General features: G+C 39.5%; 3 protein-coding genes and 1 long non-coding RNA gene across 5 annotated transcripts; 3 read left to right on the top strand and 1 right to left on the bottom strand.

The window, feature by feature from the left end:
* The first annotated feature begins 37,552 nt into the window (after positions 1-37,552).
* LOC135465988 (aplysianin-A-like) lies at positions 37,553-47,876 on the top strand. The gene is made up of 5 exons (XM_064743370.1): positions 37,553-37,574; positions 41,688-42,063; positions 43,149-43,247; positions 44,077-44,221; positions 47,151-47,876. Exons 1-5 carry the CDS (start codon positions 37,553-37,555, stop codon positions 47,874-47,876), a joined length of 1,368 nt encoding a protein of 455 aa, XP_064599440.1.
* An 8,288-nt stretch (positions 47,877-56,164) lies between these two features.
* Positions 56,165-62,684, top strand: LOC135465749 (calcium-binding protein P-like). Its single transcript, XM_064743076.1, has 4 exons — positions 56,165-56,244; positions 57,801-57,883; positions 58,964-59,009; positions 60,479-62,684. Exon 4 carries the CDS (start codon positions 60,485-60,487, stop codon positions 61,025-61,027), a length of 543 nt encoding a protein of 180 aa, XP_064599146.1. The 5' UTR covers positions 56,165-56,244; positions 57,801-57,883; positions 58,964-59,009; positions 60,479-60,484; the 3' UTR covers positions 61,028-62,684.
* Positions 62,685-78,659: 15,975 nt separating this feature from the next.
* On the top strand, positions 78,660-87,942 carry LOC135465827 (uncharacterized). Its single transcript, XR_010444069.1, has 3 exons — positions 78,660-78,793; positions 85,736-85,887; positions 87,459-87,942. It is a non-coding gene; the product is annotated as an uncharacterized LOC135465827 (long non-coding RNA).
* On the bottom strand, positions 78,752-106,418 carry LOC135465826 (uncharacterized). 2 transcript variants are annotated; one of them, XM_064743180.1, is made up of 14 exons: positions 106,219-106,418; positions 99,740-99,892; positions 98,150-98,446; positions 95,816-95,912; positions 92,601-92,773; positions 91,879-92,021; positions 89,632-89,776; positions 88,565-88,656; positions 86,517-86,736; positions 85,729-85,895; positions 85,163-85,325; positions 84,575-84,763; positions 82,021-82,167; positions 78,752-78,859 (listed from the first exon to the last, which is right to left on the bottom strand). In XM_064743180.1, exons 2-14 carry the CDS (start codon positions 99,831-99,833, stop codon positions 78,765-78,767), a joined length of 2,022 nt encoding a protein of 673 aa, XP_064599250.1. In that variant the 5' UTR covers positions 99,834-99,892; positions 106,219-106,418; the 3' UTR covers positions 78,752-78,764. The 2 variants fall into 2 exon arrangements, with proteins under 2 accessions (XP_064599250.1, XP_064599252.1); XM_064743182.1 differs by lacking the exon at positions 106,219-106,418 and adding an exon at positions 105,810-105,907.
* Positions 106,419-111,306: the final 4,888 nt, after the last annotated feature.

The raw sequence follows: 111,306 nt of genomic DNA, 5'->3' as shown, positions 1-111,306 counted from the left end.
TGGACAGTGACTGGTATCCATACGTCGCTTGCTGGTCTATATGAAACTCAGCCGCACAGAATTTTTGAGTATTTTGAAAAGTTCTAGGCCATGGACTTGTAATAAATTCCAGTTAACATCTCTGCATTTGTTTTAAACCTACATGTAATTCTGCTTGAACCATGTTATATGTGTGTACTGAGGCATCATGCCGAAGACACCAGACATGACACCCTATTCAAACACATTGTACTGACACCTTGCTAAATAGTTCTGTTTCCTTGCTCTATCAAAGAAGAAATTAAAAAGACTGAGAAAAGTCAGTGGTAAATGTGATCCAATATTTTTTTCGTTTTTGTCGGGTATTTGGGACCAAATATATATTTGGGACATCCTTATTTAGAAATTTATTATGCAAAGACGATATACCCACCAAACAGGAAAAATACCCTTTTCTCTTGAAAGAAAAAAATAATGCAGACCATATTTGCAAATAAGTCTTTGCGTTCTTTCATCTGATTTTGGCATCATTTTTACATTCTGTTTTCTCCTTTAAGCATTTATATGAGCAGTTAGAATAAAACCCTGACTGAGGTAAGTTGACAAGAGACCGTATTCCACCTGTTACGTGTGATCATTTGTCAGCTATCACACTGTCGTCGCTCCTCTGAATTTACTCTCTACGCTTTACGTCTTTAATTATTCAATCAGACAGAAATTTACCCCTTTATTTTGAATACCGGTTCACTTCTCTTGCATAGATCGTTCTTCAGAGCGACTCCACACCAAACAACCACGGGTTCATATTTTGAGAACCAATGAGAATTCTGCGTTTCCCGCGTGGCACATGTATGGTCTTTGGTTGCTGAATAAGGTTCAGACATTGCATAATGTTAATCCTTACGCCAAACTGTCAGTAAGGTTTGAGATGGGAAAGAAATAAATGCATGTACGTATTTGGACTTGGTTGTCTGCAATGAGCCGTCACTGAAATATGTAGCTCATGACAAAGGCCCCCAGGCCTGGATATTTCCGACACATGATGAAAGCGCGCTAATTCTTCTCACTCTCAGTGTATCATACAAACATCGGTATCGGGGGTAGGGTTTTGAAACAGAGTTGGGAAAAAAAGGTTTTATTACAAATAAGCTGTGCTAGAAGCCTGGACGCTTTTGACGGGACATGCACAGTTCTCACTTCTACTGAAAGTGACCAAAAAAAAAAAAGACATAAAACGCTGTTTAAAAGATTAACTGTGGTTGTGTGTGTCATACGGCAGCGAAAATCGTGCAGCGTGCAGTGCAGATAATTTTTAGATTGTGGTGCGGAAGACACTTTCTTGCTATTTTTGCCATAGTTCTTTCAACACGTTTTTAACTTACACGTTTCCTGTATGTCTCTCACCCCTTGTCTCGGGTTTCTGTCTTGAATCATTAAGTATGGTACAAAAGATCGAAGGCTTTAAATGGGCTCCGTTGAGGGGACTTACTCTGAATAGATTGATGCCGTTTGAATCTAAAAACCAACAAACACCTCTCCAACACCGGGAAAGATGTCATTTGGTTTATAAGACACTTCGGAGACCTTACCAGGCCGACAGTACGAATGGTTGTATGGGTTGCATCAATAAACCTGACCTCGGTCAAATACCTAAATAGTCTAGAGAACGGCGAGAAAAACAAAAACAATCAAATCACAAAAATACGGAGTTAAATGAATTAGTATTACGGGGTTTTATTGGGTTATACACTGACTTTACATACATGTACAAATAGAAAATATGTCGAGTTCAGCGGATTATTTACCCACCTGGGTCTGAAGGCGAAAAAAGCATACCCTCAATTCTGGAAAATCGCATTCTTAGCGCATGGCACAAAAAACAGCAGTAAACAACGAAGGGTGACATGATATTTCATGAACAATATACAAGAGCTGGATTCTGGAGGACGAAAATGGCCTGTGTAGGTTTATTGCTGGTCAATGTGGCTATGAATGGGAGTACAGTATACATATAGCGTAGCACACTAAAGTATGTTTTAAACAACTCAGTAGCACAAGTATGTGTTTTGTAAACAATATTTTTCACAAGGAATGTAATTTTTTCGAATTGTAGATCTTTACGTTTTTTATATGGTTATATGACATTGAAGAATTGAAGAAGGACTTTGTCAACTGCCCTGAGAGAACCTTCTACCCAGGAAGAGAGACCTCTGGTAAAAGCATTAGTCACAACGAAGACTTTATCAGACGCGGATGGCCGTTGAATAAAATTTGCTACTGCTTTTGGTTGGTAGCCAGGTTTGAACATCTGCCAAGCTCTACCATTTTGTGAATCATCCCAAATATGCATAACGCCATCTATCGGCTGTGGAATAGAGCTTGCATTGACGTCATACATCGTTGCCAAGTGATGATGCACGTGTTCTACAACTTTTGTACTGACCGAAAACGCTGCCGGGACGATGGAAGACGAAACAGTATTTTGCGAATTGCGAGAAGGTGCCTCCAAAAGTCATTGTTTTCCTTTGTGTCTGCGTACGATACCATCATTAATGCTGTCTCGTGACCCGACGAGTTCCGCAAACGACCAAACTCTCCACCCTGTCGAAGTGGAAGATCAGTGGCGAAGGCTTTGTAGCTTACAGAAAAATTATCCCACCAGGCAGATGGATAGGCAAAAAAGATTTTCATGGCGCTAAAATCATTGACGGATTCCAGTGCTGTCTTCACGGGCAGAGCGTTTTGTAACGGGCCCCACTGGATATTCTTCAGAGCCCCTGGAGGGAGGGCAAGAATCACCTGGGACGCACAAATCCGCCTCGGTCTTATCTGGAACAAGAGTCTAGTTCTAATAAGGTTGAAAACCGCACAGGCGCAAATGACTGTACATATGTAATTACGCAAACTACATTAATGAAAATACATGTTATAAAGAATGTAGTATATTATTCAATAATATTTAGAGTCTCTACAAATTTTTATAACCAGTGTCAACACTATTGTGTTATTTTGCGCGTACACGTTCAGTTCCGATGAAAGGAACTTTCGCTTTCATTTACATGTAGTCAGGATTTATGCAATTCGTTCGTTGAGATACAACGATTGACTGCGTCTGAATTGGCTATAAATACCAGACTGTGGGGGTTTCGAACTACATATATATTATTGCTAAGGGTAAAAATGTCCTACTGAACAACGTGACTTCTCAGAAATTGAATTGTAGGCATTTTCCTTTGAAATTTTGAAATTATAACCATGTAAACATGGTATCCATGGTATCCATGTAAACAGATTCTATTTTTGACTAATTGTACTTGTAATGAGGTTTATGAGACTTATACGACATCTACCCATTGGCAATGCCAAAAAAAAATCCTTTTCATTTTCGGTGACCCTGGCCTATATTTCAAGGTCATTCAAGTCATTGAAATTATATTTGTTGAGAGGCTTGTAGGACACTATTTGTTAAACTCTATTGATGTTAAACGCGAGGTAGTAGGATCAAGGTTTGAAAATCGAAACTCCAAAGAATGACAGAGTTCGTTAAATATAGAGGTCATGAGAGAATTCCAGCTCTCAGTTTTGTCTCATGTTGGTGGAGTAAGGCTCCAAACTTTCAATTTTCGGACCGAATTTTCCAGGCGACAGCGTGTTTGTTTACAAACGACCTGTCCCCGACCGCTACCGATGATAGATTTGGGTCCATTCGAAGATGTAGTCTGTTGTCATGTGACGCAATAGCTGTCAATCAATGTGCCAATAGACGAGAAATGCTACAGGAAAGAAAATACGCGTGAGTTTGCAAGAAAGGAAAAGAGAAAATGCGTGCAGAATAGAGAGTGGGATAAGTTGAAATTAAGAGAAGGAAGTATTGAAAAGAGAGAAGAAAAGATAAGATGCATTTAAAACTAAAATTGAGTAAGCCACAAAGTTTCTCTGGAGCGCGTAAGTAAATAATTACTGTAGAAAGTTAAGCAACAACGACCTGTCGGCGCCACTAGCTCGATCGCGATTTGTGGTGAAAACGATCGTTTTCCTCTGAGTTAAATTGAATGCAATGAATTCAGTTGATTTTAATTTTGTCTTATAATCACTTGTAACTGAAAATGATTCATAAACAGGCAATAAGGTAAGACTATTTCATAATCTACCAGTGTGATCTAGAACTTGTAAAAGTTGGACTTTCAGCTCAGCAGATAGCTCTCGTGAGCGACAGGCTTCAGGCTTCGTCCAGTCCTGGAAGTTCATGCGATCGGGAAATTCCGTTCTCAAGACACGTCGATAGTCGGCCATGAAGGATGCAAACAAGCTAGTTCTGATTTCGTCACAAATTAATAACCAGATCTTCAAACTGCGACAGCATATGGTTGAAAAGACCATTCGAACAAATCCAAATAAAGGTTTCAAAACAATTCAGGGAAAATGAACGCTATCTCTTGACACCTTGTAGACATGTTTACCAGGCTTACATCACATATGCACATAGGCAATGGAAAGGCTTTTCCTTGGTGATAACATTGACCTATTTCTTCAAGGTCATTTGGTTCATTATTGGTGACTGCCTTGTGAATTGTATATGTCTTAAAGCAGTTTTCACTGAAATTTTACATCTTGGTCATGTATGCCAACCCGTCTGTTTTTCATTCACTTTAACCGTTATTCATCTGTGCTTATAACTTATATTTGACCAAAAAGCTCCCCTGTTTGTTTCATCGTTTTTCATGGAAATTTTCGTGCGGACCATAAAGCATATTAATCGATACTTACCCATTTATCCCTCGTATATCCCCCAACGGTACTCGTGTCAATTATCAACAGTTCGTACATTTGTCGTCCTTCTGACTGGATTTTTTTTATTGAATGGACTCTTTTGTTCAGTTGAATGACATGCCTGTAAATCAGAGAATACAGTCAATCAAATAGAGTAAACATTAATATTATTTGCTGCAAAAAGGAATATCTTCAAATTTAAACAGGCCAGAATCCATGGCCAAGAAAGTCTCTTTCATCGAAAATAATCAAGAAATTTAAAACAAATATCTAATTATGATATTTAATATTCAGAAAAGTGCCCTTATCCTGTAAATTACGTCATCTGGAAGTCGTTTAGCTAATCGAATGTTTTACAAATCGGTCGATAGATAAAACATGAATGAATCAACGATTACTGCTTTCCGCCAGTGCGACAGTATTACAGCTACATTTTGGAAAGGGCTAACATGTAAATAATTTAAACCTGTTACTAGCAGCCTTGAACTGTTGCGACAATCGTTGTGAGACGGCGTTCATCCCTCCAACAACTGTCCAGGTCTGGGGTCTAGGTGCGTCCGGGTTAAACCCAACAATCGTATGGACTGCGTTAACATTGGAGTCGTATGCTGTGTAGAACCTTCCCAGATCATTTAAGTACTTTCTGGCTTCAGTGCTCCAAATTTTGTCCATCACATTAAGAAAGCTGAAGGGTAAAACAAACTAGAGCAAATGAAACAATGTTGATGAAAACTGCCGAACTAGTTTTGTGGAAATCAAATGTTGCGGTCATTGGTCTTGGACAATGGATATATATATATATCTATATATATATATATATATATATATATATATATATATATATATATATATATATATATATATATATATACGCAAGGTATGTTCTAGGCGACTGGGTGAAATCCGTGTTCAAATCGTGTACCATGCTAGAATATATATATATGTTCTAGGCGACTGGGTGATATCCGTGTTAAAATCGTGTACCATGCTAGAATCGCCTAGAACATACCTTGTGTCTTTCCTACATCAATGAAAATTATTTACTGCTTTTCTTTGTATGATTCCCTCGTTGAGGGTTCGTTCTTTGTACTTTGTTAGTTTGTGCTAAACGTCGTTTTGCAAATTGGCCTTGCGAATATTGACCTGGAACGCTCATCGTGGTTGAAGGCTAGTATGTGAATGTCTGTTTCGTCGCATAGATTCAGATGGTATCAGGGTAGTGAACATAAAGTTACATCTAAAGCAGACTGTCTTTTTCATTGCTTTGATATAATTTTTTTTTATCAAACGGGATGACTACACAACATGATATTTTATTATACCGCATAGGGTTATTCTCAGTTTCCACTGGTCGAGAGACGGTCACATGATATTCCACAAAACATAATGTACAACGATCACGCGCGCCAAGGAATGCAACGCAACGCTCACAAAGTACTAGCCCAATTTCACGAGGCAATATCCAACGATTTCGTGCTAATATCCAACAATCACAGCGTTTATTCCACAGCAGTTATCTCCCTTTGAGTGCTCTCTGGCGTCCGCCTGTTCGTAAAGTAAACAACCGGGTAGTGGTTATAACTCCCTTATCGACGTACAAATTCGGCGATTTAAAGCTCGAAAAGGTACTGCTTTTTGGTAAAATAAAACGTATGGTGCTTCGATCTCGTTGAATATCACTTCTCTCGAGCTGACAATTCCTGATGTCTCACCCCACAGCCTGCACTATCTGTATAATATTTTATCAGTACCTTTGTTTATACACCAAGATACCGTCTGGTGTCGAAGCCTCTTCAATGTCAGGGATTTGGTCTGGTCGACTGACATTCAGCGCTTGTTGAGAGAATCTCCTGGAACCAACAAGCAGTCATCCATGAATGCCAATGTATGCTCGTTCTGCATCACTGAACTTTGAGCGAGACCGCGCAAGGTCGCCATATTTAATAACGTGGCTATTTAAAAAATAGAGAGGAAAACAGAGAAGAAAATAGAGTAAAGTACCTCAAATAAAGTACTTTACTTGATCGATGGTCAGGTATTAGGGAATACTGAAGGCAGTTTAAGTAGGCTAACATTTTCGTATTGAACTTCACCAGTTATCTTGAATTCAACAGAAAACAGGAATGTGTAGCCTTACACTCTATGCTGTAGTATGTTATCTTGTATACTGGCATAAATCAATATTCCGTAAAAGTGGTCTAACCATCCCCGAGGCCTGGGGCCTGTTTCACAAAGCTTACTTAGCATTACGTGAAATTAACTTTTATAGCAAACAGTACTGCCGTTATTACGTCGGTATGGTAGTTACGTGAAGGTGGCGCTACTTGCACTTTGTGAAACGGGTTTCTGGTCCTTTGCATTGTTTTCACGCTATATTGTTTATTAAATGTGAGGACAATACAGTATCCTGCGTAATTTTATACCAGTGACGTCTAATACATCGCTACTGACATCATCGTATTTTCATTTACCTAAGTTTGCTTAAGACATGGCGCCTAAGACAGATTAAGCTTCTACATTAACAGTTACAATGGAAACCTAACTGAGGTACATGTAAAATAAAACGCCAGGTTTTGCCGGCTAGGTGTGGCTATTTGTTAACTATCACACTATCACCACTTCTCTTATTCACTCTCTGGACTTTTTATATTATATACCTGGGCACGGGTAATCGCCTCTGGATGCTCGGAGATTCCCTGTCCGTGGTTCAAATAAAGCCACCTTCTTGTGTGCGCAAGCGATCAAAATCCATGCATCTTAAAGGACACATGAAAAGGAGTTGCAAAACGAACACTATGGTTTTCAGGAAAATGATAAAAGTTCTGCCCAAAATCATATTCTATATATGTCGTAATAACCAATCTATCTTTACGTATTTTCCCCTAATACAAGTCAAAATGGCCTCATTGATGAAGTTACAAGACAACGCCGGATCAGCGTTCTGAATCTTCACCGTTGAATTCACAACTGCAGGCTACTTAATTTCCGGACTGACCAATGTGGCCTAAAGAAAAATATATTTCAAAGCGAATTTTCCGAATTTGGAGGCTTTTTTGCACACGTTTGGGTGCACCCTAGAATGGATTTTAAGAAAATGAATCCAAGCGTTTCATGTATATTTCAACTACTTGGTGACTCTCCATCCTTTCCATAATTAGGATTTACCGAGAATATATACCTAAAAGCAAGACTGTACATATAATGGATATTTAACAAAGATACTTACCACCTCAACTCTCTTGTACTTTTACTCTCACTCGGTGATAGGTTGTATGGTAATTTTGAACTATTCAGCTCGCTTTGAGTTAGCCGCTTACCACGAAAATAGTACATCTTTTGGAACTGATCTGGTTGAAAAACTTCTGAGCGCAGACCCAGTTGTGGTAATAAATCTTCGAGCGTGGTGTGTCTACCACGGAGAAATCTCATTGCCCCCAAATCGGCAGGAACATTTGACACGGCAGGAAGAAACACGCTGAACGTCCGACCTCCGATTCGATCCGTGTTTTCGAAGATGGCGATTTTCAAGCCTCGTTCTCGAAGTCGCCATGCGGTGTACGTGCCACCAATCCCCCCTCCAACAATGGCCACGTCCAGGCATTCTGTAACAAGTCATGCCATTGTTAGCCAATCATGTGGCGTGACTTTGCCCAGCAAGTACATGTAGGTATAGTCAAAACTGATCGAAAATTTCATTTCAACAATGTATAAAATGTTTGCTACTTGGGCTACTTTACAAGAAACTTGGAACATATATCGTAACGCATATCGTAAACTTTTATTGTGATCTTTTGAACAACAGATTAAGTCGTTAGACTTTACCTTGGCTTGGGAGTCGGGTTCGACCGTAAGTCCACCGCAAACCTGAAAACAATGTCAGAAGGATTATTTAAACAGGTAAGTCCACAGGTTGAGTTTACATACTGTAATTCAGAGCAAAGTATTGTCCGAAATATAAACTTGAATCTTGAATGGAATCACGTGCCACGCCAAACACCGCATGTTATCTGAAGATTCAGTTTGCCTTTTAGTTTTTCAGGTATTGACTTTTTTTTTTTTTTAGTTTTTTCCAATCATTTGAAAAAAAACCTTCTTCACTAATGATGAAACGGTGAAAGAGTTGCTGGCTCATGATAATCATACAGCTGGTCACCTGGCATAGGTCCATGCGCCTATGCTAGTATCACGGTAATAGTCATAGTGGCTGTAAAGGTGGAGAAAACATGAAGCTCAGATGAAAGAGTGCGAGAAGTCATTTGCGAAAGTGGTCTGCGATACATTTTCGATTATTCTTTAAACAGAAAAACACACCTGAAAATTATTTTTGTTTGATGGCTGTTTGGAACCACCTTTTGGTATATACTGACTTTACATAATAATATTATAAAGGAGGATGTATGGCTAATACTTGTTTATAAATATATTTTCACCAGAATTTGGTCTTTTCAGCTGAAAAATGTGTTCAACCTGGATTTTGATCACATTTACATATGCATTTTTCAGATATTCATAAATAATATCATGATTCAAATTAAATGCATGTGTGTAGATATAAACAACAAATTTACATTCAAATCAATTTATTAGAAATGTATCATACCCTTATTTAGAACATTATTATGCAGTGACGACATAAGAGCGTATTTAATTTTAGAATCGGTCGAAAAAAACAGCCTGAAGAAGCAAAACTGAAAATGGTTTTACCTGGTCTGTTTAGGCCGTATCCAGATATTTCTCCAAGGCCTACAAGATAAATGGTTAGATATAAATATTTGGGTGTCAGCGAGGCAAACGTCAGAGAGAAGCAATACACGTATACTGTACCTCAGATGCATGTTGTTGTCATTCATGAGGCTAATAAAGCCCGTGGACCTCCGTGGCTGAGTGGAAATCATATATGTAAACCGGACACACCAAGTGATAAGAAACCGTCACTTCACTGTTAGCATCTCAAATACCTTGTCATACAACTGAAGGTATAAATCCTGACTCTTTTCGTATGTTTGTGGGCGACATTTTCTCATATAAGAAAACTGCTCATCATACCTTTAGTTTTACGGATCATTGCATCATGAAATACAAGTATACCACGCATTTAAATACGTATAAAGTTTCTGATTTTCCCTCTAACGATGTCATCTTGATGGCAGTGCCTAAATACGTATCTATGTTAACATCGTTGAATTTTTATAAAATATGGCGCTAGTGTTACGACCCAAACTGTCTGTATTATAAAGAGATGGCTTGTTCGAAATACACGACAGTTTAGCCGAACAAAAAAGTAACCAAAACCAGCAGATTTTATTTTACAACAATTTATTAGCTTTAACAAGAACAGATAATAAGACTTATACAAATACTAAAGTTTAACAAGAAAGGATAGCAGTATCTATACAAATACTAAAGTACCGGTACTTACATGTACAACGGTGTCAGGTCCAAACGGATGCATATATTCCACAATGCGGAAAACCATACAGGCATAAATGCAGAAATAAGAGGGAAAATCCACAGTATAACTGAGTGTATGACGAAATATACACAAAATTCCACAGACAGGGTCCGTGTACTAATAAGCACTGTGTACACAAGAGCACAAAATAAATATGCAAGTTCAGACTGAACAAGTGCTCGGTGGAGATATGATATAACAAAGCCAGAGGCTATAAAGACACCAAAATTCAGCACAAAAGGCCTACTAAAGTAATACACAGCGAAAGCATCCAAAACTCTCAATAATTCTCCTTTCTCTTCTTTTGACCTGCTTTCATAGGTCTTATATAGCCTGGTGGAATTGTCTAGAATAAGAAAATTCCTGAACACTTGATGTAAACAAACAGGCATTGAACTGAGCGTATTCTGGAACATTCTACGTCAGAGGCAGACAGCAGGCTCTGAACTCAGCGTGTGTAAAAAGTGGCAAGCTAAATTTAGAAGCTGACGGCAGTCGTGCAAATAACACTAGTGAAATTCTATAAACGACTATAACTTAAGCATCTACGTCAACAGCCAGAGCAAACCTGACAAGAGGCTGCATCTCACCAGTTACTACGTGTGACCATTTGCCAACCATTACCAAATCGTCGCTGATCTGGTTTTACTCTACATGCCGTTTTCTTTTATATTCGTACAGGGGCAAAAGGCAGGTAGAGAATTTCGGCAGTGTACATGTACGATGTACTTAAATCCAAAAACAACATTTTATCTGTCGCTTGAAGAAGTTAGGGTTTATGTACCACTGATACCGCCATCACTGTGTTTATAGATGTGCGAAATTCATGAAGACGGCCGTATATTTTATACCAATCAGTTTACCGCAGCTGCTAATCTTCACAACGAAAAATTTGGTTTGGTCCTTTCCTTGTTTTGGGATGTTTGACAATCCCACTTGTGCTTTTGATTTGTGTTTTATTTCTGTAGGTATTAGAGAACCGTGATCTATCGGCGACAACGCCCTCTTACAAAGTCACGGCTGAAAACAATATTTTCGAGTTTATCTGATATTTGCTATCCTTTTTGGGGCAGCATAGTTTACAACAATATGTTCGATGCAGGCATTGTTGTATCTGTCGTTGTCTTTTTCTTTTAGCTAACCTCATCTAGTCATAGTGATTTGTATGTATTCTAAAGAGTTACGTAACGCATCTATCAATTCGGATGCAGTACGTACTATTGTAAACCACTTAAACTACACAGTGTTATTTATTATCTCCATATTAACACTTTTATACGTTAACCTATAAGAATAATTCATCATTTGTTTATGGATTTGATTGTCATTTAATGTATAATAGTGAAATGTTTAAATAGTTACATAGAAGTTGTAGTCAGAAATTATGCATGACCGGGATAAAACCTGTAAAGTTAGGCAAATTACTGACACACTTCCGAACTAGGAGGATGTAGATATGCAAACTATATTGCTGAAGGACTAGTGGGCTTCAATGAACCTAAGGGTGCGTAAATGGTCAGATTGACGTCAATCGCTCAGACTTAGGTCACACGCGATATTCTGTCCGATTTCACCGTGCGTTGTCGTTGTCCACTGTGTTGTCGCTGTTCACTGTGTTGTCGCTGTCCATAGTGTTGTCGCTGTCCGCCGTGTTGGCGCTGGGTAATGCAATTGCTAGAATGTATTCTGTTGTTGCAGAAGATTGATCTGCTAAATGTAAAACACATATTCTATTACTTCAACATAAAGGTTCTATATGGTCTAGGAGCATCTTACCATTGCGGTTGATGTGTGACTTTCTGTTAAAATTTACAGTTAATTTTTTTTATATGTATATGTACGTATGCTTGAGGTTTATCGTCGAGCTTAACCATTTTAGGTCATATGACGGCGAGGAGTTATTAGGTGCGTGTACATATATTGAGCGTTCTTGTGGAGGTAGGGCTAGTCCATGCTGCCAATGTGCTGCCTCCACTGAAGCATCATGCCTAAGACACTAAGCATGACACCCCACTCAGTCAAATTATACTTACATTAGGTCAACCAGTCATGTTTCCTTGCTCTTCTAACCTCTGAGTGCTGAGCGCCAAGCAAGGCAACAGCAAGTGTCATTTTTAAAGTATTTGGTAGATTAATTTTTGAGTGCCGAGAGTAAATCCAGAGCAGCGTCGACAGTGTGATAAGTTGGCAAATCGGTGATGCGTAACCGAGTAAAACCCGGCCTCTTGTAAGTTAGGTCCTATTGTGACAGTTCTTGTAAATGCTTAAATAGTATCAAATTGCACACCCCTAGCACCGTGATTTAAGCACAATTAGGTAAAAAAAAATGCAATGTTTTTAGATGGACTTTATTAGACGCCACTCATCCAGGAGCAGGTGGATCCGTATTTAAACCACACCTGTTTTGCAGAGTGGGCGGAGTTGCCCATCTTAACACTAAGCCGTTCCCTGTGATTCCCTAAGTTGTGCAACCTAGCTAAATAGATATTAATATTTCATCAGCAATCTTACCTATTGTGACTCCAATTACAATCAAGATTACGTTTTCCGTCCACATAACGTCCTAACGGCGTTGACTAGCTCTTAATCCAAAACTTGATGCCGTGTTATCACTTAATCCAACCTTGATGCTGTTGATACCAACTTAATCCAACTCAGACCTGTCTGTCGCTCCGCAGGTTATGTCTGTAAAATCAGAAAACCACTGATGACATTTAAAACCAGGTGGGCACTGCACTACTTAGATACATGCAAGCCATTTGTTAGGACAATATAATGTTGTTGGTAGATACATTAATATATTAATTGTTGTTTATCGCCTCACTAAAGAATAATAATAGTAGATAATATTGCAATATTATTCACTCCATCGGCCAATCTCAAACATCTTATCGCTGCCTAAAACATGAAAGAAATCATAAATAAACTGATGAATTATTAGTTTATAATGTTTATTGGGAAGTCAGAGTTAGTAGTTATTTCAAGAAAGAATGCATGGCTATGAATGACCGGACGTAGGCCCTACCTTGAATTAAGCAATTTGTCGACACTTAATTCACCGACTTAAGGACAAACATCTTCTTTTTTGCCTAAAAAACCTCTTTATACACATGTAAATGAAAGGTGAATAAATAGATTCGGTTCATTACTGTTCTTAATCAAACACTTTTCCCTTTGGCAATTAATACATTACTGGTTAGCCAACCATCCGATGCTTAAATTCAGCTTTTGGCCTACAGCGTTACAGTAGTACTACATGTAATAGATCCCGTATGCTTTCAACATCCAAACAAGCTCAGTACGGGTCGTTTTTGAAAGGTAAAGAAATCCCTAACGTGAAGAAGACATGTATGTCAGATCAAAGGCCATTAAAAACCGTGCACAAAAATAGGTCGATTCATTGATTTTAGAACGTTTTCAACCAAGCAAAATGGCATACGAAACGTTCGATTCCAGGGTAGCCTTTTCTGACCTTTTTTCCACGTAACACCCAGATTTCTAGATTTTAGCATTCAAAATTCGTCATATGCACCCATAAATGCATTTGCCGAATGGACCTTGAAACGAACTGTTTCAAACCCACAATATAAATTGACGTCACCCTCTGGGTCACTACGGACCATCGTTTTAGAATGTTTTAGTAATATTTGACTTGGTTGGAAAAGTTTTTAAAAGATAGATCTAACTATTTTCTTGGACATTATTTAATTGTCTTTCAAAGGAAATATACTTGATTTTAATGTTTTCCTTGCATTTAATTTAAATGAACTGTGTACATATTTGTCATAAGAATTCAAAGTGTTCGAGAAGAATTCAACTCTTTACTTTAAATTTACTTCAAAGAAGTATTGTGTAATTTGTTGAAGATTAGAAATAAAACGTGTGATGTTGTGAATCATTAAATATTTACTCTGGATATGTGTGTACAGATTGAGATGTTGCTTTAACCGCAAATATCCTGATGGCTATTTTTATACGCTTTTGCTTCAGGTAGGTTGAAATTTTCCATTGACTCCCATCTTAATCAACTACCTACCTTTTTGACCATCCTTTGTTGACCGTTCCCACATCATCTCTCACGTTCTGTTTTTTTTTTTTTTGTTTTTTTTTTGGGGGTTGGTTGTTTGTTTTTTATCTACATTAGCAGTAAAGAGCATACATCTAACTGCAATCTTACAAAAACTTTCCTTAATAAATTTTGTCTATACCGGAATTATTGTTTTTTGTTCTTCTGATGTGAGTCGACATAGACAAACGGAAAGGCTGTAAATTTTGTGATAAGTGTTTGACAAGGCTTGCCGTTGTCGAAGTTAATGAAACAGGCACATATTCCTTGCTATAGTGACGTGTTCATCTATGTACGGATTAGACCCCAATATTGGCTTGCAGTGAAACTGTATATCACACGTGGGAAAGTTCGTCAGTAAAATACCAAAAGACACTGGTTTAATTGAAAATGAAATGTGAAGGAAGATTGTGACGTATTCACTATCGAACAAGGGATTGCAAAGTGATATGAATGGGGGAGTTTCGAGTTGGAACGTTTGAAAAAAGTTTCAGAAAAAGTTATTTAGAGTTGATTCACGATAGAGAATTTTGAGGAGCCGAAAGTTTGTGAACTTGAGAAGTTCTTCAAGGAAATGGGTGTCATTTGTGCCTGTGAAACAGGCTGGAACAGGTGATCGGTAAATTAATGTCAACAAAGGTTGCCTAACATTTTTCACAAGCCACATGCTACTGTTGGACTGTTTTTACCTTTAAGGACAAAGGAGTTCAAACTCGAAACACTCGTATTTCAGCACGGGAAAGGGACAGCTTGACCCGGTGTCAGTATAATATAGCTAAGTGAGGTGTCATATCTGGTGTCTTTGGCATGATACTTCAGTGGCATGGACTCGATTGAAAGGGAACTCACGAGGTGTGGTTTCAAAAACAGGTAATTTTATTGACATCCACCCCTCCCCGCTCTCGGTTTTCACCAGTCATGAAACAGACGATCCTTGTATAAATGAAAGTTTCTTAATATCTCACCTTGCAGGCCTTGAGTAGAATCTGTAGTTAACTTCATTCAATATTGACCAGCCCCGCTAGCACAGTTGGTAGAGTATCGGCTTCGGGAGCGGTAGATCCAGGGCCAATCCTGGGTCGAGTCACACCTAAGACTTTAAAAGAGGAAGTTGTAACTTCCTGAGGATAGTGCAACTACTGGTTGACCTCTATCAATATAAGGGCACAGGCGGGTGGCTTACTTACCTTAGGTTTGTCGACTCAATGAAGCAGCACTAGATAAAAGAGTGGTGGAAATCCGTCCTGCGACAAGGAGGCACATCTCATGCAGTCTAAGGATTCCTTCGTTGTCATACGACTGAAACATTGTTAAGTACGACGGTAAACCCAAGCACTCACTCACTCACTCACTCATTCAATAATCCCTCGCTTCTTTCTTTCACAAAAAGATACGAAATACTTACTAGTTTAGTTGTCTGAGGCGAAACAAGACTGAAGGATTTAAATCAGCAACTGTATGCGGTGTATAACATGGATTGTCACAGTAGCTAATTTTTCTGAGTGTGTGTCATTATTTATGTATTTATTTATTTTTTTCTTGTTCGTTTTTGTTGAACCCGTAAGTTACATTTTTAAATAATAATAGTTGCGGCAGTAATACATATCAAAAGACCTCATGCCTTTGGGGACAATGCAATCATTCATGTAACAGTTTTCATTGTTCTCACTAATTGCATTCGCCTTTTAATTTATTTTTCCAATTTGTTATCTGCTTATCATAAACTGTTTCTAGACAAACATACTTAATACTTAATCACTCATGCTTGTTTTCTCCTTGTGTTGACATAATTGAATCATTAAATTATTATTATTGTGAAAGCGGGCCGTACCCGGATGCGTGTCCTAGGTATAGACTTATAGGCAGTAGGGCACACGCGATGCCCTACTGCCTGTCTAAACCTTGATGCACTAAGCTCTTGACGACACTTGAATCGCTGTTTGCGCATTTCAACATTCGTTTGATGCCACTTGTCTTCAAGCAGAATGCTGTGCATATCTTTGCACATCACGTGGAAAAAATTCTCCAGTAACTTGCTAAATATCTTTGGTTTTACACGGGCACTCCTGTTTCCTTCACTCACAAAACACCCGAGCAACAATACAATGCAAAAATGTGCACACGTATACAATTTACGCACCAATCTGATTCTTGCATTTCCACGTCTTAAAAGAAGAATTTAAAAGTAGACCACATGTTTATCGAAACAGTATCTCACCAAAAGTGTCCTTTTTTATTTTTTTGTGAAGTTGTACATAATCTAGATATAGCGTTGCACTGGTGCTGTATTTCTGATACATAAACAACGCTCAGTCTTTCTTGTATTTTATTTTTAATGGCACATGACGCCCCTCTACCAGCACTCTCCATGTACTTAACGTTGATGTCGCAGTAAATTTTTCCGGCGAGCTTACTGGTACATATCTGTATGCATTAAGCACTACATTTTTCTCGACCGGCACTAACGTACTGTGCTTTCCGATATAAACAACGCTCAGAGTCTTTCGTGAAATTTTCTCTGCATTTTATTCTTTACTGGCACATGTTTGTATGTATTAAGGATTAGATTTTTTTTCCTCTGTATTTACCGTTGCGGTTCTTACACTATGGAGAATGGAGCGTGGACTTTTGTGCAATGTGCGCGAGACGAGCCTTACGCAATTATGCTCCGGCGGAAAGGGTGGCAGGAAGTGCATACCACCCTAAGTGTTAGTAAGTATACCACAACGTAAGTCCAGGCATTTTGTGCCCGGCAGAAGATGGTGGGGTTTCACCTACAGCGCGAGACGAGCCCGACGTAAAATGTAATATACGGCGAGTGGGGACTCACATGCAGTACGCGCGCGCGTGGGTCTCGGGTATACCAACCTCGTCGGCGACAAAAAAAAAACAACTTTAAAAATACAAAGCCCGAACGATCGGTCCTTTGGCTGTGTGTCGGCACCAGACGGGAGCATCGCCGCGTAGCGGAGTGGTAAAGTGCTGTGGTGTCTGACCCAGTGCTGAACCGTTCGGCTTTTGCCAGAAAGACCAGTCCAAAGGACTTACCGCTCCGTGTTGAGCACGTCGATGCACTCGCCAATCCCACAATTCTGACAGGCTTGACTTGTGTAAAGACACTCTTTTTTCCCGTGCTGGACCAAGTTCGTCAGTCAGACAACCGTCCAGGCACATGTATGGCACGTGAACATCTCACCTCGCAAGGTGCTGCTGGTGGTGGTGATGTGCGTTCCCTGATGCCTGACCATGAATAAGGAATGTGTCTGGAAAATGTCCTGGCGCACGTTCGGCAAGCGAACTCACCGCTTTCTGAAAACTCTCCTCCGTCAGATGCTCCCTGTGTTTGGTGTTAGATATTAAATTAGCAATCCCTTGTCCCACCATGTTTCACAGGCACAAATGACACCTCTTTCCTTTAGAAACTTTTCGAGTTTACAAACATTCAGATGCTCAATTTTCTCCAACGCTTGTATGCTCTAAATAACATACAAACGTTTTCAGAAGCTCATAGTGAATGTGAATGTGATCCCGCTATAGCTGCTCAATGTTTGTGACAGATCACATGATACAGTAGGACTATTTTTACCTTTAGTGATAGAAGAGTTCGAACTCGAAACTCCCCTGTTAAGTTTGTTAATATTAGGCAGACTTAGAGTCCAAAGCGGATTTCCAACACAGCATGAACGAGTCCAATATCATTCCATACTGTACAAAACACTTCACAATGACCTATTTATTATATAGCTCAACATTTCCAAGGGATTTTACCTCCCGTGTACAACTTTGTACACCCCTCCCCCCCCCCTCCACCCCCATTACAACTTCCGTTTTTCGGTAGGGAATTTCGAATGTAATTCTGTGTATTTTAGGGTATAAAGTCTTTTTTTGCTCCCAGGCGAGAGGACACAAGGTGTGAAGTAGTGATGACGCTGCGAGTGACGTCCCCTTTGCGTTGCTAGGCACGCCTCCCAGCTACCGGCAGAGAAAGGTCCAGATTTTGACGGTCAGCCTATGTCAAGATTTTTATGGCTTCTTTCTCACAGGCTGGGCCAGGTATGCACCAAAGCTTATTGGCCACGGAATGTTTGGGACTGAGCTACAGCGCTAGATTTTAACATTGTCGGTTATGGAAATTTAATGGGGGTCTGAGGCCAGGTTTCAAAAACGATCGACGATACACATGGACATTCAACTGGCCGGGTATATTTTTTCGAACTCCGTGCTCTCGCCAGGTGACGAGCGATTGGGCACTTGGAAAGCAAGAAATAATGAAATATGTCCTACAGAACAATATGAAAAAAGTACGATGCTACGATCTCTTTTGTCAATTGATATTCAAAACTAATTAGCTATGATACCAATCACATTTAATGCGTAAGTATATTCTCTTGATGTCATTGGTTGTGGTGTCTTGCTGACAATAAGCCATCGACGACGCTCGTGTGGCTGTCTGAGAGAGTCCGCGGTAATTAAACAGTGTGATAGCTGGCAAACGACTACACGCAATCGGTGAAATCCGGCGTTTTTGCCAGTCTACTTTATTCTGTGAGGCTAATGACTAGAAACCAGGGCTTTAAAAGGTCTTGTTATTGTGCAGTGCACTTTCAGGGTTATAAGATATTATCTGGACGAATGAGGGTAAACTGATTTAACGATGCACACACGTACCGAGTAGCGCTAAGCCACACTGGCTAGTGGTATTAAACGGTAGGTCCAACAGATCTGTGACTATCGGCTGCAAAACATAAGGTCACGTCTAATACGGAAAAATACATGACCATCACGTGCAGATATATAAAATTCAAGGCTACAGGCGGTTTTGAGTGTTGAAAAAGAACTTGGGTCGAGGTATGTTTAATACACCCAATATTAAAAACATTACTGGTAGCAACACACTAAAACGTTTAACAAAGACACTTAATTGTGTACATGTATCACGCAACAAGAGACTGTTTGGATGCATGCTAGACAAACCAATACATTCGGCGCTGTTATTTATATCTCAGCAGTTAGTCGTGTATGGTTGCCTCTCCTTCCCTTTTCCCTTTTTTCACACAAACAATTAATACCACTTTTACATTTAGGATCTACATACATGGTGTGAAGATGAATTTGCTATAACATAGTGTATGAAATGAATTTTCTGCTGACTCCGGCGAGAGCAAACCTGTAATAATGAATCTAATTTCGGTAAATTGGACCAGTGCAGTGGTTTTTTTTTCGGAAATGTTTGTCTTCCGAAGAAAGAAATTCTCAAAATACACACCCCATCCCCTTCCCACTCTTAAAAATTGAATCCTTCCGAAATTAGTGACTGGGCCACGTTACCCGCAACAATCATTTTTATTAATCATGGCCTGAGCGAATCACTGGAAATGCGACCATTTTGTATCATGCAGATAAAGTGTGCACTAAAATTTGATTGTAAAAAGGAATAATTTGACCGGTATGTTATGAACTAAGTATTGTGCTTCACAGTAACAATAACGATGCTCTGTATGGGTTTATATACATGTACCCAAATAGAAAAAAACTTACGGAGAGGTTAAAAACGGCAGTACACTCTAAAAGCGGCAAAGTGACAAAGTGACTCTAAAAGTGACAAAATGACTCTGAAAGTGACAATTTTCACCACCTCAGAAATGTCATCATACGACTCTGTCCACTTCGCTTCTACACCGGAAAAAACCTTATCAGTTTGTGTTTCTAGATAGGGGAACTAATCGCTATATTAATGAGCACGCGAGTGTTCCATTAACTTCGACCACAGCCTGGCTTTGTTGAGCAGTCACCACAAATCTTACTACGTGTTTCCTTCTGGCAATGTCGAGTCCTGTTAGAAAAAACAATAGTTCCGGTACATACAAACAAGTATTAAGGAAAGGTTTGGTAAGATTGCACTCAGATGCACGTGCTTAATTATAATGTAGATAAAAAAGGAAGAACAAAAAAAAGAACGTGGCAGAAGAACAGATGTAGGAACGTTTAACAAAGGATAACAAAACGTGTATCTACAGGTGATTAAGAAGAGAGTCATTGAAAAATTTCAAAATACCCGAGGTTTGAGCGTGTAAAAAAACTCGCTATCGGTTGTTGATGAAAGAACATTGTGTTTGGGGACCCATCCCAATCTATACACATATCTCCGAAGTGAGTATTTAATGTTTCACAATCCTCTTGCATCCGGCACACGATTTACTTCTCATCTTCAACAGATTAGGTTACATTTCCTGATCAACGCTTCTGTGAAGTAAAATTAAAAGTAAAGACTTGAATTCTTTCCGAACACTTTAAATTCTTCTGACAAATGTACATTTAAATTAAAGGCAAAGAAAACACTAAAATGAAGTATATTACGGATGAAAGGCCGATTAATACTGTCCAGAAAAATAGTTAAAACTTTTTAGAACGTTTCCAACAAAGTAAAATTTGCTTGTATTGTGACCCACAATGCATCAGTGACGTCAGATCCCTTTTTCGCCTTGAAATCGTTCGTTCCATATTCCATGTCCATGTGAATACATTCATAAATTTGTATGTAGCATTTTGAATGATGCAATCCAGTAGTCTGTGGGTGTTACGTGGCCACGGCAGAATGAAAAGTCTCAATGCATTTTACTAGCTTGGAAGAATTCTAATAAAATAATGGAACTGATTTTGTTTTAGAATCCGAAGTCTCAAAAACATTGTGCTGGGTAGAAAAAATCTAAAAAAGATTAATCGAACTATTTTTGTGCACGGTTTTTAATGGCCTTTGATCTGACATACATGTCTTCTTGACATTAGTGATTTCTCTAACTGAGCCTGGGTGAAATTTAAAGGCATATAGGATCTATACATGTTGCATTAACATAATACTGTAGGACAAACCTTGTTTACGTGCACAATGATTTTAAATGTTGAATGTTAGCTGCATGAGGTGAGCATCGGAAGGTTAACCAGTAATGAGTCAATTGCCAAAGGGAAAACTAAATGGGGTTGTCCAACATCCTCAAAACAGGGAAATGACCAAACCAAATTTTCCGTTGTGAAGATTAGCAGCTGCGGCAGACTGAATGATATAAAATACACGGCCGTCTTCATGAATGTCGTACATCTATAAACACAGTCATGCCGGTATTTGTAATGTCAAAATCTTAACTGTAATCTTCAAACCACAGATAAAATGTTGTTTTTGGAATTAAATATATTGTACATGTACACTACCGAAATTCTCTATCTTTTTTTTTGCCTCTGTATGAATATAAAAGAAAACAGCATCCCAGAACAGCGACGATTTTGCATTGGCTGGCAAATGGTCGGTGAAATGAGGCATCTTGTCAGGTTAGCTCAGTTACAGAGTTTTGTTCTGGCTCTTGACGTAAATGTGAATGTGGCCTCTTGTCAGGTTAGCTCAGTTACAGAGTTTTGTTCTGGCTCTTGACGTAAATGTGGCCTCTTGTCAGGTTAGCTCAGTTACAGAGTTTTTTCTGTCTGTTGACGTATATGCTTAAGTTGGCCTCTTGTCAGGTTGATGTAAATGCTTAAGTTGGCCTCTTGTCAGGTTGACGTAAATGCCTAAGTTGGTCTCTTGTCAGGTTGACGTAAATGCTTAAGTTGGCCTCTTGTCAGGTTGACGTAAATGCTTAAGTTGGTCTCTTGTCAGGTTGACGTAAATGCTTAAGTTGGCCTCTTGTCAGGTTGACGTAAATGCTTAAGTTGGTCTCTTGTCAGGTTGACGTAAATGCTTAAGTTGGTCTCTTGCCAGGTTGACGTAAATGCTTAAGTTGGCCTCTTGTCAGGTTGACGTAAATGCTTAAGTTGGCCTCTTGTCAGGTTGACGTAAATGCTTAAGTTGGCCTCTTGTCAGGTTGACGTAAATGCTTAAGTTGGTCTCTTGTCAGGTTGACGTAAATGCTTAAGTTGGTCTCTTGTCAGGTTGACGTAAATGCTTAAGTTGGTCTCTTGCCAGGTTGACGTAAATGCCTAAGTTGGCCTCTTGTCAGGTTGACGTAAATGCTTAAGTTGGTCTCTTATCAGGTTGACGTAAATGCTTAAGTTGGCCTCTTGTCAGGTTGACGTAAATGCTTAAGTTGGCCTCTTGTCAGGTTGACGTAAAGAATTAGGTAAAACAAATTCAGTGATGTTAACACAGATACCTATTTAGACAATGACATCAAGATGATATCGTTAGAGGGAAAATCCGAAACTTTAGACGTATTTAAATGGGTAGTATAACTGTATTTCATGACGCAATGATCCCAGAATCATCCATGTACTTAGCGTCGCACGTAAAACTAAAGGTATGATGAGCAGTTTTGTTATATGACAAAATGTCGTGCATAAACATACGAAAATAGTTCCCAGCGCTTTATTAATATCATGAATGGCAACAAGATGCATCTAAGGTACAGTATACTTGTATTGCTTCTCCCTGACGCTTGCCTTGTTGACACCTAGTCAGATATTTATATCTGACCATTTATCTTGTAGGCCTCTGAGAAATATCTGGATACGGACTAAACAGACCCGGTAAAACCATTTTTAGTTTTGCTTCTGGCTGTTTTCAGACCCCTTATAAATTAATTACGCTCTTATGTTCATTTGTATTGTTCTAATAATGTGTAAAAGGATGAGGTAAAAATAAATTGCAGTGATGTTTATTGTATTTTATGAGATGTCACTGGTCTAGAATTACTCAAAGTACTCAAAATGCTGTGAGCCTGAGTGTGTCAGATGGAGCAGTTAGGGAAACATAGGTTCAAGTCACTGTTCATGCCGTCACCAGGAAAACAATGTTCAAAGTCAAATTCCAGTTTCATTGATAAAATTAGCACCAGAATGTCATCCAAACATAATATGTAATTTTAACGGACGATAGTTACATGTACCTTCAAGTTGAAATTGTCAGTAGTATAAGTGAAAGTTGCACAGTGTGACAGTTGGCAAATGGTCATACGTATTAACGATGGAATTTGGTAATAAGGCTCTGATTTTCAATACTAGGCCAGTGTAAGCATTTCTACTATTTACGGATTTACGGCATGAAGGGGATAGTGCCCTTCATTACGGATTTACGGCATGAAGGGGGATAGTGCAACGACTGGTTGACCCGTATCAGTATAATGGCTCGGGCGGGCGGCTTTCTTTACCCTCGGTAAGTCATCTCAGTGAAGCAGCACTAGATAAAAGACCGGTGGAAATCCGTCCTGCAACAAGGAGGTACATTACAAACACCCTAAGGATTCCCTGTGCGGTATATTATGTATTTATCATAAGCTTGTATTTTATTCACGACCCTGTGCATTGACCCGGAAACATGTTGGCTAGTTTTGGCCTACAGCCTTATGTTCCGCTCTATAATCTGACCTTCTGTTAGATGCGCTAATGTGGCTACAAAAAAGTTAAGACAAAGTACATGTTGGTCGGAAAAGCCACACTGATTGGCTGAACCAGAAGCACGGTGTGGCCAATAAAATGTTTTCTTGGAGAAGTGAATAAGTAGAGAAGTCTCATTTCCACAGATAAATTGTTTGTCTTGATATTCTGTTGTTGGATATACGGTATTGGAAGGGTATTCTATCCGTTGTGTTTATTACAGAGAAGAACAGGTTAGTCAGAGTCTGATTATTTAAGTTTCTATTCGATTTAATGGTTTCCTCCGCTCATAAATTTACCATCGTGTAAATGACCTAATTTGGAATTTTTTATTTTTGTAATGTATTACCATAATTATTATTGTAATATAATGTAAGTCGAGAACGTAGCATACCTGTTCCGTTTTGCAGTTTTGCCATAAAGACTGAATGAGCGCAGAGTAAGAGTGACGCGGTATCGTGTTTTCGGTTTTCTAATATGGCGTATCCCTTTTAAAAGTGATTTGTAGATTTATCAAAAATGTTAGAAATATTGGCTATGGCCGTTTATGTCCCTTGCCACAGAAATAATTAAGGTTCAATCATTTCACAGATAACTTTTGATTTATTTTTTGTTTGTTTTTTCTATTATTCTTTAACACCATACTAAAGATAATCTCATTTGTGTTTTCACTGACATATGATGTCTTGCTGCTGTCACTGAATATAGCACCCCAAAAGTATTCTTTGCGCATCCAAGTGCATTGTGGGATAGCCTCCCATTGAGCACCAGTGCTTTCATCGCTTGCCTTTGCAGAGATGGTCGCTTTCGGGAGTCATCGGGTCAGAAAACTGCCAAGACACTGCTGTCGTACAATGACGGACTGTTGAGCCGAAAACTGCATACGTAAAATGCTTTTATTCATTTTGAGATCTAAATGCATTCTACCGTTTTAAATTATGTGTTGGACTTGATGAACCGTATAGCTGGTGTTTAGGCCTACATTGGTAGTGCATTGCGTTACAAAAACATGTTTTTCCCTACCCTAAACGCAGCTTATAATGTTGGAACAGCTCTTACAGCTCTACTGAAAAGAAAGAGTTTGTCTTTCTTTTCTGCATATACAGTACTTATTATTTTACGGCTCTGTTTATAATTTTTCTGACAATTTATGAGCAATTTTGTTATCAACGAATATTTCAGAGAAAATTTCCATTTTCAACCAAAACTTAAAGCAAAGGAATATTCGTCACACAAACAGGATTAAGAATTTTTAACGGATTAGAAATTATTTTTACACCAATAGTTTTCTTTTAAAAATACTTCCTTTGGAAAAAGAAAAAAAGATTTCTGTGTAAAATAACATTTTCTCAGAGAAAACAAACTGACTGAATAACTTTGCTGACACTCATTTCTATAGCCGGATGTCCTATCAACTATATCTAGAAAAACGTGCCAAAAATTAAAATGAAATTGTACGGCACAGATATGCCACCTAGGATTCACCATTACGGTTAGGGCTACAGCCTTGTCAGCGCTTTCGTGGATTCGGCCACACAGCAATTTTTACAATGAACAACGACAATAAATAAAAACCGAGATCCATTATAGATTATGTCTTTGTCAGACAGGTTTATAAATAATTTATTATTCATTTCAAGTTTAAAATTTAGATCCCAGCGATAGCGTCATGAACGATGCTTTCATTCCCAAATTAGGGCCAAATACATGAATTTACATATAGATATTGGATTTGCTCTGGCGTGGAAGGAGGGAGAGTGGGCTGCGCATTTTGACACTAGCTTTCGGCGTATATTAGTCTCCCGTCAGCGTTGCAATTGAGCTATTGGTTTCATATAGACAAGTGAATAAAACTAAATAAAATTCACCCCCCCCCCCCCCCCCGCTCCCCTCCCGTTAGAAGATCTGCCAACAGCCTGCAGATGCCCATAGATTTCCCTCGGGCTCTGTCCGACTTCCTCCCACCATAATGGCTGCCGTCGTATACGGAGTAAACTACAATCAAATAAAATGACGAACCCCTCTGGTGTAACAGAATGCGCGTTCACGGGCCATTGACAAGAATATACACTTCTGTCTCTGGTATATGTTCTATATGTACCATGTTCTATAAACAAGAATGAACAAATGAAAGAATGAATACTTGAGGTTTCAACATTGAATACTCATCACTAAACAGAACACTTAAAAACTATGCGTAAATATATTTTCATCTATGTTTTTTAGATTTTTGTTGAAAGAGTTAAAGCCTTTCACACATATGAATTCTAAGGTGGGCTTTATGGACCATATTATCAGAGTTTAGGAATTTCAAAAAAAATCTGAAAAATAAATGATAGTATTTATAAGCAAAGTTTTAAGTTGTCTGTATGATGAAACTTACTTCATATTTTAGCTTTCTTTACTTAAGCGTCGTACTAAGCCATTTTTAGTCATATGACAACGAGAAGTCATTAGGTGTACATACACACTTGTCTTCTTGTGGCCGAAAACACCACACATGACAACCCAGCCAGTCACATTATACTGACACCATGCCAACCAGTCGTGTTTAGTTGCTCTTACCTCTCAGTGCGCCAGAGCGAGGCATTACCATGTACCAAGTCTTTGTATGACCAGACCCGGGTTTGATCTCGGGTCTTCAACTTCGAGACGGACTCTCTAACCATTGTACCACCGCAGCGGTCGACTCAAATTAAAACTTTCAATAAAACCAGCTCAAGGTCGAAATGTACAATAGCAAACAGACGGCTGCAAACTGCAGGGAATGTTTGAGAGAGTACGGCATAAAAACCTAATCAAATGAATAGATAAATAACATATTTGAGACACTTTCAAATAGAATTAAATGCCATTCAATGTTTTATTTTTAGGATGGACTTTTAAGAGCCCCTATTGTCAGAGGCAAGGAACTCTGAAGTCACATCACTCTTTTCTAGTTTATATTCACCTGTAAGGCGTTTTTAGTGCATATTATGTATGTAATATATTACTCTCCACTGGCAATCGTAGAGGCCTGATACGTGTCTATCCGATAACCTGCAACTCACCTGGACACATTTATGTTAAGCGTACGTTTAAATTGAAAACAAATTAGACACGAGACAATGACAGCACTAATGCAATTAGTGGTGACAATGTGAATTGAAACAAAAACCATCTTTTTACCCCAGGGGCATACGCTTGTTTAATACCCACGTGTGTTTAGCAGTGTCACGGTGAAGCAGTGCTGTTGTATCCGCTTTACGAATTGGTAATATAAATAGACCTTACTGTCAACAACAACAAAAACTACAGGAAAACCAGCTATAAATTCAACACCATGCAACTTCTGATTTCATTCCGTCTTCTTCATACAGGCGTCTAACAGTAGTCCGCCTCCAGTGATGATCCACGACTTGAATTTATGACCACCCAAGAGGACAAGCGAAGCAATTTTGATCCAGTTTAAAAACCGATTCAACCGTTACCTGCAGGTGATACTTTATATCATATTCAGAAATTATATTTCTTTATTTCATAGTTCTTTAAAGCCTTCAGCTTTATTGGCTGACGAAATCGAAATGTATGGAAAAGTAAAAACGCCGACATGGCGTTCTGTTACGCACATCGTATTGGTGGAACACAAGTGGTCTTCAAGAGACCATTTATTCTTACAAAGGTCCCCCACGATGCACTGGGAGCCGGAGAATGTACATAATTACATGTGCAAGACACGGATTTGAATCTGCTCATCGTGAGTGTTTCAGCGACCGAAAAAGCCAACATATATGTCAACTGAATGTAACTACATCATGGGTCACTGCTTCAAAACTGGTAGGGAATATTCCATATATTTTAATAAGATGAACAGTTTGTCTTAACACTGACACATAGCATGTGTGAGACGATATGAGGACCAGTATTAGAATTGTATTTTATTCAGACAAAGGTATGGATACTGTGTTCCAGGTTTGCCCGGGGCCGACATATGTTCTGTCATCTAAAGTATAATCATTATTGTTCGTTTTTTTGTTATGTTAGCATATTTTACATTACATTTTTAACATACACATGTGCATACATCTACCTGTAGTCGTGATAACCTTTGAGCTGAAGAACGTAAGGGACCAACGCATGGTAATCAAGTTCAAATCAAAAGTCTCTTCTTTATTCAGACATTGAACGAGCAATGGTAACGTAAGTGTTGGGTGCCTGTTTCATAACATAGAGCATAGGCAAAGGTATGCCTAAAACAAACCAAAAGAAACCAAAGGTATGAGCTCAACTCAAATGCAACAACTTATTCACATTTATATACGACATAAATATTTATCTGTGCACATTTTAGCAATTAAAACAACCAATGAAATTGATACTATTGATTTCAGCGCCAAAATATTATTCCAGCAATGTATTCACAAAGAACATCTGTTTAAAACTAACGTGAATTTGATAAAGCATTCTGTTCGCACATACAAACATGTTAATTTGTGTAACAAACACAAATACATGTACATTCCATACTGCAGTAAAATTATTATTTAGTATCATATTTAATGATAAAAATTATGAATAAACTACGGCTCACCGATACAAGATCGGCTACAGGACTGTATAAACAGAACTCATTTAGTGGTGGCCAGGCGTGGAGATACCAGCCTCTCATCACAATTCTCATGCAGTGGTGGCCAGGCGTGGAGATACCAGCCTCTCATCACAATTCCCATGCAGTGGTGGCCAGGCGTGGAGCTACCAGCCTCTCATCACAATTCTCATGCAGTGGTGGCCAGGCGTAGAGCTACCAGCCTCTCATCACAATTCTCACGCTGTGGTGGCCAGGCGTGGAGATACCAGCTTCTCATCACAATTCTCATGCAGTGGTGGCCAGGCGTGGAGCTACCAGCCTCTCATCACAATTCTCACGCTGTGGCGGCCAGGCGTGGAGATACCAGCTTCTCATCACAATTCTCATGCAGTGGTGGCCAGGCGTGGAGCTACCAGCCTCTCATCACAATTCTCACGCTGTGGCGGCCAGGCGTGGAGATACCAGCTTCTCATCACAATTCTCACGCTGTGGCGGCCAGGCGTGGAGATACCAGCTTCTCATCACAATTCTCACGCTGTGGTGGCCAGGCGTAGAGCTACCAGTTTCTCATCACAATTCTCATGCAGTGGTGGCCAGTCGTGGAGATACCAGCCTCTCATCACAATTCTCATGCAGTAGTGGCCAAGCGTGGAGCTACCAGCCTCTCATCACAATTCTCACGCTGTGGTGGCCAGGCATGGAGATACCAGCGTCTCATCACAATTCTCACTCTGTGGTGGCCAGGCATGGAGATACCAGCCTCTCATCACAATTCTCACGCAGTGGTGGCCAGGCGTGGAGATACCAGCTTCTCATCACAATTTTCACGCTGTGGTGGCCAGGCGTGGAACTACCAGCCCCTCATCACAATTCTCATGCAGTGGTGGCCAGGCGTGGAACTACCAGTCTCTCATCACAATTCTCATGCAGTGGTGGCCAGGCGTGGAGCTACCAGTTTCTCATCACAATTCTCATGCAGTGGTGGCCAGGCGAGGAGCTACCAGCCTCTCGTCACAATTCCCATGCAGTGGTGGCCAGGCATGGAGATACCAGCTTCTCATCACAATTCACATGGAGTGGTAGCCAGGCGTGGAGCTACAAGCCCCTCATCACAATTCTCACGCAGTGGTGGCCAGGCGTGGATCTACCAGCCTCTCATCACAATTTTCATGCAGTGGTGGTCAGACGTGAAGCTACCAGCCCCTCATCACAATTCTCACGCAGTGGTGGCCAGGCGTAGAGCTACCAGCTTCTCATCACAATTCTCATGCAGTAGTGGCCAGGCGTGGAGCTACCAGCCTCTCATCACAATTCTCACGCTGTGGTGGCCAGGCCTGGAGATACCAGCCTCTCATCACAATTCTCACGCACCGGCCCGGATAGCACAGTTGGTAGAGCGTCCGCTTCGGGACCGGTAGATCCAGGATCAATCCTTGATCGAGTCACACCTAAGACTTTAAAAGAGGAAGTTGTAACTTCCTCGCTTGGCGTTCAGCATGAAGGGGATAGTGCAACGACTGGTTGACCCGTATCAGTATAATGGCTCGGGCGAGGCGGCTTACTTGCCTTCGGTAAGTCGTCTCAGTGAAGCAGCACTAAATAAAAGAGCGGTGGAAATCCGTCCTGCTACAAGGAGGCACGTTACACGTACATGCACCCTAAAGATTCCTTCGTCGTCATATGACTGAAAAATTGTTGAGTACGACGTTAAACCCCAAGCACTCACTCACTCACTCAATTCTCACGCTGTGGTGGCCAGGCATGGAGATACCAGCCTCTCATCACAATTCTCACTCTGTGGTGGCCAGGCGTGGAGATACCAGCCTCTCATCACAATTCTCACGCTGTGGTGGCCAGGCGTGGAGATACCAGCTTCTCATCACAATTTTCACGCTGTGGTGGCCTGGCGTGGAACTACCAGCCCCTCATCACAATTCTCATGCAGTGGTGGCCAGGCGTGGAGCTACCAGCTTCCCATCACAATTCTCATGCAGTGGTGGCCAGGCGAGGAGCTACCAGCCTCTCATCACAATTCCCATGCAGTGGTGGCCAGGCATGGAGATACCAGCTTCTCATCACAATTCACATGCAGTGGTAGCCAGGCGTGGAGCTACAAGCCCCTCATCACAATTCTCACGCAGTGGTGGCCAGGCGTGGATCTACCAGCCCCTCATCACAATTTTCATGCAGTGGTGGTCAGACGTGAAGCTACCAGCCCCTCATCACAATTCTCACGCAGTGGTGGCCAGGCGTGGAGCTACCAGCTTCTCATCACAATTCTCATGCAGTTGTGGTCAGACGTGAAGCTACTATCCTCTCATCACAATTTTCATGCAGTGGTGGCCAGGCGTGGAGCTACCAGCCTCTCATCACAATTCTCATGCAGTGGTGGCCAGGCTTGGAGCTACCAGCCTCTCATTACAATTCTCATGCAGTGGTGGCCAGGCGTGGAGCTACCAGCCTCTCATCACAATTCTCACGCTGTAGTGGCCAGGCGTGGAGATACCAGCTTCTCATCACAATTCTCACGCTGTGGTGGCCAGGCATGGAGCTACCAGCCTCTCATCCCAATTTCCATGCGGTGGTGGCCAGGCGTGAAGATACCAGCCTCTCATCACAATTCTCACGCTGTGGTGGCCAGGCGAGGAGCTACAAGCCTCTCATTACAATTCTCACGCTGTGGTGGCCAGGCGTGGAGCTACCAGCTTCTCATCACAATTCTCACGCTGTGGTGGCCAGGCGTTGAGCTACCAGCCTCTCATTACAATTCTCACGCTGTGGTGGCCAGGCGTAGAGCTACCAGCTTCTCATCACAATTCTCATACAGTGGTGGCCAGGCGTGGAGCTACCAGCCTCTCATCACAATTCTCATACAGTGGTGGCCAGGCGTGGAGCTACCAGCCCCTCATCACAATTTTCATGCAGTGGTTGCCAGGCGTGGAGCTACCAGCTTCTCATCACAGTTCTCATGCAGTGGTGGCCAAACGTGGAGCTACCAGTCTCTCATCATAATTCTCACGCTGTGGTGGCCAGGCGTGGAGCTACCAGACTCTCATCACAATTCTCACCCAGTGGTGGTCAGGCGTGGAACTACCAGCCTCACATCACAATTCTCACACAGGCGGAGAGCTACCAGCCTCTCATCACAATTCTCATGCATTCTGCAGGGCAAAACGTAACTGGCCGTGTCAGTTTATTTGGCCCACAAATACAAAAACAACAGAACCAAATCAGATGAAACTTTACATGACACTTGCTTATAGTTTGATTTATTTATTTATTAAACTAGTGTTTTACGTCGTTTTCATAGTTTGAAGCAGTGCATATCAAACATATGCTCTATATAACATGACATCAAACTTGGCACATGTTACTGCAATCAAAACTTCTTAATATAATTCTATTCCGGATGCAAATTAGTCTTGGGATGGCCAATGAAGATAACGCAAAAGTAGGGCAACTCTAAAACTGCAACTCTTTAACTTGCGGGCTTTGTGCATTTACACAAATTGTGTCACCGCTAAACGTAGTTGTAATTTCATCTGAATTTAATAAAAGTGTGGTATGTGAAAATAAAAAGTGTTATTAAAATACGGAGCAAAGTCGGTCACGTGGTTTGGGGGACATTTTGGATTTTGTGAAATTTCAAATACTGTTTAAACGTCTATTTCTCAACAACTAAAGAACCCGTTGTTCTAAAATGTTATATTCAAGTAGACTGACCCTAGATACTTAAAGTTTGAGAAAGGCGTCGAAATTCAAATACATCATATATTAAAGCTCACCTCTGGTCGAAGATATGACGTCACAAAAAGATTTGAATTTAAATATAACCATGACACATTCGAAATTATTTCAGGCCGCAGATTTCCAACTCTGCTCTTAGTTTTATGATCGCCAAGTATCCAAATTTCCGCTTATTTCAATTATTTTACCAAATGCTGTTTTCGCTTGTTTTTCTAAATCGCATTTGATGAGATAAATGTAAATGTATAATTCCTTCAATTAAAACAATGACCTAAAAAATACTTGTCCGTGTAGCGAAAAATGACGCTCTAAGTGATACCTAATTTATATAGGTATATAGCACGGCAACGAACTGATGTGTGTAGACTACGGTACTTTAGGGATTGAATACCTTAAAGGTGTTAAAGAACATATCCAACACTTAAATTTTATCATGGAGTATTGGATATGGCCTAACACACAGAAGTACAAAAAGATTCTCAGCTTTCTTACTGGGGCGTGAAAATGCATTTAAACAACAGTTTTCCTAAGGCCCAAGCCGTCAGGCCTGAAATTAGCTTAGTGTGGTGAGGTAATAGGTGATGACTGTCAGATCAACTTTGTTGGGAGGTGGGCCCTAATTGGAGGCGCTGAGCTGGTCCCGTTTTCCGAGTATGTTCATCAATGACGTCATTTCCGAACATTCCCGACCACCGACGAAAAATATGCACAAAACAGAGTGGTTATCGGGAAATAATATTCCTCAGAAATGATATTTTTTTCTATTTTATTTTGTCATTTTCCTTGAAACTACACTCTTCGTTTTGTACTAGCCATTCCTGTATCTTTTAAGGGATGTCCTACTGGATATCATCCGTTATTACAGCTGTTAGTGTAGCAATGCAACTTCCCCTGCATTAAGGTATTAAATGCACGCAGATAAAATCGATTAAAGATGCTGGAGGTCGAGTTATTTAAAGAGTCCATGTGCCGACAGCATTCCATCCAAGTGCTATTCATGGGAAACAATGGATTTCTTTTACCCAGAAATTAAAGAGGCACTTTGAGTCTATATATATATATATCGCAAACAGGACTATTTCAAGACAGTATATCCATTACACATCAGGCCAGTTTTCTAATTTTCTACCTTCGTTGCGTCGGTTCTCCACTAACCATCGACATCGCACGTTGAAATCCATTATCTGTTCCTTATCACCTAACCATTCAGCGATCGTCGACCCTGTATGTGGACTGGCTAAAGGACTACGGTGGGTGACAAACTTTTCCACATACGATTACTGTTGTTATATTCTCCTATAATGTTTTATTGTTAATGCTACAGTCTCTCTCTCCTTCTATGTTTGATCGTTAATACAGCGTTAAAGTCTCTCTCTATGTTTGATTATCAATACCACGTTACAGTCCAATTCTATGTTTGTTTATAAATACGACGTTACAGTCTCCGTCCATATTTTTTCGTTAATACAACGTTACAGACTCCTTCTATGTTTGATTATTAATACGTAATACGACGTTACAGTCTCCCTCTATGTTTGATTAATAATACAACTTTACAGACTCCTTCTATGTTTGCTTATTAATACGTAATACGACGTTACAATCCCTTTTTTTGTTTGATTATTAATACGACTCTACAGTCTCCCTCTATGTTTGGTTATTAATACAACAATACAGTCTCTCTCTATGCTTGATTAATAATACAACTTTACAGACTCCTTTTCTATGTTTTAATATTAATAAGTAATACGACGTTACAGTCTCCCTCTATATTTGATTATTAATACGACGTTACAGTCTCCTTCTATGTTTGATTATTAGTACAACCTTACAGTCTCATTTTGTGTTTGATCATTAACACGACGTTACAGCCTCCCACTATGATTGATCATGAACACGACGTTACAGTCTCCCTCTATGATTGATCATTAACACGACGTTACAGTCTCCCTCTATGATTGATTAGTAATATGATTAATTAATAAGATGTTACAGCTTCCATCCACGTTTGATAACTGGGGCGAGCTTACAATCCCTTACCATGTTTAATATTTGATACGCTATTACACTTACACCGTTACATAACACAAGAACTCTGGTCTCCCCCACCCTGGCGGCAATTGTATAACTTTAATTTCTTGAAAAAGGCCTTAAATAAATCCATGTATACATTACGTGATTCGTGTTCCCTGAGGCCGGTTAATGAAATGTACTTAGTTAAGTAAGACCTTAACTACCATGACAACGTATGTTGTAGACAGATAAAGTGCGCTTGGATACGGGTTACTTATTTCTTTGTATGATGCACGAAAACCGCCCTCATTATACCATATATAATTTTAAAAATAAACCTTGTCCCGATTTGGAAAAAGTTGTTGAGATATTTAACAAAATAAAATTTAGGTCCTAATAAATAAATTAATTTCATATCTTTTATTTATTTATTTATTATTTATTTTTTTGATTGGTGTTTTACGCCGTACTCAAGAATAGTTCACTTATGCGACGGCGGCCAGCATTATGGTGGGTGGAAACCGGGCAGAGAGCCCAGGGGAAACCCACGGCCATCAGCAGGTTGCTGCAGACCTTCCCACGTACGGCCGGAGAGGAAGCCGGCATTAGCTGGACTTGAACTCACAGCGACCGCATTGGTGAGAGACTCCTGGGTCATTACGCTGCACTAGCGCGCTAACCAACTGAGCCACGGAGGTCCCTCATATCTTTTAAGAAATGTGTGCAAATACTCGTACAAATAGCCCAAACGTTAAACAAGGATGACCTATGTTGCAGCTCACTGACGATCTTTTTCACGTGTGACACGTGCCATATACATGTACACATTTACTGCATGTCACATTGATCTCTAATTTTTAATGGCATGTATGGCAGGTAACCATAACAAAAATGGGCACGCACAGTTCGATACAAATCAAAGGGAAGCATAAATGGCCCGTAGGCGTAAAACGGATTTTTCGTTTTAAGAGCGTGCAAATATATTAAGCCTCTGTTAAGGTCAGTACATTGTCTAAAAATAGACATTAGATACAGAAAAAGAGCCCAGTATTACTTAGCCGCATCAATAGTTAACTTAGCTGACAATCAGACAATAAAAAAGACTCGTACAGAACTGATTCTCGCTTATGTCATGCAAAACACACTGTATTAGTCATGATCACGCGACTGTTCCATTAACTTCGACAAAAGATTAGCGTTGTTCAACACTTACCACAAACTTTCCTGTTTCTGTTTGGTTATAGCGACTCTCATTAAGAAAAAAAATCACACAAGGTGGTGCTAGGATGAAGAAAGACGTCCATCTATTGTTACCTCAAAATATGATTGTTGCGTAACTTCTGCATTGTGGCAATGTATTAGTTTCTAATGTAACGTCGTTCTGTCTTTATTATGACCCATAATGATGAGCTAGGAAACGAACGTTTGGCGTCAAAGAACACAATTGGGTCGGGCCGTACGTGGGGAGGTCTTACAGCTACCTGCGGTTTCCTCCCACCATAATGCTGGCCGCCGTAGTATAAGTGAAATATTCTTGAGTACGGCGTAAAACACCAATCAAATAAAAACCAAATCAAACTACTGGGTCCATAGAAAATGTAAGCCTACATTAGGCCAGAGCGCATAAATAAAGCTCCTATAAGAGATGGAAACAACCAAAAATACATGTATGTTAACTGTTTACAGACAAATTGTTTCATTAAATGATCTCAAAAAATAATCTGTCAGCAGATTGTCAGCTGTCTAAGTGATAATAGAACGTTCTGTGTTGTTACAACAGATAATTCTTTTAAATATAATATATTTATAAATTCTATGAATTCAACGTAAGAATTGTATTACCGTAACGGGATACAGTGTTGAGTATGACACAGTATTATGTTATAGTAACAGAATACATTATTTTTCTTTTACTTATATGTATAAGTGAATATGTACTTTAAAACGAAAAATTTTGGGATTAACGAAAATGAAAAAAGATGTGCCAGAAAATGACAAGAGAGTTTTTATTTTTAAGGCTGAATATATATTACTTAATAGGCTCTCTGTTTTGTGCACAGATGTATTTTACTTCGGTGATCCGGAATATTAAGAAATGACGACATCGATGAACATGATTGGAACGCGGAACAAACCTTTCACCCTAAATGCTGGGTCTGTCACCGACAAATTTGTTTTGACAGCTATCAGCATTGACGTCACCAAAGCAGGCTACCTAACTTCTGGACTAAGCGTTAAGGCCTTTGAATAACTGTGGTTTAATGCCATTTTTGCGCTAAAATAATTTTAAAAAACCTGAGAAGGGTTTGTTTGCATTACTCTCTTTGACCACATCCTACGTTCTACATTAAGAAGCAAAAACCAAACGTTTCATGTCGCCTGTAAGATGTTTTTAAGCAGAAGGAGTGTGCACGTACGTGTATGTCTTTTAGTTAATTAAGAGAGTAAAAACGGCTTAAGGCCATTTTTACACCAAATAAGAAAGTTGAGAGGAGCTTTTAAACAGAAGAAGTGTGTATGCATGTGTATGTCTTCACGTGAGTCAATGCAGTCGACAAATTGCTCAATTCATTCATATCGAGGCATTTGCTGTCAAGAAAACTACTTATGTTGGCTTCAACTAAATAAAATAAACTATTAATGTAGATAAGGAGTTTCCCAGGGTGTTTTTCGCCGTACTCAAGAATAGTTCACTTATACGACAGCGGCTAGCATTATGGTGGGAAAAAACCGGACAGAGCCCGGTGGTAACCCACGGCCGGAGAGAAAGCCAGCATGAGCTGGACTTGAACTCACAGCTCTGGTCTGTCAGCAACCTAGGGATGGTTTTAACCGGCTCTGTCCGGTTTCCTCCATCATACTATTGGCCTCCATCATACTATAAATTAAATATCCTTGGGAGTGGTGTAAAACACCAGTCAATCGATCAAGTCCTTAATGTTTCCATTTATGTTATTTCAGGATAAATCTGCGGAGAGACAGACGTGTCCGGGTTGAATTAAGTTGGTATAACGACATTTTGGTAGAATTAAGAGGAAATCGCGGGATCAAGGTTCGATTAAGTGGAATTCACGGCATTAGGATTGTATGAAGTGGAGATCACCGCACTGAGGTCGGACTCAGAACACGGTAGTCATGTGGACCGGAAACTTCGCCTTGATTGTGTTTGTAGTCACAACAGGTAAGGTAGCTGGTGAAATTTTTACTCCCTGTACACTCAGAAAATTCATCTATTAAATTTAACGAAAGGTCTGTTGGCCGAGTGATAAGAGAATGTAATCTTTTATGTAACATAATACTGTGTCATATTCAAGATAATTTACCCTTAGTTTAATATAATTGTTATGTTGAATTAATAGAATATGTGTGCTATATTTAATAGAATAATCCGCAGGAATAACAAAATGCATGCAATGATTACTCAGATAACAAAATTTGCGCTAAATTTAATAGATTAATTTTTTGAGAGTAGGTTACACGTACTGATTAAACTTGATGACTTATCGGAGAGTGGTCATGAGGTGGACGAAACCAAGCACGAGGCACATTGTTTTGCGGGGCCTGGATGAAATTAAATCTGCAATATTAATCTTTCATTAATATGGCGAGTGGGGGTGAGGGGGGTGAGGTGGGTTATTCAGAGGTATATCCCATTCATGAGTATTCACTCCGTGGCGGAGTGGTTAGCCTGGCAACAATGACTGAGGAGGCTTTCGTAAATGTGGTCGATCAAAAAATCAAAATAAGCGACAATGTCAAAGTTTCGTGCTGTTACTCAGCATCAAAACTCCATGGCCAAGATGTTCGGGTTTCCGTACCTGAACTGTGTTTCCAAAAAGGCCGACTGGCAACAAAAAAAAGACTCCACACCTCGAAGTACACAGAATTACATGCCTAATTCCGGAAACCGGGTGTGATAATAAGGCACTGATTCCAACTTCCTCAAGCAGAAATTAGTCCACCTGCCAGTTAACAACCAGTTGGTTCAAACTGGTTTTCATATGGCGATGGCGGAATTAGTTGCATGAAAATGTTAACTGAAAATGTTTAACAAGCAGCCAACAAAAAATGGAATAGATTGGAAATTTTTGACAAATGATTTATCTTCTGATTAGACTATATGGATACGAAAGATTACATTTCAGCGAGTAAAACCAGTTCAGCAACGACAGTGTGTGTTTGTAAATGGTAACACGCAGCCAGTGAAATCCGGCCGATTGTCAGTTAGTCCAGTTACTTAAGTTGCACCAACATAAAAATCCATTTGAACTTGACGGGATACAGACTCGACGCTGATTGGATGATAGCTGAGACAGGATATACCTGGATAAATTTTGCAGCCTTAATCATGCTGGAATAAGTGTACCATACCTAAAATTCAGCTTAGGTTAGACATAGCCTGGACTTGCCTATCTCTCACACTAGCCAATCATAATCGATTCTGTGTGCCTTGAAGCAGTATTAGTTTTAAAAAAGATGCAGTCATGTTAACATGGATAGCCATACAGACAGCGCCATCAAGTTCAGATGATAAAGATAAGGAAACTATATTTTTTTTTTAAATATTTCGTACAGCTATATATGTTATAAAGAAATGATTGCAGAAATAGATTTCAAGTCGAACGTGACACTAAAGGTATATCATGAGAAATTTCGCTATGTGACAAAATAGGCCATCATAAACCTGAGGAAATGTTCGGGATTGACGAGAGTTGTCCCAAACTGTAACAACAGAGCTACTTCATTTTTACCTCATGCAAAAAGCAATTAGGGTAGACTCTACGGTAGGCCAAACTAGACAGACCGAAGCACAGATATGTCTTCCCGGTTTTCTCCCACCATAATGCTGGCCGTCGTCGTGTCAGTGAAATATTTTTGGGTACGGCGTAAAACACCAACCATATAAATAAATAAATAAATTTTATTTTCAGGTAGACTCAAAGTATTATATTTCGACATTAAATCAAGCCTTGTACGTAGAAATACAGAAATTAGATATGTTAGAAGGTGGGAAGCAGCGCCATGAGTATCGATGGAGTAATTAAGATTCAGCTTTGTAAATATTGTCCACCGCAGAACCTCAGCTTTTATTTGCATTTTATTCTCTGTAAAAACAAAATAAAAAGTCATGAAGATCATGTTTGGAATCAGCAAGAAAAGCTGTTTTGGATAATGCGTTCTTTATTTAAAGTTGGTATATTCTTGTGATTCTACACATGTAGGCTGGATAACGAGTTATCTTCTACTCAGTGAATGCCTTCATGAGTGATAACAACTCGATAGCAACACGGTTCAACATCAGATCAAAGTCAAACAACAAAAATTCCCGCCAAAATACTTTTTATTGATGCTTGCCTCTTTTACACTTCAATAACTATAGATACCTGACCTCTTATGTTGTAGGCCTTGGAAACATAAAAGGATACGGTCTAAACATACCAGGTAAAACCATTTTTAGTTTTGTATTTTCAGGTCTGTTTTGCAGACCGATTCTAAAATGATAAATACGCTCTTTTATCGATTATATTATCCTCGTAATATTTGAGACATATTATTTAATTACCTACACAACTTTGGACGTTAGGTAAAAGTTTATCTGATATTATTTTCAGGTTCGCAGTGGACTTACACGCAGACCCGATCCCAACACCAAGGTACAGTTTAAAATGAACAAACATGTTATCCAACTGTTTTCTGAAATCCACCAGTCAAAAGACGAATGGCATGTTACTGGCATGTACATATGGCCTTAACGGATGATCAACTTTGTATGATTATTATGAGTGAGTGAGTGAGTGAGTGAGTGAGTGAGTGATTGATTGGGATTTAAAGTCGTACATAACAATTTTTCAGTCATATGACGACGAAGACGTCGTTAGAGTTCATGTAATGTGCCTCCTTGCTGCAGGGCGGATTTCCACTGCTCTTTTATCTAGCGCTGCTTCACTGAGACCACTTATCGAAGGCAAGTAAGCGTCCCCGCCCGAGCCATTATACTGATGCAGGTCAACCAGTCGTTACACTATCCCTTTAATGCTGAACGCCAAACGAGGAAGCTACAGCCTCCCATTTTAAGGTGTTGGGTGTGACCCGACCCAGGACTGATCCTGGATCTACCGCCGCCGAAGAGGCATGATTATTATGAGCAAACCGCTATTTCACCGTTTCGTTTTAAATATTAATGATTGATTTCAAGTGATTTGAAAAGCTAAAAACACAAGTCTATACATGAAATACCAAATTTATCAAAGACATTGAGTCTTAAGGGTTAAGAAAACATAAAAATGATATAAAGTTCAAATGAAAGAGTGCAAAAGTTATTCCTAAATGGGGTCTTCAAATATTATTACCGATTTTCCTTTAAGGAGAAAAAGACACTTGAAAATAATTTTCGTATGGTGGGTATTTGGGACCACCTTTTGGTATTTATAGTCTTTGTTTAATAATGTCATAAATGAGGATGTAACACAGGTTTAATAAATATTTTTGTACTAGAATTTGTTCTTTTCAGCTAACAGATGTATTAAATCTCATATTTATATTTGTAATATGTTCATAAATATTATCATTTAGGTTAAATGCACATGTTTTGATATAAACAACAAATCTACATTCAAATAAATTTATTAGACAAGCATCACATCCTTATTTAGAACATTATTATGCAACAATGATGAATACAAAAAGTTGGTCTCAAATACCCACCTTACAAAAATATTTTCAAATACCCTTTTCTCTTGAAAAAAGAAATCAAAAAAAAATATTAAGGATCATATTTGCAAATAAGTTTTGATGCTCTTTCATCTGATTTTGACATCATTTTTATGTTTTCTTCTCTTTTAAAATAATTTCCATTGATTGAGGTGGTGCACGGTTCGATTATGTATTCAGTTTTACTTTTTAATTTGTCAGAAATTAATTAAATTTACTACCAAATAGACAACAACAGCTATTAATGGTCCTATATACTGGTTTCAATAGTATTCTCTTTTCTACATGTACTTTTCGTGCCTCATCTTACCGATGCCAAGAGTCCATGTCGACAAAGTGCTGCTGCTACTGAAGTACTATGCCTAAGACAACATATATGAGATATTGTCAAATGACACCTGGCTTCTTACACCGGGCTAACCAGTCCTGTTTCCTTGCTCTAACCTCTCAGTGCTGGGTGCTAAGCTAGGCAGCATCGAGTACCACATTTAGTCTTTAATATGACCCGACCAAGGTTTGATGCCAGGTCTCCCGACTTTCAGCCGGACCCTCCATCCATTAGGCTTCCAAAGCGGTCTTCGTTCAAATAAGTGAACAAATTTAAGTAACCAGACACGAATATAAACGTAGAAGAGAATCACTGAAAAATTAATGTCAGCTTAAAACAGAACAGTAACCTGCATAGCAAAATTCCGCCAGGGGTTTGTTTTACAATACTCATCGTATCATTTTCTGTGAGAAACTTTCTACAGCAGTACACAAATTTTACTCCTTAAATGGCGTCAAACTATACAATAAGATCTCAGACAAATATTCACGATTAAAACCTAGGCCTACTCCAAGTTTTTTTTTTCTGAAGTGGCCCGAGACACAGTGGACAACACAATTATTCATTGACAATGAAAATTTGCAAACACGTGATGCATTAATTGTTGCGAATGAAATCTTGGTGTTGCTTTGACTCTACCATTTTCTGGGAAAAATCACTCCACATGACTGATTAACAATCGCATACCTTATTACAGAATGCCTGGACGTGGCCATTGTTGGAGGGGGGATAGGTGGTACGTACACCGCATGGCGACTTCGAGAACGAGGCTTGAAAATCGCCATCTTCGAAAACACGGATCGAATCGGAGGTCGGACGTTCAGCGTGTTTCTTCCCTCCGTGCCGAATGTTCCTGCTGATTTGGGGGCAATGAGATTTCACCGTGGTATACATACAACACTCGAAGGTTTATTACCACAACTGGGTCTGCGCTCAGAAGTTTTTCAACCAGATCAGTTCCAAAAGATGTTCCATTTTCGAGGAAGACGACTAACTGGAGAGGAACTGAATAGTACAAAGTTACCATACAACCTATCACCGAGTGAGAGTAAAATTACAAGCAATTTGATATGGTAAGGAACTTTGTACAATAACTTTTTTTTATGTATATCGCTGTTTTATGTAGACACTTCTAAAGTTTTCATTTTTGAAAGAGTGGACCGTGACGACGTAGCTAAGATGGTTAAATTTGAGCCACGGACAGGGAATCTCCGAGGAACGAGTCGTCAGTGCTCGTAGTACTGGAATGCGTATTACCCTAAATGCACATTTAAAATATGAAAGATTACAGCATGCGTAGAGGATAAAACCAGAGAAGCAGCGAAAGTGTGATAGTTGGCAAATAGTCACACCTAACCGATGAAATCCAGCCTCTCGATATATTACCCCAGTTGACCGTAAGTGGGAAGGCCTGCCAGCAAACTGCAGATGATCGTGGGTTTCCCACGGGCTCTGCCAGGTTTCCTTCCACCAAAATAATGGCCGCCGTCGTATAAGTGAAGTATTTTTGAAGTATATATATATATATATATATATATATGTTGTTCCTTATCTATCAGATTATCTCCCTTTACTCACTGAAGTTCCTTCGACTGTCTCCGTATCATATTCTTAATTGACCACTCAGTGAGCCGAAGTTCCTGGGTGCGAGCAGCGTAAAACACCACTCAAATAAATGATTTTTACCCCAGTTGAAATTTCATTCCTACTGTTCACGTAAATGCTTAAGTACAACAGCAACTTAAACAGCAACCTAATGCAATGCCTAGAGCAGAATTGGGTAAATCAAAATAGAATGATATGCACGTTAATAGCTATATATTTACTATATTTACAAAAGGACGATTTACTATTTTTTAAAAACAAAATAGTGCAAAAAAACTGCAGCACGGTGGGGGTAAAACAGTACATGCTTGGGTTCTGTACAGGATGCAGAATAACGAATGAAATTTCAGCTGCTTAGCTACTTAAACAGTCTGTAATGTGCCCTCTAAGCCGGTTACATTGCTTACACAACATAAATTTGGCGAAATTGTGATGTCTCTTTCACATGAAATAGTCAAGCAGAACGAACAGTCAAACCTATCGCATATAATAGCATCGATATGTAAATGTTTTTTTTCCTTATGTTTTTGTCTTTTTTTTTTTTGGCTTCCAGGAGATTATCTCAACAAGCTCTGAATGTCAGTAGACCTGATCAGATCCCTGATATAGAAGAGGCTACGACACCAGACGGAGTCCCGGTCTATAAACAAAGGTATGGCTAGGAACGCAATATGGTTTGCGTATGGCCATATGTACAACAACTCTTTGATACTATCTGACACATTAGTACATTATTTTAATGATTTTATGGAAATCTCCTCTGCCAACACACCTCCATAACTTCTAATTCACATACAACGACCGGTATCAAATTCCACAAACAATGCTTAGATCATCGTTCAAGATATGTTTGTTGGGGTAACCTGACAGGCACCTTCCCCCACTACCATCCTCCACCCCGCTTGCACAAAGGCATTGTAAGTCTAAGTTGACTGTATTTCAAGTAAAGTTATTGGCCGGTACATTGTCCATTTACACGCCACCTTTATGTACGAGTAAAATTTGGCCTACGACCGCAATTGCACCTTTAAAAAATTACAATAGCCTTGCAATGTGTTTGTGCAAGTGGCGCACCTTATTTTTACAATCAATTGTAAACTCATTTGTCTCTCAGTCTTAATTTCTTTAAAAGCCCTGTCTTTTTCATTAACCAGAAAATAATCAAATCACCGCTGACCAATTTTAATTTTTATGACAGGGTTGCACTTAAAACATTAATCTGTTAATTTCAACAGAAAATTATGCAGTATCAGCGATGCTATAGAACGTATTATCCTATGATAACAGATTATTGTATTTAATGTAACACACATATTCTATTAATTCAAGATTCCGTTGGACTGGCAGGATATTGTGTTGAATATGACATAGCATTTTGGTGTAATAACAATTACTAGTATTTCCACAAAGCTATAATAGCTGGTGCAACAGTTTTTTTTATCAGAATTGTTTAACTTGCCCTTGTTTGTTTTATCCTTTAGCTATCTTAATTTGATGGACAAACTGTGGAGTAGTGAAGCTAAAAATTACTTAAAGGATCTTAGCGTTTTCTACACGTTATTCGACACGAACGTGAACGCCGTTCACGATGCTGTGGCGACCAACCCACTCGTACCTTCTCCCCAGGTATGGACAGTTGTTGGGGGGATGAACAGCGTCTCACAAAAACTGGCACAGCAGTTCAAGGCAGCTAATCTCAGGTTTAAATCATTTTTCTAGTTGTTTTCATCACGATGTGGCCGTTATATACTACCACAGTGCCGTAAAGCCGTAATCTTTGATTCAGCCATGCTTTGTCTATCGAACTAATTATGAAAGATACGCTTAAGTAAACGATATTCGAATCAAATAATCTATCTGCTTTAAAGTATCCGGGAAGCTTTTCCCAATACCAGCTACTTTAATTGTGCATTTTTCTAAGTCTCGGGTATTCTAAAATGAAAGTATTCTAAAGAAAGAAAATTATAAGTTAAGCCAAAAATTGAGATTCTAAATCGCAACGTTAACCGCAGTTATTACATGGCAACACACTTTAAAAATCAATCATGTGACACAAACATCTGTGTTTACAAAAAAAGAAAGATCTAACACAGATATGCAAGGCCATGTTTTGATGAGAAAGTATATAAAAAAAAATTATTCCCCATTATTTGAGAAAAAGAGCTCATAACTGAATAACAAATCTATCCCAAACTAAAACAAGAAAAAGAGTCTTAAATTTTGGCATTACGCCTGGATTTACATTTATCCTTAAGCACTAAATGACATCATTGTCGTAGCAGTTTACATCAACTATTTGTGTTAAAATAATTATTCCCATGGTAGGTCATGGATGAAGAAAATCAAATTCAATATTGAAGTTAAGTCTGTTCCAAGTCACCTTCATAATCCAGGTGTCTGGCCTGTTAACAGTTTACATCTTAAGGTACTGCGTTTTGAATCCAGCATCAATAATAGGTTTTCTATTCTCTCTTTACTTTGATTTACAGACATTTCATTCAGCTGAACAAAAGAGTCCATTCAATAAGGAAAATTTGGTCTGCAGGACGACGTGTCTACGAACTGTTGATATTTGACACTAGTACCATGGAGGGATACACGAGGGATAAATGGGTAAGTATGAGATGTTGTGCCTTCTGGTCTGCGCGAAAATTTAAGTGAAAAAATGAAAAATTAACAGGGGAGTTTTAAGTTTGCACTGTTTTTTCTCCAACGTTATGCAAACATCGTGCAATTCCCTCGACTGAAAGCACATTACCAACAGACAGTGTGTCTGTAGTGTAATGGAGGCACTGGCCTAATGACCTTCAAAAATCAGGTAACGGTCAATGAAAACAGGAGGGCTTTCATACATGACGATGTGCACACGTGGATAAATTTAATGAAAATTGGATACACAAGTCCACGAGCCAGAAGTTAACTGACCCCAAGAAATAGTTCAAGGGCAGTCAACAACAACACTGTACAGTGTCATGGAACCCGAGCCTAGGGGTCATACATTCGTCCTGTTGAATTAGATCGCCACGTTGTATATATGAGCAGCTGCGATCAAAGCGTAACTGATAACCATAGTTTGATCTTAGGCAACTCGTTAACTAGCATAGTACACGATTTGAACACTCATTTCAGTCATTCGCCTACAAAATTCCTTGCGACTTTAAGACAACACTGACCGGCCCGGCTAGCACAGTTGGTAGAGCGTCCGCTTCGGTGCGCTTCCAGGATCAATCCTTGATCGAGTCACACCTAAGACTTTACAACTTCCTCGCTTGGCGTTCAGCATGAAGGGGATAGTGCAACGACTGGTTGACCCGTATCAGTATAATGGCTCGGGCAAGGCGGCTTACTTGCCTTCGGTAAGTCGTCTCAGTGAAGCAGCACTAAATAAAAGAGCGGTGGAAATCCGTTCTGCAACAAGTAGGCACATTAAACGTACATGCACTCTATGATTCCTTCGTCGTCATATGACTGAAAAATTGTTGAGTACGACGTTAAACCTCAAGCACTCACTCACTCACTCCAACAACACTGAAATCCATTGACTGCTTCTCTTTGTATGAATCCGTCTTAATTGCACACTTTACAGACTTTCTTAGTTCTTTGGTGGTTTGTATTGAACCTTGTTGTGGGAATTCCTCTTCCGATTTTTCACATGGGACGTTCATTTTGGTTGACGGCTGGTAGAGTATACGGATGTCCGTTTTGACACCCATATGTTATTGGATCCAGCATTCATTATTGTTCATGTGTATTCTATGTCATGAATATGACCGTGGAAAAGAAAGGACAGAGGCGCTGTCAACAGTTGGTTATCAGTATAATACTTACAGCATAAAAAGTAAAACCAGAGCAGCGACAACAATGAGTCATACATAACCAGTGAAATACGGCATATTGTCATATTACCTCATTACTGTTTCATGCAATATATTTGATGTCACTGGCCTAAAATTACCATATCTCATGCCTGCCATGTCATGTCAAGTATATCTGATCAAACCCTGACGCTCTGAAGGTGTAATCGTGAAATGAACGCAACCTGTCAAGATATCAGCTTTCTTCAGAACACTTTTATGCGCAATGAAACAATGCAAACGAAAGAACTACATAAATGTAAAACAATAATCCCAAAAGTGGAATGCCCATCAAGAAAACTTGTTGGCCGAGAGGTTTAGCACACGGGTCCGGCGCAATAACCATGGAGCTTTTCACCAGTGCGGTCGCTGTGAGTTCAAGTCTAGCTCATGCTGGCTTCCTCTCCGGGAAGGCCTGCGGAAGGTCACGGGTTTCGCCGGGCGCTGCCCGGGTTCCTCTTGCCACCGTCGTACAAGTGAAATATTCTTGAGTACCGCGTAAAATACAAACAAAAAATAAAATAAATAAATAAATGCAAATATTATTAATCAATAAACGACCAGAATGATAATATGCCTGAGACCGATTTAGAAATAAAGTAAATATAGACTCACAAGTTAAACCTCATATATAATTACCTTTGTTTGCGATGCCCCATAATCTGCATAATCACTTGCACTTGCGTGCTTCTCTTTCTCAGTTCACCCTGTTTAACACCAGTCTCTTGTTCCAGATAAGACCGAGGCGGATTTGTGCGTCCCAGGTGATTCTTGCCCTCCCTCCAGGGGCTCTGAAGAATATCCAATGGGGCCCGTTACAAAACGCTCTGCCCGTGAAGACGGCACTGGAATCCGTCAATGATTTTAGCGCCATGAAAATCTTTCTTGCCTATCCATCTGCCTGGTGGGATAATTTCTCTGTAAACTACAAAGCCTTCTTCACTGATCTTCCACTTCGACAGGGTGGAGAGTTTGGTCGTTTTCGTAATTCTTCGGGTCACGAGACAGCGTTAATGATGGTATCGTACGCAGACACAAAGGAAAACAATGACTTTTGGAGGCACCTGCGCAGTTCGCCAAATACTATTTCGTCCTTCATCGTCCCAGCAGCGTTTTCAGTTAGTACAAAAGTTGTAGAACACGTGCATCATCACTTGGCAACGATGTATGACGTCAATGCAAGCTCTATTCCAATGCCAATAGATGGCGTTATGCATATTTGGGATGATCCGCAAAATGGTGGAGCTTGGCAGTTGTTCAAACCTGGCTACCAACCAAAAGCAGTAGCAAATTTTATTCAACAACCTTCCGCGTCTGATGACGTCTTCATCGTGACTAATGCTTTCTCCAGAGACCTCTATGGTTGGAGTGAAGGATGTCTCAGGGCAGCTGATAAAGTCCTTCGACAATTCTTCAACATGATATAACCATATTGCAATGAGATTTGAAATAACAAATTCAACCTGAAGAAGTTTGGTTACATCTTTTAAGTCACTTGTTAGTATGTTATCATTTTATGGATTTCTCTGGATTTTCAAGAAGATTAGTCGGTATTGTCACCTGAGGCCATCCTATTTATTTATTCAGTAAATATCTGCCGGTTGATTATTTAATCTCGTAACAAGTTTTGATGTCTTTTTTATCTATGACATGAACGAACTAATATTGATATGGTTGTTTCGACGTTCCAGTATATTTAGGATAATTTTTAAGTGTTTTTCAGCTCTTTAGTGTCATTGATAACAAAATTTTCCCTCCCACCAGTTCAAGACGGCTTCCTGTACGGTCGCACGCGTGAAGGTCTGCCAGTTACCTGCGGATGGTAGCCCAGTTTTCTCAAATCATAAGTACAATATTTATATTATGTTTAATGACAAAATATAATAAATTAATCTGAAAATCTACTTAACTGTTTTATCTAGGACATTTTACCTTCAATTATTTAAAAACGTCACCTCAACCTCGAAATCTGAGGCCCGTCCTGCCGCCATGTTTGTACATTTGTGGCAAATAGGGTTTGTATAGAACTCAGACGTTTAGACTTTTAGAAATCGAACAAGGATTTACCCAACATCCACCATTTGGAAAGCACTTTATCATTTTCCACTGTTGATATTTCAAAGGAAAGCGGGGCCTCCGTGGCTCAGTTGGTTAGCGCGCTAGCGCAGCGTAATGACTCAGGAGCCTCTCACCAATGCGGTTGCTCTGAGTTCATGTCTCTCCGGTCGTACGTGTGAAAGCCTGCCTGCAACCTGCGGATGTTCATGGGTTTCCCCCGGGCTCTGCCCAGGTTTCCTCCCACCATAATGCTGGCCGCCGTCGTAGAAGTCAAATATTCTTGATTACGGCGTAAAACACCAATAAAATAAATAAATCAAAGGAAAGCGTTTCATCATCTGTCTTCTGTGTTGTCCTTCCGGTTAAACATGATCTCCTGGTGATTGACTACGCCAACAGCATGTGAAAACCTATACATGGGCTATATTTTTCAGCGCCTGAGAAATCCGCATCACGGTTTTTGGTAAGCATCCTCATAAGTTGAGTTTTTGATAAGAGAAGGGCCATTCTTGCACGGTGGAGAGGGAAGTAGTCAAGAACAGTGGTTTACGTTCCAGCTCATGAACTTTAAACAGCTTCAAATTTGGTGGAAACCAGTCCCAGAAAACCAGCATTCAGTGTCACATATCTGGGAATCTTTCCCAGTCCCAGAATTAAATCGCCTAAAAATGAAAATGGGTGGGTGAGTGAGTGCTTGGGGTTTAACGTCGTACTCAACCATATTTCAGTCATATGATGATGAAGGAATCCTTAGGGTTTATGTAATGTGCCTTCTTGTAGCAAGACGGATTTCCACCGGTCTTTTATCTAGTGCTGCTTCACTGAGACGACTAACCGAAGGCAAGTAAGCCGCCTCGCCCGAGCCATTATACTGATACGTGTCAACCAGTCGTTTGCACTCTCCCCTGAACGCCAAGCGAGGAAGATACAACTTCCTCTTTTAAAGTCTTAGGTGGGACTCGACCCAGGACTGATCCTGGATCTACCGCTCCCGAAAAAAGTGAAAATGGCCTTGGACAATATAGACTATTTACAAAAATATAAATTAAATATGTAAAAATGTAAACAGGTGCCATAACTTGAAACATTTTCCCCAGTAGATTTTCTGTCCAGTTTTTAAATGGTACACCTGACCGTTTGGTACTTCAATTCCACTTTGAGTCCATTTATGAGAATCAAGACTTACACAAAAGTGGTATCCGGAAAATAGTCCTAGAGATGTTAATAACTCGAATCCAAATAGAAAAGGAGGCTGCAATTTCAGGGGAGATAAACCTGATTGGTTCAGTCATTTAAAAGAAAGGAATACATTTATACAGTCTATACTTTAAATGAAAGAGTTATACAAACTACATGGAACTTTTTTTAAGTTTTCGTAAGAAAGAAAAGGACTTAAAATATCATCATTTTCCACAAAACCCACCAATTCGAGGAATACTGAAAGTCCCGCCATGGTTTAGGCTTGTCCAACGAAAAACCTCCTTTCTTCTTGAATATTCATTGTGTCGTCACTGTGTTTAAGGTTTAACTCCTACCGTATGAACTAGCATTTCGATTCTCAGCTATATACGTACGTATATCGTAATAATCACGGATTTTAAGGTCTGTGAAAGCCAACTTTGAAAAGGACGAATCTGGGATGTATAAAACTAAAGGTTTATATCATGTCTACATGCGAGGCTGTTTGCAATGTATACCCGCATGAACAAAGATTCTGCTGGTAAGCTAAGAATCCTCGAGGCTTGGTCCCTTTGTATTATGCTCTTGTAAATGGTTAATTAAGGGTGGTGAAAACAAAGCATTTTGAATAATTCCAGCCCATTGGCGTCTAATATACTAGTATTGTAATTAACATCACTGCATTTGCATAATTCTCCTTCGTCCATGGCACTAGGGGATGAGTCAGACGATATCTTTCAATGATTTACAGAGAGCCTCCGAGACCTCGTCGTTTGCGCCCTAGTGGACTGCAATAAACGAGGAGCCTCTCGCCAATGTGGTTGCTGTAAGTTCAAGTCCAGCGAGTGTTGGATTCCTCTTTGGTCCTACGTGTGAAGGTCTGTCAACAGCCTACGGATGGTCGTTGGTTTCCCTTGGGCTCCGCCTGGTTTCCTCCCACCTTAATGCAGACCGCAGTCGTATAAGTGAAATATTTTTGAGTACGTTTTAAACCAACAATGAAATAAATTAATCAATCACCAGTGCCCAAAATGCGCATTCAAACCGAACCTCGGAAAGGGCTGGAACTCACAGCGATCGCATTCGGTAAGTTGGCTCTGTTCTGTTCTTGAACGAAATAGACCACAAGGGAACCTCCGACTATTGAACGCTTTCCTTTCTTTGTAGCTTCTTGGTGGTGATATAGTGCATGGAATTGGTGATACCATGCATGCAGTTGGTGATCCCGTTTATGAAGGTGGTGATGTCTTGCATGAAGTTGGCGATGTCTTACATCGAGGTATCGATGAAGCGTGGGCATAAAACGACAACGTGAACAGAACACATTTAAGGTTTCAAAAGCATATTAGGTACGGCTTAGCTGTTAGACTGGAATTTGTGAACTTGTTGTTGTGCAGGGCGGGATCCAGAGTAACGAATACATTTACTTAATTTTATAACCAGCTTATAGCATATCTGTCAACAGACTCCAATGTATAAAAGCCTTCAAGGCCGCAGGAATAATGTACGGAAGGGCAAAATAAACTCAGATATAAAATGCTGTTATTCTGATTGCTGTTTCGCGCCATGTATATTCAACAGTTTTTTTTATATATCGCTAAGGCGATTGTGGTCTTTTTAATGGTTGAAAGAAGCCGGAGTGCCCAAGCTGAACGACAAACCTTTGGACAAGCTGCTGACTAACTTTTCGTAACACATATGGTGGAAGACCATATATATATCAAACGAACGGTTAACAACGGAAACGGCCTCACGAGCGTCGTGGTCAGCTTATTGCCACAGTAAAAACGGGGGAATCTACAAATTCCTTGTCTAAAGCCGGTTTCACACGAAGTGAGTTTCGAATATAGCCTTTTGCGAGCATAGTACGACGTATATACTCGTGTAGAGGGGAGAACAACGCTCGCATTAGGTCGTTCCCAGCGCTGGCAAATGATTTGGATAGGGCCAAACACCTGTGATCACCAGATTGCTGGTCGAAACTCGCTTCTTGCGAGACCTGCTTAAGGTTACACATGCGCAGTTCAGGGAAATGTGTCCAAGACTTGCCTCCGAACTGAATAGTGCAGGAACACTGATAATACTGTCACACAAACATTTTAGGTTGTTAAGGCACTATAAATTTCTGCACTGTTCGTTTGCCCCTGCTTAAAATATATCAGAATTTTGTCTGTTTTGGATGGATCTGGAAACTTTTTTGCCATAGTTACTTTCAACACTATAAAGGTAACAAAATGCTATGATTTCACTTCCAGCAACCACAGCTAAAATGCTGTTCGTGCTAGGTGGATTTTTAGCTCGCCTTAAGAAGTAAGAAGAGATAGTGTGAGAGGGGTATCAGGTGTTGTTGGTGGCGGTGGCTGTGGCGGTGTCGGTGTCCAGTTTAGTTAAAGGTTTGGGCCAATCATAGGATTGCAGTGGCCACCCATAGTACACAAATAGCCAATTGTAGCGATTTGTACATGTATATCAAAGGCCAAAGAAGTCTTTTACATCATAGCTCAACATTTTGCTCAGCTATTCACAGGGTTGCAATTGCCTCCCATAGTACATGTGTTGCTAAGTGCAGTTCGGGATTTGCACATGAAAGACCTCTGCGGTAACGTTGTGCACCACAATAATGTACAACTGCATAACACATGAAGTCACGTACTGCTCCGCAATCCTTACGCATGCCATCAACAGTTATAGTTGTGACAGTATAATAAGTTTGGTGTATCTTGTTGATTTAATGGTAAGATCTTAGCACTATATAATTGGAGGATAATATCTGTGTATGACACTGTCAATCATTCTAATTTTTGGGGTTTAGAGGTCATTATTTGAATGTTTCACATGACTTGAACATTATGATCAATCAGGCGAGCTACCTTTATTTTATGAAGGCCACGCCCTTGAAACAGAATAGAGTATATATTTATCTCACGTCAGTCTTTTCTATAAAGAAGAGCACTTGCTGACAAGGAACCGGTTGTTCAAAAGCGTATTAAGAGTTAAATCCGACTTAAATCTGAATACCGGTCTCAGCCTAACATAAACAAATGGCACTTTAGTCCAGACTAAAGTTAATACCGATCTTAAATGCTAATAAAGTTTTTAACAACTGGGTCAAGAAGGGTAACTATTGGTAGTCGCCATTAAGATGACCCGTTCCCTTGCTCGCTGGGTTTACAATACTAACAAGCCAAAATGTGGAAAACTGCGCTTAAGGTCAGCAACATATATAATATTTTCATGTAGCTATAATAAAGCCATCCCGAAAGCTGACCGGCTTTACTACACAAGCATGCGCATGCAAGACAGAGGCGTCATGCGCATGGCATGCACTTCCTGACTGAATTTCATTATTTATAAATGACTACAACTTTAGCTGAATGATATATGCATAAGTTTAAGGAAACGTACATTTAATTTGAATTATTTACCCCTTCAAAGAAATATAAATCGTATATCTAAAGGCAAGCTGTTTCGCGAGCATCAACCTAATTCAGTGGGTATTAGCATTTTTTCTGATGTGCGTATGGTAGGCTAGAAAAAAGACAGCGGGCATTTCTCAGTTTTGTTCATCTTTTCATTAAGACTGTGGTTTCGAAAGTGTTTAAAATAAATAGCCCTTGAGATATTTACTGAATATTGAAATTGATTAACTCCGTATACATGTAAATCTCCAAGAGATGTGCATTTCATTTACGTGTATAGGTCTTAGCCTGGCGGTCCTTCAGATCCTGCAGATTTCATTGATCGATTACTAGACCAGAGACCGCTAATAAATTAGAATTAACACCTCCATTTTTTTCTACCTAATTCTGTTTAAGCCATAGTGCTAGGGGGTGAATGATCATGAACAGTTTGAATAAATCCTTACTGAGGTAAACTGACAAGAGGCCCTATGACCATTTGCCAGCTTTCACACACTCGTCGTTGCATGATTTGCATTTGTTTCCTCTGCTGTACGTCTATAATTACATTTATATATAATTCGGTTTAGTGGCAGCAGTTAGCAAAGAGGTTTGTAAAACACCATGCACTGGTACCTCTTCAGTATAGGTTAAGGATGAATAAATATATTGTAAATCCCGCGTTGATGTTATTATTCACGATAAAGGCAACTGCAGATATATGTAATAATGTTTTGCATATACATTCCTAAATATGTCAGTAACATCACAGTATAAGCAGTGATCAACGAGCAGTGCGCACGAAAGCATGAAAATGCATGAAAAACCCTGTTACAGTGGGAGTAAATGCATGGGAAAGCCCGTGCATGAGAAAGCCTTGTAACAACGCAATTTGTAATAGATTTTTTTTTTGATTGGTGTTTTACGCCGTACTCAAGAATATTTCACTTATACGACGGCGGCCAGCATTATGGTGGGTGGAAACCGGGCACAGCCCGGGGGAAACCCACGACCATCCGCAGGTTGCAGGCAGACCTTCCCACTTACGGCCGGAGAGAAAGCCAGCATGAGCTGGACTTGAACTCACAGCGACCGCATTGGTGAGAGGCTCCTGGGTCATTACGCTGCGCTAGCGCGCTAACCGACTGTGCCACGGAGGCCCCATTTGTAATAGAAGCGCATGCAATTAGTGATAATTATTACAAGTTGCAACTCCCAGAGTACCTCTTTGCAATAACTTATTCCTTGCAAGAAGACTATGGAAAATTTCACCTGAACAAGATCAAGCCTATAAACTGAGAGATAGTATGAATGATAATAATGACGATGACTTCCTATAAGAATATATTTACCACATATCTCGTCGCTCTCATTCCTACACGACATCTGCCAATTTAGGTTTCGTCGTTTTTAACTGAAATTTTTCAGTGTCTTCTTGGCAGGATAATAATACTAAAAAAAATGGCACTGTGGGAGTTTAGTACACAATTTGTAATAATTTATTACAAAAAGCCATTCTCAGATTGACTTTTCGTAATAATTATTACAAATTGTGTTTTTGTTACAAATTGCATCGTTCTCAAGCCTTAATTTACTAAACCACAAAATATCCAATAACGGATGTTGATTTGATTGAAAACTGAATGTGTTTATAAATTGTAGCATCTGCCCGTTAGTCATGCAAAAGGAAATTACTTAAAAGATTTCTTTACATGATTATTGAGGATCGTAAAAACGATTTATTGGACTCAAAAACTTGTGTAATATAAGCTCACTTGTTCCCACCTTTAGTTGTAAACATGTATTAAGCAGGTAAATTTTAATAATTTTAACAAAAAATCGATTGTAAGACAAAGATTTACTACAAAAAGTTTTTGTGGACCATTAAACGTCAAAGAGGTTTGGTTTGATTTGATTGATTGGTGTTCTACGCCATTCAAAGAGAAAATTGTGTAATAATCAAACAATCGACATTTTCCGTTAGAACACAATTATCACTGGTGAGTAGTGTACGGACTGATTAGGTAACTTTTCTTTTCACTATTGTCTTTAACTTTTGTCAGGAGAAACATACACTGGCAATGGTTTTGTAATGGTTTCCATACATATGCATGTAGAAATTTTCAGTATATTTGACCGCTTCGACTTCGTATCAAACTCGGGTCGGATCATACCAAAGACTTTAAAAATGGTACTTGTTATTGTCTCGCTTGGCGTTCACCAGTGAGAGGTTAGAGCAAGGAAACAATACTGGTTGGCCTCAAGTATAATGTGGCTGGGTGGGGTTTTATGCCTGGTGTCTTCGAGATGACACTTCACTTGACACTCGCACTGTCGGCAGGTTGCTATTTTCACTCAGGCTGCTTTCAATAAAGACTGGCTAGATATGAAAGGTTTGAATTATGCGAGCACAGCAGAAGTCATTTCGTTTCTCACATTACCGGCTAAATTTGCTGTACGGTCCATGCATGTAACTGGGGCAGCCTCGATCATTTTACTGGTAGGTCTGTACCTGGGGATAAAATACCGGTACATTGTACGTTCAATTTTTATGTGCATACAGGGCCTACATAGGCCTACCTCACTAAAAAAAACCTACCAAAAAAAAAATTTAAATAAAACTCGATAGATAAATTGTAGGTCTTCCTACAGTTGTAATAACTTTTGGATAAGTTAAGAATTTCGTGTCATAGAAGATTCGTTGGTTTACATCACTACGTGGGGAGGTCTGTCGTCAACCTGAGGAAGGTCGTGGGTTTCACCCAAGTTCTGCACGGTTTCCAGCCACCATAATGCTAGCCGCCGTCGTATAAGTGAAATATTCTTGAGTACGCCGTAAAACAGTAATCAAGTACATAAATAAATAAATACAGTGATATACCACGTCCTTCAGCTACATGTGTTTAGGACTGTAGCTTCCTGTACAAAAAAAAATATATATATATATATATATATATATATATATATGTTGTTCCTTATCTATCAGATTATCTCCCTTTACTCACTGAAGTTCCTTCGGCTGTCTCCGTATCATATTCTTAATTGACCAATCAGTGAGCCGAAGCTCCTGGGTGCGAGCAGCCATTGTTGTGACCCGACGACAGTGTTGGTATTTTGAGGAGCCAAAATTTCTGAGAAGATTTCTGCTATTTTCTGTGTGGTGAGTGAATGAATAACTCTGTTACCAAACATAACAGCAAAGTTAAGGTGTAATATCTGCTTTCTCCTCCGATCGGAAGGCGGCTTAAGTCCTGTACAGACAGGTACCGGCTCCTTGTTGCTAAACTGACATTCTCTTCGTAGCTTCACTGTTTTATAATGGTTGTCGTTGTTGTTGCCGTTATATGTCTCCGTATTTCAAATCGAAACTTGGCCATATTTCACTCTTTATTCTGTTATCTGTATCATAGTAAATTATAGACAGAGAATGCGTTTTCTTTTTATTCGCTTAGTTTGACGAGATATGTCGTATGTTGAAATAATATGCATTCAATGGAATTTTTTTTTCTCGTGTCCTGACACGATTCATATGTGGATTTAGATCATCTTATAAAAAAACTTCATTAATATAAGGCCTTTGCTCTCAGCTGTTAACATTCGGCAATTAGCCAGATAAGAACATTTGCATTTTCCTTCCAAGGTGGCTCATTGCCAGGGCAGAAGAAAAAGTAGATACTAATAGAGACGGCGAATAACTTTAGAAGCAATTTGCATTCCACTTCCTGCTCCACTTTTGATTTCTAACGTTTAGAGTCACATGACAGTGATACAGGGAATGAAAATAAATTGGAAAGAATACTGTCTTGTAGAGCCACTTATCAGTACTGTGCTGCTTCACAAATGATGTACAAACAAGTAACACCTTTTGGTCATCAACTGACTGCATTCCTCACAGGTGTGACGACAATTGGCTTGTCTTGTTTCTCAGGTCATGTTAGTCCGAATATTCTGACTGAAACTTGCAGCAGATATTGTGGTATACCTGATGGCATGTTGTAGAGTTAGAGTCAGAAGTTGCTCTATTTGAAAAAAGTAAGAGTTTGCAAACAGCATTGCTGAAGTTTATTTACTCACCTTGTCCTCTTGTCTTAGCTCCATTCGAGCATGTATAGGTATTCTCTCCTTGTCTACAGTCTAACTTCTCCCTTGTTTGCCCACTATCAATGAAATTTTGACAAACACAGTCTCCCACACATGTTTTTTGTCCAGGCTTTAACTCTCTCGCTTCAGACAAAATACTCGGCTTTCCTTAGTCACATGGGGTACAGATATATTCTGGAATCCTGCAGACAACATCAAATGTGTCTGCTGGGTAGGTTGTCCCCCTTTGTTGGGTTGTGTATACAACGGTCACTTCCCTGAAACGATTCACCTATACACCGTCATCGGTCTTGTGCACTGAATTGATAGGTCTTTGCAGGATAAGTTTGATATCAGGAATTGGTGCTCGTTCTTACAGCCATAATTCAAATTTGGTGGCTACTTACATGGGTGTGCATTAAATGTACATCATACATGTTTCTATTCTACTCAGGAATTTTTACACAAATTTATGCATGCATTTCTGTTTTTGCCAAAATCCTTAGTTTATTTGAAGTAAAAGGAAAGCAAAAATCTTATCAGGCCTATAGATAGGTAATGGGGTACATGTGAAAAAGGATGTATACACGTACTTATTTATTTATAAGCTGAACTGATGATTTTCTTTTCCTTCAGTTTCAGATGTAACAGTGGTGGATTGAGGCGGGCCTAAGCTTTAACACATGGGACAGAAAATTACCTAGTGAACACTCTCTAAGGTGACTTCATTTCTTTGTTTGAATGTCAGAGATTCTCTTGAGTGTCAGGTTGATTTGTCAAGTTTAGTGAAATGCAATTGCCATGATTACTTTAAACTTTCATGAGCCTCTGCAACCAGTGTATTGAACTATTCTGGGGGAACTGTGGGGTGTACAAAAATAATTTTAACAGTTTTATGAAGATTGCAACTTTAGTGACACAAACAGATCATTTTAGTGTCATTTCATGATAATTGTCTGCATAAATACCAATTCATTTTTTTGAAGCCTGTAAGTCTGATGACACGGAAACTATTTATTTTTATCATAAGTGCGCTTATCTTGGTGGTTGAAATTTGAACATTCCTGTAGCCTGAACTGGAGGCTAGTGTGCTGGTAGAGCACAATGACCCAGAAGTCTCTCAAAAGTGTGATTGCCTTGAGTTCAAGTCTAGCTCATTGTGGCTTTCTCTTCGGTTGTTAGTGGGAAGGTCTGCCAACAACCGGCTGTCGCTCATGAGTTTCCCACAGGCTCTGCTTAGTGTCCTCCCAGCGTTATGAAATATTCTTGAAAACAGTGTAAAACACCAATCAAATAAATGAATATATAAATTGAAAACAATCTGTTGAACTACAACCATGCCAACAAGTCTTATTCTGACAACCTTTCACATATGACTTCAAGTGTGGTAGAATGTAGGCTTACCTATAAACTGAACTAAATCCATAATTTTTGTTTCCTTGGGACAACCTGTAATACAGGTGAAGTAGAAAATGTACGTAGAGATGAGGATAGAAATTGATCATTTAACTAAAATTTGTGATTTGCATGATAACATAGTAATACTAAATACTGTATTTAAGTCTACAGCGGGTGTACAGGTCACATCAGTTTAATAGAAGCTATTAGGGCTTTCAAGCTTGATACAAAGTAGGATTACCTCGAGCTGAACGACATGTAGGTCCAATTTATGGGATAGGACAGAAGACTCAAACTTTTTGTGTTTTTCTCTGACAACATGTAATAATAGAAGCCATGCAGTCTCTGATAGGGCTTTCAAGTTTGATATTTCTCTTGAGTGTGATTGTTCTTGGTTGTAGAATCTCATCCTCAGTGGACATCTCATTGAGGCCTTAACAGAACCTGGTGAGTTTCTTTTCTTGCAATTTCAACATACCAGAAGTTGGTGAATGAAGACAGACGGGAGTTAAATACAACATAAAGTCTGTACTTCGTCTCATACCAGTTGTGCCACATGATTTGTTTTAGCTCATTCTTTCCCCAATTTCGTTATTCATCTGTTTGTAAAAAGTGTGTATGATGCATACCCAAATTCTTCTGATTTTTGGGACAGATATTAGTAGTGCTGAAAGTACAATATTACATTTCATTGATTCCCAGATTATTGGAAAAGTAAAGATATGAGTATGTTGTTCCTTAGATGGTCTAAACATGTGAGAAGAAAAGAGAAACTAAATACTCCTGCTACAATTACATGCATGTTGGCTAAAAGAGCATACCAGGCATCCCAAAAGTTAAAAGAAATATGGTATTGGCAAGGCCAAAAAAATTGTGCTGCTATTTTAATTGTCTTAAAGCAAAGATTTCCAGATTTCTACTGACATGTAACTGACTTTGCGTGGACAGTTGAATGTTCAGGATTATCTGGGGCTACCGTGCAACCATCAACTCACTAAAGTTGCTACTTTTAGAAACATGGCTGAAGATGGACGTTTTTGACTGGGCTATCTCCCCTTGTAGAGTAGACACTGGGGAATGTTTAGTGAGCTTCATATGTCAAACACGATATTGTGTCGTGATTATGCAGCCTAATATGTACATGTAACTTCAGTTCTGCCATTCCTGTCACTGGGAATTACGAATATCATAATACATGATCGACAGAAAACAAGACCTTATTTGGTTTACCAGACTTAAGATTAGCTTGCAAGCTGTCGTATTGTTTACATGTGCGATCCACAAGCAAATATTGCATTGTGGGAATTTTTATACTGCCTCATTTGCATATTGTCTTGTTGAGCGGACTGTTTAGAACAGTGATGGATTATTACCTTGTGATTCTTTTTAATTGAGATTTTTTGGAAAATACACCTGAGGGCATTTAGTTAGGAGTCAAAAACAACTAATTTTTGTATTTAGCTGAAGCAGATCAATACTTGAGCTGAGCCAACTTTCGGCAATATGCTCTGTATGCATATAAATGCTCTGTATGCAAATCACAGAGTTTATGGCTTACATGTAATTTAGTATATATTAGAGTCAGTGTTAAGGTAAATGTTAGGGGTGGTTTCTAAAACATACTGCTAAGGTTTTGTGTGCATGTATGTAAAGCCCATGAATTAGATGGTCCATGTTTATGTGTCGATACTTTGCATATATGTTAACTGTGGTAAATTACAAAATTCCTCATTTTTGGTTTATTATTATTATTTTTTTTGTTTCAGTTAGAATTGATGTTAAGGTAAATGTGTAAGTACTTTATGTTTTGGGCAGGAGTTCTATATTCATGTGGTTCCCTGCTGTTTGATAGCCTTCAAATCTATGCTAGCTCTATCATGTCTATACTGACGATATTTTTTTTTTTGTATTTCTAGACAAACATGAGCTACTACGCAGGAAACATACCTCCTCCAGAGAAGAGTGGTATGTTCCCGCCAGGGTCCTATCCCCCCTCAGCAGGTACCTACCTGCCAGCACAGAGTGGTTTACCCCCAGGGCCTCCCCAGCCCAGCTACCCAGCCATGACACAGCAGTACCCAGGGGTTCAGCCCTACCCTCCCAGCAACGCATACGGCTCCTCACAGACAGGCTACCCTGCCTCGACGCTTGGCGCCACCCCAGCTGGTTTTCAGACTATGGGCTACTCTTCTATGCCCTCCATGAGTAACCCCTCATACCCCAGCACCCAGGGCTACCCGCCCAACCCCCAAGCTGCTTATCCAGCCTCCCAGGTGCCCACACAGTCCCCATATGGCTCAGCCGCGCTGCCGCCATCCAATCCAATGTACCAGAGCCCTGCCTATGCTGGTCTGTCTATGCCCGGGGGTGCAGGTAGAGGTTACCCAGGTATTCCCATGTATCCTTCATCTAACTACAACAACCCTTACGGAGGCCCCTCCCCTTATCCTGGACCTCCATACTGAGTTTCTCTCTCTCCGTCCGGACAGACTTATCGACTTCGCCGGGACAATGTTGGCGGTATGAAAAGACAAAAAAAAAAATGGAAGAAAATGACATAAAAAAATTGTTGATTTATTTAATAATTTTTTGTTCAGAGCTTCTAAATGTAAGCTTCTCCTGTACTTCTCTCTCTTTGCCCTCCAAGAGGGCCTTGATCTCTGTTTTACCTGTGTATAAGTGTATATGAACACTGTATACCTGTATATATCTATATCTGTCTTTTGTTAGCTTCTCTAAAGATGTCAGAATCAGTTAGGATTACAAGCAAAATTAAAGCTGTTGCAAAAATTCTTTTAATGAAAATCCTCTAGTGTCCTGCAGTAATGGAAAATATGGTCTTATGAGGTTAACTGCACATTTATATACATGTACGTTTCATTGTGGGGTAAGAAAACCTGTGACATGTATAGAATTAGGTAACAACAGTACAGAATAATATCAGGTGAGATGAGCTTAAAGGTGACGACGACAGTGTTGAAATTGACGTTTGATCACACATAACCAATGAGGTGTGCTGCTCCCCGAACCCAACCTATTTGATCCTATCCCACGCAAGAGTTGTGTTTATACCAAGGTTTAGAAACGGGCATATCATTTTGAAGAAAATTTACGTTCAGAAACGAGATTTCACTTCATATGGACATCCCATAATTTTTCAACTGTGGCACTAATCAGGACTCTCACTAATTCACGCAGGTTTCATTGAGATAATGGAGGCTCTCACAAACTAACTCGGCTGAAGGTGCGAGTTCACTGTATCTGCAAACGGACATGCTGTCCCGACTATGCAAGATTTACTTTCAGTCTCACAACCACTGTAAAATCACACCTTTTAGCCAGGGTGGTTTGTGAAATTCCCCAATTTGCCTCGTTCAAACTTATCTGAACTCGCAAGACTCCTAAAATGCTAAAAGGCTTTCTTGTATTCCTGCACACCTATCAGTGCAAAATATCGCACATAAAGCATTCAAGATCATGGCATTTTCCAGTCTACATCTAGTGAATATTGGCGTAAAACTGTTATCCTGTACTATGCTGCTTTCAAAATGATATTTGGGGTTGTGACTTTGTTTCCAACATAGGCGAGGTTGCTATTTTGGGTATAATACTGTATCTATGCCAGTCAAGTTGGGTGGTTTCATTTGAAGCACATCGCAGTGTTAATTGCTGTTGTTGCAAAAGGAAATGGTGAATTCCAGGGCATTAAGTGGACCCTTTGCTATACTACGTCTTAAACCAGTTCTGTTTTCCTCTGGTTGGTGAAATTTGCATAATAAGCTTATAACCAGAACAAGTTAACGTGAGATTTGTAGCCATTGTACATTTACATATATTTTTGTACAGCGGATTTTGATTTATGTCTTAAACATTTTTAGACCATTTTTTCTATAGGTGATATTAAAAAGGTTTTTATAAGCTTGTTTTCCTTTTTTTAAAAGCAGTTCAGTGTTACTCGAGTCTTTGTATATCAGACAACCAAATCTTCAGCTGGCCTGTGCGGGGAAACGGGTTGGCTGCCATAAGCAGGAGAACAAATCTGTACATGGAAGATAATAAAAAAAAAACTGACTGAAGTTGTACCGTGAGAACCGTTGTTTGTGTTATATGTTTTATAAGTAAGGAGAGGTAGTGGGGGGGGGGGATGAGGGTTGTCATATCCGGTGAAGATGTTTATTAGTTCCTGTCTATGGCACTCTCATACATGGATTGAAGGTTAAGCTTTTTCTCTTTAAGCTCCTGTGTACTGGGCTCTCATACATGGATTGAAAGTTATGCTTTTTTTAGCTGCTGTGTAATGGGTTCTCGTACTTGGATTGAAGGTTAAGCTTTTTTTTTAGCTCCTGTTTAATAGGCTCTCAAACATGAATTGAAGGTTAAGCTTTTTTTTAGCTCTTGTGTAATGGGCTCTCATACATGTATTGGAGGTTAAACTTTTTTAGCTCTTGTGAAATGGACTCATACATGTATTGGAGGTTAAGCTTTTTTTAGCTCCTGTGTAATGGGGTCTCATACATGGATTGGAGGTTAAGCTTTTTTGGGCTCGCAAATTGATAGTGTTAATTTACATAATCTGATAAAAGGTTACACTTGGATTGAAGGTTAAACTTTTTCTCTAAGGTCCTGTATAATGGGCTTTCATACATAGATTGAAGGTTAAGCTTTTTTAGCTCCTGCGAAATTGACTTTCATACATGGATTGAAGGTTTAGCTTTTTTTTGCTCTTGTGTATTGGGCTGTCGTACATGTGTTGGAGGTTAAACTTTATTAGCTCTTGTGAAATGGAGTCTTGTACATGTATTGAAGGTTAAGCTTTTTTTAGCTCCTGTGTAATAGGGCCTCCTACATGGATTGGAGGTTAAGCTTTTTTTAGCTCCTGTGTAATGGGGTCTCATACATGGATTGAAGGTTAAGCTTTTTTGGGCTCGCAAATCGATAGTGTTAATTTACATAATCTGATAAAAGGTTACACTTGGATTGAAGGTTAAACTTTTTCTCTACGGTCCTGTATAATGGGCTTTTATACATAGATTGAAGGTTAAGCTTTTTTAGCTCCTGCGAAATTGACTTTCATACATGGATTGAAGGTTAAGCTTTTTTTAGCTCCTGGGAAAGGGGGTCTCGTACATGGATTGGAGGTTAAGCTTTTTTAGCTCCTGCGAAATGGACTCTCTTACATGTATTGAAGGTTAAGCTTTTATTAGCTCCTGTGAAATGGAGTCTCATACATGTATTGAAGCTTTTTTTTAGCTCCTGTGTAATAGGGTCTCATACATGGATTGGAGGTTAAGTTTTTTTTAGCTTCTTTGCAATGGACTCTCATAGATGTATTGGAGGTTAAACTTTTTTTAGCTCCTGTGTAATAGACCCTCATACATGGATTGAAGGTTAAGCTTTTTGGGCTCCCAAATCTTTAGAGTGTTAATTTACATACTCTGATTGAGCGTTAAACTATTTTCATAGCAATATAAATTATCTTGTCTGTCATTCTGCTTGATTGTCTGTCGCCACAATTTGTCTATGCATCTTCTCCCAAAGTACTGCCCTGATTTCAATGAAACTTGCCATACATTTTGCCTATCGTGTGAAGTTGTGCATGCTTAAGTATGACAGTCGGATAATTACCCCCATTTAGGACTTTGCATAATCCTACATTTCCTTGCATTCAGATGTTGTCCGTGAAACTTAGCATACAGCTTCCCTATCATCTATACTTGTGCATGCTTAAGTTAAAATACAATCTGGTGATAAGTTTCATGATTACTCCCGTACCTGTGCAGGTACTTAGTGCTATAATGGATTTTCGTGTACACAGGTTTTGTTTGGGATAAAGTATTGCACCAATTTCCCTGAAACTTTGTGTGCATCTTTTATGTCAGTTAACGTCTACATGCTTCATAGCAATGAGTATTATAATTAGTTTTATTTTCACAGTTACGCCCTTTCAGGCACATGGCGAAATAATGCTTTTCATGCATACAGCTAAATGCGCCACATGAAGACATTTAATTATCGTGATGTTGCACTCATATGTTCTGTGTTTCACACGGACAATATCTGAATATTTCAGACTAATATCTGACATTATGATATCATTCTACTTTTATTTGGGTTTAGACGTCAGTATTTGAAGGTATCACCTGACCTCAACATAATGTAGTTTTACCAGCTGCTCTATCAGTTGAGCTACGGGTGTTGTCTGATTGCCTTGTTTTTCTTTTTTGTGATGTTCGTGTTTTCCTTAAGCAAACCCAGGACAGTTTTATTGTAGCCCACATCTGTAACACTATAGATATTTGATTGATGTTGTCACCACAACCAAGAATATTTAATGTCTTAATGAGATTGCGGTTGTAGTGCCCTTCCGTCAACTTTGAAAGAAGGCTATTGTTGTAGACCTGCCCGTCGGTGTATGTCTGCTTGACCTTTGACCTGCATGTAGGCCTACTTCACAGAGGTGAGATTTCATAGCTGGTTTGATAGCATTATATATTCTAAACTAATGAGCCAACTCCATTGGAATTTAAAACATGGATTCATTGATGGGTATCCCAGACGTGTAAAGCCCTGTTCAGATTATCGAACATCTTTCAACTTTTGTTGACAACAGCATGTTGAGTGTTGTTGAGGTAAGTCGAGTGTCTCGTCCACACTACAAATCAGGTAATACAACTTTGTCCAACACTGTTATCGTGTGTTGAGCTGTGTTTTTTTGCCAAACTTTGCCGAAATTGGAGGGAAATTTCCATCTTTCTCTTCAGTGCATGAGACACAATAATTTTCTTTTGTCCGTGTCTTTGTAACCTTTAGGGAAAGTGCTCTACAGCCGGTATTTTTCATACTCCTGTATCAACGAAACTGTCTCATTGTGAGACAAGTTTCTCTCTTTTGCCTTTCGTGCCGCCATTTTGCCCAGGTCACATGCCTTAAGGCCGTCACGTTATTTTTACACGCCCGCTGATTGGCTACTTTCACTCAACTTGTTGGCAAAAAATACATTTGCACATTTCAGATTCAACAATGTTGGATGATATTGAGTGTTGTTGAACGAAGTTTAAGAACCCGTCCAGGCTACACAACATGGCTCAACTTGTTGCCTCAACTTCAAGTTGACTCTTGTTGAGTCAACAAAAGTTGAGTCTTGTTGGATAGTCTGGACGAGGCTTAAAGAGTGTCATCGGAGGGAGTGACCTTTTTTTGACCTCAGGTACCCCCCCCCCCAACAACCTCACACATACATAGTGTAGAATACATCCATTTTTGTTTCACCAAGCCGTCTTCGAATTAGTCTTAACTTGAATACAGTTTACTGCGTTAAAATTGTGATTTACCAAGTGTAATTGTGGAGGATTTTTCCACGCTCTGTATCGGGAAGTGTCGAGTATAATTGCCGAAGAATGGTGGATTTAGCACGCTCTGTATCAGGACGTTTGCCATTTATAACAGATGAGGAATGGAGGATTTCCCACGTTTTGTATCGGGAAGTTTGCCAAGTATAATTGACGAGGAATGGAGGATTTAGCACGGCCTGTATCAGGAAGTTTGCCAAGTATAATTGACGAGGAATGATGGATTTCCCACGTTTTGTGTCAGGAAGTTTGCTATTTATAATTAATGAGGAATGGAGGATTTCCTACGTTCTGTATCAGGAAGTTTGCCAAGCATAATTGACGAGGAATAGAGGATTTCCCACGTTCTGTATCAGGAAATTTGCCATTCATAATTGATGAGGAATAGAGGATTTCCCACGTTCTGTATCAGGAAGTTTGCCATTTATAATTGATGAGGAATGATGGATTTCCCATGTTCTGTATCAGGAAGTTTGCCATTTATAATTGATGAGGAATAGAGGATTTCCAACGTTCTGTATCAGGAAGATTGCCAAGTATAATAGACGAGGAATGGAGGATTTCGCACGGTCTGTATCAGGAAGTTTGCTATTTATAATAAATGAGGAATGGAGGATTTCCCACGTTCTGTGTCAAGAAGTTTGCCATTTATAATTGATGAGGAATAGAGGATTCCCCACGTTCTGTATCAGGAAATTTGCCATTTATAATTGATGAGGAATGGCGGATTTCCCACGTTCTGTATCAGGGAGTTTGCCATTTATAATTGATGAGGAATGATGGATTTCCCATGTTTTGTATCAGGAAATTTGCCATTTATAATTGATGAGGAATAGAGGATTTCCAACGTTCTGTATCAGAAAGTTTGCCAAGTATAATAGACGAGGTATGGAGGATTTAGCACGGTCTTTATCAGGAAGTTTGCTATTTATAATTAATGAGGAATGGAGCATTTCCCACGTTCTGTGTCAGGAAGTTTGCCATTTATAATTGATGAGGAATGGAGGATTTCCCACGTTCTGTATCAGGAAATTTGCCATTCATATTTGATGAGGAATGGTGGATTTCCCACGTTCTGTATCAGGAAGTTTGCCATTTATAATTGATGAGGAATAGAGGATTTCCCACGTTCTGTATCAGGAAGTTTACCATTTATAATTGATGAGGAATAGAGGATTTCCCACGTTCTGTATCAAGAGGTTTGACGTTTAACTGACGAAGAAGTTTATCAAGTGTAATTGACGAGAATTTGATGATTTCCCACGCTTTGTATCAGAAAGTTTGGCAAGTATAACTGACGAGGAATGGAGGATTTCCCACACTTTGTGTCAGGAAGTTTGTCAGGTAAAATAGATGAGGAATGGCGGATTCTCCCTACTGTGTGTAAGGAAAGTTTTTCAAGCATAATGGACGGTAAATGGCGTATTCCCCCCCCCCCCCCACCTCCTTCCTCGGCCACTGTATCAGGAAGTTTTTATCAAGTGTAATTGATTGGGAAGAAAGCGGATTCGTCCTGCAGTATGTCAGGAAGTTTGTCAAGCGTAATTGATGAGGAATGGCGTATTTCCCCGCCTCTATGTCAGGAAGTTTGTCAAGTATATTTGAAGCAGAATAGTTTGTTCTGCCGTGTCTTTCGAGGAGAATTCAATATTTTAAACTTGATAATTCAACTTTTTTCTTGACAAATACTAGTTCCAGGATAAAAAAAACATAATGAACGCAATTTACATGTATAAGCGCCAGGATTAGTAATTTATTCCATTCAGGAATATTCAATTTAACATAGAAAATGGCTTGTTTGGGTATGAGCAAATGATAACGTCGTTTGAATAAAGCATTAAAATACAAATAGCAATAAACTTTATATATATATAAGATCGATTGAAACAAAAATTTAAAGTTTTCCATGAAGGAACCTTAAGTACATATCGGTACAATGGTATTTATTATAAATTCTATGGAGTTGATTGTGTAAAATAATACAGGCCTACACATTGACACCTGTGACGATGATTTGTGTGACACAGAGAAATGAAATTCATTACGATGATGGATGTTTCACAGTACAATCCCTGAACTAACATCGGAAAATGGCGTGACGTAACCACAGCAACATTAAGTTAAGAAAAATACATTCAATAACCCCGGGAAACATTATAATTTTTCGAGACCAAAATTGCCTCGAAGTTTGATCTCGGCTCCTAACTTCTTCGACTGGGTTACGCACCGCGACAGTACAGTATTTATTCAAGTTCAGTGAAAATATGACTGACCTTGGCTAGATAAAATCCTTCCTTTTCTTCACTAAGCAACCTAAACACAAAAATACTGGGATAAATACATATAGCTGATTTTGTTTCAATCAGATCCAAAGTTTGCCGTTTTCTTGAAAACTAGCGTCTGTCGGCCTCCAATCTGCCAAATGCAAACAGTAAAAAGGACAAGTATATCCAGCGCTCACACACTTTGGCAGTCGTCAGCAGTTTCATTGTTTATGTCCACCAAGCATCATGATATGCCTAATCAATGTTCAACTTTTGTTTTGAAAATGTGTCCCGCACGGGGATCACTTTTTCAATAAATGCAGATTTTGCGGTACTGTGATCGTCATAATCAAGTAACCGTTCCTTTAAAACAAAATCTGATTTTAAACCACACCGTGCGTTAATTGAAACTTCGCAGGCATAACCCTTGTCTCTCTCACGTAATGACAGAGCGTGAGGGGATTTCTGAGGCGTATGAATTTATTAGCGTTTCGTGAATTCACTACCTTGTAATAGTTTAAACTGAGTGTTTACTGTATTAATTTATTTTAGTTAGTTTTCTACGGCAACTAATTAAATGAAAATTAAACCATAAAACAATCATATTCAAGCTGAAGATATCTACAGATGAACTACATTTTGTCGACACATGTTCGCGCTGCTGTAAGTCAGTATACTGTTTCACGAAAAACTGTATGCGTTTCGATCATATAATGCGTAAAAAAATATGTTGTATCAGCTCGTCATGTGTGAATGAGGTCGGCCTGTCACATCGGCCTTGACCTCCGACAACTTCAGCTGACACATGTTCATGTATATCATGGCGGATCACACACTGTTACGATAGTCTCTATATATCAATTTTGCAAGAAATCAAGCTATACAAAAATATACTAAAACATACAATAAATGTGCCAGTAAATACATACGAACATTACAGAGTTAATTAACAATTCATGTAAACATAGTCAGCTGGTGTATTATTTGTAACAATTTAACATTTACAATAATAACTGAATAGACATTTAGCAAAAAATAAAAATAAGATTGAACTATCGATATGTGCGTGTGTTAGCTGTGTTAAAATCAATACAGCTTATGTAGATTAACGTTATACTTTGCAGTAAGACATCAGAGTGTACGAACGTGAAGACATCTGTGGAGAACGCCGACACCAAGCAGTGTAATGAGTCTGGTTCTTTTCTGTAACATGTCACAGTTTATATAAGGTTGTTGTTGTAAAGCCAAGAGGTAGCTGAGAAGCCTCAAAGCGTAATATAACAGAGAATGATGTGTTTTTACCCAACTTGGAACTATATTAACTGGCGCATTACACAGCTGACATTCTTCACCAATTTTTATCATTTATTTTTATCATTCGTTCAGTTGTCCATAACATTTCCTTAAAACAAAGCAAGAAAAAAACCTTCCATGAAATAATTAAAAAGCCCGTTATTGTGCAACAGAGATTCAACGACAATATTTAAATTATTACCGCAAAACGAATAAAATAACCGTAGTATGTCTATACATTTGTTTAGGGAAAAAGGCAAATCAAAAAATCAGGAATTTTTATATTGACATAGGAGTAAGCACACATTTAACTGACATAGGCATAAGCACACATTTGACTGACATAGGGGTAAGCACACATTTAGCTGACATTGTGGTAAACACATTTAAGAGATTATAATGTTTGTTTTTTAGACAACTTTGGCAAAACTGTTCCGATTGTTAGAAAACCCCTATTTAAAATGCACTGGTCTATCCTTGTCTGAACTTTCCAATCTGCGTATGGGTACATTTAACTGACATAGGGTTAAGCACACATTTAACTGACATAAGGGAAAGCACACATTTAACTGACATAGGGTTGAGCACACATTTAGCTAACATAGGGGTAATCACACATTTAACTGACATAGGGGTAAGCACACATCTGACTGACATAGGGTTAAGCACACATTTAACTGACATAAGGGAAAGCACACATTTAACTGACATAGGGTTGAGCACACATTTAGCTAACATAGGGGTAAACACACATTTAGCGGACATGGGGGTAAGCACATTTAACAAATTATAACGGGTTTCTTTTTAGGTAACTTTGACAAAACTGTTCCGATTGTTAGAAAACCTCTATTTTAAATACACTGGTCTATCATTGTCTAAACCTTCCAATTTGCGTTCTTGTGATTAATGGTAACTCTCGAATTGCCATCTGAATAGTCAGTGGTGAATGAATAAATGAGAGTTTGTGGTTTAACACCATGCTCATTGACAATATTGTAGCCATGTCGTGGCGAGATCATATTTGAACCAGGAGACAGAAAATGGCCTTCAATACAATAATGAGAAGACTGAAAATAACAGCAACTCAAATAACGCAAAATAACGTTAAAATACGAAAACTACATTCAGATTCTAAAAATATATTATCAAGAAAATCTATATGGATATGTGCAAAAAATATAGTTCCTGATATAGTCCAATAGCCCATAAATGTCGTTGCCGACTCTCCCATTATTTGTGCTAAGACTAAAATTGGCAACTATATCTGTATTCCTGCTATTACTGGTAAGGTTATAATTGACATCCGGATTTGTATCCTTACTATAAGTGGTCAGGTTATAGTTGACATCCGGATCCGCATTGGTACTATTACTGGTAAGCATATAATTGACATCATGATCTGTAGTCGTACTATTACTGGTAAGGTTATGATTGACATCCGGATCTGCATTCGTACTATTACTGGTAAGGTTATGATTGACATCCGGGTTTGTAATCGTATAATTACTGGTAAGGTTATGATTGACATCCGGATCTGCATTCGTACTATTATTGGTAAGGTTATAATTGACATCCGGATCTGTATTCGTACTGTTACTGGTAAGGTTATAATTGACATCCGGATCTGTAATCGTACTATTACTGGTAAGGTTATAATTGACATCCGGGTCTGTATTCGTACTTTTACCAGTAAGGTTATAATTGACATCATGATCTGTATTCGTACTATTATTGGCAAGGTTATAATTGACATCCGGATTTGTATTCATACTTTTACCGGTAAGGCTATAATTGATACTGATATTCGTACATTTACACAGACAAGCTCTCACAGCTTAGACACAGCTTTGTTTTGTTGGTAAAACATGGCTGTGATCACCTGTATAGTTAGTACCAATTTGTTAAAGCATGAGAAACTCTGTACTGTGGTAATGTGTGTGGCCCATTCTTTGCTGTATAAAGTTCCAGTTCACAGCAAGAAGGTTACCAACCCGGTAGCAATTGAGTTTGATGGTGTATTGGAAAGCTTATAATTTGACATACGGATGTGTATTCGCAATGTTACTCGTCCGAGAATAATTGTCATCTGTTTTTGCATTCGTACCATTCATGGTAAGAATGTAATTAGCATCAGCGTCTGTATGCGTATCGTTCGTAGTACAATTGAAATTGACATCGGAGTATTCGTTGGAACTTTTGCCATTGACAGTGTTTTCATAATTAATAATACTACATTTTTCGTCAGATTGATTTTCAGCTTTTGTAAATTCTGAATGTGCTTTACCTGTACTAGCTTCGATGTGTATGCTTTTGCATCCATTTTGAGTGAGTGTGTTTTCAGAATTTCCATCAGTCATTTCATCAGTGGTTACATTTTGTAAAGTTGCCCAATCGACTTTATTAAATCTGTTGAAACCACCAAGATCAGTTGCCATGCTGTCAGAAATTGCCCTTATGTAATTACCTTCTGTCATTTCAGTATCGGGTGTAGGATTTTCAAGAATTGGAAAACTAGCTCTGACGTATTCCTCTCTCATGGTAACATCTCTTAATGTGTTTTCTGGTGTTGAGCAATCCGCAACCTGATGTATGTTGGAGCCAAGGTTATCAGTTGCCATGCTGTCAGAAATTGCTCTTATATAATTCCCTTCTGTCATTTTAGTATCAGGTGTAGGATTTTCAGGATTTGGAAAACTAGCTCTGACGTATTCCTCACTCATGGTAACATCTCTTAATGTGTTTTCTGGTGTTGAGCAATCCGCAACCTGATGTATGTTGGAGCCAAGGTTATCAGTTGCCATGCTGTCAGAAATTGCTCTTATATAATTCCCTTCTGTCATTTTAGTATCAGGTGTAGGATTTTCAGGATTTGGAAAACTAACTCTGACGTATTCCTCACTCATGGTAACATCTCTTAATGTGTTTTCTGGTGTTGAGCAATCCGCAACCTGATGTATGTTGGAGCCAAGGTTATCAGTTGCCATGCTGTCAGAAATTGCTCTTATATAATTCCCTTCTGTCATTTTAGTATCAGGTGTAGGATTTTCAGGATTTGGAAAACTAGCTCTGACGTATTCCTCACTCATGGTAACATCTCTTAATGTGTTTTCTGGTGTTGAGCAATCCGCAACCTGATGTATGTTGGTGCCAAGTTTATCAGTTGCCATGCTGTCAGAAATTGCTCTTATATAATTCCCTTCTGTTATTTTAGTATCAGGTGTAGGATTTTCAGGATTTGGAAAACTAGCTCTGACGTATTCCTCACTCATGGTAACATCTCTTAATGTGTTTTCTGGTGTTGAGCAATCCGCAACCTGATGTATGTTGGAGACAAGTTTATCAGTTGCCATGCTGTCAGAAATTGCTCTTATATAATTACCTTCTGTCATTTCAGTATCAGGTGTAGGATTGTCAGGATTTGGAAAACTAGCTCTGACGTATTCCTCACTCATGGTAACATCTCTTAATGTGTTTTCTGGTGTTGAGCAATCCGCAACCTGATGTATATTGGTGCCAAGGTTATCAGTTGCCATGCTGTCAGAAATTGCTCTTATATAATTCCCTTCTGTCATTTTAGTATCAGGTGTAGGATTTTCAGGATTTGGAAAACTAGCTCTGACGTATTCCTCACTCATGGTAACATCTCTTAATGTGTTTTCTGGTGTTGAGCAATCCGCAACCTGATGTATGTTGGAGCCAAGGTTATCAGTTGCCATGCTGTCAGAAATTGCTCTTATATAATTCCCTTCTGTCATTTTAGTATCAGGTGTAGGATTTTCAGGATTTGGAAAACTAACTCTGACGTATTCCTCACTCATGGTAACATCTCTTAATGTGTTTTCTGGTGTTGAGCAATCCGCAACCTGATGTATGTTGGAGCCAAGGTTATCAGTTGCCATGCTGTCAGAAATTGCTCTTATATAATTCCCTTCTGTCATTTTAGTATCAGGTGTAGGATTTTCAGGATTTGGAAAACTAGCTCTGACGTATTCCTCACTCATGGTAACATCTCTTAATGTGTTTTCTGGTGTTGAGCAATCCGCAACCTGATGTATGTTGGTGCCAAGTTTATCAGTTGCCATGCTGTCAGAAATTGCTCTTATATAATTCCCTTCTGTTATTTTAGTATCAGGTGTAGGATTTTCAGGATTTGGAAAACTAGCTCTGACGTATTCCTCACTCATGGTAACATCTCTTAATGTGTTTTCTGGTGTTGAGCAATCCGCAACCTGATGTATGTTGGAGACAAGTTTATCAGTTGCCATGCTGTCAGAAATTGCTCTTATATAATTACCTTCTGTCATTTCAGTATCAGGTGTAGGATTGTCAGGATTTGGAAAACTAGCTCTGACGTATTCCTCACTCATGGTAACATCTCTTAATGTGTTTTCTGGTGTTGAGCAATCCGCAACCTGATGTATATTGGTGCCAAGGTTATCAGTTGCCATGCTGTCAGAAATTGCTCTTATATAATTCCCTTCTGTCATTTTAGTATCAGGTGTAGGATTTTCAGGATTTGGAAAACTAGCTCTGACGTATTCCTCACTCATGGTAACATCTCTTAATGTGTTTTCTGGTGTTGAGCAATCCGCAACCTGATGTATGTTGGTGCCAAGTTTATCAGTTGCCATGCTGTCAGAAATTGCTCTTATATAATTCCCTTCTGTTATTTTAGTATCAGGTGTAGGATTTTCAGGATTTGGAAAACTAGCTCTGACGTATTCCTCACTCATGGTAACATCTCTTAATGTGTTTTCTGGTGTTGAGCAATCCGCAACCTGATGTATGTTGGAGACAAGTTTATCAGTTGCCATGCTGTCAGAAATTGCTCTTATATAATTACCTTCTGTCATTTCAGTATCAGGTGTAGGATTGTCAGGATTTGGAAAACTAGCTCTGACGTATTCCTCACTCATGGTAACATCTCTTAATGTGTTTTCTGGTGTTGAGCAATCCGCAACCTGATGTATATTGGTGCCAAGGTTATCAGTTGCCATGCTGTCAGAAATTGCTCTTATATAATTCCCTTCTGTCATTTTAGTATCAGGTGTAGGATTTTCAGGATTTGGAAAACTAGCTCTGACGTATTCCTCACTCATGGTAACATCTCTTAATGTGTTTTCTGGTGTTGAGCAATCCGCAACCTGATGTATGTTGGAGCCAAGGTTATCAGTTGCCATGCTGTCAGAAATTGCTCTTATATAATTCCCTTCTGTCATTTTAGTATCAGGTGTAGGATTTTCAGGATTTGGAAAACTAGCTCTGACGTATTCCTCACTCATGGTAACATCTCTTAATGTGTTTTCTGGTGTTGAGCAATCCGCAACCTGATGTATGTTGGTGCCAAGATTATCAGTTGCCATGCTGTCAGAAATTGTATAATTACCTTCGCTCATTGCAGTATCAAGTGTAGGATTTTCTGACACTGACCTAGAACAATCGATCACCACATTTACATTACTCTCGCATAAATCAGTTGCTCTGATGTCAGAAATTGGTCTTACATACATTCCCTCGCTCATTCCGTTATCAATTTTTGAATTTCCAGACTCTGGGAAACTGGCTCTAACATATTCTCCCTTGGTAGTATGATGTATGGTTTCATTTTCTGACCTAGGACAATCGCTCCCCACATTTTTGTAGTTGCCGTATAAATCAGTAGCTCTGTTGTCAGAAATTCTCGTTACATAATTTCCTTCACTCTTTCCGTTACCAAATGTCGAATTTCCAGGCTTTGGAAAACTGGGTCTAACACATTCCTTCCGGATAGTATTAGCTGTTGTTTTACTTTCTGACGTTAAACTATCAACCCCTGTATTTGCATTGGGGTCAAAATTACCAGGTTCTGTGTTGTCAGTGTTTACCGTGACATAACCCTGGCTATTCAAGGTGCTTGTAATAACTGAAGTTTCAGTGCAGGTTTTTATGCATTTCCCAGTCTTTTCATCTTTGCCATCAGAAGGATTCATATCTGGCACCACAGCCATAGTTCTTGGTGGAAATGTGGTCTTAACACCAACGGGCTCTAAGCTTGACGGAGAGATGAAATTATGGTTGACGCTTGCCTGGCCTGTGGTTTTGTCTCCTTGTCCTCTGTCAAGTGGCAACGCCGTCTCTTTCAGCTTCACAGCATCCACCTTAGCTCTAGTGCTTGGGTGCTCACTCATCTGAACGTACCCGTCCTGAAAAAGACCACAATTTGTCCTCACATTTAATATACAATCACTTTAAAACAATTGAAGCACGTAGGTAAACCCCTGAAACATCCATACATACATGTATGTAATAATAATATACAATATAATCTGTTGACAAACAAAAAAATTCTCAGGCCGTACGTGGGAAGGTGTCCCAGCAACCTGCTGATGGTCGTGGATTTTCCCCGGGCTCTGCCCGCTTTCCTCCCACCATAATGTTGTTTGCCGTTGTATAAGTGAAATATTCTTGAGTAAAACACCAATCAAATAAATAAATGAATAATACAAAAAAGCCACCTGGTCTGGGGAAATCAGGCAACATTTGGAACAACTGTGTGTAGCATGGAAAGCAGTGACCAATCAAAATCAGAGGCAAAACTTGAATATGCAAAACCTAAGGCAGAATTATAGTTTGTTTTTTTAGCATGATTAATTTAAGAGGAACCTGGCCACAAAATGTATCCAAATGGGGCAGTATTTAAAGCAGGTAATGCACAGGAACCAAAGACCTGTAAGAATACAAGAAATCGTTGCATGCACAAAACGTATGCACGGAGGGGGTTGGTTTTGATGACATGATCTCACAATATACACAACATAACATGGAAGTTCGACGATTCTCCTGAAAGTAGCTTACAAAATATGAGCAAATAACAGAAAAGCGAGTCACATCCAATCATGATATATTTACATCAAAAAATATGTACGAATCACTTCAATCTTAATCTGAGGTTGGGCAAAAGGAGGATGCACACGAAATTTGTACATCATTCAGAGAAGTTACGACACGTAAACCAATGACCAGTAATAATCACGTGATTCATTAAGTATGCAAATTTATGCACCGATCGGACAAGGATCGGAACTTCGCCTGACGTCTCGCATATACACTCAATGAGTTTCATAATTCTCCTCGGTTAGTTTTCATAAGCGGATTCACGCTTATGTCTGGATGGAACCGTAAGGCAGGAAGTAAACCACGCACATTAGGTAAGTAGCTGACGAACTTATTCACGTCACGCACAGATGTTCACCTGTTGAGTGAGCTCAATGTTTACACTCCAGTAAATAAATAAAATAGCCCTACCTTAACAGGTAGTACATCCCGTGGGAGCACCGGGGCAGAGTTTGCTGCAGCCATGTCTACAGGTGTAATTGCCGCATCTAGCCTTCCAGGTAAGTGAGACAAGTCAGGGTAGAGATTCTGTATGGATAGAAACACGACTACATGTACATAAACACTTACTGGTCAACTACACCGACAGGCTTGTAAAGTGCCTGGTGCTACATATAATTAAGCATGTAAATATGCCTTGTGTTAATTATAATTAGGCTTGTAAAGTGCCTTGTGCTACATATAATTGGGCATTTAAGGTGCATGGTGCTACATATAATTAGGCGTGTAAAAGTGCCCTGTCTTGCATATAATTAGGCATGTTAAATTGTCTTGTGGTACATATGATTAGACTTAAAAGGTGCCTTGTGTTACACTTCGGTGTGAAAAGTGTCTTCTGTTACATAATGTGACATATTGTGCTTTGTGTTACGTATGCATGATCAGACTTGTAAAGTGTCTTGTGTTACATATGGGCTTACAAAGTGTTTTGTGTTACATATGCTCAGTCTTGCCATGTGCCTTGTGTTACTTGTGAAAAGGCTTACAAAGTGCCTTGGGTTACATATGAAAGAACTGTCTTTTGCATGGCATAAAACATTAATCAAATAAATATAACAAACCAGCACTCAACTGTTAGGCCTGCCTCATTCATAAAATACTGTTATCACTTGCTAAAACGGCTGAAAAAAATTCAATTATTTCATTTTATTGGTGTTTTACGCTGTACTCAAGAATATTTTACCGAGACGAAAGCGGCCAGCATTATGTCGTGAGGAAACCAGGCAGATCCACGATCCGCAGATTGCTGACTGACCTCCCCACGTCTTGCCGGAGTGCAGCTCAAAGGAAGCATGTGGAACTGCGGAATAAGTATTTAAGTAGTAGCAAAAACTGATTAAAGTATACCCAGGCAGACAAAAATATCCCTGATGTAATTAGATTTGCTCTGGCTTGTATGTCTTACCAAATCGTCCAGTTCCGGTGGTAACTCACAAACAAAGTTGTCTCTCGTCTTTTTCTTTATCCGTCTAAAATGTAAATGTTTGGGGGGTAAAAATGAGAAATACCGAACTGTCCATGATGCGACAGAAGGAAATAATCATTACCGATATAGCTCATGTCAAAATCGATGGCAGTCAGAAAGAAACACGTCTCGTTATTTTACCCCCATTTGAGTACAATAAGGAAGATTTTACCCCAATGAAAACCCCATCGGCACCAAATCTCAGCATTTGCCGATATTGGAAACACCTCACCATGCATATCTTACTCTCATTTGAGTCCAATAAAGAAGATTGTACAAAAACAAAAACCCCATCCGTACCAAATCTCTGCGGTTGCCGATATGGGAAGCACTTCGTCTCACCATACATATTTTAGTCCCATATGAGTACAATAAGGAAGATTTTATAAAAACCTGATCAGCAACCAAATATCATCGTTTGCCGATATTGGGAAAAGTTCACCTCGCCATGCTTATCTTGCTCCCAACTCCCAAAACTGCTGACCAGACATAGACAACAAAGCACTAAAGCAGAGAGAGTAAAACCCGCCATGGCAGTGTGATGATGAGATTCCACGGCACCTTACTACAGAAAAACACATCCTAAAACTCTTAAACCGACACGAAAAAAAAAAGACATAATCGATTTAAATGACACAGCAAATGATTATAGATAAAAACCACAGTGTTATCCAAGCAGGTAGAGGGCGCTGCTGTTTCAGGAGTTACAAGATTTACCTCCTTTTGTAGAGGGCCAGAAAACCCCGTTAGAGAATGCATACTCTGTTCAGCGCATGTGCAGCTCTCTACGTTCGCTTTACATCACTGCCATTCCAATGAATTGTTTCTCATTGGATTTGGTTCAGTAGATTTGGGGATATAGCTTTCAACGTCGTATACGAGATATGACCTAAGGTTGATCAAGGATTAAAAACAATACAGCGTCAGACACCACAGTAGTACTGTGCGATACATGTACCTACCTGACGAGTACGAGCAGACCGTAAGGTGAGAAACACAACACAACAATGCTTCCAATGACAATTCCTGCTATTTCTCCTGTTGTTATAGTTCCTGAAATGAATAAAACGCTAATGATTAATGCCTGAATTGCCCGACCGAACAGTTCATTGGCCTTTTCCGAACCGCACAGAATGGTTAGCTAACGTTATAGAAGCTCAAGTTTTCTCTATTATCGTAAACATTTTTCGGTTCACAGCATGCTCAAGCAAAATTCTTTTTCGTGAATTTGTTACCCATAGATGAAAGAAAGCCTACCTATATATGTTTAAGGGCCTGAAAGTTCTCACAACCGAAAAACGTCTGACAAATGTGAGGGTAATCAAAACAGCACAAATCTTTTCAAAACCGAAGCTGGGCACAGGGGTAACAAATGTTATAAATTTTTTTTTTTGACGATACACTTAAGAATTTTGTCACTCACACGACAAAGAGGGCAGGGTTATGTGTGGAGGAAACTGAGACAATTTGCCGGACGTACATTCACATTAGTGTGATAGATAGCAAGTGTTCTTGCGCATTGTGCGAATGACATCGACCGTTAATTGTTAAAAAGGCTGGTGAGTGCACAGGTCTATAAATGAGCGGCTGATGTCTATTCCCTGTATAACGAAATGGCTGTGATATACTGCTGATGTGGCGTAACGCCCGGCAATTCATTAAGACTCGCAAATCCCTCGATGTCGACGTAACCCATCAAATATACACCATCTTGTCAGCTATGTATAAGGAACAAAAACTGAATACCATATTCACCCTATAAACGCTGTAAGAAAATACTTTTATACCGCAGATGAAAACTGGGTCAGATCGTTAATGCATCCATGTTCTAAAGGCGAGGAGGTTTTAAAATGAAATCATTTCTGCTCGGTATCGTAAAACATTTCTTAGAGGAGTACATTTTTCACCCAAAAAATTGTGGAATGTTTGGTTTCCAAGGAAGACTGTATGAGCCCTGCTCACAGTAGTATGGTCCGGTCGCAGCACCGTCATATTTTACCTATTTGCCTGTTATCACCCAAAGACAAACCACACTACCTATTACCCACCAAACAAACCGCATTACCTGTTATAACCCACATGACAAACCACATTTACCTGTTAGAACCCAAAGACAAACCACACTACTTGTTATAACCCACCAAACAAACCACATTTACCTGTTAGAACCCAAAGACAAACCACACTACTTGTTATAACCCACCAAACAAACCACATTACCTGTTATAACCCACAAGACAAATCACATTACCTACGAGACAAATCACATTACCTGTTATAACTCACACGACAAATCACACTACCTTTTATAGCCCACAAGATAAGCCGCATTACCCACAACACAAACCACACTACATCCTATAATCCATCAGACAAATGACATTACCTGTTATAACTCAACAGACAAACCACTACTTGTTATAACCCAACAGACAGAACACATTACCTGTTATATCCCATAAGACAAACCACATTACTTCGTATAATCCACGAGGCAAACTACATTACCTGCTATAGCCCACAAGACACACCAAATTACCAGTTATAATCCACATGACAAACCACATTACCAGTTATAATCCACATGACAAACCACATTACCAGTTATAATCCACATGACAAACCACATTACCAGTTATAATCCACATGACAAACCACATTTACCTGTTATAACCCACAAGATAAACCACACGACCTCTGATATCCCACAGACAAACCACATTACCTGCTATAACTTAAGATAACCACAACTTAAAACACGTTAACCCACACGTTACACACCACAAGATAACACACCACATATAAAAACATATCATAGGTAATTAGAATCCAGATGTCCGAGCTGCCCCCGTTCCATATCCCAAAATTTCCAAAAATTAAAGAAAGAAAACTAAGAAAAACTTCAAAGAAATGACAGGATACTATGTTGGCAAGTGTGGCTTCACATAGATTGTTTCATGTACCAATTGTGGTGTTCATTGGTTGCGCCACTGGTACATCCATTTTGAATGGAGAAATGTAGCAATCAAAAGAAAATACAGTGCACATGAATATCCATTATTGCTCAAAGTATCTCAACTGGAGTAATTATGAAAATAATTACCCGACGGTAATTAAGCCTAAGCATGCACAAGTTTAGATTATAGAGAAGATGTATGCTACCTTTCTTAGAAATAGGTTCAGTACTTTAGGAAGTTTTGCACGGACAAAATCTGAATACACGGAAATGCATTTTTACGCAAAGTCCTAAATTAGACTTAAGAATGCACGAGCTTAGACGATAGGCAAGATGTATGGTAGGTTTCATAGAAATATTTTTTGTACTTAAGGAAGAGTTGTATGGACAAAGTTTGAATACATGGACAAGCCCTAAATTAATTTTAGAAAATAATTACCCGATTGCAATTAAACTTAGACATGCACAAGTTCAAATGAAAGGCAAAATGTATAGTTCCATCGAAAAGGGCGCAGTATTTTGGGTAAATTTTGGGCAAATTCGCACCTACAGAAAATCGGATAGACAGGGTCATTCCAGTTACACCCCCCCCCCCCCACCCCCCACCCGCCCCGTCAACTTTGTTCACGGAGGTGTAAAAACACAGCACAAATTATAACACACAACGGATAAAAAAAACTAACCGGAAGATATACATGTAACACATCGCAAACTAAAACACACCACAGGTAAATATAAAAGACTACAAGACAGAGATGAAAACCAGAGTAGTAACGACAGTGTGATAGATTGGCAAACTGCCACATATACTTCCGATGAAATATCTCCTCTCGTCAGCTTACCTCAGTTGCGGTCTCAGATGTGTAAATGCTAGATTAGTAGCAAATTACTAGTTTGTGTTTACACACCGCAAGTTAAAACGCACCACAAAATATAAAACAACACGAGTAAAAACACAATATGTATTTAAACACACCACCAGTTAAAACACATAACGTAAAATAACACAACACGAGCAAAAACACTAAGTATTTAGAGTGAGTGAGTGAGTGAGTGAGTGCTTAGCGTTTAACGTGGTACTGAATAAGTATTTAAGAACAGCCCCAGTTAAAACACACCAGAAGATCGCATAAAATATCGAGGTACTGTGTACTTACACATGCAGGTCCATAAAATGTTAAAGACTTAACACAACCAACGTGTACAAGGTACGCGCATGCTTACGATAATCCAAAGGTGTAGTGTCATTCATACATACGGCTTATCTGTGTTTCCTTCCATTCTGTCCACGGGCCATCTCTGTCTTCAACAACGGCTTGTACAGCGACTGCATAGTGATAACCCGGCCGCACATTTCTGAGCTCGACACTGGTATCCTTGGAAACAATTTTCATTCTCTCTGAAGCTGAATGCAATTTAATTTCATTTAAGTCAATGGTATTGATTCGTAGAGTTGAGTACAAACTTGATTTCCACTTGTCTACGCATCCTTCCACTTGTCTATCCATGTGTGAAATACAAACCCATCTAGCCCTAATTACAGCTACACATTTATCTTGACGACCCATCCGGCCCTAATTACACCTACACATTTATCTTGACGACCCATCCGGCTCTAATTACAGCTACACATTTATCTTGACGACCCATCCGGCCCTAATTACAGCTATACATTTATCTTGACGACCCATCCGGCCCTAATTACAGCTACACAATTATCTTGACAACGCGTCACCTTTACTTTTGTCAGACACAGTCTTACCTTGCATTATTAGTCCTGAACTTCAACTTGAACTTAACGGTGGATTTAATAACCGCTAATTAAGACAGCCTTCCGTGGTGGACCAAAAAATCCTACCGCACAATTTTAGCGTGATAAATTATTTTGAAGCTAAGACTAAGTTTGACTTAAATCTAAGATAAGTTCGTAATCCTCGGGTCTATACATATAATGCTCTGTCTGATAACCCATCTCTCCTTTTATACATTAATCTGCCCATTACATATTAAATGTTAGTATACCTACACATATATCTGAGAACCCATCAGTACATCTGCACGTCTATCTGACAACCCATGCGTACATCTGCACATTTATCTGACAACCCATCAGTACATCTTCACCTCTATCTGACAACCCATCGGTACATCTTCACGTCTATCGAACAACCGATCAGTTCATCTGCACGTCTATCCGGCAATTCATCAGTACATGTGCACGTCTATCTGACAACCCATCCATACATCTGCACATTTATCTGACAACCCAACGGTACATCTTCACGTCTATCTGACAACCCATCAGTACATCTTCACGTTTATCTGACAACCCAGCGGTACATCTGCACGTCCATCTGAAAACCCATTCGTACATCTGCAAATTTATCTGACAACCCATCCGTACATCTGCGTGTATATCTGACAACCCATCCATACATCTGCGCGTCTATCTGACAACCCATCAGTACATCTGCACGCCTATCTGACAACCCATCCGTACATCTGCACGTTTATCTGACAACCCATCCGTACATCGGCACGTGTATTTGACAACCCATCCGTACATCTGCACGTCTATCTGACAATCCATCCGTACATCTGTACGACTATTTGACAACCCATCCGTACATCTACACGTGTATCTGACAACCCATCCGCACATCTACACGTGTATCTGACCACCCATCAGTTCATCTTCACATCTAGCTGCACGTTTATCTGACAACCCATCAGCACACCTGCACGTCTATCTGACAACCCATCAGTATATCTTCACGTCTATCTGACAACCGATCAGTACATCTGCACGTCTATCTGACAACCCATCAGTACATCTGCACATCTATCTGACAACCCAACAGTACATCTGATCGTCTATCTGAAAACCCATCAGTATATCTTCACGTCTATCTGACAACCCTCCGTACATCTGCACGTCTATCTGACAACCCATTAGTACATCTGCACGTCAATCTGACAACCCATCAGAGCACCTACACGTCTATCTGACAGCCCATCTGTTCATATACACAAAAATGGATAAAATCTACCCGTCATCTTGTTCCCCAACTGACCAGCACTACCTATATAAATTTACCAGTCATACTACCCATTTATTTGATTACCCATCCGTACAAAATCCTCCAGTTGTCGTATCCAGCCATTTGAATACCCATCCGCACAAAACTGACCAGTCATCCAATCCGCCCAGTTGAATACCCATCCGCACTAAACTGACCAGTCTTCCAATCCGCCCATCTGACTACCCATCCGCACAGAATCGTCAAGCCATCCTATCCGTCCATTTGACTACCCATCCGTACAGAATTGACAAGTCATTCAATCCGCCCATTGGACTACTTGTCCGTACAGAATCGACAAGTCGTCTTTTCCGTCTATTTTGCTACCCATCCGAACATATTTAACCAGTCATTTAATCTGCCCGTTTGACAACCCATCCCAACAGAATCGACCAGTCATCCAATCCGCCCGTTTGACAACCCATGCTTACAGAATCCAAAGTTATCCTGTCCGCACACTTGAATACCCATCCCTACAGATCGACCAGCCATCATATCCACCCATTTAACTACCCATCCGTACAGAATCGACCAATCCTCCAATCCGCCCATTTGACTACCCATCTGTACAGATCGACCAGCCATCCTATCCGCCCATTTGACTACCACAGAATCATAAGTACCACCCATCCATTAACTTCTATCCCACGGATGTACTTGCAAACCCACATTCCAAGTCACTAACACACTTAATGCAGTAGTCGTCTTAGTTAGATAACAGTAACAAATAACCTGGGCACGGATGTCGTTCTTGAGTTGAATACATATTGGAGTCTATCTCGCAGTACACCACACGGTATCGTCTGACAAAAGGGTGTTGTACAACACCGGTGCGATCTTCACACTCAGTGGGGTTCCACTTTACCACCAAATTCTGGTCCTCGTTCTCCGTCACCTGCAGTCCCCGTGGTTTTTGTAAATCTGTTTGGTAAACATGAAAGGTAGAAAGTAAGGGATTTGTGAATACAGGATGCTATTTACGTGTTGATTTCCATGCCTTTTGACGTTATTTTTTTCCACGGTCACGTACTTTAACTGATTCTTCATTAATTAAAAATAAATGACCATCTGCAGGTTGCTGATGGACGTACCCACGTACAACCGGAAAGGAAGCCAGCGGAAGCTGGACTTGAACTCACAGCGACCACATTGATGAGAGGCCTCTTGGCTATTGCGTTGCCCTAGCAAGCTAACTAGTAGGCCACCGAGGCCTCTCACTTTATTTGAACCCTGTTGATAAATCCATATGCATGTAAATCGATGAGTGATCGGCCACTACGGAAGAAGTGCGACTTCGCATATAAAAATTTACGTAAATACCTGCACGTTTCATGAATACACACGGACTCCAAAGAATGCCAGTGGTATTTTGTGAGTCCGTGGATAATCCAACCATTATGTCGCCGGTCACCCTCAAAAAATCTTCGGTTAAGTTGAACGTATAGTTGTTTGACGGAGGTAAATGTATCCACTCAATGTTGTCCTACAAACAAAAATTAAATACATCATATACAGAATATACAGCATTGTTTGTCTCAGCCTCTCGACCCCTGGTCATGATGAGGACAAAGGTTCAAATCCAGCTGGTGCCAATTTGGTTTTGGCCCCTGTGACAATAAGCTGTTGCCGAAGCTGTTATGACAGTATGGGCAGCCCAACGTTCGTTGATGTTGTCTTCCATCAGTATGGTGTGTATATCTGCAAGTCACACGTGGAAAAGATTTTCCGTAATTTACCGATGTCCGGTGGTTCACGCCCGAGCACAATAGTTTCCACCACCGACAAAACTGACTGCCATCGTATGAGTGCAAAAAATGCTTCAGGATTACGCTAAAAACAATCACACAAGTATAGATGAATTTAGGAATTTACTATGATGTGTTTACCTTACAGATTGGCATATCAAGATGTCCACGTTTGCAGTAATACACAGTGAAGTGTTGAACATCGGGGCTGAGGCGTTGAACATCTCGGGCGAATTCCGGCCACGTCATAATTACGACATTTAAATCTGTATCCTCTTCAACAATCAGGTCAAAGTTTCTGTAAGTACCTGCATTAAAATATGATTCCTCATTATCAAGTCTTCCTTTTAACGTCTAGAAAAATGGCATCCAAAATCATTGGATATGAGAAGGCGTCTTGACGACGGTCACAAAGGCATACAACCTTAATGGATATGAACGTGCGTTTTTACAAACATCACAAAGGCGTACAACCTCACTGGATATGAACAAGCGTCTTTACAAATATCACAAAGGCGTACAACCTTATTGGATATGAACAAGCGTCTTTACAAATATCACTAAGGCATACAACCTTACTGGATGTGAACAAGCGTCTTTACAAATCTCACAAAGGCATGCAACCATTTTCAATATGACCTGGCGTTTTGACAAATGACACTAACGCATGCAAGGCACCTTATTGGGTATGAACAGACGTCTTGACATTTTACACTAAGGTTTTCAACCTTACTGGATGTGATCAGGTGTCTTCAAAAATGTCTCAAAGGCATGTACCATCAGTGGATACGAGCAGATGTCTCGACAGATGTCACAAAGATATGCAGCCCCAATGGATATGTGTCACAAAGGTATGCAAACCCATTAGATATGAGGTCAATGTCAGAAAGGAATGCGCGGTCGTTAGATAAGTTAGATAATGTACTTACCTTTAGAAATAGAGGGAGGGATTGTCAAGTTGGCACCATGATTAGAACCTCCTACTTCTGATTCGCCACACAGTTTCAGTTTGTATTCTGCGTCACAGTTTAGGTGTAACTGTATGGAGTTGTCTCCCCATGTTGGCTCCTTGGCGAACACGAACTCCGTGTCGGACGCACATACATTATACCGGATACGCGGTGCATTACGCAGAGCATCATCAATTGGCTGCAAGCAGAAAGCACGAAAGAGTACATTGAAATGGATTAAGTTTTTCTTTGATTCTTCCTTGAGATTTCTATGCATATTTATTTCTTGTAAGAAATGTTGATAGAGTGTGAACAGCTATTTGCAAATATAGTCTTTTGAAAGTATTTTTTTGTATGATGCGTATTTGGGACCACCTTTTTGTATATATTGTCTGTACACAATAATGTTCCACATGAGAATATTAAACTTGTGTAATAAATGTATTTGTGCACATAACAGTTGTGTTCAACCAGAATTTTAATCATATTTATAGTTTTAATATATGCGTAAATATATTATCATAATTCAGATTAAGCACGTGAGCTTAGATGTAAAAAAACAAATTTGCATTCAAATATATTTATCAAATATCCTTATTACGAATGTTATTATTAAGACGATATATACGAAAAGATGGTCATAATAGCCATACAAAATTATTATCAAATACTCTTTTCTCCGGCAAGAAAAATCGAAACAAAATATTAAAGACCATATTAACATATAACTTTTCGCGATCTTATATCCGAAAGTTGCATCATTTTCATATTTTCGTCTACTTCAATGCATTTTCATTCATGCCATTTTATCATATTATTTCAGCATGTCCGAGGTTGGGTTATTATGGTTATTATCGCTCTTGGATCCGAACTCTTTCACAATGGTCTTATTTTTGTTACTTTTAACCGAAATGTTTTCAGACAGGTATTCCGGTGGGTACGAACTGTCAACGTCACAAGTTATTACTGCAAAAACTGGCGTGTCAAGTTTATTCCATCCAACACCGTTACTCTATGGAAACCAAATGAGGACATTTCGCCCCTCGCCCAGAGGCTCGCGACCCGCGGCACGAAGACAGTACTATTCGCGGGCGATTTGCTCTCTACCATCGGGACGAGATGTCCTCACCCGGCTTTTCTGTGTCATATCTGTGTGGGGTTGTATAGTCATCGTGTGGAATTAGATGGCCACGTCGGAGTATCCACAACTTAGTAACTAGCATGCTACACGACCTGGATTCTAATATCACCTATTCGCCAAGATCACTCTTTGCGTTTTACCATCACCAATGAAAACTGTTAACTGCTTCTTTTTCACGAATCCGCCCTAATGTCGTACTTCATATACTTTCAAGGGTCTTTTTCTTGAGTATGGCGTAAAACACCAATCAAATAAAATCTTAGACCTGGGATGGTTTGTGTTAAACGTTGTTTTGGGAATTGATCTTGCGATATACGAATGTCTGTGTTGATCTTTAAAGAAAACCATTTAATACGTGCATGTTAATGAGGCAGACTTGTAGGTCATTTAAAGGCAACCATTTCTGAAAACGCCTACGCTTTAAAGAGACATATTGCTGCTATTTAAAATGTCATTTACATATAGTCATGACAGTATGTCTACTGAAAATTGCCCCAGTTTTACCCGGGGTCTCACATCGACCTTCCATTCAAGTCGCTATATGTAAAAACATGGCCTAAGATAGACTTTTTTGACAGGGTTACCTCCCATTGTGTTGTGGGCAACTGGAGATGTCCATATTAACTTCAAATATAAGACACGGTATAGTGTTGAAATTATGCAGCCTACCATGTAACATTAATTTTCTGCCGAACAGATCGTTGGACATTTCGAATACTTGAAACTACTTGGTCGACAGAAAAGGAGACAGTATTTAGTTCGCTAGTCGACAGATTAGTGACAGATTTCCCCTTTTAATTGTCTTAATTGGCACTTTTCGGAAAATAGGCGCTTAGCCAGGAGTCAAAAGCTTAATGGATATAGAAGTGAAAAAAGTGTTTTGCACCTGTAAATATACGATGACGTCACGTGTATTGTTGTCACGACATAAACCCTGCCAGAATCCACCTGAAGTGACACCTGGTGGCCCGTCCGGAACTTCAAGAAAAGAAGAAATCAACTCATAAAAAGGTCCCCATTAGTCTATAAAGCTTAAAATATATACACCAAATACAAAAATGTTAAGGATGGTATATAAATAAGTACTGTGTGTATTGAGCTCAAGCATTGCACATCTGTAGAGCACATTGCCACCAGGGGGATGTTCCATCGTTTATGTGATGTATTTTATTTACTTATTTGAATGGTTTTTTACGCCGTACTCAAGAATATTTCACTTATACGTCGGTGGCCAGCATTATGGTGGGTTGAAACCGGACAGAGCCCGGGGGACACCCAGGTTCATCCGTAGGCTGCTGGCACACCTTCCCACTTACGGCCGGAGAGGAAACCAGTATGAGCTGGACTTGAACTAACAGCGACAACATAGGTTGGAGGCTCCTGGGTATTGCGCCGCGTTGGCGGACTAACTCCCTCGGCCACGGAGCCCCCTTGCCCGACAAATCACTTAGGTGATGTGTACCGCAAATTACAAAATGCATGGCTAAATGTATTGCGTATTAGAATCAATATCAAACAAAATCTGACAAAATATACATCGCTGATTCGCTGTGCGTATGTTAAATACAATAAATTACAAAATTGTCTGAATCAGTGTTAAAGTAAATGTTAGGGGTGGTATCTCACAAATTACTGCATGTATTGGGCCAAAGTTTTGCGTGCATGTAAAACACAAATGCACTGGGGTGTTGATTTAACGCTGATGATCTGTCTGCATATAAAGTGCCAATTTAAATTAAATTACCAATTTCTGGACTTCAATATCTTACCTAACGAAGCTGAAGTTTTGCATTCATGTGTACCCTATTTACGAGATTTGCTACCAAATTAAAAATATTCAGCGCAACGTTAGAACAAAATTATCATGAATATAGCTGTCGGTTTACTCTTGGTATACATGTACGGATCAGGAAAAAGAGAGCGAACATTAACATAAATTCTTAGGATGCTTACCATCCGCAAGTGTGGTTAGATTAAGGTGAACCGCCTCGCTTGTGTATTGGCTTTGCTCCTTTGGCACACAAGTTACCGCTAGAGTATATCTTGTGTATGGGGTGAGTCCAGTGAAGTGATAGTACAGCGACGTCGAGTTCCAGGTCTTACGGAGGACAAACCGAAATTGAAGAGAAGAAAAAACATAAAAGGAACCTGACCGTCAAATAATGACGAATGTTGATTCGCAATAGAAACAACATGGAAACGGTCGATGTCGTTTAAAAATGGGATATCAAAGTGTGACCGAACGACCGACAGATAGACAGACAAGACAGAAACAGACACACAGGGCTACTTAAAGAGTAGTAGTCACAACAACAAAAAACCCTCTGTCCACATTCCTTCAAACAAAAGTAGGGCCATTCAATAAGTTAATACAGACAAGCTGCAAACATCGTGTTGAAAAAGACAGAAAAGACTACAGCATGGATAGTAAAGCCAGAGCAGCACCAAACAGTGTGATAGTTGGCTGATGGACACACATAACCAGCGAAACCTGGCCCCCTGGCAATTTAACTGAGTCACGGTTTTATTCTACCTGTTAGTAAGTCGCTAAGCAGTAATGACTTCTATGCTACTCAACGCCATGGCTTCAGTAGAATTTTGGGAAACAAAAACTGCAGTGATGTTAATAGCAATTAATTACATGTCACTGGTCTAGAATAACTTAAAATTCTTACATTTGAGACACATTCAAGCACACGAATTGTTGTTTGCACTGTTCAATAAGCACTACCTGTTTTCCACCAATACGGTGTGCATATATTCCCGTTTGTAACTTAACAAAGATCGGTGGTTCTTGAAAAACTCTTGAGTATGGTGTTAAACATCAATCAAATATACAAATACATGACTTTATGGTGATGCAACTCGTTCGCCTCTAAAGTCATTAGGATTATAACTCTTTAGATCTTTAGAAATCTAGCAATCATATCACCCTTTTCACTGTAAATCTCTAGTATACTTTGAGAATATATTTTTACTCGTCCGAGACGATACTTGCAGAACAGAACATGACTTGCCTATACGATAGAACGGGGCATCTTTCCCTGAACATCATCGCGGACTCAGTTCTAAGCGGGACCTCAGTGGCTCAGTTGGCTAGCGCGCTAGCGCGCTAGCGCAGCGTAATGGCCCAGGAGCCTCTCAGCAATGCGGTCGCTGTGAGTTCAAGTCCAGCTCATGCTGACTTCCTCTCCGGCTGTAAGTGGGAAGGTTTGTCAGCAACCTGCGGATGGTCGTGGGTTTCCCCCGGGCTCTGTCCGGCTTCCTCCAACTATAATGCTGGCCGCCGTCGTATAAGTGAAACATTCTTGAGTACGGCGTAAAACACCGATCAAACAATTAAAACATATAAAATCAAATATTAGCACAGTTTATACCATTATATAATCTTTTATAATGAGTGATTACTATCTCGATAGTTATTACAGAAATGCTCATCGCTAGTGTATATGGCACTTCATAGGTAACATTTTGGCCTTGAGTATTTTCTCAGTGAAGACTGAGGCAAAGACATTATCAGAGTAAGTGTCTATAAACAGCTTGATAAACAGAAAGGAAGTGGGCCTGGATTTTGTAAATACCAGATTTATAACTTTCAGCCAAGTTTTCAGTCCCGTACTTAGCTCCAAAATAAATGCGTGACAGTACATTAAATATGAACTAAATCCCCTGTTCTTATACTTAGGCTCTGGGTAGCTGCCCTGGCTGCTGAATATAGCTAAAATCTTAAATCTAGAATATTAGCTAACAGACTCTCCAACAACTTCTCATCTGAACAATTCCGTTTCAAACATGTGTAAAATCACAGGATTCTCTGCGGTAAACTACCTCTACATGGGCTTGCAAGCGGGTTTTTGCTCCACATCGGACAAGAGACAACAGGTCGCGCGCGATGTGAATTATATCCGGACTACGTTGTCCATCCACAAACCTATCCCGCCATCTCTGTGTTTAAAACGGAAGAATTATCAGGTATCTTACTCCGTATGCAACATTGATTCCTCCACCCTCCAAAAAAGACCGTCGTCGTATCAGAGTAAAGCGAACTTATGAAACTAAATAAATTTTAAAATTAAAATAACAGAAAAACGTTAAACCAAAATAATCCAGGAAAAAGTCAGTGAATAACACATCATCCAGAACTCTAATGTTACATGTACTTGCTTGTGTTTATATGCAGAAATTAAGCACAAGACACACCTGGTTTACTGAACCTCCTTTCAGGTGGAATCGATACAACAAATTGACTTTGTGTTTAGAAGTGTTATTCCCCCTGATCTCCAATGTCCTGCTTGATGGCGACGACAACCGTAGGTCTTTAAGCGGAACAGGGTCTGGCTTAACTGTAAGTCAGACATCAAAGTAAGTGTGTTGTACAGACTTTAAGGCACACACCATTCATCAGTGTCTAGTACAGTCTCTAATAAAGGCAAACACAGCCTCAGAGTACGTCTTTAGCACAGGATTTATGACACTGAACATCTATGAGTGTCTAGTACAGTGTCTAATAAACGCGAACACAACATCAGAATAAGCGTGTACTATGTAAGGAGTGTGCGGCAAACACAACACCAGAGCAAGTGTGTAGTATGTGAAGACTGAGGCAAAGACAACATCAGAGTAGTGTGTAGCATGTGAAGACTGAGGCAAAGACAACATCAGAGTAAGTGTGTAGCATGTGAAGACTGAGGCAAAGACAACATCAGAGTAAGTGTTTAGCATGTGAAGACTGAGGCAAAGACAACATCAGAGTAAGTGTGTAGCATGTGAAGACTAAGCAAAGACAACATCAGAGTACCTAAACTGTACTACGCCACGGTGAAATAGGAAAATGAATGTTTTACAGTCCTAATTAGTACTGAAATGTACCGTTGGAATTATTTATCTCGACATAGTGTATCACTAGAAAGCCGTATACATACCTATGGTATTCAGGTAAACACGTTCCTTGTAGTAACATCTAGTGTCATTCGTTGAGACTAGGCACATTTTGTAATAGGACATATAAGGTTTGAAACTATCTAGATGGTTGTTATCGTCAACCCTCCACTCGCAGAAATTCGGAGCATGATGGGGACATTCGTAATAAAAAGGACTACAAAAGAAAAAAAAACAACACTAGAAAACTAGCAAAACTCATAAACGATATAAAACATCCATTGTATTTAAATACTTACTTATTTGATCATTGTTTTTAAACCCCATATTCATTAATTGTTCAGTATATCGATTGTCGATTGGACTGGTTTTCGAATTTATCATTTATTTATTTCATTGACCAGTAGATGTTTTACGCTGAACACAGGATTATTTCATGTATACGACGGCGACTTGGGGGGAAACCGAGCAGAGGAAACCCACGAACATCCGCAGGTTACTGTAAGACCTTGCTATTTACCACCGGAGAGAAGTCAGCATGAGCTGGACTTGAATTCACATTGATAAGAAGCTCTTGGGTCTCTGAGCCCCGCTGGCACGCTAAACACTTCGGCAAAGGGGAACCCGTTTTCGAATTTGTGAGGTCTCACATACACAGTTCGACTGTGTTTCAACCTTAATCTGAGGTCACACAAACGGAACCTGCACACATAAAAATTGGGAACAATAATAGAGCTTTATTGCACAGAATCCAACAACCGATGAGAACTATGAAATTTATTAAAGATACAAACAGGCGTTGATCGGGTTGGCGCTTTCGATCTTGACCTGAGACAATTCTGATCCGCTGACCACGGACCTACAGAAAAAAAGCGATCGCGGTATAACCCTTCTTTTCAAGAGACCATAAATATGAATAAATCCGTCCTAATTACAGTGTTTGTTGGAAATTTGATATATATTCTGAACTTTTGCTATGAAAATACCCTGAAAAAAGAAGTATAGTTGTAAAATTGGGTAAACTTGTTTATCGCCATACTAGTAGGAAGCCAATCGAAAGAGAACATTGTTTGACAATATTTGGCCTAGTTTCTTGATGTCAGAATTCTTTCAAAAGTAGGAAAGAGCACGAATGGCTACGCAATAACCGAGGCATACTCCTTACAGCGCGTGCACCGTTCTCTACGTTCGCTTTACATCACTGCCAGCATTGCACAAGCTTGATCGTGAGATCCTTAGAGACTCACGTATAGTTCAGGTTCAAAAACTGTTAGGCTTCATCACTGTTGTCCCACTGATTATCATCACTGATAATCTTTTAAATTTAACAGAAACTAATTTGAATGATGCTAGAATTTTGAACACGTGATGAGGTAGGGAGTGATGTCAGAAAAAGAACAAAAACCATTGTTTCTAATAATATTTTATACAAATGCATTCTCTTCATCTCAGACGTATACAACATGACAACGAACACCTGAAACAAGTTCATTCATGAATGCTGATTATATAGTTCCCTGCAGGGACAACAGTGATGAGGTTAAGCCTAACAATTTTTGAGCCTGAACTATACGTGCGTGTCTAAGGATCTCACGATCAAGCTTGTGCAATGGTGGCAGTGATGTAAAGCGAACGTAGAGAACGGCGCACACGCTGTAAGGAGTATGCCTCGGTTATTGCGTAGCCATTCATGCTCTTTCCTAACTTAGGTTGTTGGCTTCTGTGCAATAAAGCTCTATTATTGTTTCCAATTTTTACAAAATTATGTGTGCAGGTTTGCGTGACTTCAGACTAAGGCTGAAACACAGTCGAACTGTGTATGTGAGACCTCACAAATTCGAAAACGGGTTCCCCTTTGCCGAAGTGTTTAGCGTGCCAGCGGGGCTCAGAGACCCAAGAGCTTCTTATCAATGTGGTCACTGTGAATTCAAGTCCAGCTCATGCTGACTTCTCTCCGGTGGTAAATAGCAAGGTCTTACAGTAACCTGCGGATGTTCGTGGGTTTCCGCTGCTCGGTTTCCTCCCAAGTCGCCGTCGTATAAATGAAATAATCTTGCGTTTAGCGTAAAACATCTACTCGTCAATGAAATAAATAAATGATAAATTCGAAAACCAGTCCAATGGCCGACCCATATACTGAACATGCCTGGCTTCAATGGCTAGCATTTTGGAATTTAAATGATGTACTATATCGGATGTGACATATAGCAGCTATAATGAAAACGGAACGAATCACTCCGTCATTTACAATCTAAATTACACAAAGTATACTGCTTGCGAGACCTTACTGACAATAATCGGCCCGCGAGATTTTCATGAGACCATTTGCACAGTCTAACGTTCAGGGACGCGTGAAAAGGTACTGTAAAAGCAGTATAATCGTTCTAAGGAAGATGAAAAAAGGTGCGCCAAAAAAGCGAGAAAAAATATATTCATATTTGAGGCATATTTTATATATCTCAACAGCCTCTCTATTTTATGCTGATTTTCCGTCAGTACTGGTAATATTCGGAAATGTTGTCATCCTTGAACGTACTGGAAATGCGGACCTGCCTAGCGCCATCAATTCGCCACTAAAGTTGTTTTGACAGTTATCACTGCTGACGTCACCACAGCAGGCTACTTAATTTCCGATCTGATCTCTGGGGCCTTGAGGAAAACTATTGTTTATTAAAGCCATTTTACGCCTCAAGAAGACAGCTGATAATTTCTGTTGTAGTTTATATGTTAGGCCGCATTATATACTATATATTATACTAAACAAAACTAAAAAAAAAAAGCTTAAACACATTGAAAGTACATCATACTGCTTAGTTTTCTTCATACAGGCTGTTTCATGGACTATTCTTGATGTGCACTGATTGTACTACTGGTGTATGTACCACCACTTTAAAGGAAGAAATGAGAATAAGGTGAAATAAGGGTAGCAATGAAAATAAAAATAATAATCATACTGTTATTATTATTAAGCATCTAGATGTTTAGATGATATTAAAGATATACACAAAGTTTAAGGGCTATGCGTGCAATACTTTAGAAGGCGTTGCATGGACAATATATGATTTCATGAAAATCCATTATTACAAAAAATATTTACAAATGTAATTGAACTTAATCATGCACAAGTTTAGACAATTGGGAAGATGTATTCTAACTTTCAAGGAAATAAGTTCAGTACTTCAAGAAGTGTCGGTCACGCCCAACAATTGATTTATGCACCCTTAGGTGCATTCATTGACAGATTGGTTTAATAACTTACCCTACTATTGTCCAAACTAACCGGGTGTCGGGCGGATTGGTCACGTTCCAGCGACAGGTCAACCTATCCCAGTTATAAACTATACAGTTCAACGGCTCTAAAATATATAATGTTACATTTTCAGCGCCCAAACCATACAATGTTACATTTTCAACTTGAAAACAGACCAAGTTACACTTTCAGCTGTAAAACATATAATGTTACATTTTCAGCGCCCAAACCATACAATGTTACATTCCCAGCTCTATAACATATAATGTTACATTTTCATTTCGAAAACGCAATGTCACACGTTCAGCTCTAAAACAAATAATGTAACATTTTCACCGCACAAAACATTTTCCGTCTCAGTCTGTGTACAACAATGTGAACCTGTTATATCACAACAATGTGTACCTGTTATATCACAACAATGTGTACCTGTTATATCACAGCAATGTGAACCTGTTATATCACAACAATGTGTACCTGTTATATCAACGATGTGTACCTGTTATATCAACAATGTGTACCTGTTATATCAACGAAGTGTACCTGTTATATCAACAATGTGTACCTGTTATATCACAACAATGTGTACCTGTTATATCAACAATGTGTACCTGTTATATCACAGCAATGTGTACCTGTTATATCACAACAATGTGTACCTGTTATATCAACAATGTGTACCTGTTATATCACAGCAATGTGTACCTGTTATATCACAACAATGTGTACCTGTTATATCAACGATGTGTACTTGTTATATCACAACGATGTGTACTTGTTATATCACAACGATGTGTACCTGTTATATCACAACGATGTGTGCCTGTCATATCACAACGATGTGTACCTGTCATATCACAACGATGTGTACCTGTCATATCATAATGATGTGTGCGTGTTATATCGCAACGATGTGTACCTGTCATATCACAACGACGTGTGCGTGTTAAATCTCAAGACTGTTATATAACAATGATGTGTATTTATTACATAATAACGATGTGTTATGTCTGTTTCACAACATGTGTAACTATTATGCACAACAACAATGGCTGTGTACCTATTACACAACAGCAATGTGTAACTATTTATCCCACAGCAACGTTTATCCCGCATTAGAAAAAATGTTGCGCTTTTGATTGGACAACAACGGTCAAGTGTGGTACAGATATATTCTCGAATCCTGCAAACGACGTCAAATGTGTAACATTTGAATGCTCAAATAAGTGGACACAGACCCCCATTACAACTTCCGTTTTTCGGTAGGGACGATTGTAGTTCTGTGAATTTTAGGGTATAAAGTCTTTTTTTGCTCCCAGGCGTCCATTTTTGGTGCACAGGTGCATGCTTGGTATTAAAATGCTGGAAACTGTCTAAACTTTGAGGAGGTATGAGCTTTATTGATGAAAGTTTGAAATTCTGGGTGAGAGGACACAAGGTGTGAGGTAGTGATGAGGCTGCGAGTGACGTCCCCTTGGCGTTGCTAGGCACGCCTCCCAGCTGCCGGCATGGAAAGGTCCAGATTTTGACGGTCAACCTATGTCAAGATTTTTATGGCTTCTTTCTCACAGGCTGGGCCAGGTATGCACCAAAGCTTATTGGCCACGGAATGTTTGGGACTGAGCTACAGCACTAGACGTTAACATTGTCGCTTATGGAAAATTAATGGGGGTCCGAGGCCAAGTAGGCTATCTCCCTTTGCTGGGCTGTGAATGCAATGGTCACATCACTGAAGCAATTCACCTATACATGGGTCTTTTGAACCGAGTTGATGGGTCTTATTTGCACTTTATCATCTTAGCATGATAAATACGGTACATGGTGACTCAGTGATAGGATAGGGAAATATATGGTGTCAGTAATCTTCATTTACCCAGCAAAGAGTATTTTGTCCGATGCGGGATAAATTTCAGTATCACTGAGTAAACTAATAATACACGTCACAATGTATTCGTAGCACACGACTTGACACATTACCCCCAACATCCCCTACAAAGTACAAAACCTTAACCTACTTCAAAAATCAAATTATTTCACGATAGCTAAAGACAATCAGACCTATCTATAACCTCTGTTAAACGGACCCTTCTGGTTTGATGACAAAACTGCACCAAGAGTAAAAATAATTACACTTATACCCCGACGGCCAGCATTATGGTGGGGGGAACCAGGCGGAGCCCAGGGGAAATCTACGACCATCCGCAGACTGGTAGACTTTCCCACGTACGGCCGATGAGGTGGACTTGAACTCACAGCGATCGCATTGGTGTGAGGCTCCTGAGCCATTGTACCGTACACTTCCCTATCACAGAAGTCCCGTAGCCTTCTATAGGTTCTACTTACTCGGGGAAACGCGAACAGTTAGCCTGCCAACGAGACTGTCCCCTGGATGAAGTCGACAGCTGTACAGACCAGCGTGCTTTTCGGTCACTTTCTTGATAACCAGAAACTGTTCTGCCTGTCCATCCGTTACCAGTTCTTTTACAACACCCTGCTCGTGTTTAAACACAAAGGTATTATTTTGTGCGAGGAATGACCCGTTCTTCACCAGGCATATCAGATTTAGCTCTTCTCCTTCATATAACCAAAATGTGTTGTGCTCCATCCGACTGTTGTATTTTGTGTTACCATTTCTCAATTCTGAAATAAGAAAGTTAAAAACCATGCATTAGTTAAACGATTTGCGAAAAGTAACTCTAAAAATGAAAATCATATTCATGTGGAAAACAAACAAAAAATACGATTGAAATGATATTTTTTTAAACATGGAGTATATTATATATCTCACAATTACCTCCTTTTGCTGTATGCATATTCTCCGTCAATGGTCGGAATTTTCGGAAATGATGTCAGAAGTGAACTTATCGGCATAAAAGAACCAGCTTACAGCGCTCACTATCTGTACTCTTACCCCGAAGAGTTGTTATACCTGTGGATGTCACGACTCCAAATACATGTAAATGTATTTAATTCATGGTCTGGTGGCTTAGGAAGACTGACGTATATAGCCACTTTTGCCTCCAAGAACGAGGCTAAAAAATTTTTCTTCTTACTTGTGTTAAGAGACATTCTAAACTGCATATAATAAAACAAGAACCATATTTTTGTGTATCCTTTAAGCTTACAGGGCAAACAGACTAAATGGAAAATATGCTTTTGATGTACATTTCAACTTGCAACCTTTTAAGTAAACGTAAACGTAAGTAAAGTATATTTAACCGTGTAGCGTGGAATCCCGAGCACCAGCACTAAGCAGATTAGTCACCAGGTTAACAACTTACATGTAGCTCGACTGACTTGCGAATTACAGTTAACCTCTGCTGTATTTATTTATTTATTTATTTATTTATTTATTCCATTGTACAGTAGTTCAATGCCGTACTCCTCCACTCTTACTGCTTGTACAAGATATTAGTCCTGTGTAGGGGTCGAAGACGCTCTTGTGGGCGGTTGCACAATTTAACGTTCGTCCTCCACCAATATGGTGCGCTTATCTGTACGGTACGTGTGGGGAAGTTCGTCAGAAACTTGCCAAGGGCCGGGAGTTTACCCCCGTCATACCAATTTTCTCTTCCCATAAAACTGACCATCCACCATCGTATAAGTGAAAAATTCTTGAGTATGGTGTTAAAAAAGAATCAAATAAATAAATAAATTAAATGCCATACTCAAGGCTTTTTAACTTATACGACGGTAGATGGAAGACATTTGATCTAACATACGTTCGACAGCTAATTGTCACCAAGCTACACATTCTACAAATTTACACATTCCCCAAACTAAGGCCTGGTTTGAACCCGCAACTAATGCATTCTATAACGTTTGACCGGCGATCTTTTTATTGCCACGGCGTCTTATTTGAACATATTCTAGGGAGTCATGCCGTTAGAGATATCGTATCGTTATTTTTGTACAGACCAGTCGTCAACTCACCGCCTATTTCAACACCACTAACTGCCGGAGTGGCTCCTGCATGTCCTGACAGAAAGAGGATGTACCATAGAAGCTGTACCAAGATGATTTTCATGGTCCTTACGCCTCAATATCTGGGGGAACTGCCATCTGTACGGAATAACAAGGTTTACACTGAAAAAAAAAACATCTGTTAAACTGGCAGAATTATGTTACCGCTATAAGATACAATGCTATATATGGGGCACAATTTTCCATCAGAATACTTTTGTTGGTGTAAACGGATATTGTGTTGTAGAAAGCATACCATTACTTTGCAGTAACATAATTTATTGTTGCACCACTCAGAAAACTTATCTGATAAAAGCTGGCTATTATCTTAGATTTAACAAGTCAGTTTCTACATGTATGGTTTACTGGTTTATGTATGCTGACTTCCATTTGGGTCGTGCGTGGTAAGGTCTTTCGGCAACTTTCGGATGACCGTGGGTTTCTCCTGGAATCTGCTCACCATGTTTCTGACCGCCGTCGTATAAGTGAAATATTCCAGAGTACGTCGTAAAACATCAATGAAATAATAAATATATTATTGATTTATGGACATTCAGTGCTTAACAGGCTAAAATCATACATACAGGCCTGGGGTGAGATTTGCTAGCGTACTGTGCAGGTGTAGTCTGCAAGTATACTGTGCAGGCGTATTGTGCTAGTGGACTGTGCAGGTATAATGTGCAAGTGTACTGTTCAAATGTAATGTGCAAGGGTACTGTGCAGGTGTAGTGTGCAAGTGTAGTGTGCAAGTGTACTGTGCAGTTGCAGTCTGCAAGTATACTGTGCAGGTGTAATGTGCTAGTGTATTGTGCAGGTATAATGTGCAAGTGTACTGTGCAAATGTAATGTGCAAGTGTAGTGTGCAAATGTACTGGTCAGGTGTAATGTGCAAGTATAGTGTGTAAGTGTACTGTGCAGGTGTAATGTGTAAGTGTACTGTGCAGGTGTAATGTGTAAATGTGATGTGCAGGTGTAATGTGCAAGTGTAGTGTGCAAGTGTGCTGTGCAGGCGTAGTGTGCAAGTGAACTGTGCAGTTGTAGTGTGCAAGTGCACCTGCACAGTGCAAGTGCACAGTACAAGTGTAGTGTGCAAGTGTACTGTGCAGGTATAAAGTGCAAGTGTGCTGTGCGTTTGTAAAGTGCAAGTGTAATGTGCGTCTGTAATGTGCAAGTGTATCGTGTAGGTGTAGTGTGCAAGTGTAATATGCAGGTGTAGTGTGCAAGTGTACTGTGCAGGTATAATGTGCAAATATAATGTGCAAGTGTACTGTACAGGTGTAATGTGCAAGTGTACTGTGTAAGTGTACTGCGCAGGTGTAGTGTGCAAGTGTACTGTGCAGGTATAATGTGCAAGTGTACTGTGTAGGTGTAATGTTCAAATGTGCTGTACAGGTGTAATGTGTAAGTGTACTGTGCACGTGTAGTGTGCAAGTGTATTGTGCAGGTGTAATGGGCAAATGTACTGTGCAAGTGTACTGTGCAGGTGTATTGTGCAAGTTTACTGTGGAGGTGTAGTGTGCAAGTGTACTGTGGAGGTGTAGTGCGCAAGTATTTTTCATTTAGCTGAAAGGGCTTTTTCCAACAAACTGGTCTTGTCCTGGTTTCTTTAGTACATTCCACCTACGAAGGCAAGATGTGAGCTTGGGAAGTATTTAGCGGCGGAATGCGTAGTGTACATCTGAGACGCCTTTTCCAAATGTTGGCTTTCAGGTTAAGTTCAATGGGATTTACTTCATCATTGGCTTGATTGCTGTTTAACCCCTTACTCAAGCTTTTTGACTTTTACGATATTGGTCAGCTTTATGGGTAGAGGAAACCAAAGCGTCTGGAATAAAGCACCGATGCGTCACAAGCTACTTATGAATTTGCCCACTGCGATTCACACATAAGGATGCTATACTGATAGAGGACAAGTCGTCATCAACGAACGTTGAACTGTGCTAACGACGACAGGACCGTCGTCGATCGCTTATTGTCAAGGCCCGGTAAATAGAGAAAGCGGGATGAACTCTAAATAAAAATTAATGAATGACTGATTAGGATTTAGCAGCACATTGTCTCGTGGCGAGACATATTGGAGCCAGGAAATATGTCTTTAGACAATAAAATGCATGAATGCATGATAACACGCAAAATCAGAACAAACCAGGAAACAAAGGCTTTGTAGACCGACTAAAATAAATATAAACTGCTTAAAATTTGAAATAATCATATTAAACATGTAGTTCTTACACAATAGTATTAAAACTGCTCCTTAAATATTTAACTACAACTACGCCAACAATGCAACGTGTTATGGGGTGTAACGAAAGCATGTTTTAAAACGATATGATGTTATTTTCACTAAGCCAATACTTGAGAGGTCTAGTCATAGTTTTGCAGTGAAGCCATAGCTGCTCTGAGCCAACTCTTTGGTCACGTGACATGAAGTGACTGTACTGGAGGTGAATAGAAAGCGAATTGATCCCAGTTGAGATGGGCAATAAAGCAAATTTTAACATAAAAATGAAAAATATGACTTTTAGGTGAGAAATTCTTTCTGGCAAAGATAATCAAGATGTATCTGGCTTTCAGATATGATACTTTCAATGTCCTGTAGTACTTTAAACCTTAGCAATCCGCCAAGGTCAGCATTTCGCCCATTTAGCCCCCCGTTATTTATCACCTCCTGCTCCTTGCGAGGAACCTGGGTGCTCAAAGCTATGAATGTTTGTCGACGTGGCTTGCCTAGATGGCTGATGTTCAATAAAGATATGTCATTGACCCTGATAAAGTTACCTCACAATGCCATGCTGACGCCCCAAGTTCAACATTAATGTATGCATGTACGCTAAGAAAGCCACGGTAATTTAATATATGTAGCCGTCAGAATGCCTTTAATTTTCTCACGAATAAAATCAGATCTACACCTTTATGTAAAAATGGGATATCTCTGACACCTCAATTTATCAATGTATATTTTCAGTTGACTGCTTGACCTCGACATCATATTTTCACCTTTGAGAAGATACACTGTCTATAGTACACAGTCTGTGTAAATAGACTCAGGATCTGAGGAAAAATAATCTATACTATGTCATTCGATTCCTAGAATTTCAATAAACAGAACAGGATTTTGCTGAGTCAGAATCAACATGAACAAGAACATAGGTATTTAAAATGTCACAAAACATCACACTTGACCGTGGAGAACTTTAAGACTGATGTTGGGAGTATTAACATTATGTTATCCTGAATTCTCAAGATACTTATTCTGGGATATTTCACTGAAGGTTGGAATACGCGCCCCTTGATACTGTATTAAGAATAAAAACATGCGTAGTCTTAATTACTAAAGTTTACAACAGCAGTGACTGTGAAGACTTACACACATAGCTATGTTTTAATTTAATAATCTATACCAGTAACAAATACTGCATTTTAACAAATGTATAACAATATAGTTCTGTTCTCTGTCTTCCAGTCACGGATCTGACGAAAGCCTATTCTTGTCTATTCTTTTTCTTGAAAACATGATCCTGTGAAGCCAGCATCAACATCATACAGCAAGTTGATGTTTAATATGCCACCAAAACAAGGCATCAAATTTTACACTGGACAACTAGCCTTTCTATTTCTGTGAAATCACTTAGTTGAAAAAACGTGTTTTCGTGGAGCAAGGAATTTCTAGGGAAAATAATGTAGGCCTACAAGTCACACTCACCAAGATGAGCCAAAATTTGAAAAACGGCTTTTTTACCACACAATGAATGAGATCTTCAAACAAACGTGTTCAAATTTCAACTGCTAGTACCAAAAAATAAAAATTCTGACGAGATTTTAAAAGTTGATTTCTCTGGGTTTTGTGGAGGTTGTACCAGGAAGAAACCTGAAAGAAATTCCCGAAGAACTTCCAGTGCGCATGTCTCAGCTATGCACAACATTCCTTCACTAGATAATGAGCATAACACTTTGAAAGAAAAATTAGACAATTTACCAGGTATTTACTCTAAAATTCAAACTATTTCAAACCTCATGGAAAAAATACAATCCTTACCAAGAAAACTTGACAGGTAGTGGTGTATATTTAACTAAATGAAATTCAGTTTATATACCCTCCTATTTAGCTGCTTTTTTGAGTATTTCTTTTTCTATTATTATTTTTTATTTTGGTTTGTTTCTCTTTGTAACATTTACTAGATAAACTGTATGTCACATATGTTCCTCTGTAGTATTGTCCAATGCACCTATTTGAAACTGTCTCTTTTCATAGTGTGAATCTTTCTTATATGTGAACTCTGGCTAAATAATTAGACCACATCCCTTGTTCACCAGATCTCTACTGAAATGCATGCAACTTGAGCTAAGTGATGTCAGAAGTATAGCCCTATAACAATAAATTCAACAGGCAGGAATCGCTCTCTTATGTCACTGTAAATTTTGATCTCGTCACCATGCATGCTCTTATTCTTTGAATTTCCCAGTCCTTTGTGCGCTCGTGTCTAGGGTGAGACAGGTGATCAGTAAATTAAGGTCAACAAAGGTTGCCTAACATATTTCAAAAGTCACTTGGCACTATAGGACTCTTTTTACCTTTGACGACGAAAGAGTTCCAACTCGAAACGCGTCTGTTTTTAGCAATATCCTCTCAGCAAGGAAAGAATCTGAATCTTAATTGTCATTTCCGATTTAGACAGGTCTTACACAAAGACCTTATGTTAAATTTTGAGAAGTTTTTTTTAACGATTACGTAAAAACCAGAACTTGAACAAGAATAACTCTTTGAAATTTATTGTCCTGGACTAAAGGAATTCTCCAGAATGCTTTTGTTCGATCTAATTGGCCAGTTCTTTTTTAGAGTTAACCTACTTTTGCCCTCTTTTCATTGGACAGCCAAAGCCCAATTTACACATGGAAATGATTCATATTAAGAAATTTTAATTGTCACCCAGCTATATCTACACTAATGGTCGATATTACAATCACATCAGTGACTGATGTAACAGTGAAATCGGGAATGGGTGACTTCACAAAGCAACATTGCGCGAGTGATGGTGTGATATCGTGCCATGGATTTAGGCCTAATTTGTAATGGTTTTTAGACAAAGGTACGTGCACACTTCACTATAATCTCGTGCCCTTAGCAGGCTAATTACCATAAAGCTTTGATATTGAATAAAATTCAAACATGGAACAAAAAAATTAAGCTTTCATTTTACTAGATTTTCAGGAAAAGTCATCAGAATATGCACAGCCCTTCAAATGAGATAAAACTTTACAGAAATATGCCAAAATGAGCATTTCACCCATTTAGCTGAATGTTATTTATCATCTACTGCTCCTAACGAAAAGCCCGGTGGCTCCAAAAAATATTTCCGCATAAAATGTATATGAATTCAAGGCGACAGCCAACATGAATAGAGGTTCAATTAAACAAGGAAGTAAAAGCCTCTTTGCAGGCCAGCATGATGGATTAGGTACAGACTAAACGACGTATATATCAACGACATGTAGCTACACTGCTGCAGCTCACAGTGATCTCGCGGCGTACTCTGTACAAAAGCTGTGGAGATTTCTGCCTTCAAAATTAAGGCTATTTGGGTCAAAAATATGGTTAAACCCAATTATAACTATTCCGTATATAAAATAACTTGTGTTGGAGTCAATGGCAGAAGTACGGCTAGGTTATTTGGGTAAGCTACATGAATAATTTCATTAGTAAAAAATCACTCAATTTAAGTTTTTGTAAACGCATTTTACGACAAAATTATCACTCGTAGCCATATGGTTCCATAGAACAAACAGGACAGTAGTTGATGTACCTTCTGACGACTTTTCAGTTTTACAGCACCAGTGGCTTGTGGTCACGTTACCTTCGAAAATGACCAAAAACGCACATCTGTGAACATTATTTGCAATTTTCAGAAAAAAGTATACTTTGTAACGAAAAAATAAAGCAAAATTTCATCTAACAGCTGTCTTCTACTTTCAGTGTTCAAAAATAGGTGACCTCAACGACTAACGCTACCACGCTTCTCAACCGATGTGAAAAAATGCAAACCTGATACCCTCCCAGTAGTCTTGCACACGTCTTGCAAATTGTTTTTACTTCTCCTGGATTTCCCGAAAGAATGATGGTAGAGAACGACAGTATATATATATGTTCACATCAGTGTTTCCTGTTTCGAGAACACAGGACTTCCCGAAAGAATGACGGTAGAGATAACCTCTACATGACCTTATACGGAATAGACTGTAGAATTGTCCGATCGCTGTTTATACCTATATGTAATATACATAACGTGGAACATAACTCCAATGCCTGGAACACTATACCCAACAGTTTGACTGCATATGCGTGGAGGAAAGCGGTTAGTGTCCGATGAGCACATCAGACAAACTCCTGGTGTAAAACTGCATATGATGACAGTGTGAATTGGTGAATTAGTACAATTAGTACACTGACCTACCTGCATGGTATTGGTTGTGATTTTCTTTTCTTTCGTCGTGAGATATTACGTACAGTGTACGTTGGGCTAGTCTTACATACAGCGTTAAGCAGGCCTACACACTGTAAGTCTATAAGAAATGTCCACAGGCCAATTTCTCAACATCATCTCTGATCTAGAAAAGTGCCGCCCTAGGCTTAGTGTGCGCTTTTTATCAATCCGTGCTACACTGCCCGATATACTTGCCATGTTTTCAACATAGTCGTGGGCCCTTTTCCCTGAACATCTACCGAACTCTAGTGGCCTATATCCGGATGGTTACACATGTTCCATCTTACGCGACGTTTGTACATGACACTGTTGGCCAATCAGTTGACAAGCACTACGCCTGACCCACATAGTTTTCATGCGTTACTTATCACATCTTAAAATTAAAACTAGAGGCCAGAGGCTGTGAAATGGGTTACTTGCTCTTTTTCTAACTTCTAACTGTAAAAAAAAACTGTGTACGCAAGATCATAAGAAAACAACAAAAGCTGATTATGAATGGAAGACTAGATGCGAAAACTTTTTAGCATAGGCTTAAATAATGCTGACTGCTTAAAGATGTTGTATGAATAATGGCAATAGCTTTCTACATCTCCTTCGCCGAGTGCAACGCTTTTATCAAGCTATATAACTCCTAGAGAAAAGATTCGGAGGAAATTAAAAAAATAAATAAATAAATAAATAAATTCAAACACTGTTTTAATATTATGACAACATTGATCTTCAGAATACTAAAGCTTTAGTTGTGCAAGTGGTTCAGGAATGTGAACCATCACATTATAAATACTGGTGAGGTAGCGAGGATAGCAGCGAGGTGACGAGGATGGCAGCAAGGTGGGGAGCAGTTGTTATAATCATTTTAGTGTCAGGCTGAGGCATACGCCACGTGTATGTTGGATTCTTGTACCTGGCCTGATGCAATACCGCTTAAAATCAACACAAGTTTAATTGTCAGACGCTGGATCTATTGCATAATAGCCCCAGCTAGGTCAGTACATTTGTTTAGCTGTGAAGGGAAGCTATGGGTGAAAAAGTGTAGTGAGGTGTGGCGCTGGACAGGATTTTTGTTTGGGTATATATAGTGATCGCTTTTCCTTCCATCATTGTCCGTTCTATTAATCTTGACTACGCCATATTTCAGTACTGGTTTGTGGTAGGAATCTGAAATTTGATTTATTCTTTATTAAACAAAGGATACATTAAATATAGCTCTGAGTGACAACTGCAGACACACTCTTAAGGTCACTTCTTTTTTCAGATATGTTTTACTCTTCTGTTACTGTTTTTTGACAAACATGAGACTTAAAAAGCTCCATGGTCGCCGTTGTTTAAGTGAAATATTCTTGTGTACGGCGCAAAACACCAATCAAATAAATAAATAAATATATGGCTCCAAACATCCACTGAAGACATGTATATGTCATAAAATCGGAAAATGGTAGCCAGCTCCAGTCACACTGAAATATCGGGTTTTTTTTTGTAAATTAGACACTGTGGAATGGGGGAAATCACCCTACCACATATTTCGAAATAAAAAAAAAAGACCAAGAAAGATTCGAACTCTTCTTTGAGGTGCAACCTGGTCTCCAAAGTGATTTGGTTAGTTCACTGTACTGTGAAGTATGCCTGATAGGCAGAAATGCGAATTTTAATCTTGCCAAAATATAACAAAATTGATCATATTATAAAGCACGACCCCAAAGTACGTAGAAATTCACAATTTTCTGGTTAACGTTGATCTTCATACTGTAAATAAAAAACAGTGCCTCGTTTGAACGAAAATTTGGCGTTTTGGAACGAGAGTGCAATTTAGCCGGGTTGTTACTAAGCAACCATCTCTTTTATGGTTATATAACTTGTATGAGTGCTTCTACCAAGTTGTATTCTTCCGATTTTGAAATCTACACACTTGTGCTGGGAATTTGAAAAGTGCACTTTCTTATTGCACCTCTCTAAGGGTCGATTCTCCGCCTTACCGTACCAGGCCCTTCCGCAGTAGCAGTAGCGCTCTTACCTTCTCGGCAGCTAATATTTCAGTGACGTAGTCGTGTTGAGTCGTGTTGAGTGATGTAATATTTAATAAGGCACCGGGGTGCAAGAACCCAACTTACACGCTAGTGATGATAATTGCTACCCATCTCGCTACCTCGCCTTTTGCAGAGGTAGAGATGCGAGGCAGCGAGGAAGCAAGAATATGTTAATCTGGAGACCTCGCTGTTTCGCATCGCTACCTCGCTGCCTCGCATTGCTACCTCGCTACTTCGTTGTCTCGCATCGCTACCTTGCCACTTCGTTACCTTGCTTCGCTACCTCGTTACCTCGCTGTCGCTCCCTGTATTAGAAAGGCCCAGGTACCGAGTTAGTGGGATGTCCTCCATCGGCTTCTACACCTGGTGTCATCACGCAGACTAAAGAGATCGCCTGCTGGACAGAATATCCGCGAGAAACTTTTTTTCTTGAAGTGTTTATAAACTTGTTTATAAGGATTTTTCTCCCCACTGCTTAGCTCTGAACTATACACGTGGGATATTCGGTCATTCAGACACATAGGCAAAGGGCCTTAGCTCCGGACCCATAGGCTATACACGTGGGATATTCGGTCATCCAGACACATAAGCAAACGGGATTAGCTCTGAACCCATATACACGTGGGATATTCGGTCATCCGGACACATAAGCAAACGGGATTAGCTCTGAACCTATATATCCGTGGGATATTCGGTCATCCAGACACATAAGCAAATGGGATTAGCTCTGAACTCATATACACGTGGGATATTCGGTCATCCGGACACATAAGCAAACGGGATTAGCTCTGAACCCATATACACGTGGGATATTCGGTCATCCAGACACATAAGCACACAGGGTTAGGTCTGAACCTATAGATCCGTGTGATATTCGGTCATCCAGATGTATAAGCAAACAGGCTTAGCTCTGAACTTCCATACTTTGGGAATATTCGGTCACTCCAGATATATAAGCAAACGGGCTTTGCCCTGGACCTTTATACTTTGAGAATATTCAGTCATTCAGATATTTAAGCAAACGGGCCAAACTCTGAACATATATACTTGAGGTGAGGCGAGGCAGGCCGATCTTTCAACTTCCTTTTTGTAAGGCCTATAGGGTATAACATGGTATAAGCGCGTAGACCTACAGATGATGCACTAGCTGATTTGAAACAAGGGCATGTGCTGAAGTTAACACAACACTATAAATCAGTGTTAGTGTCGTGCTATTCATTGCCTTCTTTTCTTAATCTAATAAGGGCCTACCTGCATGAAGTCTGTACACATGTACAGTTGTCTTAATTTCTTAAATTCGCGTTTTTTAGCACACACCAAAAAGTATGTTCCCGCATTTTTCGCACATTTCGCAATTTCACGTTTCGTATTTTCATATTCGAGATTTCGGACTCCTGACTTTTCTCGCGCTGAAAAAATTGTTTAAGTAACATGTGAGTCAATACAAAACTCTTCTTCACGGCCTCATCAGTCCAAAATCAGATTTTGTTTACATATGCTGTGCAAATTGCCTGTTCTCTAACATACAGCGTGATTTCCAGATATTATCAATCGTAGTTCTCGGAATATCGCTTAACGTTGTTCATTTCCCTATACCTTGTAATGTGATCCTTCACCTCTTCGTCTGCTTGTCACGGTCTCGTGCAAGTGTGCGGTCTCGAATTCTCGAAAAATTTCCTTGGCCAGCGAAATTGAGAAAACACTAATTGCTACTTAATCCTTTGCCCGGTGATCACGATGCACTAGAAGCTATAGTTTATGTTTCAGTCTCCGTATCGGACGGGGCTATAGATCTTCACCTCGTCTGTCAGCAAACAATTTTCTTAATAACGGGGTTCATTGTATTGAATTTAGCTGAAACACGATACACAGCATTGTTTTCGTTTATACACCAATAAACCTAAAAAAATATTAGTCAACCGTAATAACTTAATTTAAAGAATAATAAAAATGTTACCTAATGTTTTACTTTCATTTCCAACTATGAGTTGATTATTTTGAAGAAGGGAACGCCGTGGGGCTCAAGAATAAACATTTTAGGAATGAGATTCCTTGGGCCTATGAAATTGCTGATCAAAGTTCTAAAGTTACTAAGCAACGTCACGTGCCCAGCGAGCGAAATGACGAAGCAGAGTTTACAAAAAAATATCGTGAACAACTTTACATTTAGACGGTGAAATTCGAGCGCAGAAGATGTAGAACAAGCTGAATTTATTTCGTGGGACGCATTTTCTAGGCGACAGTTGGGAAAGTGATCTTGATCATATTGGCTATTATTGGCTAGGATTCGCACTCAGCCATTCATATGCACTCGCTGACTCAACAGGTCTGTTGGTGTTTGTGGCACCGTTTGATCAGCCTCTTTTGATATTTGGTATGACCCAACCCGGGTGAGATCCCGGGCCTCTCAACTTAGAGCCGGACGCTGTAACATTAAGCCACCGAAAACGCTGGTTGGTGGCAAAAATACTGCCCGTGCTGTAGACTTTTAGGGGAATAGTGTGAAATAAATGAAACAACTATGTGTTGAGTTTAAGAGTTTTACTCATAAAATTATTTTATGTTCAATAGTAGAGCCGCGTGAAGCATCACCGGGGACTAACACGCAGATATATGCAATACACTTTCAGTTGTTCGGTATGCCGTCAACTGCGGTCCAGTCAGTCACGGATACGGTATCCACTACACATATGGTTTCCACGGTCTAGTGCCTCACGTAGTCCACATAGCAACAGAATACTGACAACTGGCAAATGTCTCCTGCGGGACGTTGAGGGTGCACCTTACACTACATACACGTATGCAAAAGTTACATGTTCATATATGCATACTTGGACTAAGCTAACATTCGAGGGAGTATACACCAATTCGAGGGAGTATACACCAATTCGAGGGAGTATACACCAATTCGAGGGAGTATAGGCCTACACACCAATTTGAGGGAGTATACACACCAATTTGAGGGAGTATACACCAATTTGCATACACAGTATCCTTATCTGACATATATTTACTGCTTTCGTTGATGTTTAAC

Source organism: Liolophura sinensis, chromosome 5, assembly GCF_032854445.1.
Source record: "Liolophura sinensis isolate JHLJ2023 chromosome 5, CUHK_Ljap_v2, whole genome shotgun sequence".
NCBI lineage: Eukaryota > Metazoa > Mollusca > Polyplacophora > Chitonida > Chitonidae > Liolophura > Liolophura sinensis.
This window is presented reverse-complemented; position numbering and strand designations above follow the sequence as displayed.

Coding starts and splice junctions, on each gene's coding strand:
- LOC135465988 (XM_064743370.1), top strand. CDS start 37,553: ATGGCGAGTGGGGGTGAGGGGG. Junction 43,248..44,076: donor GTCCCGGTCTATAAACAAAG/GTATGGCTAGGA, acceptor TTTATCCTTTAG/CTATCTTAATTTGATGGACA. Junction 44,222..47,150: donor CACTCGTACCTTCTCCCCAG/GTATGGACAGTT, acceptor TCTCTTTCTCAG/TTCACCCTGTTTAACACCAG.
- LOC135465749 (XM_064743076.1), top strand. CDS start 60,485: ATGAGCTACTACGCAGGAAACATACCTCCTCCAGAGAAGAGTGGTATG.
- LOC135465826 (XM_064743180.1), bottom strand. CDS start 99,833: ATGAAAATCATCTTGGTACAGCTTCTATGGTACATCCTCTTTCTGTCA. Junction 95,913..98,149: donor AACTGTTCGCGTTTCCCCGA/GTAAGTAGAACC, acceptor TATATATTTTAG/AGCCGTTGAACTGTATAGTT. Junction 89,777..91,878: donor AAGGAGGTTCAGTAAACCAG/GTGTGTCTTGTG, acceptor GTCCTCCGTAAG/ACCTGGAACTCGACGTCGCT.